The sequence below is a fragment of the Python bivittatus genome, unplaced genomic scaffold, assembly GCF_059951505.1.
Source record: "Python bivittatus isolate LINGU-HERP-01145 unplaced genomic scaffold, Pbiv_v1 ctg000310_np1212, whole genome shotgun sequence".
Lineage (NCBI taxonomy): Eukaryota > Metazoa > Chordata > Lepidosauria > Squamata > Pythonidae > Python > Python bivittatus.
The window spans coordinates 7,474,661-7,586,409 of NW_028277054.1; the positions used below are offsets into that span (position 1 = coordinate 7,474,661).

At 43.8% G+C, this 111,749-nt stretch overlaps 5 protein-coding genes and 1 pseudogene across 15 annotated transcripts; 3 read left to right on the forward strand and 3 right to left on the reverse strand.

The window, feature by feature from the left end:
• Window positions 1–2,778: 2,778 nt before the first annotated feature.
• MAG (myelin associated glycoprotein) lies at window positions 2,779–17,696 on the forward strand. 2 transcript variants are annotated; one of them, XM_025167436.2, is made up of 10 exons: window positions 2,779–2,787; window positions 6,161–6,242; window positions 7,249–7,617; window positions 8,206–8,502; window positions 9,779–10,036; window positions 10,789–11,049; window positions 11,511–11,798; window positions 12,924–13,020; window positions 13,967–14,063; window positions 16,340–17,696. In XM_025167436.2, the coding sequence occupies exons 1-10, from the start codon at window positions 2,779–2,781 to the stop codon at window positions 16,484–16,486; spliced, it is 1,905 nt and encodes a 634-aa protein (XP_025023204.2). In that variant the 3' UTR covers window positions 16,487–17,696. The 2 variants fall into 2 exon arrangements, with proteins under 2 accessions (XP_025023204.2, XP_025023205.1); XM_025167437.1 differs by lacking the exons at window positions 2,779–2,787; window positions 6,161–6,242; window positions 16,340–17,696 and adding an exon at window positions 14,795–14,827 and having other exon boundaries at window positions 7,260–7,617.
• An 8,608-nt stretch (window positions 17,697–26,304) lies between these two features.
• On the reverse strand, window positions 26,305–26,564 carry LOC107326156 (dolichyl-diphosphooligosaccharide--protein glycosyltransferase subunit TMEM258 pseudogene; annotated as a pseudogene).
• A 1,642-nt stretch (window positions 26,565–28,206) lies between these two features.
• Window positions 28,207–44,432, forward strand: HAUS5 (HAUS augmin like complex subunit 5). The gene is made up of 19 exons (XM_007429444.4): window positions 28,207–28,385; window positions 30,189–30,251; window positions 30,664–30,696; window positions 31,622–31,646; window positions 32,081–32,213; window positions 33,224–33,383; window positions 33,825–33,900; window positions 35,221–35,300; window positions 35,438–35,495; window positions 36,849–36,976; window positions 38,003–38,081; window positions 38,325–38,470; window positions 39,804–39,966; window positions 40,387–40,467; window positions 40,701–40,846; window positions 41,360–41,474; window positions 42,963–43,101; window positions 43,738–43,870; window positions 43,978–44,432. Exons 1-19 carry the CDS (start codon window positions 28,249–28,251, stop codon window positions 44,099–44,101), a joined length of 2,019 nt encoding a protein of 672 aa, XP_007429506.1. The 5' UTR covers window positions 28,207–28,248; the 3' UTR covers window positions 44,102–44,432.
• Window positions 44,433–45,186: 754 nt separating this feature from the next.
• ETV2 (ETS variant transcription factor 2) lies at window positions 45,187–63,869 on the reverse strand. 6 transcript variants are annotated; one of them, XM_088139990.1, is made up of 11 exons: window positions 63,730–63,867; window positions 63,306–63,429; window positions 56,862–56,957; window positions 54,975–55,025; window positions 53,863–53,947; window positions 52,407–52,583; window positions 51,968–52,048; window positions 48,989–49,156; window positions 47,620–47,781; window positions 46,851–46,969; window positions 45,187–46,279 (listed from the first exon to the last, which is right to left on the reverse strand). In XM_088139990.1, exons 4-11 carry the CDS (start codon window positions 54,978–54,980, stop codon window positions 46,094–46,096), a joined length of 984 nt encoding a protein of 327 aa, XP_087996116.1. In that variant the 5' UTR covers window positions 54,981–55,025; window positions 56,862–56,957; window positions 63,306–63,429; window positions 63,730–63,867; the 3' UTR covers window positions 45,187–46,093. The 6 variants fall into 6 exon arrangements, with proteins under 6 accessions (XP_087996116.1, XP_087996118.1, XP_087996115.1 ...); XM_088139992.1 differs by lacking the exon at window positions 63,306–63,429 and having other exon boundaries at window positions 63,730–63,869; XM_088139989.1 differs by having other exon boundaries at window positions 58,806–63,736.
• On the forward strand, window positions 63,715–96,927 carry LOC103052522 (retroviral integration site protein Fli-1 homolog). Of its 5 annotated transcripts, none has more exons than XM_007429442.3 (9): window positions 63,715–63,851; window positions 86,120–86,325; window positions 88,230–88,381; window positions 88,551–88,754; window positions 89,334–89,417; window positions 90,520–90,585; window positions 91,761–91,820; window positions 93,154–93,204; window positions 94,005–96,927. In XM_007429442.3, exons 1-9 carry the CDS (start codon window positions 63,834–63,836, stop codon window positions 94,517–94,519), a joined length of 1,356 nt encoding a protein of 451 aa, XP_007429504.2. In that variant the 5' UTR covers window positions 63,715–63,833; the 3' UTR covers window positions 94,520–96,927. The 5 variants fall into 5 exon arrangements, with proteins under 5 accessions (XP_007429504.2, XP_025023206.2, XP_025023207.2 ...); XM_025167438.2 differs by having other exon boundaries at window positions 93,157–93,204; XM_025167439.2 differs by having other exon boundaries at window positions 88,233–88,381.
• Window positions 96,928–98,816: 1,889 nt separating this feature from the next.
• Window positions 98,817–109,763, reverse strand: RBM42 (RNA binding motif protein 42). Its single transcript, XM_088139988.1, has 10 exons — window positions 109,528–109,763; window positions 107,597–107,750; window positions 106,424–106,511; window positions 105,060–105,125; window positions 104,799–104,959; window positions 103,001–103,141; window positions 102,594–102,800; window positions 101,392–101,512; window positions 100,554–100,748; window positions 98,817–99,787 (listed from the first exon to the last, which is right to left on the reverse strand). Exons 1-10 carry the CDS (start codon window positions 109,683–109,685, stop codon window positions 99,675–99,677), a joined length of 1,404 nt encoding a protein of 467 aa, XP_087996114.1. The 5' UTR covers window positions 109,686–109,763; the 3' UTR covers window positions 98,817–99,674.
• Window positions 109,764–111,749: the final 1,986 nt, after the last annotated feature.

Genomic DNA, 111,749 nt, shown 5'->3' on the forward strand with positions numbered 1-111,749 from the left:
CTCTGCTGCAGCTCTTCCTTTTGCTGCTGGCCCATTTGAGGATAAGTTCCTGGGGCTGGAGACCACGTGCTAACGTGGTCTTGCGGGCTCTCAGAGAAGGGAGGCCCAGGGATGCTGCTGGGGCAGGGCTTGGGGGCAAACAGCCAGAACCCAGGAGGGCAGGGTGGGGGGACAGGGGGACCAAATGCAGCCAGAACAAATGTGACAGCGTTAAGCTAGAGTTGAAAATGCCCACCCATGCCCTTGAAGATGCATCAAAAGTGCTCCTGCGTCATGATCTGCAGGTCTGGCTGTCTACGTCTTGGCTGTGCGTCGCCCATCTTCCAAATCAGGGCTTCCTTTTTTGGCAGGAAAGATGGAAAACAGCCTGATGCCAAGTCTGCTGGCTGAGGGCATCTAGTCCCCCATCTGCATTCCCTTCAGTCTGGGGGCATCACTGTGATATGTGGCTCATAAGCCTATTCCCTGAGTGCAGTTAGCCTGCTGTGCAGAAGCTCCCAGAGAGATTTCAGAGCCTTAGCTAGAGGTGGGAAGGACTGAGTCCGGGGGCTTTGGATGCAAAGGGGCTGTTCTGCTCTGAGCATCGTCCTTTCGTATCAGATGAAGAAGCAGGAGCTGTCAAATCAGGCTGCCAAATATAAATGAACCCGTGGGACTGTAACAAAATGGTGCAGCATATTGCTGCCCCTGAAAGCTGTGTTTCTGTTCAGAAGTCCAGATAAGCAACCCCCGGAATACTGGAGGATGCAACCAATTTGAGTTGGTTGGTTTTTACTGGAGACTTAAGATTTTCCAACTGAATGCAAATGCATATACACCAAGTTTCAAGAGTCCAGAGTCCAACTAGAGACTGGCCCTGAGGATCAGAACTGAACAGCACTCACCCACAGAAAAATCCACTTCTCCTTACCGATCCTTCCCCCCATGTTTTTTCAGCAAGAAATTGAGTGCCAGTAGGATGTGGATCCCGTCGTGCTCCAAGCTGGTTTCTTTTATAAGTGTTCTGATTGTCTTTCCCCTTTTTCTCAGCACATCCCTGGGGGATATAGCTCATAAGGAATCCTGGTAATTGCAGGGTTTACTGATTGGCTAGGCTCAATAGTCTTACCTATGAATCTTTGAACTAGCAGCAAGCAGGATCCTGTGTCGGGCATTATTCTCGCATCCGATATCTAATGGCAACCTATCAAGCTCTGAAATGGTGAGATAGCTTGCTACCTACTCATATTAATAATGAGGCAATGTGTGGGGCTAATAAAGCCAGCTTATCTTTGTACAATGTCTTGAGTAATGCTTTCCCCTACCTGACTAGAATTTATGGTAATATGACAGACACAGAGAGATGTGGGAAAGCTGTTTTACTCACCCAAAGGAGCTGGACAGATATAGGGTTACAAATTCCTATTTTCTAAACTTTTTTTTTTTTTTACTTTTATCTCACTATTCCTCTAAGGCAGTGTTTCTCAACCTTAGCAACTCTAAGATGTGTGGACTTCAACTCCCAGAATTCTTGCTGGCTGGGGAATTCTGGGAGTTGAAGTCCACACATCTTAGAGTTGCCAAGGTTGCGAAACACTGCTGTAAGCAGATCGCAGTTCCCTTCGCACATTGTATTCTGACAACAATCTGAACAGTAGGTTAAAGTGAGAGATGGAATCGTCCCTGGTTTTCTTGATCTTTGTTTCCTGCTTTTCTTGACACCTGCAAAACCAAGGTTTCTCTAAAGGTGAACAGAATTCTGGGTCCTTTTGGCTCCCCTGCAAAAGGTGATGATCTCATTAGAAAGCGAAATCATCTAAGAGTTTATGAACTCCTGCAAAAAAAAAAAAGCTTTATATTAAGCTCCATCTCACTCAAGAGGTGGACTATTTCTAATTGAGGATCTTTATTAGCTTGGCATTCTCTGGCTTCTGCAAGGCCTAGAGCTATGTCTCCCAGCTTCGGCAACTTCCAGATATGTGGGCTTCAGCTCCCAGAACTCTTGTCCAGAACCACCACCGGCATGCAGTAGCCTTCTGGGGCTGCTGAACTACAACTCCCTAGGTCCCTCACTATATATTGGCAGGGATTCCTGGGAACTGTAGTTCAGCAACATTTAGAGGTCCATAGGTTCCCAATCCTGAGTCAAGAACATTCTTCTTCAGCCTGTTGCCTTCTTGATGTTTTGGGACTACAGTTCTCAGAATTCATAGCCAGGTCTCAGCAGGTGCCAGTTCCTTACTGACTGTGTCTACACTTAGTGGCTAAGCAGAGTTGGGCTTGGTTAGTACTCGGATGAGAGACCACCAGGAGATCTCAGGTCTGCAAGAAAGACTGGGGAGTGAAAACTATGTGCCAGAAGAAGGCAGTGACAAACCACTTCCAAACTGCTACCAAGAAAACCACATGCACATGTCCTTGAAGTCACCAGGAGATGAGCTTGATTTGAAGGAGATTTGACTTTAGTTTTTTCTAATGAAATCTGAGGAGCGCTATCTAGAAGATGGAGGTGACTCATTCTCTGAGTCCAACAATTATGGGGGCTCCACATCTCCAGAATCTGCAAATTTTAGGGATAAGGATATGCAAGTAAAAAAAGAGAAGAAAGGACCCAATGCGTTATGTTTTGTTTTCAAGGAAAGGACAACATTTTACTAATGCGATCCTGTTTTCTAATTCAGTGTGGAGTTTCCTGGAAAGAGAGAAACTCTGGAGCTCTGAAGATCTTGCATTTTGGCCTGTCCCTCCACCACAGACTTTCTGAACATTCTCAAGTAAGTAAAAGGGTCCTTTAAGCAAATGTTTTTGGTCCTGTCCTGGGTGGAAAAGTGGGGATAGACGCAGTATCAGTTGGGTGATCTATTTGTGACATTCCTCTCTTGCAAAAGGAACTGGTTGACACTTCACCTTCCTCCCTTGTGCTTATTTGCTTGCAAATATATCTACTTGACTTACAAGTTCAAGGACTGGAAGGGCATCACTAATTAATTATAATCCGAGCCCATGATTCTATCTTCTGCTACGGCTGGGCTGGGCAAAAGGTCTGTGAATCCTACCAGGGCAGCCATTTCATTTCCTAAGATTTAAAGGCACATGCATGTTACATTGTAAATCTATTTCCCCCTGGAACCATAAGGACTAGAAACACGCTCTTTATAAAACAATGAAAACATGATTGCTCTCTGCAGGATGCTTAACTATAATTGTGATGGTGCAAAAAAGCAAGTTGCTGGCAGATTTGAGGACAAAGAACCAGAAGTTGGAGGTGAATAATCAGTTGCCTTAGCTACAAAGACATTTCAGTTTGTCATTAGTTCCAGAGACGCACAACTGGAGGGATTTTGCACATCTGATATTGTTTATTCCATCTGGCAATACAGATACCCTTGTAGGGATAACTTATTATTTTGACGTAGTGTGATTATAATTTGAAAGCATGAGTTTCCTCAGCACTGAACACCAAATCCTGCAATGAGATTTCTTTATGGGGATGTAGTTTTGGACCCTTACGGGTTTTGCGCAGAGCATTGAAAATTTCAATTGATTATGTGCCATGAAGTCGGTGTCGATTCCTAGCAAGCACACAGATAGATTTTCTCCAGAAGGATCTGTCCCTAACCTGGTCCTTTAGCTCTTCCAACAGTGCAGCCACAGCCACAGAGTCCATCCACCTGGCTGCTGGTCATTGTCTTTCCTTCCACCTTTCTTAGCATTAGAGCTGAGTTGGCTGGTAAAGAATCTTTATTATTTCCCATAAATTGATTGAATACATAAATAAAATGGTGGAGTCCTTGGGGCTCTCTGAGCTCGGCTGTTGGCTTGCAGACGTTTCATTACCCGACTAGGTAACATCATCAGTGTGAGGGAGTGTGGGGTTTGTTCCCTGTTTATATACAGTAGGTTGCCCTGCCAGTTTTGGTGGGGGTGTGGTTTCCTCCTTGGTGGTTCTTTCTAAGCATATAAAATTATATGTTTAGAAGTGAAGCAGAAAAACAGTGGATTATTTTCCAAGGTTGCAGCTCCTTCATGGGTCCTCTTTGTTAACTTGGTCTTTTGCAGCTGCTTCTTCTATGGGTTAATGGAACCCTCACTTTGTACTCCTCAGGGGTATCCATAGGGGTAGGGTCAAAAAAATCATGATGGAAGCCCCGCCCCTGCGCTCAGAGCCCCGCCCCTTTTAATGATGTATGCTATAAAAGGTCAGGTTGGGATTCGCCAGGCCAGGATTTACGCGCAGAAGTGTGGCTCCCATCTTGACTTTTTTGACCCCTCCCTGGTCCTTCTCATGCTTAATGCTAATGGCAGTCGGTTCTTGACATTCTCAGCAATTTTCCCCAGGGAACTCACACCATTACGCCCCGTGCCTTGTTTGTCTGCCTGGCGAATCCCAACTGTTGAGGTTTGTAACTCATGCAAAAGCAGCACGTTTTTCTTCAATAAGCAAGATGTGTTTTAGTGCAATGTATGACACCTCCTGGAGACCACGGAGTATGTGGCCAAATTCAAGGTATCCCGGAAAGGCTTCAGCCTCTGATGGGTGGTCCGCCAATTCCCTTCAGCCATTTGAGGGAAGAGAAATACGGTGGTCTGCAAATGTTCCCCCAAGAACTTTGGGGTTCAACAGCGGTAATGATATGTGGGAATGACCTTGGGAGACAGGAGGGAGAGCCACAGACTGGACAACCTGTGTCCAGAGGTAATGCAAGGAAGAAGGGTGGGAAGGGTTTCAGAAGGGTCCCTCCCTAGTTTTCCAGAGAGTAAAAGGAAAGGAGGAGAGAAATACTTTGAGTCTTGCAAGATTCTGTTACTGTAATCTTACAATAGAGATAGAGCTAGTACTCCTGGTTGTACTTCTTATCTGGACTACCTTGCAGGGCTAACAACAGCCCAAGACCCATGACTGCAGTCTGGGAATATCAATTCTCAGATTGCTATTGCACTGGGACTACATGTCAGATTAAGGTTAGCAGAACTTGGCTTTGGGAATCCAGGGGCACGGCCAGCTTCTCTTCCCCACCCCACCCCAAACAGGACTTTTTAAAGATCTGTGCTTTTTCTACCACCTCACTGCTGTCAGTCTGGCGACATTTCTCCTTGATGCACAAAAGCCCTTCCAGTGGTTGGGGCAGAGAGTGTCAGAAAGCGGAAATCAGACTTCAAGACGGCCACAATTCTCTACACAGTTGTCCTAAGAGCACAATCCGGCAGTGGGGAATGCATGCAGTACTGCTTCCCTCTGCTGGCACAGTAGAGCAAACAAATTAAAACAATATCTTGATTTTTTTACAAAATATTGTTATATAAGCATTTACATCCCAACCTTCAGGAGGTCACCTTTGTAACAGAATTAAAAACAAACAGATATAATACACAAATCCAGCAAAATGCCTTGGATAACATCAAACTCATTTCTTTATCACAGGGTTCACATGTCACACCAGGAGTCACTATTTCCTTAACCATAGCTTGCTGAATAAGCTATAGGTTGGCTGGCTTCACGCAAGATACCATGTCAAAATGTAACATACCGTATTATGCCTTAGGCGTTGTATGAACGCAGCCTTGGTGTCATTATGACAGCCCCTACACATACCTGCATGTTCAGCTTCCATGCACAGCATCGAACATTTGCGCAGGAGGATGTCTGTGCATAATTTCCCACCAATATCGTATAAGATGTCAACAGAATGGATGGAACAATTTCCCTGCTGAGTATCCTTGGGTCCAGGTTGTATTCAGTAGTCTTAAGCCCTTCCATTGCCTGAATATTCTCTATGCATGAATGAACAGCCAGTGCATATGATCTGCATATTAGCTGTAAGTGACCTAGTTATGGGTTGCAAACAGGAAACAACTTCTGCTGCATTGGCAGAAGTCCAATTTCTCTTTATCGATGGCCTGATTCTGTGTGTGCCTGAGGCCTAGCTGGCAATTTTCTTTTGTAGGATCTCTCCCTATGGAAGAGAGATTGCAATGGCAGGTCAGCCTTCTACTCAGTGTTTCTCAGCCTTGGGAACTTTAAGATGTGTGGACTTCAACTCCCAGAATTCCCCAGCCAGTTGAAGTCCACACATCTTAAAGTTGCTAAGGTTGGGAAGCACTGTTCTAGGGAATGTTTTACTATTCCAAACCATTGTCCTCTTACTTTCAATATCATCCTGCTTCTCCCTCTTTCCTTTAGGTTGGCCTGCACTGTTCTTCAAAAATTAACAACATGAAATTCTTCTACAAGGCACTGGTGGCCTTCTGGGTCCTATTTGAAGGTACTTTGGGACAACAGAATGTGATCTGTCTCGGGAACATTCTCCCATCTTGCATTGTGATGACCCATCAGACGCAACTCATAGCAGCATAAGACCTATCTCATGTACTTCTTTGTAGAATAGGTTTCGGGTTGTTTGTAGACCAGTTTCTCATTGGTATAACTATAGAGCAATGTTTCTCAGCCCTGACCACTTTATGATGTATGGACTTCAACTCCCAGAATTTTGGAAGTTGAAGCCCACACATCTTAAAGTTGCTAAGGTTGAGAAATGTTGCTATAAGCATAATGCCTATGATGTCCCCTTTAGCTGTAAAGGAAGAGGAAATAGGAAGAGCAAGGCAGGAAGATATGGGGTTGGGTCATAAAATAGGAGAAAGCTTGTGGAGGAAATATGTGGCTTTGCATAAATGCTGTATTCTCCAATGCCTCCCTCCCCCCAAATATTTATGGATGACTGGAGTCCTCCAACCCTTCCCTGTTGTTCATTATGGACAACAATTGGTGGCAGCTGTTTTTCCTGCCAGAAAGCGATGCTAGTGGGAGGGGAGGGAAGTCAGGAACTCCCCAGTCCCTACCCTGAAAATGTCTCCCATTAAATCTGTAGAGATAGCAGCACTGTCCAGTGTCCCGGCTGAGACGCAGTAAACCTCAGCCATGAAGATAAATCATCTCAGTGTCCTTTCCTGCTGATTTAACACAGCTATGAGGAGAAGTCCTGAAACTCTAGGGACCTCAAGACTATCCCTATTCACTGTGCTCAACTAGAGGGACCAGTGATCCAAATCAATACTGTATAAGGCAGCTTTTGGCGTTCCTAAATGCCATGGGTAAAGCATCAACTGCCAAATGGGTGAATGGTGCCTGATGGACCAAACTTGGAGATAGAATGGTCACAGCAGATAATGAGAAGGCTGAAGGTCAGCCAATGAAGCAGCCAATCAATCAGGAACCATCTGCTCTTCCTACCCCATTCATTGCAACTTTCTTCTGCCTCCCTTGCAAAGGGTTCTTGGCTGGACCATGGAGCGCCTGGATGCCCGAACACATCACTGCCTTTGAGGGCACCTGTGTGGTTATCCCATGTCGCTTCAGCTACCCAGAAGAGCTACGTCCACCAACCATCCATGGCATCTGGTATTTCAACAGTCCCTACCCCAAGAACTATCCCCCAGTAGTTTACAAATCCCGCACCAACATTGTCCATGAGAGCTACGTTGGACGCAGCCGGCTGCTGGGAGAGCTGAATTTTCGCAACTGCACCCTGCAGATCTCCCGTCTCAGCCCTGAACTCACGGGGAAATATTACTTCCGGGGAGACCTCGGTGGCTACAATCAATATACCTATCCAGAGCACTGCAACCTGGAGATCATCAGTGAGTATCAGCCAATGCTAGTGGGGAATACCAGTTCTAACTCTTGCTTACAAGGAGTCAAGTCGTAGCACCATAAGCCCTTTCACATGGTATGGGAATCAGCAACAATTCAGGGATGTAGGAGGCTTCCCAAGAGATGATTCATCAATTATTTGAGTTTGCAAACCCAAAGAGAAGCAGTTCCCCAGTTAGCTGCATTCAAGAAACAAAATCATACTAGTCTGATAAGAGTAAGTATAGATAAAATAAGTCAGAACTGCCTGGGTATTTTGCCAGAGAGTTATACATTGAGCCCTGTGTCCTTACAGAAGGGATACAGTAACAGGAACTGAGCTATGGCCTTGATAGATCCTTCTCCACAATGGCACAATCTTAGCTCATAAGGATTTTTTTCAGTATTTGTTTTCAGGAGAAGCTAGTCCTTGGTATATCCAGAGTTGCTCTAACATTACAGGATCAACTCCTAGCATGTTCTTTAAATTTGATTTAATGGCTGTGCCCTCTAAACTGGAAGGGAAGATAGGAGTGAAGATAGGAGTGGGGGATGTTCCAGTTTGTACATATTCTTTGCTTCTTTCCACCCCATAGACAAGCCCACTATTGTGATTCCTCCAGAAGTGGTGGAGGGTTCAGAAGTAGAGCTGCGCTGTGTGGTGCCTGACAATTGTCCAGACATGAAACCTGTCATCACATGGATGAACTACGAGAATTTGGCTGAGCATTCAGTGTATGCACAAATAGAGGAAGAAGGAGGCACTTGGTCACTCATCTCAATACTTAAGTTCCTACCAGTGCGTGAGAACCATGGACATGAGGTGGGCTGCAAAGTCACCTACCCAAACACCACTTTTGAGTTTGACGGCTTCTCAACTCTGGATGTCAAATGTGAGTTGGATGTTGCTAAGTGGCACTTTTTAAAGCAAACTGTTGTCTTGATCTTGGGGAACACTGGAGGACTTCTGGAACCAGAATTGCTGGACTGAAGCTCTTTAATTACCTCCAGACTATGACATGTCCTGCTGTGGCATAGCTTTTCTGCAACCATCTCAAAGCAGAATTAAAACCGTGGTTCAACATTTAATAACATTTTATTGTATCTGGCAATGCTCACCATCAGGACCACAATTCTTTCTTCCACAAAATATGTACATCAGTGTTATCCAAACTTGGCCACTTTAAGATGAGTGGACTTCAACTCCCAGAATTCCCCAGCCAGCCATGCTGGCTGGGGAATTCTGGGAGTTGAAGTCCACTCATCTTAAAGTGGCCAAGTTTGGACAACACTGATGTACAGTAAAAGAGAGCCCTGTTTTCTAATGCAAAGGTCCCCTGTAACTTTATTTAGATGTTTCTACCTTCAAGCTTCTGCCACAGAAAACTGCTTCCTATTCTCCATGGGTGGGAGGGATTAGCTGTTAATTGACAATTATGTTGTAATTAATTGATTCCTGCTCTCTCTGCCATGTGGAAAGGAGTTTTTTGTTGCTGGTTTAATTTTAATTTATTCTCTTTCCTCTTTTTTTCTTGCCAAAGATAATCTGTTTTGCAAGTTACATTTCTCAAACATGCATATTTCATTTCTCTTGAGATTTCCCCCATCTCTGATCAATGTCACTTTCTCTTCCATGAGAAAACAAGTAACTGGGAATATATGATTTTAAATGAAAAATGAGCTAGAGTGCTTCCCGTTCATTGTCATTTTCCTGCTTATATTTGTAAGCTTTCTGAATCTGCTTTTAATTAATATACAAACCAAAAAGCCAACTAGCCTGGGAAAAGTTGCACACAAATATAAGAGAAAATATGTTTATTTTTTTTCTTAATTAGACACTGATCTCCCATTTTGCTAAGAGCCTTGACATCCCATCGTTTAATTTAATGGAATAAAACAGCTTGAAATCTGCTTTTGTTCTCTTAGGGAACAGAAGGAAAGAAAATTACTAGCCAGGGGTATCTGCAAGGTGTGGCCAAGAACGTCAAGATGGCAGCTATGATGATGCCATGCACATAAAAAACAGGAGGAACTTTGATGGCCCCAATGTGACTGCCATCCTGACTTTTTTGACCACACCCTGCAGACACCTTTCTTACTAGCTCTATCTGCTGCAGAAACAAATCTGGATGGGTGCCCAAAGCTGATCTCTTTGCCTGTCCTCTGCAGATCCACCCCATATCCTACAAGTGAACTCCTCCGTGGAAGTCCTACACGGTGCTTATGTGGTCTTGATGTGTACTGTGGACAGCAGCCCAATGGCCTTGATTGCCTGGCTCCGAGAAGACGAAATTCTCCACGAGGACTTAGCTGGGAACCTCACGCTCTACCTCGACAATGTCACTCACCTACAGGACGGCATCTACACTTGTGTGGCTGAGAACATTTATGGCAAAGACAACCACTCCCTCACTGTGTCTGTGCTGTGTGAGTGCTAACATAGGAAGGCAATGGAATGGATTCTCTGCTCTGGGAGAAAGCTTATGGCAGGGGCATCAGATGGAGCCCATTAGTGCTAGCCAGGGTTTCTACAACATCCTTAGAAAAGTAAAAAAATGTAAGGGAACATTTGTGTTCCCAACACTGGAAGAGACAGAGCTGGATTTTTGTAGCTCCTTTTAATTCATTTTTTAAAAGAAAGTAAAAGATGCATTAAGCCTATCAAAGGCATAGCATGACTATTTTAGTGTGTGTGTGTTTGATTAGAGAATTACATCCACATGTACTGTGGATGCTTCCATGCCACCCCTGTTTTCATTTTTCTATCTCTAAAAAACATGTTGAAACTGACCAGCAATCATCTTTACATCTACTTACTTAGAAACACTGGAAAATGCTGGAATCAGCAAAATGCTCTCAACAGTTAACCAATGGGAGAGCATGAAAAACATAGATTTTTTTCTGGAGACCCCAGAAAAACATGTGGGGGCTACATGTTAGCCACAGCCCATAGGCCATCCATACTTATATAGAAGTTGCTGAGTTTGATGGAAGAATAACCTGATATAAGTCAGGTTCCAACATTGCTAAACCTTCAGAACAGGATCCTGACATCATCTGGACCATTCTGGGTTTTGGCCAGGATGAGGTGTCTTCTGAAGATGTTCTTAGTTGGAGTGACCATTTGCACAGTGTTTTGGTAAAAGCTGCCTATTCCTCTTGATTTTATCTCCCTGCAGATGCTCCTTGGAAACCAGTAGTCAATGGGTCAACGGTGGCCATTGAGGGAGAGCCTGTAAGTATCTTCTGCAGCTCACAGAGCAGCCCTGAGCCAACGATCACCATCTTCAAGGACAAGAAGCCAGTAGCCATGGGGGTCTACCAGAACCAGGTAGAGCTGGAGTTTGAATCTGTGTCGCACGAGGATGATGGTGAATACTGGTGCACAGCAGAGAACCAATTTGGCCAGCGCAGCACCGCTTTCAATCTCACCGTTGAATGTGAGCATGGGCCTTGTGCCCTAAAAGCCCTTTTTAGTGCTAAAGATCTCAAGCATATTTTAGGAGAGGGTAGAGTGTGGTCGTGGATCATGTGCTTTGAATGCAGAAGGGCTCAGGTATGAGCTCTACCATTTCCAGGTAAGATCCTTTCTTAAAGCTTTGGGGCACTGTTGCCAGTAAATTTGGATAAAGTTGGATGAGATGAACTAGCCAATTCCTCCCCCACATTATCATGGCCCTGGAGCTATGTTTCTCCTCATTCATTCTCTTCTCCCTGATACATTTGTTGGAAGTAGACCTTTCAAGAGTGTGGGCCCCTCTTCATTACCATGGGCCAACCCATTGCTCTACCATATGCCTTTGCATGAGAGGAAGGGCTTCTATAGAGAGGACCTCTATAGTCCAAGAAGGCCATTGGCTCCTCCTGTGATTGCACTTCAGCCTCTTCTTTCTCTCCACAGTTGCTCCCCGTATTCTTCCGGACTCCAAGTGCACAGCCGCTCGGGATACAGTGAAATGCATCTGCGCAGCCAAAGCCAACCCAGAAGCTGTGATCACTTTTGAGTTGCCCACCCGCAATGTGACGGTCAATGAGACTGACCGGGAGTTTGTATACTCCCAGAAAACTGGCTACATTGTCACCAGCATCCTGACTGTTCAGAGGGAGGTAGACTCTCAGCTCTACATAGTCTGCTCCGCCAGGAATCTCTATGGCACCAAGAACCAGCAGCTCCAGTTCCATCACTCCAGTGAGAGTCCCTGCAGGCAAACATCACCTCTGATCCCTCCAGTGCTCTTCCTCAATATATCAGGCCACAGGCCCTGCATGTCAGCCTCTCCAGGGCTGCCATCAAGGGTCAGCCTTATTAGTTGTCTGCCAAGGCTTGTGCACCAACTAATGGCCCACTGCAAAGCCCAGCAGCCCCCTGATCTTACTGTGGCTCCCTCTTGGCGGTGCTCTTTCCTATTCACTTGCCCTCTCCAAGTGAGAAGGCAATGACCCGCACAAAGAACCATAGCTTTTGCTCACCTTGCTGTCTCCCTCCGGACAGGAGCATGAATTAAACCTAGCATGAGAAGGCAAACAGTTGAAAAGAAGTTGAACAATTGGCCAACTTTAGCCTGGAAAATATATAATTAAAAGATTAGGTACTAGCGATTTCCAAATATCAGCTGGGTTGTCACATATAAGTGAGGGAGCAAACTTGGTTTTTCTCTGGCTCCAAAGAGGAGATCCTAAACTACCGTCATTAAATTGCAAGCAAAACTTATTTTTATTATATTTGATGAAGCAAGTACCAAAGAGTGGGACAGACAAGAGGTAGATGCTCCTTGCCTAGGGATTTAAGCCAATGCTGGATGGCTGCCTCTTGTGAATGGTTTAGAAGTAGATTTCTTGCATTGGCAGATGGTTGGATTAGATGAAATAATAATTTAGTATGGACTTATAAAGTGATGTGAATGTAGCCATTGGGGTTGGTGTACCAGAGTTCTGTCAGGCTTCACCCAACAGGCAGGACTGGAACCACTTAGGCAAACTTCTAAGAATCCAAAATGTCTAATGAAAGAAAAATTAGGAAGCCATAATGAAAGAATTCTATTGACTGCTGGGTTTCTTTTGTGTTGGAGGTCCAGTTTCCATTGATCCCTTGTTTTTTGCAACAGTCAGATTTGCTTAATAAGCCATGCGACTCCAGCTGTTGTTTGCTCAACAGCCACCGTTAAAACAAACTTCTGTTAGTGCAATGTGTGAACCAACCCTTGTTTCCATACACCTGGCTTACGTTCCACCACCATCCTGACTTTTTATACTGTTTCTTTTTGCATTCACTTTTAAACCTTTCTGTTGACCCAGGTGTCTTCCTTTCTTCCAGACAGTCTGATGTGGGCAAAGGTTGGTCCGGTAGGAGCTGTCGTGGCCTTTGCCATACTCATAGCTGTGGTGTGCTATGTCAGCCAGGCCAGGAAGAAGTAAGTCTTTAGGAGAGGAGAAATCCAAGCCTAGCTTCCTTTGGTTTACCTTTGGGTGTCTACAGGTGGCTGAAAATGCTTTTTCTTATGGCCCTGAGATCCAAAATCAAAAAAGGAGGGGGGATTGGAATCCACAATAATCACAGCCATCATTGCTCAGCTTTAGTGTTAAACCATAGTTATGCTTCTTTAACTATATTATGGTGTGATATCTGAATCAAACCACAAAGTGATGCATGCCTGTAAGCGTATCCTTAATTAGGAGCCCATATTCATTTCCAGAAGAGTCAAGCTGGTTCAGATCTGAGAGAATCTTGATTATTAGTTCTTGTTTGCTTTTATCTTTATGCTTTTTATAACTTAATAAAGTTCTTATAAAAAAAGAGAAAAGACAGATCTGAGGGAATCTTTCCCTTCAACACAAACAGATCAAAAACTTTGGGGAATTTTGAACAACAAAATAACTAAAGGAAAATAAGTGGATTTCAAATGATTTTAGTCCCATTGGAACCCTTGACTAATCATTATTGATACTTATATATAACTCAAACCTTGAATTGTCTGCCCGCCATCAAGCAAGACGAAATGTTCAGGGAAACGTCATTAAACATTTGTAAATAGTTTAAATGTAAATTGGCTGGCAGTATTTGCCAGACTGAATATAAATGTGTATCACATGCTGATATATGTTGTTATATTATAATCAGTCAAATAACTGATTTCTCATTAACGAAGCACAAATCAACAGCACATCATGCTGCAAGTTGTTGTGATTATTATTATTATTATTAATAATAATAACAATAATTTATTTTATTTATAAGCCACTCACTCTCCCAAGACAGTCCAGATCAGATGTTGTTATTGTCGTAATTATTATGTTGTTCTAACCGTTACGTTATTGTGGCAGTTAATGTTGTTGCTATGATTATTTCCATTTCCTCAGGAAAAACAATGAAAATTCCGGCTTCGTGCAAACAGAAAACCCTCCTGTTGTCTACAGCGGAGACTACAGGACTCCAGGCAATCTGGAAAAATCAGAGGTACCAACGTCTATAGTTAAGTTGCTTCTGGTGGGACTGCGTTGCTGGGTGTGTCCCTCCCCCCAAAACACACGTACACAAGCTCTCCTCCGCCTTTCCTTTGCTGACTGGCCACAGCTGCTGTGACTTGCTTCTGCCTGTGAGCGGAATCCACTCCCGTCTTCTGGAAGGAGAGGACACGTATGCAAAGAGTCACTGCTCTTCCTCAATTCATTATTTTAGAACAAGGCAAACTGGAAGGCTTGTTTAGAGGAGCAGGATGGCTGGTTTCCCCTCCAGGCCTTTTTTGGGGCAGTGCAGGCAAGTGCCCTGAGACCCACCCATGGGAAGTGCCCTTCCAAAGGATGGTCGGTTTTGGAAATGGCCAGAGAGGGGATACTTTTTTCTTCCCCGCAACATAACGAATCAGCCCTAGGAGTGGTTTCCTCATTTGGGGTTCACTGGCCCATTGATTTCAGCGGAGAAAAAACAAGGGCAGACCCAAAAAATGACGACAAAACAAGAAATGAGAAGAAGCAGCAGTTCAGATGGACATTCTGCCCTACATCACTCGGTCACGGCCACTGCATATTCTAAAAAGATGTCATGGTTCCAACCTCTCTCCCTGACTCAGCTGTGCTTCAGGGCGCCCCAAACTCACTTCATGGCAGGGCTGAGTTCTTGGCCCTGTGCCAAGCAAGGTGCCCTTTCCCCCTCTGAGTCAATAGTGACTACTCTTCCTTTTCTAATAGTCTAAAGAGATCTGCTCCCTGGAGAGCCACTGACCTGGGCAAGTAAGTATGGACTTCCCTGTCCATGTGTAACATTGTTGTCCTCTCATTGCCCCCTCCTCCTTTTCCACATACACAGAACTCCATGCATGCTTTTATGGGCTTTTATGTCCCTCAGTGGCAGGAATTTAAATGTCTTGTCTGGGTTGAGAAGCTAAGCTAAGCAAGGTTGGGCTGGGTTAGTACTTGGATGGGAGATCTCCAGGGAATTCCAGGGCTGTAAGCTTGATTAGGGAGTGGAAAAGCATCTCAGAAGAAGGCAGAGACAAGCCATCTCTGACCTGTTGACAAGGAAACTGCATGGACATTTCCATGAAGTCACCAAGAGTCAAAGTGGATGCAAAGGAGATGTTACCTTAAATTTAAAAAAATAGACTTGAATAGGCTGAGAAAGCTCTGATTTTTTTTAATCCTGGTTAGAAACAAAGCCTAGAGAGAAATCAATAGAGAAACTGATTTTTTCCTCACCACAATTCTACTTTTTTTTTTTTAATTCCCCCTTCGTCTTTGCTCTTGGCCTGCCCTCTCTAAGTGCAGATTAAAGCAGATTAGAGTCACTTCCACGAAAATGGCTTTGTGGCTTTCATTCCAGGTGTTCAGAAGAAACAGGTTCTGCTACTGTAAAGCTGACTAATTTTTTTTGCCTCCGGAGGCCATTTTTTTGTTTCTTTCATTTTATTTACTTATTTTTAGTTCCAAGAGCTGCAAGGCATATGGTAGTGACATCTCTGGAAAAGGGACGGCCAGATTTTTCTGCTCTGCTTTTTCACTTTTGAGGGGGAGATGTTTTTCAGAGTAAAATAGACGTGTTAAGTCTATTAAAGGCTTAACCTAGCTATTTTGCTTGTCAAATGCTTCTGCTCCACACGTAGGAAGTTTGCAGTGAAGAGCATTTCAATTGGATTTTTTTTTTCCTTTTTCTCTTTTGGTATGTGTTTCCCATGTCTGTAATTTGAAGGCAAATCCTATTTTGGCTATTTTCAGCTTGAAAATAGCTCTAGGACATGGCCTGTCTTGCATTAACAAATGTCATGTCTGCACACAAATCGTAAGCAGTTCCAAAAGCAGCTGTCAAATGTCCTGTGTGACAATCTGTTTGGGTCAAAGAAAGATATTTTTGAAAAAACTGGGATCCAGTTCTGTCAAGTTTGTGGTGTCTTTCGTTGTGACCTTCCTGGTGAAATTACTATGTTGTGTCTATTAGTAGATCTTAGTTAAATATTTGCATGTAAGCAGATAATTGCCATTTGCTGTCTATATACATAGCATCCTGTCCTTCATTTCTAGCTTCTCAGATCCTGCAGGGATATGCAACTTGTCTCCTCACCCCAGATGCTGCTGAACTACACCTCCTAACATCCTTCATCATTGTTCCTGCTGGCCAGGACTACTGGGAGCTGTGCTCAGCAATATCTGGAAGACCATTTCAACCCTATGGGAATAAACCAAATTATGTGACTCAGAGAGTGAATAACCTGCTCTTGTTTGTTTGCTCACCTCCTCCAGTATGGGCGCTGTGACAAACGGCTGTTGAACAAGCGTGAGGACCTGGGGATTGATTACGCCAACATAGACTTCACCAAATTGTCCACCAAGGACAGCTATACCCTGACGGAGGAGCTGGCTGAATACGCTGAGATCCGGGTCAAGTGAGGCCTTTTCTCACCATGGCCTTTCCTCCCACTGGAACTATAGTAGTTGAACGAAACCCCAAACCGTCATCACTGGGCTGGCCACCCATCATCTCTCAGGGGACTCCACGCTACCCACTGGTTTTGATATTCTGATGTTCACACTCCAAAATGTGGTGTGAACTTTCATTTCCTGTGGAGTACATACTGAAGATCACACTAATGCAGATTAGGGCTCCCCCTCTCTCTCACACACACACACAAGCCCCACAAGTAAACACATGTCCTTTTGGCCAGCCAACAGGTTGGTTACAGAATGGTAAGAGGACAGTTCTTTCTATTTCTGCAATGATAAATTGCTAAATCTTGGATGCCTATTCTAATCCGCTAGCAAACGATCGAACTAGAGCATGATTCCAGGTCATAATCATAAGGATCAGATTGACAAATCCAGAATAGCTGTGTGTGTGTATACATCTATCTAATATGGTTCCAGGAAAGAGGTTGCATTTCTATGAGAAATGAATGGATTGGGTTTTCCCACAGTTCCCAGGAGTCTTGATCCTTCTCACTGAAGCTGATGAACATAAGCAGTAGAGTTGGCCCTATATCTGTAAAACGTTCACTTCACATTCCAGACTCAAGCTGGAGAAATCAAACTTTAGCTCACATGTCTCAATAACTTGACATCCTTGTCTTTAACGAAATAAAAAAGAAAGCAGGGAACTGTTTAGGTACATGTCATTTATTTCTACATGTATTAGACAGCAGATATTTACAACCCTGTTCCTAGTCTAGCATCAAATAAGTTTCAGGTAGAAAGAAACAAAGTGATGAGAAGGTTGAAAACATCACACAGTGATTTCTAGCGTCTTCAGTGCACCAGCCAGCTATTGTTGAAGAAATATAAAGCCTGTCCACCTAGTGTTCTTTTGACACAGCAATGGTTGGGTGATTCTAGAAGATGCTATGAATCGCTAGCATGGAAATGACCTGTAATTCATTGTCAAGCCATTTTTACCAGTTATGCTTAGATTCAACTTTACATTTCCTATATCTGTTAAGTAGAGGACTAACTTCTGTTTCCTAGAATGTGTGTTCTGTTTCATCAAGGGTTTCTGCACCCATAATAGTCCCAAGTGATACATTCCTGATGTTGTTAGCATGACTAATGAAAAGTGCTGTGTGTTTTGCTGAAGCAACTGGATATTGTATTCTGTAGCATCCACTCAGTTCTGTCCCCGGCTTTGCCTTTTGAGAAGTGCCCTTTCCAATAAGTAAAAATTTGTTGGGTAAAGGGCCTTCTCTTTCTTCTGCTTGTTCAGCCTCGGGAAAATAGAAGGCTGATCTTTGATGTGTTAAGCCCAACAAGAATCCCATTGCTTTTGATGGCACTGAAAGGATATGGGAGAAGTACCTTGGTTCCTTCATGGTTTACTGAAGACCTACGGTTATGTTCAAAACCTTGATTGTTCTTCCTCATGGTCAGATAGTAAAGCTTCTCAACCATAAAGCAGTTTTACCTACAAAGGTGGTGGGTTCCCCTTCACATGATATGTTCAAGTTGGGGCTAGCCAACCATCATTTGGGGAGAGTTTAATTTGGAATCCTCCACTGAGCAAGAGGTTGAACTTGTTAGTTCAAATGGCCCCTTCCAACTCCATGACATTATGACCACTATTGATTACATTTCTGCTTGGATGAAGGAGAAATGGAAATGTTAGGTAGCTCCATTGGTACTTTCTCCAAAAACTGCAATAAGGAAATAGTTTGGTTAACAGCCACCCAAATGTTACTCAGGCATGAACAATGTTTTAAGTTCTCCAAAGCTTTTCAGTCCATGAGAAAATCTTCAGGAGTATTCAAAGCTTGCTCATAACTTGGTGACATTTTGGTGAGTCCTAATAAAAGTATTGCTATTGGTGACTTTTGGAGAAACAGAAACTCAGCCAGAAGATGAAGTCAAAGAATCTAGCAAGCATTATTCCTTTTAATTTCCCTGTCCTTTTCTTTACATCAGTGCTTTAGCAACAACTTTCTGTGAAAAGGGCAAAACAACTAGGAATTCAAGCATGTGAAGCTTTTCATGTTATTCAAAAATAACCTCAGGAAAAGTTTTACTGCTTGGAAAGTCCCCATGTCTATTGTTGCAGGTCCTATGGAGTAATGTTTACAGAATCAAATTCCTCCTTCGGTTTGTTTTTCAAAATCAAGGGTCTTCCCAAGTCCCCATCCTTTCTAGCACGCACCTATCCTGTGTTTTTGTACTGTACAGAAAAAGTTACTGTATTTTGCTGATTAAGCAACAGTCAAATCACTTTTTAAAGTTGCCTAAGTTGGGAATTCATAAAACCCAGCTGGGAAGGAACCTCCATCACGGATTCAGTGAGATGGCGTTCCAGTTGGTGTCTGTGAAGAAGAGCCAAAAAGCTGTAATTCTCAGCTGGCAAGCTAATTCCAATCCCCTAACAAGATTAATATCTAACATTTCAGCCAAAGTATGGTTCTATTTATTGCAAAGTTACATTTAAAAAAAAAAACATGCTTTCATTAGAAGTCGAGGTTGTGGGGGTAAAAAGTTGGAATCTAGTAACACAACCTAAAGATCTGGCTGTTTTGTCAGAGGTCAGTTCAGCTGACCTCAGTGAAAGTTACACGTTAGGTCAAGGATGGGGAATCCTGTAGCACTCCACATGGTTGGACTATACCATCATCCCTAGTTGTTACAGCTGGTGGTCAGGAATGATGGGAGTTGATGTTCTATAGTATTTTGGAGAGTTATACACTCCCCATCACTGCCCTTGTAAATATATTTTGAATGCAGCTCAGGCGCAATAATTGAGAATAAGTCTCATTGAACACAATGGTCCTTATTTCAGAGTAGACAGGGATAGGATTGTGCTCTTGGTGAGGTATCTGCTAAGGGATCAGTTGTGCTAATGGTGGTGATGGAAGAACATCTTAAAGATTGATAGAAGCAAACCCTCCAAGAATCTTCCAAGGAACAAGACAGAGCAGCCACCCAAAATAGCCTAGGGTGTGTGGTTGAAGCAACAGCTGTTGATCAGGGTGGAGGCACTTTCTCACCTCTGATCCAACAGGTTCTGCAGAGCTTTGGAGCCATGCAAGCTGCTGAATCTGCTTCTCAAAGGCAAGAGCAGGGTGGTTATATGCACTGACTGTCTGAAAACAATCCTCTGTCTCCAGCCTTCAGTATCTGAAATCCTCTTGGTACCAGTCCAGTTTTAGGAAAGATTGAGGTTGCTTTCCTTCAAGTAGCAGTATTAGAAAAGAAGAGGCTTTTTCACGAATAATCTCCCCCTGGATTCCTGGGTTTAAATCCCTTATTCAGTCATGAGAATATGAGCATAGGCCTGCTGGATCAGGCCTAGGCCCATCTAGCCAGCTTTCAGTCTCGCTTGGTGGCCCACCAGATGCATCTAGGAAGCTCATGGATAGGAGGTCAAGGTAGGCCTCCTCTCCCACTGCTGCTCCTGGGCATCTAGCATGTGGAGACAGATTGTCCATTGATAGATCTGACTTTAAGAATTGGTCAAGTACCCTTCTGAAGCCTTACAAATTAGTGGCCAAGACCACATCTTCTGGCAGCATATTCCATAGGTTTATATCATCCGTAGTCCTCTGATCAATGTTAATTCTTTTACTAGTCAGTGTCCTTGAGTAGCCTCTAGTTCTAGTGTTATGGAAAATGAGAACATCTCTCCTGTTCATCCTTTCTTCACCACGCACCCTTTTATGAACCTTCGTCATATCTCATAAGTGTCTTCCCTCTAAGCTAAGTAGTCTCAACCATTGCCTCCTATCCTCATCAGGAGTCTGCATCTGATGGCCTGCCTGCTTCTTAGAATGTGGCCAAGCCTTGAGAATGGCTGCATTTATCCAGCTTTTAGATCTACTTTCTCCCAAACTGTGGAAATGTTGGATCAAATATGCTGAATTATAATGGCCATCATCCCCAACCAGTAACAACCAAGCTGGTTTGGAGATATGGGAATTGTATTCCACTGCTTCTGGGGAGCAACAGGCTGGCAAGATGGCTGTTTAGGTTTTAAAAACCTTCTTGTTTGCATATGAGATTCTTTCCTGGGGCTTTTCTATCCTTGCCTTGCAAAAGGAAATCTTTCTGCACCAGGAAATCCTTTGGATCATATGGTTTCTGAATATTTTGAAGCTGAAATGAATCCTTTGGGTATCAGGAGGAAGGGAAAGTTAATCTCTCATTAAAGCACTTCCAAAACAGGGTCTTTGCACTGCTCCCAAATCAGCTTAGATCCTATATTCTCATACTGTTGTCTGCAGTACCAAAATTGCAATAAATAAATGAATGAACAAATAAATCAATCTTTCCTTTTGTGATACTGAAGCTCTACAGAGCTTATGGGTGGCTTGTTTTCTTACTGGAGGAATGATTGTCTCACACCACCTCCAAGCTCCTGGGTTTCAGCTGACCTAATGTTCATGGTCTTTAAAGGGGAATGGTGACTTCCTGGTTTTATAGATCTCTCTCATAGAAACCAGTCAGATTTTTTTTTTAATAAGTCTAATATCACCTGCTGATTTGCTTTTAAAATGCAGCTGGAATTGGTTGAAATTGTTGTGAGTTTTAAAATCCTTACAACTTTTCCACCAGAAACAGAAGCCCTGACAAAGCCCTGTTTCCTTCCTTTTTTTCTGCAGGGGATGAGCAGGCATGCATAATTCCAGGCTACATAGGGTTCCCACACCCACCCACCCATTGGCTTCTCATAAATGGAGTATGGATGCTTCCAATTTCTTTTTCTTTTCTTTTCTTTTCTCTTTTGTCTGACGCAGGCTAGCTTTTATTGCTCCATACATTTTTTCTCTCATTCTCTCTCACTCTTCAGCCTCTCCCTAGCAACTTACTTCTCCTGTCTGCCATCATCAGCTGAGAATTTCTTTCTCCTCCACTCCAGCAATATGCAATCATGATTACAGTTAGTGGGGGGGGGGGTTGTTGATTGGTTGCAAAACTGTCGGCATGCTATCCTTTCAGCATTATAGGTAGGAAGAGACTTTACAACAATGAGTCTTTATTTATTTATTTTTTTGCAAGCAACCAGACTTCTTTTTCAAGGTGGGTGGTAATGGGAGGGGAGAGATAAGGAGAGAAAGGGTTTTCATTGCTCCAGGATCTGCAGTAGCTTAGGGTGGGGCACTGATTGAATGACGTCTTTCTTTCTTTCTTTCTTTCTTTCTTTCTTTCTTTCTTTCTTTCTTTCTTTCTTTCTTTCTCTTTCTCTCTCTCTTTTCTTTTCTTTTCTTTTCTTTCTCTCCCTTTCCTTTCCTTTTCTTTCTGCTCCGCTCCTGCCTGTAATCTGCATTTCGTAATGGGCAGATGTTATGAAGTTTGCAAGTTTTTGTACAGATGGGGGAGTAAAAAAACGATATGGTTTGGAATTACCCTTATTCTCAAAATTGACATTTTGCTTTTGAATGTCATGTTAAAACTCTTGATTCTAAAACAACAGGTATTTTCTCCAAAATATATTTGTTATATAATTCCGAACCATTTTTTTCTTCTTGAGAAAGAGAAGTCATTGATACTAAGGCTGTAATTCAATATCCACCCAACTTTCTGAGATGATTTTTGAGAAGACACGTAGAGGATTGTACAAGGGAATGTGTTTGAGAGCAATCCCAATATGCTAAGAACCAGAAAAAGCACATTATCAGCTCTCCCAATTCAATCAGGCAGTGAGGGAGGTGTTGTATTTGAATGTGCTCTTAGATGTAAGGCAGCACGCCAGGAAAAAGATCTGGGCCTGAAATGCCAGCTTTCAAGAAGTTTCTAACATCACAAAATTGGGCCTGTGATTCCTCCCCCTCCCACTCCCACACTTTGTGTTTGAAGAGGTTCAGATTTAATGCATATTCCAAATAAATTATTGCGCTCTATTCTCAGCTTTGGAACTCGCCAGCTTTGTTGCATTTCAGACGCATGTGTTTCATAAGACTTTTCAGCTTCAGTGCATAAATGTTGTGGTTGTTCTGTGTCATGCGTGTTTGTCCTTCCTTTTGCTGACCACCGAGACAAGGACAGCAAAGGAGGTGTCTCTTGCAGGTTGTACTGTAATTTATTTCTGTGACAGGTACTTAGTAGGGCTTCTACAATGAGCAGTTCTAGTCTGACTGTAAATACGTAGACATCAGATAGAGCTCCTACGTTTTCAACCCACACACAATTTGCTCTTGAACCTCTTTTGGCATCTTTTCCCATCTACACTGCATGGGGAGGAACAAGCAAACATTTTTCTATGTGTGAATGTGTTTCAGGCAGATTTAAATCTCTGTTGTGTTGTTCGGGCAAGCAGACAAAGGGGATCGAAAGATGAACTCACCTGTCCAGTGCGCAATATTAATGTAGGAACACGCTGGGCCTTTGTACACCTGTAGACCCACAATGCAGCAAGTGTTTAATGACTTTAACCCCTCTGACTTTGTATCCTGAAAGAAATAAACCGTCTTTTACAAATCCATACAGTATCACAGCTCCCTGAATAGCATCTTCAAGGTAATTGAATCCTTACTTTCCAAATAAATATAACCAGTAGCAGAGGTGATTTCAGAGTGTTCATTGTTACCTCCCAAACATACCTTTTATTATATTCTATCCTTGGGGGTTAGTATTATTGGGGAGATTATTTTCGAATTGGTTTGTGCCCAAATCCTCTCCACACACTTCTCTTTCCAATCCTAATAATATTAAACATTTTCTTCATTTTTTTTTAAATCACCTCTGATGTGAAGAATGAATATGTTTCACCAGAAATGAATAGGAGCTGCTTTTGAAATGGATGGAGAGAAAGACAGGGTTTATCTATCACACTGCCATGGCTTGTTTTAACGGTAAATAAATAAAAAAGATATAAGGCTGATGGCTGGTGTGGGTCTTCCGGGCTGTGTGGCCGTGGTCTTGAAGTCCACACCAGCCATCGTATGCCGGCCGTGAAAGCCTTCGACAATACATATAAGGCTGAGTTCACTTATCAAATTTATCAAAAAATAGGAAATGTTTTGAGGTTAGGACAAAACCACCCAAATAAAAGTTTATGTTGGAACATTTGAAGATGGTTGTAATTCCAGTGGAACAAAATTCATAAAGGCTTCATGCCAAAGAAAACATTTTCATTTTCATAAACTCATCCTTCGGGCCACTTTTTCAGCAGATACGATGGCTGTTAGCAGCAAAATAAGGGACAATCCAGTAAGAAAGAGATGCCACCTTAAAATGTAAAAATGGAGCTAAACGAGCTGGCAACTTTCATCTTTCACTGTTGGTACTACAATTGGCTGAAAGACACATAACAAAGCTGAGTTCTGGGCATGTAATTGCCAAACAAGAATAAATCAATGAAATTTACAAATGGAGATTCTAAACTTGATGTACCTAAACACTGAAGGGCCTTTACTCTGGCACGAAGCCATGCCCTTCCCTCAGCTGTCCTTGAAGGCCAATATAGGAAGATCCCTTACCTGGAGAGACAATGCCCCTATGACTCTGGAGACACAGAAACAACAGAGCGTGTGCTTCTCCAGTGCCTGTACCACAAAAACATTTGTACTAGCCTCATCTCACCATTACTGCATAAATACCCAGGGCGCATAGAACAATTCTACACCACCCTGCTGCTTTCAGATGCCAGTCCTACTACAACATACAATGTTGCCAGGTTCTGCGCAGCAGTGATTAAAATCTGTCAGATGATAACTTGTGCCATAAACTAGACTTAATGAGCATTTAGTTCACCATTTTAGAGTGCTCTGTAATTTGAAAGTCTTCCACATACTAACCTTTATGTTCCCCTACACCGATCTAATCCTCCTACCCCTCCTTTTAGATTCTTTTAGACTCATTTTTTATATATACTTTCTGTTTTAATACATTTTTTTTTAATATCTTCTAGCTTTTCATAATTTTTGTTATACTCTGATGTCTCTTCTATACTTTTTAATTCACTGTACCCCACCGTCCATATGCTGGTCTCTGACTGTAATAAATATTTGATTTGATTTGACTGATGAAGGTTTGTTTGAAACTTGGCTTTGGGAAAAGGACATTCTGTTTTTCAGAATCCTCGTTTCAAATAAGAGGAATGATTCTAGAAAAAAATCATAGTTCCTTGGTAAAGCACATATTTTGCATTCCAAAGGCTGTAGGCATCATTCTCTAGACAGAAAACATCCGGAGGCACAGAACTTAACAAATATTTCTTTCATTAGGGAAAAGGGTTTTTTGGCATTTTGTAAGATTTGCATTCATTCATAGGTGTATAGTTTGAGTATAACTGGAGTCTTAAGTACTCTAATAAATGAGAAAACTCCACTGTTCCCACATGAAATCTACAGAGTACAGCTGCTATATGTAGGCTGCAAAACTCCAAATAGCAGCAAAGACATACAGAAAAACTTACCTCTGTCTTGCCAGCTAATGGCAATTAGCTGGCAATTTAAATATGGCATTCAAATGCCACTTAATGGCAATTTAATTATGAGCCACCCAGAGTCACCCTCTGGGGGAGATGGGTGGCATACAAATTTAATTAATTAATTAATTAATTAATTAATAATGGTTGTTTGGGTTTTGGCAGCCCAGATATGAGAGTTCCCACACACACACACGCTTTAAGGAGACAGCTATCTTAAGATATTTTCTGAGCCCAAACGCATCTATTTCTGTGACTGTAGAGTTACCACAGCAAGGACGGCCTAGTTACATTTCACAGGAGGATATTCCACACTCAAGCACATTTTTGAACAATCTTGCGGCCCCAGATACCTGCTGTCCTACCTCCATCAGTATGGAGGAACACAGAGATGACCTTGGAGAAGATGCACAAAGACCGTTAGCATCTTTGACATGAGCTCAGTCTGGGAAAACAAGACAGCGTGGGAAAGAAATTTAAAGTTGACCTTGACTCTTTTTGGTATAAGAGGGAGGGAAGGACAAACATTGTTAGGCTTTCAAGATTCTGTTATTAAAGCCTATATCAATACAGTTCTAGTACTGTGGAGTTCTTGGTGCTCTCTGAGGTTGGCTGTTGGCTTGCAGACGTTTCATTACCCAACTAGGTAACTTCATCAGTGTGAGGCAGTGTGTGGTTTGCTGTCAGTTTATATACAGTAGCTTGCCCTGCCAGTGTTGGTGGGGGTGTGGTTTCCTTCTTGGTGGTTCCTTGATTAGAGTATTGTTTTCTGCCTGATTATTTGTCTGGTATTGACCCCTGCTTATCTTAATGTTGGCTCCTGGAGGGGATATGTTCTAGTCTTTTTATTTCCTTCCTAGGTAATTTTATTGTCTCTTTTGAATGGTGTGTAAATGTGATTTATCTCTACGTGTTTATTGATGGCTGATTTGTCTGAATACCAAACTTCCAGCATTTTTGGATTTGGCTTGATCTAAGATGCTAGTTCTGGTATTCTTTGTGGTGGCTGTTTCCTGACCTGGCCTACTTCAAAGAGCTGACAATTAGCAGCAGGCAAGGCCAGTCCTACTCCTTGACAATTGCCTTGGGTAGCAATTATTGGAAAGCAGCAATAGTAACATAGTAGAGGACACACACCTTGCTGTCCCACATTGATTGATTGATTGATTGATTGATTGATTGATTGATTGATTGATTGATTGATTGACAGAGACAGAGACAGAGACAGAATCACAGATTCAGCTTTATTGTTCTGACGTTCTTGCTTATAGTTAGAATTATAGCCCAGAACTGTGATAAGCCACACTGTTCAATAAAAAAGTAAAAAAGAGGTCCAGAAGGGCTTCTGGAACCTGAAGTAACTCCTAGTTTACTGTCACACATAGATTCCAACCCACAGCAATAAGAAGAGTACGCCAAAGCCCATGAAGAGTGATGCTACTAGAGAGAGGAGCAGTTCTTTGTAAATGTCCTGGGTGTACTTGGTAGATATCACTTCATAGATGAAGTGACATTTTCAATGAACCAAACCGTGAAGAACATGCCAATGGCCAGGAGCACCACAGTGAGATGTGGAAACACAGCCGGATTCACCAGACTAGTGTATCTGCTCATTGTCTCAAGCTCCATGGGTATGCTGGCGATTCCCCCATTCCACATTTCTTAACATAATCAGGAAGTGCCTTGAGGAACACTGCACTATCACTAGAATGAAAGAACATGACAGCCCTCTGAGGTAGGCCAGGTCAAAACACACACACAGCAAGGATTCCATATAGCTCTTTATTCTAAATAAAGAATGCTCTTTATTTAGAATAACAGAATCTTGAAAACCTCTGTTTCCCTCTGCCCCATCTTATACTAAACAATATTAAACAAGGTTTATGTTGAGTTTCTTTTTCACATGTTCTTCTTTCTCAAGACTGTGTCATCTCTTCTGGAAGTCTCTTCTTAACAGTTTGCTCATGCCTTCCCCAAGGTCAGCCCTGTCCACGCCAGACAGTTCAGGAACTGCTTTTGGCCATTGAATGAGAAGGGCCACCATCTTGTCCTTTGCCTCTGGCGGCAAATTATTTTAGCTCATTTATGGCTACTGCTATAATCTAGAGCCAAGGGTTGTATTTTTTTTTTTATAATTTTTATTGAAGAAGTTTTTCAACAGAATTAAAAACAGTACACATTTTGAATTAATGATAAAGAAAAGTAATGAGAAAGTGAAAAAGAAATATAGGGAAAGGAAAGGAAAGGAAAGGAAAGGAAAGGAAAGGAAAGGAAAGGAAAGGAAAGGAAAGGAAAGGAAAGGAAAGGAAAGGAAAGGAAAGGAAAGGAAAGGAAAAAGTTCTAATGAAGCAGCTTCTGATCTTCTTGACAGCGGTTATAGATGCATTTATATTTTACCCTCTCTTTCTAAAGTTACGTCCCAAGGATTGTATCTTCAAAGAATTTGGCACTATTGCAAAGCAGATTAAAAGGTGGTGGGGAGATCCATGAAGTACAGAAACTGAATTTGTATAACTGGAGTAGTCAAGAAACAGGGATGGGGATGAAATCTGAAATTCCAATACTGTATTTGATTTAAGGAAAAAAAAAATTTTTCTTAATCATTTAATGCATCTGGCAGCACCCAAGTTACGTACAGTACTAAACATTAACAACACAACTGGTCCATCGGAGTTGGGCAGCTAATACATTCAAATAAACGCATAAATAAATCCAAATAAATCTGTTTGAATTTATAATAAATAAATGAAACCACAACACTCTGAATGACGTATCATGGTTAACAAACGAAGAGGAGCGTTCGTACAACCTGCTAAACGATACCCTTAGCAAGTAAGGCTAGACTTAATGGGCGTGCTTGGTTTACACACCAGAGACGTAATGGCTTAGCATTAGTATTTTTTAAACCATGGTTTCTTTTTATTTTTCAAAGCAGCTCCTAAACGTGCAATACGCCCCTACCCCTTTGCTCCGTTTAATGCAACTCTCAGACGCAGATAAGAAACAAGCCCAACGTCAAGCGTCCAACGTCTCTGCACTCCAGTACTCTACTTTCCAAATTAGAGATCCCCAGATGCTCTTGGCCCACAACTCCCATCGCCCCCCGCGCAGACAGCCAGGGCTCGTGGTAGTTGTAGTCCACCCCCTCTTGGTTCTTCAGCCTAGCGGCCAGTCAGAAACTATACATCCCATCCGGCACCGGGAAGGGCGCGCTCGCCTGGCAGATCATCTCCCAGCAGGCGAACCACATTTCCCAGCGTGCTCTGCAGGAGGCGGGGTCCGGCTGCAAAGGCGCCGGAGTTTGAGGTGGGCGCGGACGATGGCGGCCGGCGAAGCTGCTGCGGGGCGTGGGATGGCGCGGACAGGGGCGTCGCTGGCCCAGGACCTCAGGCGCTGGGCGTCCGAGGAGATGAAGCTCCCGCCAGGCAAGATTCCCTCCGAGAGCGCCGCCCGCAGGTGGGTGAGAATGGATGGGAAGGGGCGAGAGTATCTCTGAGCGTCTGCAGAGTGCTCTCCCAGGCTCCTGGGGTGTAGTGGGAATTAGCCTACCAAGCACGGTGAGGATTGCGGACTGGGCTAGAGAGGGTGGGCTACTCCTCTCCTGCCCGAGTGGCCGTGTTCGTTTGCATCTTAACTTGGTTACTGAATTAATAATAATTTATTGGCCCCCAACTCCAGTACACTCTGGGTTTGAACCACCCCGCAGGCCTGGGTTCCCCCAACATGCTAAGCCCCCAAGCAAACAAACGAAATTATCTTAAGCCGAAGCCCACGAAGTGTAATAAATTATGCCAGTTGAAAGTATATTGTATAATTATCCTTGTACTGGAATAACCTATTGTACCAAAACTGAAAGATGGAGCAATAGATGGTCTATATGGCTAGCTATAATAATACATTAAAGGACTGAACTAGTTCTATATTAATATTTTATGGATATATGTTTAGTTTCTACACATGGCACTCATTTATTCATTCTGTATATTTTCTGTTTTTATTTAGCACTGTTATATTTTTGGTTGTACTTTATCATATCCTCTGGTTGTCATATATATAAAATTATGCAAGTTTAGATCTCATTAAAGGCAGATTTCGTTGTGTGAACACAGCAGGGAGTGCCAGCAATCAGCATGGGCTTACAAATCCTCTTATGCTTTTCATTGCTTGAGGTTTTATTGATGTTGCTTTTGATTCAGACAATTAATTGCAACATGCTGGGAAACATCATTTGGGAGGGAAAAAAAAGTCTTAAGATGCACGTACCTTCGAAAGAGAAAAAGTATTTTCCAGCCATTATAGTGGATTGCCTGTCTTCAGCCTGAGCTTTCCAGATGTGCTGGGACTACAAATCCCAGTATTCCTAGCCAACATGGCTCTTCACCAAGAGCAAAGGTCCCTGAGCTTGAGTTACATGGAACACCATGAGGTGGGTCCAGTATGGCCCGATGTGTCCTATTTGGGACTCCTCAGATGTAGGTAGCCAGATGTTATTCTATGGGGTCCAAGCCCTCCAGCTGGACCTTTGTGCTTATACTGTACAGGGCATTAGCTGTAGGTCCTGATGCTCTGTGGTTGCAGGAAGGAATATAAGGAATCTATCAAATCTATACCATTCATAACTTCCCTTAAGTTCTCAGAGCAGAGAGATACAGATGTTATATTAGGACATGCCCTCATGTACTTCTCCACTTCTGAATTGTTGCCGACAAAATTACACAATTGTATCCATAAAGTTAGGAGTTGAGCTCGTCTTGAAGGAGACTTTACTTTTTCTTAAAGTGGTGGTTGTTAGTTTTGTTTATATTTATTATATATGGGTTTCTTTATTGAGGGGTAATTTTTAGTCTATGAACTGATTTTTATGTTTTGTTTGTTTATTTATCACATGTTGATTGTTAGCCTCCCAAAGCCTTCAGGAATGGTTGGCATATGAATAAATGACTATGTTTCTGTTTGTTTTATAAAGATTTAGAGTTCTGACATTAGAAGAAAATTCCTTAGTGTTATTAGGATAACAAGATAGTAATAAGTAATAAGATAAATCAGATCTATTTTATATTCAGCCGCAAATGAAGAATGAGTTGGTTATGTGGTTAATGGACAGCATATAAGTGCTGTTCTAGGACAGGTTTACATGTATGGTTCTAATGGTATGGAGTTCATATATGGTATTTATTTTGACAAATATGCTGAATTGTATGATATGGTAATCAACCTCATGGATTTTTAATACTTTCTCCCTCCCATTCTTTACCCCAGGATGTGCTCAGGTCAATGTGCTGACATCTGGAAATACATCATCCGCCATGTTCACCATCAGAGGTATGAATACAAAGATGGACATCAGATTTTCAGGAATTTTCCTTGGGGCTTCTACCTAGGTTTAGCCTGTATCCTTTGAAGGGTTTAGAAGAGTTCTGGATTTGTAGTCCAGAACTGTCCAGGGGGGTGGATTACAGATCCCATCACCCCCTGCCAATAAGGAGTAGAGGAATTTCTTCCAGCAGTACATGGCTATAAATAGTTTTTGCTTCGCATCCTATTTGGCATTCATTCCTAACAGTCTCAGAAAGAAGATGGGCACTATATAGATAGCACTCCAGCACAAAATTCTCTGCAATTTTTTGCAATGTGGCTGACTCCTATTATTTTGATCCACATTATTCTGCTTAAGCACATTTTTCAGGGTGCATGATGTGCTCTATTGAACATTTTCATCTTGCTTACATTGCAGGACCGTAAAGAAGATCCGTGGGAACTTACTGTGGTATCCTTTTCCCAGCCTTTTTCTGGATAGAATCCAGTTTTCTTCCCTCTTTCCAATAATGGGCTTGAGAAGTTAACCCTGAGCCCTCAACCATCATGATGGAATATTTTTTCTCCCAATACTTCTAATTGGTTGGAGCAAAAAAATGAAAAGTATTGCAGTGACAAATAATAGTCTTTTAGAGCATCCTAGTTGTTTAAATCTCCTGCTAATGGTGGAAGGAGGAAGAGACTAAGTAAAAGATGTCCAACATATTGCACCATGCTTTTTCATTTTAGCCAATGAATAGTTGAAATTTGGAATATTTTTTATCCCAAGATCTTCTAGGGTATAAGAAAAAAATTGGTGCAGAATAAGTGACAGTTAATGAGAGCATTGTTCAGTATTCTGCACAGTTTAATATCGCAGATGGAACTATGCATTCGGTTTATTCTGAATAAGTTTGGCAGTGAAAAATTGTAGAGGGAATAGGGAATGGCCTTGAAGGACAGGAGGAAGAGTCACTACCAAGGCAGTGGTCAGAGAAGAAGGGCTTGAGTCCAGGCCAAGAAAATAACTTGAGAAAATGTCTCAGTCCAGCCCTTCCCTAATTCACACAAAAGTAAAGTGAGAGAGGGGGAAGCACATGCAGACTTGCAAGGTTCTGTTGCTAGAGCTGTCCCAATAAAAGTAGTCCTGACCAATATGGCATTGGTCTACTTTGTGGAGCTGACGAGAGTGCACCAAGGCCATTTTGCCATGTTTTAAAGATGTCAACCATAATACAGACTCTTTGCTGCACAATCTTCTTCCTCCTCTGACCATTTGCTGCCTTTCAAAAAGAGAATGTGTTGGTTTTTATACTCTACACAAGGCCCAGCACAAGGGATTTCCGAACAAATTCAAATCAAGATTTGTGTCCTTGATCCCATTTTTTGTTCTATAGGTATCAGCAGATGGAAAAGGGCGAGGTGAGTGAGAACAAACTGAGGTGGAACGTTTGCTTTGTCTCCAGAGGTTTGGGCTGAAGTTGGGGGACTGTGGCTCTCTTGATGTTAGACTACTATGTCTTCCATCAACCTTGAGCTGGCAACCTTGAGTCCAACAATATCAGGAAATTCATGGGTATGGCTTCCACCACTTGGAAAGATCCGTGCCTGAAACTGTTGGCAATTAATGTGAAGAGGTGTGAATGACATGGACTGTCTTCTGAGACAACTTTTCTGGGTCCTCCAAAGAGAACTGTGGCCATCATAGCAAGGATGACCTTCGAGCTTTGGACCTTTTAAAGAAGGGAGCAGAAGAGATAATCCTGTGGCTCAGTTCTGTGGTCACATAGGAAGCAAGAACTAAAAGATGGACAGGTGGCCTTCTTGGTAATATTACAGTTGACGTTTCTTCTCAGGGCAAGCCCAGTGGCTCTGAATCGGATAAAGAACGCCGCAAGCAGCTGATTCAGGCCATTTCCCGCTTGAAGGAAGAAGTGCAGCAGGTTGACCTTCAGATAGAATTGGCACAGCGTGAGCTTGTAGCCAGTGGTGAGTTGGGAGCAAACAGCGAGAACGCCTTGATTTTGCTGTAAACTCCTCAGAGGATTGTTGGGCTGTGTGTCTTGCCCACATTCTTTGGGGGCTGTATAAGACAGGTTGGGGCTTCCTGCACAGAAGGACCGTGTGGTGCAGTGGTGCTGGATTCAGGCCAGGCCAGTCTGAGTTTAGAGCCACCTTCAGCAGTGGAAGCTCACTGAATGACTTTGGACTCTTAGCTGGTGGTTTCTGTGAAGGTAAAATCAGAGGAGGTGGTGCACTTTATGCCACCTTGAGCACCTGGAGGAAAGAGAGGAAACAAATCTAAGAAATAAAAGAGCTGAAGAACCCTTTCCCCCCCCACTTTTTTTTTTTTTTTTTTTTTGGCATTTATTTAAAGCAGTGTTCTTCCAACTTGGCAACTTTAAGATGTGTGGACTTCAACTTCCAGAATTCCCAACCGACATCCATGAAGCAATTTGAGCTTGAAAGATTCCCAGACTACTTTACATATTTTTTTTAGCAAGAGGAATAATCCTAGCAATCCAGGAAAAAAACATAGAATGAAAGAGAAATAGGGAAGGGAAGGGGATCAAGATGATTAATATGCTGGTTCTTAATGTTTGAAGGTTTCTGTAATCCCTAATGCACAAAGCAGAATGCCTGTGAGATCCAGGTGATTCCCTCTGCCCTTGAACCAAGGATTCCATTGTTTCTCCTTACACGGCAGTTCCTGCCAGCTGTCTCTGTGAGGAGGAACACACCCACCCACACCAATTCAGCCATTGCAACAGTGAATGGAAAGCGCAACTCCTCGCTGTCTGCTTCATCCTTGGAAAACTTTCTGGGGATGTTTGTTTTCATCTTTTACTATTATAAGCCACCTTGGCTGAATTACAACATCTGAACACATTAAATAGAACAAGTGAGCTCTGATGCAGGCTCAGCTGTCCACATCACTGTGATGCTGTAGGGACTGTACACACCCTGATTTGCAATATATTGTTCTCCTTGGCATATAGAGGTCACCGTGGAAGCGACTCAGGAGAAGATCCGCGACGCCAAGCAACGCAGCTTGCTCCTAAAGGCCTACTCCAGGCGGGTCACAGCAGAGCACCAGCAACTGCATAAGAAAGCTGTACAAGTCAAGGGACGTTTGGAGCAGTTGGAAGAGATGGAGAAGTACAGCCTCAAATTCTAGGTCCCTTTACTTCCTTGGCAAGAGGGGATCCGAGAGCTTCCCAGCTGGTGGAGTGCTGGTGTGATGAAGGAAGAAAGGGCGGTTTGGTTCACATGTACTAAGCAATGGCTTGGTTAACCAGGGCTTAATGAGTAGCCCCAATAGGCTGGGTTCATGCAATATGCTAAGCCAGCCTTCCCTAATCTGGTAGTTTCCAGAAGTATGGAATCCTAGAATGGCTGAGGAATTATGGGAGTAGAAGTCCACATTTCTGGAAGGCACCAAATTTGCTAAACCAGTGTACAACCAACTACATTATGAATTAGCACAATGTGTGAACCAAGCTGATCTCTTCCAGCCAGCTGGCCTGGGAAAAAATACCTGTGGCGTTCACGCTTGGGAAGTAGATGTCCAGCTGAAACTCTATTGCGGTTTTCTTTCAGGAAAGCCAAGACGGCAGTGGTTTTTGGTGACAAACCCCCGGAGTCTGGATTCCCCATCATGGAGCCTGAAGTCCTGGTAAGACCTGATTACTATTTACCAGGGAAAAAAAGTGAGAGAAAGGCTTTTAGCAATTATATTTGGGGTCCATTTGGGGGAAAAAAGAGCCATATAGGTAGTTCTCGCTTAATGGGCGTTCATTCAGCAACCGTTCAACGGCGCTAAATGAATGCTGCTTATGCCCGGTCCTCAAAGTTACAGCTATTGCAGCGCCTCCATGGTCACATGATCAAAATTTGGGCACTAGGCAGCCCCTTTGCACATCCCATCAGCAGTGGGAGGAAGAAGATAGTGAAGGTCACCTAGGGACAGTGGAGTGCAGGGCGGTGGGGGCAGCAGAGCACAGGGTGGCAGAGTGCAGGTCAGCCAAAAGGGCAGAGATGAGGGGGATAAGTGGATGGGGGAGTTGAAGTGGAGGCAAGCATGGCAGGGCAGGAGAAGCGTAAGGTCCTAGCCTAACAACTGCAACCAGGACTACCGGAACTGCTGTCACTAAGTAGTGTGGTCACATGATGTTTCACCTAACAATTGCATCACTTAGCAGTGGAAATTCTGGTCCCAATTAGGGTCATTAAGTGAGGACTACCTGTACTTGGTCTTTAAGGGGCAATCGAGAGACTGCATTCCAGGGAAAAAAGCTAATTTCATTTTAATTAACTTGGATTGATTATCTTAAAATGTATTTGTTAATACACCCTTGTAATATAGGTAGTCCCCGGGTTAAGAACACCCAGTTTACAGACGAACTATCGTTAAGTATGGAGCCTATTGTAGCAAAATTCAAGCTAAATACACAATGATTCAAGCTAAATACACAATGGTTCAAATTTATTACACCATACTATTTATACAGCATTATACAATAATGCTGTTCCGGCTTATGTATAAATTCGTCTTAAGGACAGACCTTGGGAACAGAAGTCATTCTTAAACTAGGGACTACCTGTATTGTCTCTTTTCTGTCATATTTCAGGCTTCTGTGTACCTGTAATTAAGACAATCAGGATGTTATATTTTTGCACCTTTTTTTTAGTGCAATTTTTTATGTATGTTCCTCAGCCTTAAAACCTACAGAGTAGCTAAATTTTAAAAGGTGAGCGCATCAGAGTAATCACAAGCTTTCATTAATGTCTGCATTTGAGACTGACTTTATTTATTTATTTATTTGTATGTATGTATGTATGTATGTATTGATGGCCCAACTCCAGTGGACTCTATAATCCTTGTTATAGCTCATTTTGGGATGAGTGGGGTGGCCTTCCTGAGAATGCAACCACAGAGTGGAAGTTATGGATTTTATGAAAGGCTCAGCCCAGATTTCATATCTTTTCTCCCCAGCGAGATGTCCAGGAAGCCTGCCAGCTGCGTTTCCAATTCCTGAAGACCCTCTTTGAACACAGCATCTCCAGGAGCTTTCCGTAAGGTTCCTTCCTCTCACCTTTCTGCAATGTGTCCCTTTTGCTTGGAAAACGAGAGGTCTAATGTCATGCAAACACACACATACACTGGCTTTCTCTTTAACGTCCTGATGTGCCTTCTTTGGGTCTTTTGGCAGAGGGATGAATGAGGAAGAGTTGAACACTACTTACCAACATTGGCTGAGCACTGTGGAGGTAAGGCAGAACAGCGTAATAGAGCAAGGGTGGGAAAGCTGATGGCCTTGCAGATGTTGTTCCCAGATCTCTCAGTTGGGGCTGCTGGGAACTGGAGTTCAACCAGATAAAGAGAACCTGAAGCCCTGCAGTAGGACACTGATGAACAACCTTTTGCCCTTGGAGATGTTCTTTCTGCCTTGCTTAAGAGCAGTAGAAAGCTTAGCCTGACAATATCAAGTCACAGGAGCAGGTACAGCAGAAACATTTAGACCACCCGTCTTAAAGTTGCCAAGTTTGAGAAACACTAGTTTAGACTCTTTTTTTCTATTTCTTGAGATTTTGATAGAAGGGGTTAATGGACTTGAGCCTCTGCATCCTTTGGAGCACCACCACAATGGGGGTGTTCAGGTGTTTGAGGGATGCTATTTACTTATACCTATTTATATAGCTGCCCGTCTTGCAATAGCGACTCTGGGCAGCAAGCACAAAACCAACACGAGAAGAATAAATAATAACGAACAATGATGTAACAATGGCCTTAAATCTCTGCAGGGATTAAGGTGACTGTTTTATCCTCCAAACCAAAAAATCCACAATTTCTAGCCCAGCCCACTCTGGGGTTGGCAAATGGAGTGGGGGTTACATGTGATCTGCTGGTCACCCGCACGGTAAGATCTGCTATACCACTGAAGTCTGTCCATTCCCTTGGCACCACTGTGAAAGGGTGTTTATGGTAACATGCCCTCTCATGCCAAGGATTGTTTTATGCCCTGATCATTCATCCTGGCTGCTGAGAACTTCTTCCTGGCTTACCCTCGGCTCTGTTACATTTTTCTTTTCCCATTCTTTTTAGAAGGCTGATGAAACATTTTTTTCCTCCCCACATCTCAACCACTCATTCAGGATATCTGTATAAGTCCTTGCACTTGTACTCTAATGCTTTACAATTTATCAAGTTTCTAGCCTTTAATGTGTAAAACACCCCACTGGAACACTGGATTATATCTGCATTTTTCTCTTACCTTGCATTCCGTTTGTTTTATTCCAATTGAAGTATTGTCAAACTGCTTCTCCCTGCTGAGTCAAGGATGAATTGATTGCCAGCTGTCACTCTGTAGGCTGGCCTCTATATCCCACTCATCTATCTTCAAAATATCTTGGAAATTGGGAGAGAGAGGCATTAGGATTTGGGAAAGGAGGGGTGATGCTGTAAACTCATTCTGGAAGAATTTCAAGCACTGAATCATTCACGTTTCTAAAGAACGGTGGCTGAGCCAGAAGGATGTGGCATATTAGCACTGTGTCAATAAAGATTTGGAATAGAGGTTGGATCAAGGCCAATCTCAGCTATTTTTTCGTGTCTTCCTGCAGAAAGTTGTTGGTACCCATCCTCCTGCCCATATCCTTTCAACTCTAGAGCATTTGGCCCTTCAGAACACAGTGAAGCTGCAGGAGCTGACAGACAAGATCAACATCCCCCAAGATGTGGCTGCCCTCAAGTAGGTCCCATTCTTCTAAGGCTAAGGAGAAGGATTTGGTGATGGGCCTTCCCATGGCAAAACTGAAGGATTCTCCAGAGCTAGCAGGATTATTTAGTATCCTCAGGGAATTGCCAGGATCGTAGCACTTTTGAGTGCACCATTAATACACCTTCACCTTCCACTTTCTGCTAGTTCAAGTGCTAGCTGACTTAGAACCAGTCAGATTTCCCAGAATGCCTTGGAATACTCCCAAAGTTCTGCCGAATTGTGGGAAGCCAGCCTGCACTCATAAAAGTACTGCTGCTAAGTCAGTATTTCTCAACCTTGGGAACTTTAAGATGAGTGGAATTCAACTCCCAGAATTGAATGGCTGGCTGGGGAATTCTGGGAGTTGAATTCCGCTCATCTTAAAGTTCCCAAGGTTGAGAAACACTGTGCTAGGTAAATTGCCCAATGGCCAGTATATGGTAGAGCAGTGTTTCTTAAACTTTTTGCTCTCAGGATCCCTTCCCTCTTTTAAAAATTAGGGAAGACCCCAAAAGAGCTTTTGTTTCTATGGGTTATAGTTATCAAATATTTACCGTATTAAAAATTAAAATTGATGCATTTATAGAATATTTATTGAATCATGTAGAAGTAACAATATTAAACCCATTAGATATTAACATGAATAAAATATTTTTCATGAAAAGAGCCCTGTATTTTTTAACAAATAAAAAATAATGAGAAATGACATTGTTATACATTTTTGCAACTATCTTCAATATCTGGCAGATCATTTTGATTTCGCAGTTCCCTGAGAAGGTCTTGGGGGACCCCCCAGAGGTCTTCGGGCCACACTTTAAGAAATGCTGTGATAGGGGATAAGGTTTGGGATTGGGGAGACTTGGATTCAAGTCCTAACCTAACCACTTAGCTCACTTGATGACTTTGGGCCAGGCGCATACATCTCTTAACCCAATTACCTCTTGGGGTCATTGAAGTCGGTTCTGGGTCTTCTAGCAGCATGTAAGATCTGTAAACCCCATTCTGCTCTATTCTCAGGTTCCATTATGACAGCACACACCTGCAAGATGTCTCAGACTCGGTGGACAACCTACCTTCTGTCCGGGGTCTCATACAGGTGAATAAGTTGGATCTCAAAACAGACTTTTCCAACCTCAGTTTTACAGCCAGAATAGTCTGTTTCACTGCCAGAGCAGCTCCGGTGAGGTTAGAACAGCCTGTTTCTGGGTGCAGTGTTTTGATTGGAAACGTTTTGCTCTTCTAGAAATGGGGGTTAACAGATTGTACTCATCCTAATGGAATTCCTGTATGCTATATAGGAAAATACCATCTTGCTCTCTCTCCTCTTTGCTTGGGACAGGAGGGCTGGAGCAAATGTGAGATGCTGTGCGTGCAACAGATTCCCCTCCATGCTGTGGAGAAAAGCCTCCTGGCACGGCTCGAAGCCATAGTTAAGGAAATGCATCGCCTCCTGTCGGACGGATCAGAGCATTCCATCCTGGCCAGGTAAGAAGAATCTTCCAGCTGTGCTTCAGATATGGTGATGGTGGTTGGCCAGGAGTAGTATTGGAGTGGCCTGCCAGGGCTACCTGTGGGGCCAAGACAGAAGCTCAAGTTGAGCTGTCATTGTACTTCATGTTGAATTTAAATGAAATATAGACAAGGTGATGACTTCCATCGTTAAATCATTGTCCCTTGTTTCCGTATTAAGCATTACAATTTGGTGACGGATTTTGGAGAGACTTTTGGGACCCCTCCCAGGCTCAAAGCCATGAGGCTGCAGGTTTATAGACCTACTTAGAGGTGTGGTATTTCTAACATGATTGGATTCCAGAGACCCAGCGTGTTGTCATGATTAAGGGTTGGACTGGGACCCCAATTCAAGTCCCCACTCGGCCATGGAAGTTCCTGGAAGGGACTTTGGGCCAGTCTCTCCCTCTCACCCCAAGAACCAGAGTAGTAGAGCAGTGAAGAAATTGGATGAGGAGTAGGGAGACCTAGTTCAAGTCCACCCTCATTTCTGGAAGCTCATGGGGTGATTTCAGGCCAGTTATTCTCGCTTAGTCCTACCTACCTCACAAGGTTGTTGTGGGGGAAAATTGGAGGAGAGAATGCACTGCCTTGAGATTACACTGTCTTAAGCTTTAACAAAGCAATAGATAAAGCCATTCTAAAGTCTGTGCTTCCCAGAAAGATTTACATTTTGCATAGGGTGCAAAACTACACTTACTTTTTCCAGTATATAGTGATTTCCTCTGACCAGTCACTGGTTAGTTTATTTGTTTAACTATTTTTGTCTGTTTCAGCAATACCTGAGTAGAATGAATGAATACATAAATGCTTACTGTGTAGCATTCATTTCAATTACAGGTAGACCTCACGTAATGGCTGCCCTGCTTAGCAACTTTTCAAAGTTATGATGGTGCTGAAAAAGTAACTTTACAACCAGTTCTCGCACTTGCAACCGTCATAGCATCCCCACAGTCATGTGATAGAGATTCAGGCACTTCACAGCCGCAAGCATTTACTACTGTCATAGCGTCCCACAGTCCCATGATCACCATTTGTAACCTTCACAGCTGGCTTCCAACAAGCAGCGTCAGCAGAGAAGCCGGCAGTGAAATTGCAAGTTGTGATCACATGATGTCTCGCTTAACGACCGCATCACTAGCGACAGAGTTGCTGGCCCCAACTGTATTGAGGACTACCTGTAATTCCTAAAGCCTTATTAAGTAAGAGTGTCTTACCATTTCAAGAGACCTAATTCCCAGATGCCTACTGAAACAACCAGGTTTGTAAGTTAGGTTGACTCCTAACCTCCCTTCCCCTCACAATCCAGAGCAGTCTTTGAGCTGGAGCTCCGTGCAGTGAGATTGCGGGGATACAGGGATGGGCTGCTGCAGGGCTGTCAGGAGCTTGAAGAAGCAGTGAAGGCCCGGTATGCAGAACTGCAGAACTTGCAAACGAAGCGCCAGCGCATCCTGGACTTCCGCCACTTGGTGGTAGGTATGCAGAAGGAGGAGAAAGGATTGGAAGGGGAGGAGGGCAGGCTGAAAATTCAGGAAACTGGCGGGCTAGGTCCAAGGTCAGTAATTGTTTTATTTCATGGTTTTGTATCATGTCCTGGGCAATAATTTGCTTTTTTTTTTAAAAAAAAAATGACTTTTTTAACATTAAAAACAAACTTTTTCAAACATTTTAAGTGGGTGGACTCTTGTAAAAATCCAGATCTTGCGAGTTTTGGCCTTGTTAAGTTTTTAAAAGCGTTTTAATTTTTAAGAATGCATACATATTTGTGTTATGAAAATACTTTGAAAAAAGTAAAAACTCCTTCAAGTCAAGCTCCTGGGGTTGGGGGAAATGGGATGGTTCTTCAAGGGACTTTTACCCTGTGGGTCTATTTCTCTGCTTTCCTCCCACAGAATGAGAAACAGCAACACATTCGGGCCCTTATCAAGGGCAATTCATTTATCAAATCCCAGCTTCGCAAGGACCAGGCAGAGGTGAGATTTCCACCCACCACATCTTTCAGAGGCCTTTGTCCATCACCCATCTGACCCTTTCTTTAAGACTTGAGATATTAAGATTTCAAACCTTCACCCTACAAATTACACCCTCTGCTATGAAACCACAACCCTTTTTAAGAAGCAGTGGGACTTACTGGCAAACTGCTTCATTGAGAATAATTTCTGTGCTTTATTTGGAACCCGATTGACTTAGTGTGCCTCTCCTTAAGATCCAGGATTTCATACAGAAAAAGCTGCTCCCTGAGGCTCAACAGGTGGAGCTGGAGACACAGCAGCTTCACAACAGGGTTGGCCGGGAGGTCCAGCAATTCAAAGCCATTGCCCTGCCTTGTCTGCTGACCCGTCAGATAGCTGGGTGAGTCATGCCCAGGCGTCTCCCTGTGGCTGGGTGTAACTCTGGGTTGGGGGTCAAAAAATGTTTTGAGTCCGTTTTCCAGAGACTTCTTTTTCCAAAGCAAGCGATGCTCTAAAGAGCCCTATATAGTATCCCTTTTTCTCCTGTCCTTCAAGAAATAAATCAGCTGGGAGAAATGACTTAGATGACTTGAGGGAGTGACTGCCATTTGGTGGGGGAGGACGAAAAGCAGCTGGTCTGTCAGTAATAGCAATCAAATAATCCTGCTTCTCTTCTCCTGAGTGTCATTTCCTACAAAGGAGATCCACTGGAGAACTTAATTTTTACTTTCCTTGGCCTTTCCTTGATGCAAAATTCAGGAACATTTTTGCCTCTAGATTTTATTTTTTATTTTCTGAACAAAATAGGTTCAGAATTTCTTTTTAAGCACAGAGGGCTGGCATTCCTTCGTTATGGTCAGTGTAGTGTAAGTCCAATTACAGGGGAAAAGCCCTTTCTGCCATTGTTTTCCAGGTCTCAACATATCCCAGCCCACAAACTTTCTATCCATTGCTTAAGCCGGACGGCACCAGCTGAAAACCGGGCCTTCCTTAATGTGTGCAATGGAGCCAACTTTCCCCTTTATAAGGTATGATGTGCCTCCCTGGTGGGATTTGCTGAATGCATCTAGAAAAACTAGACAAATCGAATTCAGTTGGATTGTTTTAGAGAACCTTCTGTTTACCCTGCCTTCCATCTTCCATCTTAATCATGCAGGGAGTAGGGGCAGACTTTGGGAGCAGGGGGAAGGAAGGGGTGGCAAAAGCCACGCTTGTCCTGTGGTGTGCCAAGGGGCAAGTGCAGCAAGCAAAAATCTGAGTGATGGAGTATACGTTTCATTCACTACAACTGATACAGTGGCTTCCTGTGGTCATTTTCCTGTTTAGGCACATTGAAAACTACTAAGTTGATTTTGGGAGGAGCCCTGGGGCCCTGTCCAAAGCTTTGGAGAGCCACTACAGGGTCTCAGGTTGCATGTGCATGCAATAATGGATCAGAGCATGTAGAAAGCCCCATCTTTAGCAAGTTTAAAAGGACCGTGTAGTTGATCCTTGGCTGATCTCAGAAGTTAGAAGGCATCTTTACCTTTTTAAGTAGGTGATGCAGAGATTGCTGTGTGCTGTAGATGGTGGAAATGTTTTGGGTCCTTGGTCCAAATGTTGAACTTTCCCTAACATTCAATTGTAGCTCAAGTCCATTATTTGATGCATTATTGTAAGGGTATGTGGGAATGACCTTCGGAGACCAGGGGGAGAGGGAGAGATGCTGCCTAGGGAACAATCAGATAAGAGGGGGGCAGCCCGCAGCTGCATAATGAGCAGAGAAAGAAACTCAGAAAGGAACCTCTCTAACTTATCAGGCTATAAAAAAAGTCAACGGGAGATTTGTACTTTCAGATTTGCAGGATTCTGTTAATGTAGTCTTACAATAAAGGAGAATTAGCTCATCTGGTTGTGTTTCCTATCTGGTGTATCTGGGAAGCCTGACAGTTGTCTTCTGGGATGTAGAGAACTAGTCTTGGCTTCCTTCTATGTGAAACTTCCAGGTTCTCTCTCTCCCTCCATCTTTTCTTCTCAAGGCTAAATATAACCTTGGGATCTCCTTGGAGGACTTAGTCTTCTGATCATTCTCACTGCTCATCTTTGCACTGTTCCAGTATAAAATATGGCACATAGGATATAGTGCTCAAGTGAGGTTCTAACCTGAGCCAGATATGTCTATTATGTACCAGTCATGTGATTTGAGCATGATTCTATAGATGTACCCAAAGACTGAATTTGCCTCATTTACAGTCATATTATAGTGTTGACTCAGTATTCAGCTTGTGCTCAACTAAGTTCCAAAATCTTTTCCATATATGCTATCACCGTACTAGATATCCCCAAGCCTATGATGTTGCATTGATTTCTTTTTTCTAAGTGAAGAATGTTGTATTTGCCTCTGTTGAATTGTATTCCATATTGAGCTGGTCTAAGATAACTTTTCACGTTCCTGTGATCCATGCAATGTCGTACACATGGTATCTGTGTGTGTTCTTTCTCACCCTTGTGCCTCTGCTTTCTTAACCTCTCTTTAGGCTCCTGAACAGCTTCTTCTCCATATGGTGGAGCTGAAGAAGATGCTCGCTTACCTGCATGCCCAGTTGGGCTCCAAACAAAGAGCCTTGGGAAACCTGCAGCACCAGCTGGATAATGCGCCAGAGCCTGATGTACCAAGTATGCAATCTTCTCCCAAACATTTGCTCTTCCTGCTTCTTCTTAGTGACCACCCTGTCCTTTTGTTGAAGTTTTCAAAAACAGAGGTCATATCTTGTTTCAAAATTCCAGTCCTTCTCTCTTCCTGCCCCAGTCCCGTAAGCAAAAGGAGACACTACCCCATCCTACCCCCACAAATCCAGAAGCTACACTGGGAGGTGAACATTTGATAATATTTCTCCATGCATTGTATACCCCAACCAGCAAGTGGTCACCCCCATTTTGGGTGGTTTTTCATTACAAGTCCCAGTGGATCCTGCAATGTGTCGGGCGTTGGACCCTTTAGGTCAACTCTTATTCTGTGGATGGAGCTTTCTTGGTAGCACCTCCGATTTTATGGCACTCCAAATGGAATGCCTAATTTTGGATAATGAGAAGTGGCCCATTAAGGCATTTTTAATGTCAGTTATCATTGATATTGAAGTTGTGTTGAGATGTATTTTATGTTGCTGGTTTAGTTGAATGTGTTTTCTGTTTTCTATTCTTTTTGCCGTGTTGTACTCATTTATTTATCTTCCAAGCCACGTTGAGTGTGTTCTTCCTTTCAAGCTTGGGGTAGAAATAAATGGGTACAGTGTTTTTCTCCTCCGTCCCTAGCCTTAGTGGGAGAGGTGCAGTCCCACGATCAGAAACAAGCGTTTGAGCTTCTGCCCCGTGTCCAGTGCATGATAGATCAGTGCCGGTGTCGCATAGAGTGTTGGCCTGAAATCCAAGCCGTTGTGGATGCCTGGTGAGTGAAGGGAAGGCAACAGGGATGCCAGCAGGTATTAGAGGGCCTGGTCAAAGAGAGAGGAGGTGCCCCATTTGTACATCTTTTGTCTTTTTCTCTCTGTCTAGGTGGGAACAGCCAGGACAGTTTGTTCTCCCCAACGAGCGCCGCCACGGCTTCACATTGCAACAGTGGCTGGAGCGCTGGACCTTGGCTGCCAAGATACTGCAGCAGCAGCAGATCTGGCTCTGAGAGTTAGCCCAAACCCGGGCTAGGTTAAAAGGCAACCCTGCTGTGAACTGCTGGGAATAAATCTGAGAAGCTGGTGGGTGCTCGTTGACAGCGAGGGGCATCTAGGCAGCGCATGGAGGACGGAGCGATTATGCGTTGGCTTCCATCCGGCTGCTAAAAGATAGATCTTAATTGTGTTAAAGGGGCTAAGCAGTTTTCTGCACCTCACCCTTCTCTCCGTCTCCCCTTTTTTTTTTTAGGGGGTGGGTGGGGGAGGAAGTAATGTTGAAGCTACATCTCAACAAGTAGAGCCTATGTATTTTCTAATTCTTTGAAATAAATATTAAGCGTATCGCCTCTTAATTTATCTGGCTTTAACTTTTTCTAACCTGTTTCCTTCCATAATAGCTAACGGGAAAATGCATCTTGCTCTTTCTCTGTTGTTAGAACTAGCTTTTTCATTCTCTCCTTCGTGATGGGGCAAACTCTGGTCTCATTTGATTTGTTAGTTTTTTCACCTTCCTCCCAAAAGAGCAGCGTTTCCTTGAAGCATAAACTGATGGTACTGCACAAAAGGTACGAGTGTTTGGTAAAATGGCAGGCTTCCTCTGCTCCTGACCTTCCTCTGGTGGGCCAGCCCCAGAGTTTGACGTGGTTTTGAAGGAGCGGGAAGACAAGTTCATCATTCCACAAATGTAGGAATACAAGTTGATGCCTCAGCCTTGCTTAGAACTGTGCTGAGCTAGCGAGTGCTTTCTTTCAAAAAAGTCCACTTCTTTTTTGCTGGGATGCTGAGATGTGATTCTAGCCAGCATTCTCCTCTGAGCTAAAACTCCCAGCATCCTTCACCATTGCACAGGCTGATGGGAAGTGCAGTTTTGCCATCTCGGGAGGATGGCTAATTTCCTGTCTCCATGTGAGATTGTAAGGCTGGCTTAGTCTGTGAGCATAGCTTCCCAAGAAGCTGGGAAAGTGGAATGCATACAACACACAATTGGGGCTGCTTCTGAATCCATAAAAGCCTAAGATCCTACCTTTGCTCAATGTGTTAAGTTAGTGACATCGTGGTGGGCTAAACCAAACCTTTTGGATTTGGGTAGACGTGGTATGTAAGAATATGATGGTTTTTAGTTTATTTCAGGTTTCATATGCCAGCTTTCAGAATTAACATAGTTTACAATCAGTATAATAAAAACAAAGGCTGCATTTCCCAGCTACCCCATACAAAGGTTCCCGATCGAGACCGATATAATTTTGCCCTTTAAAAAACAGCAGTGACTGTTTAAAGAGCCAACTCATCATCTTCGCTGAAGGCACAGACTGAAACAGATATTTAAGGCCTACTTAAAAGCAATTGGGAAGGGGCCAGACAGAAGGGGCCACCCCCAGAAGGGAGTTTGAAAGAGTTGAGGCCACCGTGGAGAACCGCTTTTTCTATTATGAGAGGCAGAGCTCTGTTTAAAGTGGTTTAATAATGGCTAAAGGAGAGGGAGGGAATGTGGGGGGAAGAGCAGATAACCTTAAGAATGGTCATCCTCCCTTTCCAAAATGTCTATGAAAATCGAGATATTTGATGCTGATCAAATCCTGCCAGCTCTTGCAGTTCTCTGCCCTTGGATCGAGAGAAGAAACAACCATGCTTTCATCTGCCAAACCATTGCTAACATCCTATTGTTTTGGCCAGTGTGATTGGCCACCTCCCTGCCTGCCTTCTCTGAAGCTAGGGGTCAGGACCCCAGTTCTATTTTTTCAGGGTTATTTTTACCTATCTACCCCACAAAAACAATCTCCCCCACCCAAAAAAACCACTATTTTTTGCTCTGCCCAATCTGGAGAGGGCCTGGGCCCCCCATGCAGTCCGCAGCCAGCCCTTCTCACATCTTTTGTTTTAGACATAGCTTAAAGGAGGCACAGGTCTTCTCCAAGGGAGCCGGTCCTGCTTGCTCTTCTGAGCTCTTCTGAGGTTCGGTGGGTGAGGAACGAAAAAAAGGTCCTTTTTACAACAGTTGCATGCTAAATCTGCAGTTTCTTATCCAGCTCGGCCAAGAGACCCTGGATGTCACAGACAAAGCGGTAGACGTAGCGCTGGCCGCTAGTCTTGTGAATGATGTTCTTGTGATAATAATAGCGCAGCCCCCGACTCAGTTTCTCGTACGTCATGCGCGGCTTGTTCTTGCGCTTGCCCCAGCGCCTTGCCACCTAGCAGGAAATGAGAGGGAGGGGGGCAGTGGGGGGGAGATGAGTAGGCAGTCCCTTGGCGCTGCCTGATAACCAGAAGCCCATTTTATCCCAAGTCCTCACTCGAGCACAGCTAGTTGTGGGCCGTTATGCACAGACAATATCCACAGACAGCATTGCCTTTGCCTCTGCTGGCTACAGCAGCATCTGAAGCTAAAACCAAGATAGGTTTGACCATTGGGGGAGGGCCAGCGTGGATGGGGCCTGGATATTTCTCCCCTGGGTTTAGGAGAAGGATGGAGTTTTAGAGGCAATGGGGCCCATTAAATGCCCAGTACAGTTGGTTTCAAGATGGTAGCAAACTCCTGGTCTTTGACGGGGGGAGTTGGGGTGCTCAGGGACCAAGTTCAGCCCTAGGGTGGCTGTTTGTATGCCCTAATGCTGAGCCATGATTTGTTGAATAAGCCACAATTGGTTTCAGGCAACCCATTAAGGCAGTGGGTCTCAACCTTGGCAGCTTGAAGATGTGTGGACTTCAACTCCCAGAATTCCCCAGGTCATATAACTGAGGGGAGAGCGAGGGGGAACTCACCTCATGTGGGTCACAGAGCTTGAACTCCCAGTCGTTCCCTGTCCATCGGATGAAGGCTTGGCAGGAGCCATCTTGGAGGAGCTCCAGCAGAAAGCGCCATAACTGAATGGGTCCGGCCCCTGCCGGAAAAATAGGGGGTGAACAGGAGGGTTGTGCACCCTTGCAAAGTGATTTGCAAACAATGCTGTGGACTCAGTGCCTCTCAGCTGTTCATCGCAACCCCCCAAAAATAACTTTGCCTTAAGGAGATGCCACTGAAAGTAGAGGCACCTTTTCTTGCAGAAGCTTGAAAAAAGATGGGCTGCTTCAATGACCCATATGTTTTTCTGGAAACAGTTCAAAGTAGCATGCAATATAGAGACGTTGCGAAGGGTTATGTTGCAACCTACTCCCCCCCCACCCCAATTTACAGGCAGCACTTCCAAGCCCTATCAACCACTTTCAAGAATTCTTTCCCTCAACATCCCTGCATACAAAAGCTCCTGTCCTAGCAGGATACCCTGCCATTTACAGATACCCCAAAGCCGGAGGAACAGAGTGGCAGACTCCCAAATATAGAGCATCTCCCAGTTTTGGAGTCACCACCAAGAAGCCACATCCTACATGCCAGTCCACCTGATTGATGGGAAAAAATTGCATTTGATCTTAATGATTGCGCAAGCAATTTGAAAAACCATGTAGCGCCAGACTCTTCAAGACTTTGAAGTTTGCTGTCGGCACATTACAGGTTTCTGATGTCTCCCAGCCCACGTTCCCCAGTCACCATTACCTGCCCGATCTCTAGGTAAAGTATTGGTGTTCCTGCTATCAGCCTGGTCTTTACATTCCCCTTTTCTCTGGCTCCTGATTGGTGAATCGCATTGACAAGAATCACTGTCCAAGGCACTGGATTGGCTGCCCGGGTCAGGGCCAAGGGACTCAGTCCAATGTCCTAGAGGCAACAACAATGGATGAACAGAATCAGGGAGGTAAGCAGGAAAGCTAGTGAGCCCTACCACAAGAGCCACACACTGCCTGCATTCACCCAACCCCCTTAACCCAGTCCCTTGGAGGCCCAATAGTATATGGTGCAAATTCATCTAAGCTTGTTTGAACCCAGCATGGTTGGATGGTTGGTTGGTTGGCTGATGGTTCAGGTTATAGTACAAAGTCAAAACATGGATTCACATCCCCTCATTCATTGTAGGTTGAGATTATATTGGGGGTCATAGAACATGAGAGTCAGTTATGCACACCACAGGCGAGTCTCTTGTGGGGAAGGGCTGCCATTATGCAGGAGAGAACATGCTTTGTGTGCAAAAAGTCCCAGGGTCTCCTGTTGGCTTGGGAAAAAGGCCAAGAGCTAAGGGTTGAACAGGATTGCGGGATGCATTTTAATCATTGTGTGGAATCCAGAGACCAAGTCTAGCTTTAAACTAATGACTTAGATACATGGGATACCAATGAAGAATAAGGATGTCTGTGCGCACATTCTTGGGGCAGGAATTGGCAATTAGTACTAGAACCAAACTCACACATTCTCTTGGATCTGTAGCGTCCTAATTAGAAATGAGAAACCTTTGCTTCTGCTAATCATCTAGGAATTGCACTAGAGTAAGATCCTGCAGTCAGCAGCCTCCCTGGCTTCTGCCACTAAATCCCAGAAATTTCTCATGGGCCTTTTTTAGGTTAAGATGTAAAAGAGAAACACACACACACACAAAATTATGTTTTTAAAAAAACTATCAGCCCCCCTTAGCTGCTTAGTGATGATAATGAAGCTCAGAAACACTGCTAAAGAAAAATCTATAGCATTTTGAGAATGAGTTAGAAAAACAAAGCTTTCTGTTGCAGAGGGAAAAAATTTTTTCAGGAACTATGTGATCAGGCCTGGGGGTCCCAGGGGACCAGGGAGATTTCGTGATGGCTCCCTTATTAATATTATCCCCTCCTGTTCTGTTTGCTTTTATAGTTATTTTTTACTTGTAATCGTTTTTTATGTATTTATTCTTTTTAATTGTACACCACCCAGAGTCACTTTTTATGTGAGATGGGCAGCTATATAAATACAATAAATAAATTTAAATAAATAAATAAAAACTTGGAAGGTAGCTTGCAGGACAGGAATTATTCAAAGTTAAGCAAATTGGAGATTTTACCTTCCTTCGGCTGTTCCTGCTGATCTCCAGGAGGAAGCTGAGCTGAAGATGCCTGCTCTCCAGGAGAGTCGGGATACAGGGCGAGCCAAGGCTGATTTGCTGGTGGGAGGCAGCCGGATTCCTCTAGGCTGTGGGGGACGCTGTCTTGTTGGAGGACCATTCTTGAAGCTGCAGGGGATTCAAGGCACAGGTGTCATCAGAATCATGGGAGAACGGTAGTCCTACCACTTTTCTCCCCTTGTTTCTACCTTCAACCATAAGTGCCTATGGGTGGCAAGAATTCCAGGTTATAAAAGTCCTCAGGCACCAGTCTCAGAGGGAGGATGCTTCCAGATGGACAGCTTCTAGTACTAAGAGTTAAAAGACCCTGAAGGAATTCAGGATCTTCCCACTTGTCTCCTAAATGGATATTGGGGTGCAGGTGGGGATGAGGAAGAAACAGAATTACTGTGCCACCCCAACAAAGCAGACCAGGCTAAGAAACCAATGCCTTATCTATCTATCTATCTATCTATCTATCTATCTATCTATCTATCTATCTATCTATCTATCAAATTTTATATGGCTGCCCATCTCACAAGAAGTGGCTCTGGGTGGCGTACAGCAAAAAATATAAAACAATAAACATGTCAAACACAGTCATATTTTTTAAAAAAGAATATGTAGGTCAGGACTACTTTGGAATGGCTATAATAACAGAATCACACTGGGATTGATGGGGATTCTGGATTCTGGATTCACACACTGCACTCAGCCATAAGCCAGGGTTTATGAACAATAGTGGAATATGCGTAACACTCAAAGTTATATTGTAGTTTGTTCAATTGGGGTTAGGGTGCCAGCCACCATCTCACCCACCCTTCTGAATGTAAGGAAAAATTTAAACAGAAGAAAAAGCTTTGTGATGATAAGATCTATACAACAGAGGAACATCTACCAGTTGAGGCTGTGGGTTGTCCATCTCTGAAAGTTTCTAAGAAGAGGCTGGACAATCGTCTCTCATGGATGGTTTAACTAGTTCTCCTGCACATTGCAGAAGGTTAGACTAGAGCAATGTTTCTCAACCTCATCAACTTTAAGATGTGTGGACTTCAACCCCCAGAATTCCCCAGGCAGCATGCTGGCTGGGGAATTCTGGGAGTTGAAGTCCACAGGTTTTAAAGTTGGCGAGGTTGAGAAACACTGGACTAGATTATCCATGTAGCCCATTCCAACTCTACAACTCTCTGATTCTCTGATAAATGAGACCTGGTGACTTCTAAAATGTGCCCTGTCTGGGAACTTCGAAAGGATTCTCATCCACATATAATGAAAATGGCCTTTTAGACTGTACCTACTTTTTGGCAAACACTACAGTATTCCTGTTGTTGTAGCAGTTTTTATTAGTCCACCTACTACTCATCCCTATTATATTTATATATATATGTATATGTGTGTGTGTGTGTGTGTGTGTGTGTGTGTGTGTGTATAGCCATTCCCATCATTCCCAGGGAGTTGTGCTGGCAGGGAACCATGGGAGTTGTAGTCTAACCCTTCTAAAAGGGACCGCTTTTAGGGGAAGGCTGCTAACGGGCAGCCTTACAACATTTCGGTGAAGTTTTTAAACCTTCACTTCCTCTTGTTGCTCTAACTCCTTGGTTGTGTCAGTTGAAATGGAGGGGGAATTTTTATTGTGCTGTTATGTTGTTTTCCTGCCCTATCTTGCTGCAAAGCTATTATTGGTGGAGCGAATTTCAGAATTTCAGCATAGGATGTTTTCAAAAGGGAATAAATGGTGGGGGGGAGTCGTTTCGTTTAGTCACACGAGCACACAGGCACACCTCGCATGGGTTCGTCCGCAGAGAGAGCTCTTCGGCACTTAGCCGTCTCGCCAAACCACCTCCTCTTTCACGTGCTGGATCAGAAATACCAATAAGGTCCCATCCCACCTCCCTTTAAACAGACACAGGTAGGTGTCCTTTCCTAGCTGTGTCCATTTCCAAAATGATGCACTGAAAGTTATACTGATGAGTATAAAGGAATCTTTCCCCTTTGGTGAATGTGGCAAAGCTGAGAGTGTATATATTCATAATAGAAGTTTAGCCTAGTTTAAGCAGGAATGGCTCCCTTATACAAGTCACATTACACAGCAAGGCAGATTTAGATATTGGTAATACAGCTTCTAGGAAAAAGGTCAAGAGACTAATTAAAAACAACCGGTGAAATGGCTTAAACCGATACAAGCAAACATGCCCAATGTTTAATATTAAATATTAAAAGCATAGCATAAATATTTAAGTGGTGGTTACTGGTTGGGGAAAAAGAAGGGAACGGGAGGATGTGTCATCGAATTCTCCATCGCAGCACTTTTACATTGTTCTATGTTTTTATTCTGCCTTTTGTATTTTTATTCTTCGCTCTGTTGTACTCTTTAAGCTTACGCAGTATAAGAATTAAAAGAAGAATTTTAAAAAAAGAAACCTTTGCTCAGCCTTTTGTCTGCTTTGCTTTGATTCTTTTTAAGTTTTCAGAGAAAACGTATAAACACAAATGCAAAATAGAAAACAGATCAAGAAAATAAAAGAATAAAGCACAAATGAGGAAACGGGGGGGGGTTAAAAATATCAAAGAGGTTATCATTTTCAGCAGCATCGTTAATAAATGGTTGAATATACTATCGAAAGGACTAACAATCACTATTAAGCTTTAAGCAAGGATAAATCTCAAGAACCCCAGCCAACACAGTACACCGTAAATCACTACGTAAAATTAGAAGCTACAGAAGATTGAGTCAAAACTGAGCATCTGTTCTGCTTTAAATACCCCAAACATTGAAGTTTGAATCAACCTGTGAATCCTCATTTCCCATCAAATGAGGTACTGGGGATTATGAGAGTTTATGCCCCACGCTTCCGGAAAGCACCAGATTAGGAAAAAGTCTTTCCTTAGTGCCACAAGCTTTCTCAACCTCTGTCCTTCCATGTATCAGCAAAAACTCACCACCGTGATAGGGTTCCCTGTAGTCTGGATCAAAAGAAACCTGTTTCAGTTCCACGATGGTCTTGGTGTACTCAGGAAATCCTCAAAAAGAAAGGAGAAGATCATTCTATTAATGTTTATTCTAGTGGTGATGAGGGTGGCTGTCTGGGCTGGGGCATTTATGGCTGTTTATCCCTCTGATCTACTGCCAAAGTGACACCCAGGGTCATTGTTAGATGATCTGTTGAAAATCAAGCAATCCTTGCTTGCAAGTTCATAGCTGTAAAGGACACAACAGAAAAGGAAGGAGGGATGGAAAGGGAAGAGGAAAAAGGCAAATTCACACACCCTCTTAAGATGAAGGAGGAATTATTATAAAGAACCAGTTGGGATAAATAATTTGGGGTGGCAAAGCTGTGCCTGCATCCCATTTTCCTCCACTCTCCAGGATGCTATCTACCTTTCAAGCCAAGGGACTCATGGAATGGCATTGCCTTCTCAAACCCTTCCAGTTCAGCAAGGTAACTTCCACCAGCCCAGCTCGGTAGCTGCTGTTCCATCTCATTTTCTGGCAGAAACCAGGAATCCATGTCACTGAAATCATCTTGGAAAATCTTCCTGTACTCTTCCATAAAATCTTTGGGGGTGTAAAGAGAGAAAAAGAGAGTGAGAGGCGTTCCTATTCTTTTACTATTAGGAAAGCATATATGCCCTTTTTTTTAACCAGTCAGGGTTTTTCCAGTTTGTACCCAGACTTGCTGGTGGAGGTTCGTGAGTTAGCGATAGCTTGGAAGCTGTATCTGGTGGGCTGAGATAGCTCCAACCTGTTGCTGTCTCTGCATTGCGGCCTGATTATGCATGCAGGATACAAAATAATGTAGTTATTTATTTATTTGAGGTCACAGCAAATCCCAGCACCTGGCAACCTTGGTAGATCTAAAAAAAAAAAAAAAAATCTAAGCAGGGTCAGACCTGGTTATTACTGGGATGGGAGACCACCAGAAAATCTCAGGTTTCAAACAAACAAACCATCACCTCAGAAGAAGGCACGACAAACCCTTTTCCATCGTGTTGCAAAAGAATGTGTCCACGTAATCACCAGGAGCTGAGGTCAACTCCAGGGAATTTCTACCTTTTCTTCCTCTTTCCAACCAAATGGAATGTTGGAAAGAAATTTTGATAAAAGAGTCAGGGCTCTGTCTGACTGTCCATCTTTTATCATCACGGTAACTCTCCAAAAAGGGAACAGAAAGGGTCCAAATTTGGGGTGGGAAGAAGCCAGCCAAAGACAAACCAGGTTTTTAAATGGGGCAGATCAGGCTGTGAGTTCTAGAGAAAAAATTCCCCCATTGCAACCCTATGGAACAATGTTTCTCAACCTTGGCAAGTTTAAGATGTGTGGACTTCAACTCCCAGAATTCCCCAGCCAGCCATGCTGGCTGAGGAATTCTGGGAGTTGACGTCCACACATCTTAAACTTGCCAAGGTTGAGAAACACTGCTATAGAAGAACCAATTGGTCAATCACTCTAAAAGTTGATGACTGTTCCATTCTAAGCCTGCCTCCTTCTGGTTACATGACCCGGAGGAGAGCCTATGCCGGTCACCTCACGCTTCCCAGTTGCACCTGCACTCACAAACATGTGGCCACATCTGGTGAAAGGGTTGGTAAGAATGCCAGAAGACATGCTCCACATGCTTCTTCTGTTTCAACCAGAGAGACAAGGCCCACTGAGGGGTTGGTCAAAAACAGCTTGAAGTTCACTGATCGAAATTAAGTCCAAGACACAGGCTGTTGCTTTATTTTCATTCAACCACCCAGAGTCCCCCATTGCGGGGAGATGGGTGGGGATAAGTCTACTAAATAAATAAATAAATAAAATAACTTTTTCCAGAACACAGAATAGCTTCCCTTACCTGGTCCTTCAACTGCTGCTCCACCAGGCACCATTTGGACAGGGGTCTCCCTCCAACTCTGAGGCCAAGACTCCATCTCTGTAACCTACGGATAGAGACAAATATCATCCCCACCTCACTTCCTGAAGGACCTTCTCCTGCCCTGCTTTAACTGTCCTTGTCCTGCCCATTTTGCACAGACGAGGCCAGAAGAGCAGGTGAACCATCCATTTCCATCTCTCGGGCTGGGATGGTCAGAAGGCACCATGACGGAGCCCGATCCTGCCCACCCCCCAATCCTGAAGCCAGCACTGAAGCCCCCATCTGCCTCCTAGCTGCCTTTCTAAAAATAAATAAATAAATAAATGCTTCTGCCTGCCTGCCCATGTTTCAATGAGTGACTGCCAATTATTCTTGGATTCATTTACTTTCCATTTATTCTTGTCACTTTGTCATTTTAATTGATTTTAGCTGTTTCGTAAACCGCCCAGAGTCGTTCAATGAGATGGGCGGTGACAAACTTGATATATAAATAAATATATATATAATTATTTATAATTTTATAATACTATTGGACCACATCCAAAATGTGGGTTTCTCTTAGCAGAAGGTCTTAGGAGTCTAACTTTCAGTCTTATTCAACAGTCTCCCTGTTAAATCATCAGTCTTTCACTGTGGGCAGAAATTACTATAATTCTTTATCTTACTTCATGATTTACCCTGTGCTGATTATTGCCATTGTTATGTATATACTAACTGGATTTTAACAATGACCTGATTTTTAAAAAAATGATACAAGCTATTCAGTTATGTAAAACTAACTAATGAAATATTGAAAATTCTTCTCTAATAGATAGATACACACACACATCCATATATATGATATTCAGTTGCGTAAAACTAATAAATATTGAAAATTCTTAGCTAATAGGTAGATATAGATACATAAATATAAAATCTTTTATCTGTATATAGATACAGATTTGTACACACATATGATATTCAGTTCTGTAAATAATAAATATTGAAAATTGTTATCCGATAGATAGATAGATAGATAGATAGATAGATAGATAGATAGATAGATAGATAATCTTTTATCTATATGTAGATATAGATTTGTACACACGTACATGCATATGATATTCAGTTATGAAAACTAATGAAATAGTGAAGATTCTTATCTAATAGAGAGAAAGAGAGGGAGAGAGAGAGAGTTAATGAACATTATACACATACACACACACAAATATAAATTATATATATCTAAAATAATTAGACAATATTTTTAAAAGCACAATGTAAACCACCCCTCTCCAGATTTCTGTCATCAAGCAGAGGCTCAGACCATTCAGTCCACCAGCACCTTCCAACTCTGGATTTGATGAACAGGCTCTTGTTGCTTTATTAACTAAGATTTTCCAGGGCCAAACTGCTCCTATCAGGACCAGCCCTCCCATCAGTGGGAGGCGGGGTGGGGGGCAGCCTGCCTGGGGTGACCGGGGCCAGAGGCTCAGAGACCTTCTACATGGGTCAGGCGGTTTCCTCTGTGCCTCCCAGGCAGCTTTCAGGGGGAGCCTCTCCTGTGGCTGGGAACAACATTTCAATTCCAGTTTGACCAACTCCAGGACATGGAATTGGGCTGAGGCATCATATCTCATGTTCTGCTAAGGTAGAAGGTTATATTCTAAAGGAGCCCTGCCATTCTGCTGTCACCTGGGCTGGGAAGTATGGAAATTGTAGTATCTGGGGGAGGGTGATCAAAAGGAGCTTCTAATCCAGTTCGGCGTTCGGACAAGCGCATTTGAGAACACTCCCCCTCGCCCAAGGCAGGTTTTTTTCCCTTCTTTAATCCAAATAAGGAAGAGATTTTCTTTTCAAGCAAACATTTATTGTATTCTGTCTTGGTTTGCTCTTCCAATGCCAAAATTAAAGAGTCAAATTACAGAATAAGAGACCATAAAGAAGATTTGGAATTGATGAATTGCAATACAAGTCTGCAATTTTTTTAAAAAAACATTTAAATGATTATACTTGCTTTTAAAAAAAATATTTAATATCTCCAGGTTGAATGCCCTGGGTCTCTTACATTCCTCCTCAGCTTTGGGTATCAACTATTGAAAGTCTAGACTCGCCATAATTTACTCGATTAATATATTAATATTAAAAAGCAGAGAATATTGCTACATCTGCTGATTTATACTTTGGGCTCAGCGTATTGTATGAACCCATCCATGCAAGGCTTCTATGTGCAACTGTAGAACCAGGGTTAGCAGGGACCAGTTCAGCAAGTGAGACCAAGTCCTGCTTGCGTAATGCAATGAGATGTAAAACACCCACAACTGTATACTATTCAGCGTCTGAACATATCCAGCAAAAGGATGTTCACTTGCTCCCTAGTTATTATTCCTTGGTTGAGTGGGCAGTTAAGAAGGGTTTTTTTTTTTAATGACTTAAGTTCAGGCAAAACACTTAACCAGGTCTGTTGAAGACCTTCTGGCTATATTTCTACAACACACTAACTTTAGTGAGTTTTAACTTGGATTGTTTTGTGTACTGTATCAGCAAGACTCACTTGGACCGTTTGCAAGTCTGGACCCTTCCAGAAAATGGGTTAATTCAGTAACTAAATTCAGTGGTTAAAGCCAGGACAGATTCAAACTGTAGGTGGCCATGGGGAGAATTTTGGGGAGATCCACCTAACCTCTAGTCAAGAGAATGAACAGAATCAGCTTTCCCCAACTCAGCTGAAAAGCTCAAAATGTTGGCAACTCCCGGAATTCCTTTGGCCATGATAGCTAGATGTTCCGGAAGTTTGCAATCTCAACATTTCTTTGGGATCCTGGCTGAGAAAAGCTGAATTAGATAGAAGATTTTACTGTGTATCTAACTGCAGAGACTAGACATTAAGCCTGAAGCTGGTTGCATGCAAAGAACATATTGTTGCATTAAAGTTTTATACACACACTTAGACACTTCACTCCAACACAATCCTTGCCCCCACCTTTGATTTTACTCACCGCTTTGCAGAGATCACTTATGGGATGGGTGGCTTGGGGAAATTTCTTGAGGGCAAACAAATTCCAAAGATTGAGTGGCACAATCTTCTCCTTGGGCTATGAAATTGGGAGGAAAAACAGTTATACCTAGGAGTTTCTCTGGCCAAGTGGACCCTTCTCTTTGCTTGTAAAAGTATTGCCCGGTGCTTATCCTTTGCCAGGGGTCTTTACCACTCCCCCCCCCCCCCCGCTTTTTCTCTCTCTCTGTATTCATATCCTTATACTTCTTTGCTCCCATTGGTTGAATGAAGGAGAAAGTTTCGTGACTTTTTCTACATTTTTGGAGGGGGAGGCAGACGGATTTTCCATGTCAGCACAGCCAGTGTGTGTGTAAGTGTGTGTGAGAGACACAGAGAGGGGGGAGAGGGAGAGAGAGTGTGTATCACGACTCTACAATCCCAGAGGGGCGACCAGGTGGCCAAATTTCAGAGACAGAGGGAAGGTCGTGAGAGGAAGCAAGGCTGGGGTGTGTTTATCTCTCAGGAACACAATACAGTTCACAAAAACTTCTAAGCAAGCTATTCCTCCTAACCCTAATAAATCTTAAAAATGAGACACCGTAACTTCCTCCAAGGCCTGCCCTAAGCCAGAAGAGCCAATTTTCTCACCAAGTCAAATGCCTTCTAACCCAGGTTTATTACTCCTGAGAGCCAAGGCTGCTTACTCAGGATGCTGAAAGAAGAACATCCAAAGAGTTACACACCCATAAAGCTGTTGCACCACAATTCTCAACACAGCTCTGCAAGGTGCTAAGTTGGCCAAGGCTATAGCTGTACCAACATGCTGATATATGGTAAGAGAGGATACGTGAGCTTAACAAATACCAGCAAGGAGAAGGGGGTTGGATCAGAATCATGGCATGGGAGGGAAGATGATCCAGCTGTCCCTGTCCTAGACCCAACTGAATCGTGGTACTTCCAATAGGAGAAATTAAGGTGCCACCTAAGGGAGATCTCCAGATATCTACTCACAAAAAAACAAGATATCTTCACCCCCCCTGGACTGGTAGCAAGCCACCTTCCTCACATGAGGGTGACTTGTATTGAGCAACAGGAGTGGGGTGGGGAGTAGGACAAGCATTTAAAAAACAAAACAGAGTCTACTTGCATTGTGGCATTGTGCTGTGTAATTAAAACTGGATAGCTTGATTTTGGCCATGTTGACCCCCCCCCCCCACAGTCTATCCAGTGCCCTTTTCTCTATGGGAAGCAAAGAGTAAGAATGGCAGAGTTTCCCAACCCATAGAGAAGCCAGCCCCCTTGTACTTAAACAGCCCTAAACCACAAGCCCACAGATTGGGTAATGGCTTGAGATTGGGCAAGGAACAGCATGAGAACTCCCCACCCAACAAGCCTGTTGCTACCCCTAACTGAGCCAGAAACCAGCCCCACATCTGAGTCTCAATTCACCTTTCCCAACCTGGTCCTCTCTAAATTGGCTGGACCACAATCCCCAATCACCCCCTGCCAGCCTGAGCCAGGAGAGGCGAGGAAGATAGAAGGTGTAGTCCGACGCATCTGGGCAAGGCTGTTTCAAGTTCAAGGGTGCACAACGTTGGCCCTGGCATGATGGGTGGGAGGCGAGATCCCCCAAACTAGGCAGGATGAAGTTGTGGTTGGCATCAGACCCAAAGTAAATCTGATTTGATTTAACTGTAATTCCAACCTAAGTATTTAAAGGCAGTATCTGTCAAACTGAAATTTGCAATTCAGGGGCAATTTTTGGATGGGCTGGGGGCCACCTATGGCCCTGGGGCTTCATGTTGTGCACCCCTGTCCTGTATGAAACGTGAAGTCCTGCCTCCTTACCTCCAGACCACTATCCACTCTCCATGTCTGCCACATGGACAAGCCCCTTCCCCAGCTTCCTACTTTCCCCCAGGGATCTTTCAGAGAGAACTCTTACGGTTAGGGCTCACGGCTCCGATTCAGTTTGAGGGAGCTCCATTCTTTGCCCCTTCCAGGGAATCTCAGGAGAGAGGTGGGTGGGTACATCAGCCTCTGAAAGTACGATGTGAGATTGTGCAACGGCCCCAGCGTTGAGACAAGGAGTGCACAACAGCAACCGGAAACCACAGGGCCCCCACGCCTTACCACAAAGCACAAACCAGGTGCAATGGAGCTCAGAGAAGTAGTAGAAAAGGAGGAGGAGGAGGAGGAGGAGGAGGAGGAAGAGGGCCCAGAATGAAAAAACCTGTTCCTTTGCCTGAGTTGGAAAGCTGGACTTTCTTCTGCTCAGAGCTAGTATCTAGGAACAAGCAGGAGTGGCCTATCCATCAAGCTGAAAGAAGCAGTTGCCCAGGGCACCAAGTTAAGTTGGGCACCACTTTTTTAGCGGAAAAAGAAACAAATGAAAACCAAATTAAAAATTTTTTTTAAAAGACAATGTTATAAGCAGTCTCTCTTTTATTTGATCTCTGAAACATTGGGTGGACAGGCAGAAAAACTAACTATCTCTATTTCCAAAAACGTGGCTAAAAGCATTATATACAAAATGGGACAAAATGATTCCCATTTCCCATCCCAAAATGATCCCCCAGTTACCAATCCATCCAGTGGGTCTGCCCTTGGGGTTTAGGGCAGGCATTGGTGGCATGGTTCACGTAGGGTGCCTGTTGCTGTTAGCTAGGAACAAACCTTGCAGCCAGAAACTATGATTCGCATTACGTACCTTCCCTGGATGTACCCTCTAGGGCAGGCATGCCGAACCCTGCCCAATACTGTGCATGAGAGGGCCTCAGAGATTTACCAGATTTGGAAATAAACCTAGCATTGCATTCAGCAGCATTATTGAATTAACCCATTTTCTGGGTTTGTGAAATACACCGAACCATAAACTAGCGAAACAGGTTGAATTCACACAACACTCTAAGCCACAGGCAGAAGAACCTAGCCAAGATGAACTCAACTGAGTTTCCCACGTTGTGTGTGGATGGAACCCCTAGACTCATCCATTGAGATGACTATGAACACACCCAGTAATGCCATTGCCACATCACAAAGCATTAAAACCTGTAATATCTATCATAACATGCAATCTTAAAAAACATTAAAGCCGTTAAAATAAAGTTTTAAAAGCACACTTGCAAACAACTAAAAGGGAGCTCTAATGTGAGTCTGTTTCTACAGTGCTTAACCTGATAGAGATTAACTCATTTGTTCATGAGTTAACAAATAAATAAAATACATGGAACTAACTCGATGGCCAGGATGCAAGCTGCATGCTAAGTCAGGAAAAAAAAAAAAACTGTCTAAAAATCCAAGTGAAAATTAGCCAAGCTTACAATATTGTGTGAATGCAACCAGTAGGTTTGTTACAGACCCAGTTAAGTGTGTTGTGCAGACACAGCCAGGTGAGTGTATTTTATAGCAGGGGGTAGCAGAGTGAGTAAACTTTCAGTAGAGCCCAGCAAACAGGGCTCTGTTAATTGAAGGTATCTGCAAAAGATTCTTCCTGCAGAGATGGAAGATCAGACAGGCGCATAACAACAGAGGTGCATCCTTGGATGGCCAACACCTACAATACTTTCAGCGGCAAAAGTTAGAACCAGGGTCTTGCACTGAGGCCAGGAAACAATTAACAACATCTGTGGTATGTTCCCCTTTATCAAACCACTAGAGGGGGAGACAAACATTAACATTTCAGAATTTTGATAGAATGTCCACTGAAGATGGATTGGGAATTTTTAAGGCATGCAAATGCTGGTAGAAAAATAGGGGGTAGTATGTGGCCTGTTGTGAGGAATGTTTGTTGGAAGAAGTGAAAATAGCTGTGTACGAGTGTGCGTCTGCCCACCCTGTTATATGGAAGTGAAAGTTGGGTATGTCAAGAGAAACATAACATTAGGGTAAATGCAACGGGAGTGGGGTATTTAAGAAGCATGTGTGGCAAAACAAGAAGAGAGAAGGTCAAGAATGAATGGGTGCTGAATTCATGTGGATTAAGTACAAAAGAGAATGACCAGTGCTAAATAAATATGTTGAGATGGTTTGGTCATATAGAGAGAATGAAGGAGGATTGAACTGGAAAACAAATGAAGGAAGAGTGGATGAGGTGAGAGGAAGAGAAAGGCCCAAGAAGTCAAGGTTGGATGTTGTTGAGGAAATCCTCAAAAGGAGAGAGGTTGATGAACAAAAAGCAATGTGCATGAAGCTGTAGATGGATATGATGGAAGGAAGGAAGGCAGAAAGATATGAAAGTGGAGGTATAGTGAAGGGTGTTGGCTTAAACCCAGAGGTGTCTGCAGGAGGGCAGGGATTAAGTCACACAGTTGCACCCGACATCTTGACTTCTTTGATCCTCCCCCTGAGGATGCCCCATTTAAACTAGATGTCGCTGTATTTCCTTTTTTTTTTCCTATGTCATGCCTAGAGTTTCTTTGACTTGCTATTTCTTATTCTTTTTCGGTGTTTTGCAGAATATTGTTTATACGGAATAGCGTGAGGGGTATGATGTACGTATATTTGTATATAGAAACTGGTCACGGGACAGGAGAAATACAATTGGTAGTCTTAAATGAAATGGTTCATGTAATTATCGTTTGAGTTCTGCTTCAGTATTATTCTTGCAATGTGTGTGCATTTTGACAACCAGGTTCACACATCACAATAAGCTATAACAATAGGTTGCTGGGGTTTGGAATTGTTTGTTCTGCAGACAAGGCCATGGTGGTTTGTTAAACCATGATTGATGCCTTAACATGCTTAAGTGGTCAGCTAAAGACCAAGTGGTTGCATTTACACTACATAATAAGCTTAAATAATATTAACCTTGGTTCATTTTTTACTCTCCTTGTGCTGTCCAAATTTAATCCAGATGGTTAGTTTATAATTCAACATATTGTGCAAAGCCAATGGATTAATTAAGTAATCAGGTTAAATGTGCTATGTGTAAACACAGCCGGCTTGTTGCACAAGGCCAACCAATAGTGATTTGTTCAATAAAATATGGCCAGAACTTTCTGGTCTAGTGAACTGGAAGGTAAGAACCTGGTAGATGCCTCCTTCTAAATCCATTTGTTATGAAGCCTACTCTGTACTCCAGCATACAAATAACCAATGACCTGACCGAATGCCAGGAAGAGAAGCGTGAGACAGAATAATCAGCTACAGCTAACACTTATCATTTAAAAATTGTGTCTGCTCATGGGATAAGGAGAGAGGATCAGATCAAATCATTCTGATTAGAATGACTCCAGCCCTAAATTCACATCAACGATGTTCAGCAATTTGTTGATTAAATATCAATTAATATCAGTTAACAAAGACACAGAGTGCATATGCGCCTGCATCCAAGAGTTGCTCCCTGATCTCCACCTTCATATCACCGCTGTTGCTTGCATGGCTTCCATTCGTAATGCGCATCCTTGAGTAAAGAATCTGCATCTTATGGATAGAGAAGCTGCCTGGCCAGATGGTTCGGCTTCAGTTGTTCAGGAGCAGTTTAAACCTCTGTGTCTGAAACCTGCTCTTCCAGAAACAAACTTCATTTCTTTTCCTGTTTTGATTTTAAATAAACTCTTTTCTCACCTTCTTTCTAACCCAGGCAAAATTGATTGGAATCTGGCTGACATGGCATAGCTGAAATCATGGAACACTCTATCCATCACCATAACAACAATGATTTTATGATTGGATTAGGTGGGCCCTCATCTGCCCACTGATCCATTGTGTCTCCCAATTTCCCTGCACCGCCCGAAATTATCATATTTTTTTTTAGATTCCTTTAATTAATTAAAAGGAATACATAGGTAAATAAATAGGGTGGTGCCCTACTGCCAAGCAAAGGACCATCCCCTAATATCATTTGTTTACAAGAATGCCACTAGATCCCACTGAAGCCCCAGAGGGATCTTTAGAAAATAAAAATGCTCAGGAATTGCAGACTATTTCTTTGCTGAGAAGTGAGACCAACTTTACAGAAAACAAAACAAAGATAAAACGGCCAGCTATGGCAGGGAGAAAGTTGGCCGTAAGTCAAAAAGCAACTTTGTCCTATTGTCTCCCAATCAGTGAGCGTACAGTGATTGGCTTATGTCCAATGTGGCAGCCATTTTGTGACAGTGCCCACAGCAGGCTCCCAACATTCCAAGAGTGTTTGCTGACCCGACAGGTTAGTCTCCCAAGTGGGCTGGGGTCACAGAATAGCCTCACTACCACCTTTGCATAACAGAGCAGCATAATTCAGTAATACAGCAGAGACAGAATCTAGGATTACAGCTGAATTCACTGAGCATAAACCTGTAAGGTGGGCTAGTAGTTTGACATTCAGGTCTCATTGAGATCTAGAGTTAGTCAATAATCATTAGGCTTGGCTGTTCTCAATCTAGGAGGCCCTACCGTGAGCACTGCACTTTAGCTGGGGAGGATAATGGGGCGCAAACAAGGGGGCTAAGAAGGAAGTTACCTCTGAATATGTACAGTGCCCTTCCGATCCAAGAAGCTAATTTTCAATCCATAAAGAACTCTTGCTTTAAAGATCAAGCACTGGGTCCTCCTGATTTTTGTTGGGAGCACCACTCTTGGTCCTGCTTCTTGTAAAAATAAATCAAGTGACCCTCCAAGCACAACAAAGTCTTCTTTTGCCCTCATCCCTCTCTGTTTTTCACCAGCAGCCTCTCTTGTACTTCCATTTCTGTCTCAAAATCTCTTGACTTACCCATTTGTAATTTGAACAAGAAGAGAAAAAAATGCATATAAACCAACAATGCTATTTAAAAAAAACTTTCAGAGCCTGTAAGCTTGGTCACACCAATAGGAAACCAGCCCCGGCGGTTTGTGTGACTTCACTTCCCAAAATTAGACACACACATACACACACACACACACACCAAGCCTTGTTCATCCGGCCCCCTGCGCAAGATCAGCCCTGCCAATGCAACTCATCTGAATGCCCATGGAGATCTAGGCGGAAAGCAGCAGGTAGAGGCGTGCCATGGATTGCACCATCAAGGTAAGTTCTGGAGATGTTCCTCCATCTTTGTTAGCAGCTGATCCCCTCGCTTTGTCTCTGTCCTCCAGTTTGCACTGAGCTGGTCTCTGGTTCAGTTCCTCTCTGTCTCATACACACCCAGCTCCAGAAACAGGGCCCCCCTCCGCTCTTTCCTTCTGGTACAAAAAAATTTCCTCTTCCTTCCCTTTCGTGGCGGTTGATGTCTCTGAGTTTAAAAAACCCAAACCAAACCACCACCAGACGCTTTCAGCTCTGAAGCAGAGAGCCCCTTCCACCGTTAAGTCTGGCCAACCAAGGGAACGCAGATGAGGGAGTTTTGGGGGATCCCAACACTGTGTCACAAGTGGACTCAGGGGCATATGTTTCCCCAAACCATCAAGATGCCAGGGAAGAGATGAAAATGGCATCGCCATGCCAAAACACAGAATTTCGGGGATGGAAGCAAAGTGTTGGGGGACACGTCACCCCCAAACTGGAAATACTCCCCCATTGTAAGAGGTCAGTTCATTTTCTTTTTTGCATTCCTGATGTTATTATCCCTTTTTCGTTTTTACAAAGCTTTTATTCTTTTCAACAGTAGCTTTTTTATTCATTCATTATTTCCAACTTCAGCTTTTGATTTATCCATTCCTTTTAAGCTTTGTTTTCCTGCGCATCACACATTTCTGATCAGGTTGGCCAAGCAGATGCTGACTTATGCAAACATTTGAGGCTTCAAAAATCCCTCAGCTCAAGGACATGCCTCGTTTTAACCAGGCTGTGCCTTGGGGAAAAAAAAAAGAGACTGATCAACTTTGACTGGGAGAAGATTTTCAGGATTGATTGAGAGGAACATTTCTAGTTCATCTCTCCTCCCCAGTCAAAGTTTGACAATATATAGCCACCTCTTCTCTAATGATATGCGATTATCTTTGGTTTTACATTATTATTGGCCGGGAGAGAATCCGTGCTTGGATTTTGGGTGTAGTTTAGTGCTGAGCTGTTCAGATTTTTAAAGATGAGGGAAATGGAGCCTTGCTTAATCATTTGCAAAGAAGAAGCTGTGTTCGTCTGCACAGCAAAACCAACAAATGAGGTCTTTGTTGTCTGAGCTGTTCTTGGAATTAGTTGGCTTCAAGGGGAGGCACAGGCACCTGTTTGCTTCGACTCGAGACTAGCAAAGGACCTGGCCTAACATCATCACCCATCTTCCTTCCCTACGTATGACCTTCCGGATTAGCTGGTGAATACAACTCCATCACTTCCAGGTTAAAGAGACCATTGATGTCCTCTCTTGCCTGAGGGTTCCCCCAAATCTTGAGAATAATCTTGGGTTTGGCATTGACTTCAGGGTTTTCTGCAACACTTGGCGTGTGAAAGGCAAGATTTACATGTTTGTTTTTCTTTCCCTGGTAATTTTGTGGCAGGGATAGATAAGGCTGCCTTAGCAATCTGCTTTCCATCGGACACAGAAATAATTATTCTGTTTCCCCCAAAAAAGCACCGCTCTTTTCTTTTCTTTTCTTTTCTTTTCTTTTCTTTTCTTTTCTTTTCTTTTCTTTTCAATTTGCAATCAGGTTAATCAGGAAAAAAACAACCATACCAGATTCTCTGCTCTTATGTTTTCAAAATAATACATTTGATCTGCAAAAGGGATCAGACCAGGGAAAACAGCCTGGTCACCTGCTCACATCTGCAGGTTGAGGGACTGTTAATGGATCCTGCGGGGCTAATGGAGATTCAATGAATGATTGCTTTAAAAATGATCGAGGAAAGAAAATGTCAATATTGCCATTTTGAAGCACTTTCTGGAGCAGGGATACTATTGGGTCAGCACAGAAACATTCCTCTAAGAAAGCAGAAGCAGAGGTTACCAAGTTTTTAAACACTTTTATTGGTCATCCATCCGGTGTGCAATTGTTGAGGTTAGCAAGTGAGAGAACATTTGACTTCGGGGCTGTTCAATGTTGATTCTTCAAAATCAAGCTGATCGGTTTATTCTGTCACTTGCCAAGCCTTGGCTGCGTACTGTGTAGGAGAGGTGTTGTTAAAATAACCCTTTTTTATCATGCTAGGATCCTCCTGTAATAATTGCAAGGATACAAAAAGAGCTGGGGTGGATCTGATCAAAAGTCTTTCTGGTCCTCCATGGATTAAGGAAAGTTTCTGGGAAACTCACACACACACAGCATGAGCCAAAGAGCAATCAAAGGATCTTCGTGTCCCCTAACAGCAGGTTTCATAGGCAAACTACCTCTGATCTCCTCCTGATAACTTTCTCCATGGTTTTGCAGCACCTTCTTGGGAGGTTTTCCAAATTGGGGGCACCGTGTAATGTCAAATTCCATAGTATAACAAAAACACTGAGCAGATAAATCCTTCCTTGCATCTCTTTACAATCTCCCATTCTACTGCAGCGCCCACGTTCCAAATGATTCCAAAATCGGAGATCCACACCTTTTTTGCTAGGTCACATAGGTCCATCTTTAGCATGGCCTTCCTGATCTGTCTCCCACAAGTAAACCAACCCCCCCCCCCCAATATATTCATATTGTCTTCCTACAGGAATGGCTTTGTCCCTTAACCACTTCGGCTCATAAGGTTTTCCAGTCCTCTGAGTGGTGCCACCTTAACGCTGTATTTGCCATATTCCAAATATGAACCCCCCAGAAATGTGCAGAATGACCTTCGGATTGTGCCAGCTCTTTTCCAGAATAGAATCTGCCTACCCCCCCTGCCCCACCGACTCCCCAATTCCCATCTTGCCATCATCCCCACATTCACTTTGCCATTTCCATATCAATTGCAGACAGGGACAGGATTTTCACTGATCTCCTTAAGATGGTTTCCCTATTCAATGCAGAACAGCCAGATTGGGAAATAGCTTTGTCCCCCAGGCTATCAGATTCTTGAATGTTTAATAAGTTAATGTCAAATGTGTATAGAATATATATTTTACAGTAATTATGGTATCTTGATTGATTGTACTTCTAGTGTCTGATTGTAATTGCGAGCCAGCTACAACGGAATTTCATTTTATTATGCACTTGGTGTATAGTGTATAGTGGAATGACAACAAAGTTATTATTTGTCTATTCCTTCCTGGACAAATTCCCCCAATCTGATATGATCTAGTGGTTATGGGGTTGAATTATGAGGAAAGGCCCATGTCCAACTCCAACCCCAGCCATGGAAATTCACTGGGTGGTTTTGGGCCAGTCATTCTCTCTTAGCCCAACCTACTCCACAGGGTTGTTGTTATGGGGATAAAATGAACGGCCTTGAGCTCCTACAGAACAGGTGGGATATAAATCTAACAAAGAAATAAAATTTTCTCTTGTGCCTTTATGAGCACGTCCATCTAGTTTTCTTGGTGACAACTTAGGCCTTCTGGCAGGCTGTTTCATCTGCTCAGCCTGACCCACGTCCCTGAGATTTCCTCGTGGTCTCCCATCCCACCTTGATTAGTTTTCCCAGCTGAGCCCACTTTGGCTGGGAGCTGCCCTTAAGCTGGGCAACACCCAAGGCGGCAGTATCTATGAATGAACGTACATAGGGCTTTCCTGCAATGTGTCCCATTTCATATTTGCTCACATGCAGCCCAGCCCACTCCCTCCAGCGTCGAAAGATCCCTTCTCCCAACCTGTCCCACTTCTGCAGATTCGGACGCTGACCCTTTGCCGGATCAGCGCCAAACAATTGCTGAAGCAAAGGAGACTCAGCACCAGTAACCCCCCCGCCCCCCCAGACTCAGGCTTTCAATAGCCAAACAGGAAGCCGTGTCCACATCTCTCCCATCACCTCCTCCCCTCGGCCCTTCATTACAGAAGATGGGAGAGCTATTTAAAGACCCCCCCAAGCTAAGCGGGCAGCTCCGAGCTTCTCCAGCAGCCCTTATCAGCAGCAACAGAGGCTTCCGCCATTGCGGCCTCAGACTTCCTGCCTCGGCTTCCTGTGCTAGCTGTCCCACCAGCATCTGCGAGCTGCAACCCTTGCCCCCCCACCCCGCTGTCCTCCGTCGCTGCCGTGTCAGCCTGCCCGCCTCACGTTTGAACAACACGCGTGGCCTTTTCCTTGCCCTGGTTCAGGTCCAAAGCGTGTTAGGTGAACCCTCCGGGGGTGCGGTTTGCAACTCTCCGTGCAGTTCTGCGGACAAGCACCTCGACACCCGTGCCTTGCCGTGACCAGCCCTCCTTTATCAGAAAGGGCAGCCCTTTATTTCAGAAAGCTGTCCTTTCGATTTCTTTAGTTCTCAAAAACCCACTTTTGTCCTCTCTTTCGGTCCTTTAACTTTTGCCGCACCAATGGTGCCCCTTCAGGCAGGGGCTTTGACATTCATGTGACAGATATGGAAATTGAATCGTCTTTTTTAAATAGACGTACACGTGCAGTTTGATTTTAGGTGTTTTTATTAGAATATGGGTTTTTCTTGGGTCGGCTCTTGGATTTTCCTTCGCAAAGCAAAGTTATAAATATAAGCAATTACATTTTTTTTGTCCTTATGAACCTCTGCCAGGTCTGTCCCTTTTTCAGGTTGGTCTTCTATTTTTCCAAGAAAAGATGGTTGCCGTACTTATAAGCCTCCTGCTGCCTTTCCTGAGTCCAAGCCTCTCTGCCTCCCAGATGGGAGGAAAAGTCCCATGGAAGTCTGGAGAGGAGAACTAAACAGGAAGTTGCAATGGGGGGCTAACTGGTCCTGGGGGGGTTGTACACCGTGTGCCCACTGACCCCAATCTCCAGGACTGGCATCCATCTGGCAAGGCTCTTCTGCGATTTGCATTAAAAATGATCTGTTTCAGCAGCGCTGAGTCTGGCTGCTGTACTAGTTTCCCACAATGCCCCTGACGTAGCATCCTTCTGGGGCATTATGGGAAATTCAGAGTGGCGAGACTCAGCCTGCAGGCGCTCCCTGTAATTCTGCTCACGCGTGTAAGGGGAAGGAGACATGGAATTGGTCCGTTCACCCTCCGAAGTCTGCACAATTTTTCTGGCGCTTCTTTCTTCTGCCATTGCAGTAGCTCTGGCCAACTCTACCTGAAGAAGGAACGGAGGGTTCGTAAAAGGTGGGGGAAAGCCAGCAAAACGGATTTAAATGGTTAATTAAGAATCTTACACTCTGGGTTTTGAAATGGTTGCAGAGGCTCAGCTTTTTGGAAAAGGACTGGAATTTCACCACACCAACAATAAAATAATAATATAATAATATCAAATTGCTTATTCTAAGGGGGCAGGTAAACAGATCCTGGTTGCTAAGCAACCCCAGAGCAGTTTCCTCCCTTCCTAAATCCGGGAACAAGATTCTCCTGCCTTTCAACTCCTTCAGCACAAATCAGCCAATTCCATTTTGTGAGAAGGATGCTAAATGTATTAAATGCACTTTTTGGAGCAGATCCAATTGCCCAAGGCCACCCTATGAAATGCAGATGCCAGCCTCACCCTTTGCAGAAGTCCAAGGCCCAACCAAGTTATTTTAGCACCGGAGGCTGAAAAAACATTCAGCCCGTTTCTTTCTCCTTTCTTGCTGGTCAAAATGCAGCAGTAATGTATTCAATAACTTCCAATTTGCCACCCATTCATGCAGGGCTTACCCCAGGGTGGGTCAAAAACATCAAGATGGCGGCTGCAACTGCCCAATCAAAGTTCCGCCTCTTTTTTATGTCTGTCTCCCCTGCCTTCGTGATACCTCTTAAGGAGCTATTTCACATTCTCCCTAACGGGACGGCTGCAAGAGGCCGATTCATAGTTATAACCTGCTTTTGGTACCACCATCCCAGTGTTTTAGTTGACATGGTGTGCTAAACCATGATTTGTAAAACTGTGGTTAGTGGATAAGCCACAGTGGATGGCTCCCTGCAATATGCTAAGTTCAAACCAACCAAATCATATTATGGCTTAGAATATTATGTGAATCAGGCCAGCCGCATATTATGTGAAGTCATAATGAGATTTTTGGGGCTTTGGTTTATAGGAAGTTGAACCCAGCCAATTAACCTCCCTCCCTCCTGGCTGAAGGAATCCATCTCCTGGGTTTTTAAGATCTGTAGAGACTACCACATCTGAGAAGCAAGTCTGAAAGAAAAATGGGTTAGATTAAGTATATGGCAGCTCTCCTCTCAGTGATGCTGTTCAGATGATTTGATAGGAGTTGTAGAGCATCAGGTTGGGGAAAAGGAGCTCACCTGTAGGGTTTTTTTGTTTTTTTTAAGGGCACTGTAGTCCAACACATATAGAGCATATCAGGCTAGGAAGAAATAAGCAAAGGTTTCTCTGACTTTTCCAAAGGAGAAGAATCACTGTCTAAAATGACTTTCGACTAACGATTCTATTTTAGCATATGCTTTCATTTCATACAAAGGTTCATTTTCTCCCTACGTCCACACTGTGACTCAGACTTCTAGGATGCACGCAAAGGAAATGGTGGGAATATTTGTCCCCCGCTGCCCACCCGACATATAATCAACTCTGAGTCTTATTCCGTGCAAAAATTGTAAGTTGCTTCCCTGCCTTTCAGCCTGGTTGCTTTGCTCCTCTATCTTATCCAGATCTTCTCAACCAAAGCAACTTTAAGATCTGTGGACTTCAACTCCCAGAATTCCCCAGCCAGCACATCCACAGATCTTAAAGTTGCTGAGGTTGAGAAACACTGGTCTCATCTCCCATCATCAGCATTTCGGTGTTAAGTTCTTTATCTCGCACTTGGTATCTTTTCAGAAACATGAGTACTCTGATCAATGGCAGGGCAGTGTGTTGAATAGAGAAATCGGTATAGAAAGATAAAAGACCCCAAACATTAGTTCTTTTACTATAAAGAGCAAAGAGGAGGAGAATGATTTAACCCAAGGCAAACAGTTAAAGACCTTCTCCCACTACACTACAATCCATTTGTCCCCTCCCCACCAACCTATTTCTGTTTTAAATTGTACAAGACTAAACCACATAACATCGCATCTGGTTTGGCCTAACCTTTCAGATGGAATTGGACTACAACCCCCAGAACTCCTGACCAGCATGGCCAGGCCAGTGGGGATTGACTGGGGAGGTGCCTGGTGGTAAAACGCTGAATTTGGGCATCTTCATTCCTGCTATATCACCCTGTTCTGCTTCATAAATCTTCAGAATTGATAAAAGAGGGGAGAAAGGTTGACCCTGGTCCAGAGCGTACGGTCATAAAGATCAAGATGGCAGCTACAATGGTGTGATCTGTTCGTTTGTTTGTTTATTTTTCTAATTTCAAGAAAAAAGGAAAAGAAGTAATACTGATACAAATGCACATAGAAAAGAACATAGAAAACAGAGTAAGGAAGACAAAATAAACCAGTATAAGCAATAGATTACTGGTGGCTAACCAACAAATCTCAAATATCTGGCAGATCTATAATATCATATGGCTAATATTTTCTAATACCCCATTAACAACTCAGAGTACTGTAAGGCATTTCATACCCAATTCCTAGTAAAGACATGTCTCTATTAACAGAATAGGAATCAATAAGAGGAAAAAGAAAATCTTTAACGAATAAACAATACACTGAGAGAATACTGTAACTAATGTCTGTAGACTATACATCGAATTAAAATATAAACTCTGGAAGCCAAATTTGGGATGTGGCACAATTCCGTACATAGAATTGTAGTCCAGAAATGGTTTCCAAATAAAATTGAACTGTACATCAGATTTACTTTTTAGATATGAAGCTGTTCTAGACATCAACACATATTCCCCGTTCAGTTAACCATTCTTCCATACAGGGGATCAGAGATCTTTTCCAATAAAAAGTGTACAAAATCCTTGCAGCTGTTATCATGCCAGTTCATGGTATTTTGAAAAAAAGGTAAGGTTGGGTGAAAATATCTCACTGAAATGGAATTACAACTTTTACAGCTCTACCTGTTTTTAATATGTGTTGGAAATAAAAGCAGGAGGGCGTTGATCACACTGTCGTGGCCGCCATCTTGATGGTGCGGACAATCCTCCTGGCCCTTGTCAAGACATCAGAAAGAGCAATTCACTGGGATCACGCCAGACTTTTACCTTCTCTGATTCAGTTTTCATGTGGCTAGTCGGATGTCTCTGGAAAGCCCGCCACTAGACTTGGTAGCCTGATTTGAATTTTCCACAAGGACACAACGCTAAGCCCTTTGTGGGTTTTGATGTAATACATTGTGCAAATTCAGCCATTTCATTCCATCATTTATAGCTGAATGAATCATGTCAAGCCTGCCAGTTGTGGGTTGCCAGATAAACCACAGCTTAATGAAACACATTTAGGAATCTGGTAGAAGGTACAGTGTTGCTGCTGGGATCATGATGTCATACACAGTGAGACAAATTATGGAATTTGCATCATTTGCAGAATGACGTCATCGTGCATGGATGTCGCTCCCCTTCTATCCCTGGACATCCATGCGATACATAAATCCAATCACTGAATCTGATATCAGAGATATTATTATTATTATTATTATTATTATTAACTTTATCCCACCTTTTTAATATATTTTCTATGAACGTATATGCCCATCGTGACTAGTAGCAAATTACTAACAGTCTTAACCTCAAGCTTGCTCTGATTGGAAAGTCAGTTCTGTGAAAAGCTTTTATTAAAAAAAAAAAAAAATTATCAATAACCCACATGGAAATTTTTGTGGCTATTTCCTTATCTGAGTGGTGGCAGGAATTAAGTCAATCTTTTGCTGACCGGGAGACTGTATGATTTACCTGCTTAATCTTCACCCTCCAGCCTGTTATTCAAAGCCCAATAACCCCTGTGAGTCTGTAATTCCACAGAATACTTTTGCTTTCAATTACCCTGTTTTCCCATTCGTACCAAGTTCCAAATCCCGTTGCCAAATTCCAGTCTGTCCATGCGTGCCTTCTAACAAAAATCTGATACGCAGAAATGAGCAGGCAAAGCTTCGCGTTGCATAGAAATCTACCCACCCACCTATCACATTTTTATGCCCCCCCAACTTCTCACAAATCAAGGTGGCTTATGTACAGTAACAGAAGAATGAACATCCCGACCCAAACGATGCTTCTCATTTGTTGTTTTAACCCCCTGTAGCCCACCCAGAATTGCTTCATGAATAAGAATAAATTAACTGAACTGAAATAATGAATACATAAATAAAATAAAAACTACAAAGGCAACCCAGGCCCGCCACTCACCCCGAAAGCCCACCAGAACAAGACATCCACCTGATCCTTGGTTTAATGCGGTAGAGCTTCAACTCAACGCGTTAGACAAATGTGTCACATAGTTTGGATCTGTGGGAAAGCCACTTTTGATCTCAACCATAGAGTAAAATCCTTCCCCCATCTAGCCAGCAACACAAAAGTTTCACCGAAACGCTCCTTTCCAAAATACTCCATCTTGCTCCCTCCGGCGCCCCACCTTGATGCTCCCCCCACATGCCAGTTAGAGGCAACCCATCCTCAATAGTCAGGCTTTAGGCTTCTTCCTGGCTTCTAAAAAAGTCTGTGGGTGTAAGTTTGCATGTTTACATGTTGCTTTGCTTTGTTTCGGCACTTCCGCAAAAACCATAAGGTAATATATGCAACTTCACGCATATATTACATTATGGTTTATGGAAGGTGGTGTCCTATTTTGGCCCTCGCTTTTAAATCCTGGAATTTGTAGCTTATATTATGGGAGGGACGTTTAAATTTCCTCCTTCTGTTCCTTCTTTCTGGGTATTTTTCTCTTCTCCTTCTGCATTTCAGTTTAAACAGGGACTGCTTCTAAAATAATTCCAGGTGGGACAATGCCCAGCCACAAGTCTCAGTTCCTTTAGTTAATTTGTCTCGGTTTTCAGTTCCTATATTACCATGTTTGAATTGATAAAACACTGTGGGGAGAGAGTAGTTTTGGTATGAATATATAAAATATGTGTGTATATATATATGTGTGTGTGTGTGTGTGTGTGTGTGTGTATGGTAGAATACTACATCAGGATTCCTTTTGTGCAATGTTTTAATGTTGTTCAGGCTGCATATCCCCCACCACAATACAAGAATGGGGAAAGGAGAGGCCCTGCAGAAAAAAGGATCTTGCTATCACTTACATGCAGCGCTGCAGAATGCGTTTTCCTGCAGCTCTGTTTAGCTGCACATTTGAGCATTTGCATGTGAGTGAAACTCATTCCCCATTAGACTCTTGGAGGCATTGGTGTGAACAACTGCATCAAGACCAAAAAACCCGATCAAACAACACACATGGTGAAACACAGACAAGCCAACCCCAGATGTGTTGAAAGCAGCAAGGGTCAAAGACGTAAACCAAACATGATGGTTTAAGCACGGAGCGAGGGCACTTCTCAGGCCGGGCTGGACAATGTGAGACCTTCCTGATGTTGTACTGTAATTCCCATCAATCGTACTAACCCAGGTAGCGAGGATGGATTTTCAGGGCAATAACTTTTGGAAGATGGCTCGTTGGCGCAGTTTAGAGCAGCAAAAGGCAGGGAGAAATAGGGAGTGTTAGGACCATCATTTTGAAAGCATCTCTCTTTAACAGACATTCCTTGTTTCTGTCCATAGCAGATAAACCTTCTTAAACTGCAAAGGGATTGCCCTTAACAGAGCTGCCTGGAAATGTGTATCTCCAGGAGAGCAGGGCTAACCTAGGATTTCAGTGTAGAGGAGGTCTAAAATACCTCTAATCAATGTTCTATACCAGGGTTCCTCAACCTCAGCAACTTTAAGATGGGTGGACTTCAACTCCCAGAATGCCCCAGCCAGCTGGCTGGGGCATTCTGGGAGTTGAAGTCCACCCATCTTAAAGTTGCTGAGGTTGAGGAACCCTGTTCTATAGGGCCAAAGGCTGTGTTCATTCATATTTATAAGCCAGGGTTTGTTTAATCATGGCTTGTTGGGCTGACAACAATGAACTGAGTTTGTTTGTTTATTTATCATATTTATATAGCCGCCCATCTCACACAAGGTGACTCTGGGAGGTGTACAACAATTAAACCCTGGACGGCGTACAACAATTAATAATCATGCAGCACACTGAGCCCCAAGGCATGATTTGCAAATTGTAATGGCTGGTTCACACAGTGTGTGAAGCCAAAACCAATCAAACCACATTATGGCTTATCAGAAGAAGTGAATTCAGTTTAATGGCATGGTTCCCAAAGGTCTCCACAATACAAAGCCCACTGAGACATACATAGATGCATGGAGCTTTTAGTAGTTGTCTCCCATGTAGACAACCGCTTGGTATGTTGGACTACAAGTCCCATCCCATTTTACAAGGCCAGCACTGCAACGATTGTCCTCTGCTGCATCTTTAACAGGAGTTTTGTAGCGCATACATTCATCCAAGACTCACTTAACATCCTACTGGGGGGGGGGGGAAACCCAAAGGTTATAAAGAAGCACAACTGGAAACCTAAGGGGAGACAAGGCAACCTGCAGAGAATTTTATTTTATTTTATTTTATTTTGTTCTCCACATCAAATCTGTGAGGTGGATTAGGCTGAGAGAGGGAAACTCAGCGGGCTTCCACGGCTGAGGGTGGAGGAGAACCTGTCCACAGGTGCCAATGTGCAGACATCTCCCTCGGCACTCAGCAGGCTTCTTATTCCTCACTTCAAAGAATATCCCTTTAACTAGAAAACACTAAATAGGAAGCTCGACTATTGCAAAGCCAACACATCCCACCCTCCAGTGTCATATTGCTTTGAGCAAACGCTTCTGAACCCCCACAAAGCCACCATTGGGGTGATAGAGGTCATCCTAGGATGCTAGTTTGTTCACCTGCTTGTAAATGGATCTTTCAGGACTGGCTATGTCCACCGTGGCAGGCGTTTTGTGAGTGTACCATTACAAACCCTCCAAATTCCTGCCCCTATTAAATTTACAAGTAATTTAAGAACTTGACAAGGTTTAGCCTTGCCAGAGAAAAAAGCAAAAAGTTAGGACTTAAAAAAAAAAGTTAGGACGTCTCACTGTTTTCTTCTGGCCTCAAACTGGTTTCATCTATTTCAGTGTTTCTCAACCTTGGGAACTTGAAGATGTGTGGACTTCAACTCCCAAGATTCCCCAGCCAGCTGGGGAATCCTGGGAGTTGAAGTCCACACATCTTCAAGTTCCCAAGGTTGAGAAACACTAATCTATTTAGTATGTTACTTACATGCATATTTTTCCCCCAAGGAACTCAGGGCATTCTGTGTGGTTAGACTTTCAGTTGTAGACAAGACAATATTCTGGAAAAGCTAGTGAAGGATGGATGGTTTTTGTTTGAATTTACACATACGATTGATCAGTCCCACGAGTGAAGGGAGGGAGGCTGGTATTTCCTTATGCTGTTTTGTTCTGCATGTCATTCAATAGCATATTCTGGTTTCATTGGGAGTTGGTCTACTTCAAAGAGAGTGAACGCCTTTATTACCAATCTTACGGTTTTAGGGAATCCTTTCACTTTACGTTTTTAGCTGTAAACTGTTAAGCTCCTGTTGCTTGCACTTCCTCAGTCTTGCGCAAGACCGTGTCCCTGTTTTATCTAAAGCTAACAACAGCAGAAAATATTTTTATATATCTAGCTGGCTCCTTTTGTTTGAAAACTAGAGATTCTCCTCAATGGAAATTTCGACTGGCATATTATACTTGCTTTATAAAATTGTGGGTGGAAGAATGTTTATTCCTTTCTGAAGAATACTTATCTAGAAATAACTTTGCAGTTCTTAACCGGCTTCCAGACTACATCTAGAGTATCGGGTCCAGTTTGGGGCACCACGTTTTAGGAAGGACAATGACAGCTTGCAGAGTCCAGAGAAGAGCAACCAAGATGATAAGGTGTTTGGAAGAAAAAAGTTTATAAGGAATAGTTGGAAATGTTGGGTGGGTTTAGCCTGGAGAAGACAAGACTGCAGGGAGACTGAGTAACTGTCTTCCACTATCTGAAGGGCTTTCATGTAGATCAGTGTTTCTCAACCTTGGGAACTTTAATATGTGTGGACTTTAACTTCCAGAATTCCCCAGCCAGCATGGGGAATTCTGAGAGTTGAAATCCACACATCTTAAAGTTGCTGAGGTTGAGAAACACTGATGTGGAGGACAGAGCAGAATGGTTCCGAGTTGTTCCAGGATACAGGACAAGAAATAATGGGTTGATATTAGAAGGAATAGATTTCCACTGGACATTAGGAAAACTTCTCCAAAAGGAAGAGTGATTCAGGAATGGGGTAGACTGCCTTAGAGGTGGGAAATACTCCTTCACTGGAGGCCATTCGACACAGGCTAGATGGCCATGGAGCAGGGGTGCTGTAGTAACGGATTCTTGCTCTGGGAAGGGAATTGTGCTAGATAATCTCAAGTTTCATTCCAACCCTTACCTTCTATACTTCTACGAACAATTTATCAACTTTTTGCTATAATTGGAACAGAGGATTTTTATCACTTTTGCATTAAGGCAGTTCAGAATGCAAGACTTTCTGGGTCCAAACCACAAGTATTTTGACATTGTTCATAAAGGTAGAGAAATTGTCTGTTCTTTCCTGTATTAAATTTCCATCTGCTCTTGTTATGTGCTTTCAGTTGTCATCCATAAGCAAAGATGTACATATTCTCCTATCACAGGATAGTATTGCAGGTCTCTGATGAAAGACAAAGAGTCCATGAAGTTCATACCCCAATAAATGTGTTAGTTTTTAGGGGCCCACAAGACAGTAAACTGAAATCCTCCTAATTCTTATTAGGAATCAGGAACATGGTGGATCCAATGAATGGAACGGTACCTTCTGGAATAGGACATGGGATCCCAAACAGGCATTTTAGATTGTAATTTCATAACAGTCTTTCCATCTGGTGTTCTCCTCTTAAATTTCCCCCAAACATTGCTAATTATGGATCCTGTTTAAAATTTAGAGTTTAAGGTATGAGAAAGCATTATATGCACACCAGTTTTAAGTGCAATTTGTGGTGGCTCTAACACCTATATACAGGACTGGGGCCAATCTTTAAAACAATTGAATTTAGTGACTTGGCCCTTGGCCCAACATATCCAGATTAATGCTTCATCCTGTTACCTTAAAGTTAAAGCAAGAACATTACCAACAAATTACAATAATGTATTTCTTGGAAGTGAGGTCCTTTATTTAAAAGCAAAACACATTTGCAGAATGCTCTAAGCATGATTGAACCTGCAACACTGGGTTTTTCACCAATGTGATATTCCACCGTGAGAGTCTAATTTCCAGGGACTTTTACAAATGTGCACAAATCATGGAATCCAAGTTGAAAGGTTACCATTTTCCTAAAGCCAAAATCTGCCTAAAAATGTAAATCCAGTTTTAAGTCTCAACATCTGGTATGGGTGCTTTTGAACCTAGAAGCTCCATTCTTAACCAGGCTGATAATATTGCCTATAGAAACTATAGGGAAATATGACCCTAGTGAGTGAATTGAAAGAGGAATTAATATTTTAAATGGCAAGTAAGAACTCAGCACAAAAACAGGAGTTTTGGGCAGAAGAATTGTACTCCAGACTAAATCATGCAACCAGTTTATATACGGTCACCACATCTTGGCTGTAAAAATCTGAAAGACCACTACGTGGGAGCACAGAAGGCTCTACTCCAGCTTTGTGTCTCCATCTAAGTCAGTGTTTTTCAACCTCTGCAAGTTTAAGATGCGTGGACTTCAACTGAAGTCCACGCATCTTAAAGTTCCCAAGATTGAGAAACACTGTTTTAAGTGCGCCTAAGTTTTCTGCAGCTCAAATATGGTAGTCTATATAACGTTGTTACAACAAATGAACGTGTTACTACATACTGTTCTACGAAAAAGGTCTGCTTGTAAGGAACCACTGGAAACCACTGTGATTTTTTAAAAACATGGCTGGTGCTAGTAGGTGTAGCAATTGTCTGTGTTTATAAGCTGAACAGGAAGAGCACAGGGTTTTCAGAGGAAAGACCGTCTTTCATTCATTCATCTGCTTCACACCTTCTGCTAAGAGAGAAGCATGCCAGTGAATCCTTTTTTACAGCCACGTTACAGGGCTTCCTCCAACCTTTTTTTTTTCTAATTATTTTCTACCATATTCAAGTGGGAAATATAATAAGAGAGTTTGCTTTAAGTGGACTTCAGCTCCTGGTAGCTTCATAGCCGTATCCTTGTAGTTTTGCTGGCTACGATACAGAAATGATTGGCCCTTGTGTTCTTCGGTGTAATTTTTTCAACTTCCCATCTAGAGTTTGCAGATAATCTTCCAGCCACGATCCTGCATTTTCACAGATTTGGAGACCACCCAATGCTGCTGCCACCCAGCTGGGCATTTAAACATATAAGCATTGAAAACAAAACCTAACGTAGATATTTTTATTTCTTTATTAGAATTTTTAAAATAGATTTTATTTTATTTATTACAGTTTTTAAATCTCCCAATAGCCAAAGCTCTCTGGACAGTTTACGATAAAAGAAACTAAAAGGCACAGTTTGAATCAAAACAGATACAATGAACTCTAATAAAATGCAGAAGGGAAACACCGTACAAACTAGGCAGGACCAAGGCAGTCATTCAAAAATCTAAAACAATACAAATTAAAATACAGTGGAAAAGCCAATGAAGAAGCCTTGGAAAATAGAATTGCAGCTGGTGAAAAAATGATGCTGAAGTGGGCACCAGTTGGGCCTTTTGGGGGAGGCAATTCCATCAAAGGGGTGCCACCACCAAAGGGCTCTCTCCCTTGTAGAAACCCACCTCACCTCCTCTGATGGGGGGCAGGCCTGGAGGAGGGCCTCAGTAGAAGAGCTTAATATACTCGAGTTAACATTTAACATAAGGAAACAGATGAAACCCCCACTCTACTCTGCTCCCCAAAATACAGAAAATAATCCTTCCTCCCCAAATGTGGGGTGCTGCCCCACTTGCTTTCCATCACCTCCCAGCTTACGAAGCTCTCAAAAGTTCCTCTCTAGCACCAAAACCTTGTCTCCCTTATGCTAAGCCTTGGTTTATTAAATAAGCCACAATACACTGGCTTTGCCCAACACACTAGGACTTCTCAAACTTGAAGAGCTACAACTCCCTAAAGCAATGCTTCTCAACCTCAGCAGCTTTAAGATGTGTGGGCTTCAATTCCCAGAATTCCCCATGGCTGGTTGGGGAATTCTGGGAGTTGAAGTCCACACATCTTAAAGTTGCTGAGGTTGGGAAACACTGCCCTAAAGGGAGCAATGAATTTTTATGAGCCCTCACTGATAAAACTAATTCTTTCATCGGGGTTCAGGATGGGCAAGAAATAAACTCGACACTTCGTTTTGATCCTCATTTATTTTATTTATTCTCCTTTATGAGCTGGACAGTGCTGTGCTCTGCCCCTGCAAAGCCGGTCCAACTATTGCTCGTGGCAGCTTGGGGCAACCTACAAATTCATAAAATAAATTAATACATAAATACTGTCATGGTGAGCTCCCCCCCCCGTCGTCCCCTACCCCTGGGGGATACCGACTCACAGTTCGAGGACCCCTGGGCTAAGCCCAAATCAAACCAGACCTTCTTTAGGCTTGGTGTGAACCCAACTCTCTCCCCCTCCCCCCCCGGCAGGATTCAGCCCCCTCCCCAGTTTGGAAAGAGACCCCGCAGAGGACGGAGGGGAATGGCTCTTCTCTCCTCCCCACCCCAGACCCATCAGGAGGGCCAGATAAGTCGAGTTGCACAGGAAGAAGTATTGAAGAGGGAAAAAGAAACTGACTTCAAGCTCAGCTTTCACTGGGAGGAAAGCTGGTTTAGACAGAATAGTCCTCTGGCTGGAATCCAACCCATTGTTCTCTCCCTCCCCGTCTCCTCCTTCAGCCCTCGAGGTGCTGCTCGTGTTTTGCTTTGGGGCGGGTGTCACCCCTGGCTCTGCGTTACTGGCAGCCCTTGGGCCACACCCACCATTTGTGCAACGCGGCCCAACAGTGAGGCAACCCTGTCCTGGCGTGATTGTGCACTTGGGTCATGAGGGAGACCTCGTGCCCCTGCCCGATGCTGAGGGCCGGTGGCTGGTTTTGAAAAGGAAGGTCTTCAGTCGATAAAGGGAGCCTGAGGCTGTTCCTGGCCCGTGGGTATCCGAGGGGGTGATGAGAAATGGAACCTCCATGTGCAAGGGCAGTGTATCTCGGCACCTAGAGTTACTGGCGGGAGAGGACCAGCCGGATAAATTGTTTCAATAGATCTGATGTTTGGGATGGAGCAGGAACAGATGAGGGCTGTTTCCATCGTTGCTGATTTCTGAAATGTCCCCTAGAGTTACCCACTGGTCCCGACGTTTTCTACAGAACCATGGTTAGGTTGCTGCTTGGTTGACTCACTCATCATGCTCAGCCATTGTATGCTGGCTTTTGCTATAATGGGATGTGTGAACCAGGCTACCAGGGCTTGTTCAGGGGATTGTAGTCTAAAAATGCTGGTTGATCATGAAGGATTTAAAAAATGCTGAGCCTAGGATTTCTGTTCTGAGCGCTAGGACTGCATGACGTTTCCTTCTTTCCAAATTAAGACTGCCAGATCCAGGCTACAATAATGTAGAAGAGGAATAGGTGGCAGCAAAGGAGACAGGGAATCCTTTGCTGTCCTCTAGTGGTCACGTGGACCTTTGCATCCCAGACCCTAACCTCCATTCTACATACACATGGAGTGGGTTCGCACATCATGCTAAGCCGGGCTAAGAAATGATGGTCAAATACAACAGTCTAAGCTGGTGTTTCTCAAACTTGGGCACTTTAAGAGGTGTGGACTTCAACTCCCAGAATTCCCCAGCCAGCACGTGGAGCTGAAGTCCACATGTCTGAAAGTTGCCAAGATTGAGAAACACTGGTCTAAGCCAAACCCAAGCAGCTCCCCTATGTTGTACAAACTCGGCCATAAAAATCAGCTCTTCTTCCTTCTAGGCCAGCCTTCCCCAACATGGGCACTTTCCAGAAGTTTGGCCATGACTCCCAGAATTCTCAGCAATGACCATGCTGGCTGGGGAATTCTGGGAGTTGAAGTCTGTAAGGCATCCATGATGGAGCAGGCTACCCTAAACATTCTTCATTTGGTCCCTGCTCTTGTTAAACACCCTCTTCTGCTCTGTCAAAAACCAGAGATCACCAGACGATCCAGATTTATCTCCTAGATGAGGAATTGAACCTTCTAGGCCAGTGTTTTTCAAACGTGGCGGCTTTAAGATGTGTGGACTTCAACTCCCAGAATTCCCCAGCCAGCAAGGCTGGCTGGGGAATTCTGGGAGTTGAAGTCCACACATCTTAAAGCTGCCACGTTTGAAAAACACTGTTCTAGCCTCTGAGAGCCTTGCTTGACCAGCTGCAGAACAAAGACGTATTGTGTGCAAAAAGGCCTCCTAAGAACCCCAGCGCAGTTCCCTTCCTCTTGCTGTGAGCTTTTGCATCTGATGATAACATCTCCTATCAAGGCTGCGTACAGAAATGTCTGTTCAGCACCCCTGCCAACTTCTGCTTTCATTTCTTAACGGAGCTTGCAGGGCAGCACCTAGGTCTGGAAGTGGGGGGAGGTGCCGGATTCAGATTCTCCACGCAGACCAAATTGGAGCAAATGCTCATTTCGCAAGTCTCAGGACGCTGCCCTGGAGAATCCGAGATGTCCTGACCAAGGGTAACTCTGAGCATAGGCAGAGTGTTTTTCCTTTCTTCCCCCAAGCAGGCAGATGCAGCTGTCCTTTGCTAGCCAGACAGTGCTGGCAAAGTTAAAGCTACAACAGCAAGTGTTATAATGATCAAAAGGAAATAAAGCATTGTCTTAAAAGGTAACAACTGCTTGCTACAGGAGGATGTACCGCTCCTAAGTCATAGGCTCTAAAAAGAAGCCTTTAGGCAAAAATCTCAAAGCCAAAGCCGCTGGCTATCTGGCCACAAATCCTTTACCCAGATCAGCTAAAGACCTCCCAACTCCGTGGGTACACTGTGCGAATCTTGGTTAGATCTTACCTGCAGTTCATTTGCTCGCAGCCAAATGGGTGGTGCAAAGCCAGCCTGCACGGCTTGTTTAGAAATAACTGTTTTGTGCACACCCAGAAAGTGAGTTAACTTAATAACCAGGTGAAGCGTGTTCTGTGACTGCAGCCACCGCCTTCAGCAGGGCCACTTCCCGGTTCTGCGGCTTGAACCAAGAGAGAGTTGGGCTTCGTCGCAAGGGCTGCGTGTTCTTTCCTTCGGGGAGATTATGATATCGTAATTTTATGACAGATCCTGCAGGCTGGGGACTGGATGCAGAAGTGAACCGAGCTCCTGCCCGCTTAACCAAGATTTGGGTGACGGAATTTCAGTTTCTGTCATTTGAAGGGCCTCCCTTGCTGTCGCCTGTTTTATTCCACAGACTGGCAGGGAGAACCTTGCCACATTTCAGACGGGCCACCGGTGGCTGGGACTTTAACAGCTGCCTGCCTACCGTCCCAAGGAGGCTGCCCCATTGTGCTTCAATTCCCCCTCCCCTACCAAAGACATCTGCCAATAACACAGAGCAAGTCCTTCATCTGAGCAACTGAATATATTCCGTTTTACTGCCTGTGGCTGGTCGAATTTTCTTTTTTTCTTTCTTTCACGACTGAGCTATGTCGCTGCCACCTCCCTGCTATTTCCTGCGCCAAAGCTGTGTCGCTGCCCAAAAATCCCAGCATCAGACAAGGTGAAAAATCACATTGCACAGCCCCGGGAAACTTCAGCCATGCACCTCCCTCCCTGCTGCCTTCCAAATAAATCTGTTGCATTGCTTTGGGACGACGACCTGCCTCTCCAAGCCCTGGCAGAATCCAAGTGGGGCTCGGTGGGCTATTCCATTCCTTTCCTTTTCCGTGGGCGATTTCTCTCTCCTTGGCCACAGGTGTACATTTCCCAGGTTCCTACATTCATGCTCGGATTCCCTTTTAGGCCAGGCCTGTTTAGAGGCAGGGAGGGCAAAGTAGGTTCCAGATTTTGCCAGATGATCAGAGAGCCATGGACTTATTCCATCATTCCCCGACCTCCACTAGAGACATCCTATAAATTCCCCCTCCCCATTTCTAGCACCAGAAAACTGCCCTTCTAGAAAAGGGGGAAATATTCAGACTCTTTGGAAACGTCTAAGTAATTGGCAGAAGCAACGGTTCTAGAGAATAGACTCCCAAGAGGGGTCTCCCATTGTTGGAGTCGCTTGTTAAATTCTTTTAAAGTTGCTTTAGGGCAATGTTGTCCAAACTTGGCCACTTTAAGATGAGTGGACTTCAACTCCCAGAATTCCCCAGCCAGCATGGCTGGCTGGGGAATTCTGGGAGTTGAAGTCCACTCATCTTAAAGTGGCCAAGTTTGGACAACACTGCTTTAGGGTGACTCTGGTCTTCTTTCTTCTGCCAAGGATGTTTGTTTCTTTCTCACGCGCATCTCGCCGGCCTGTTCTCTGTCGGATTTGTTCCCTGCTGTTTGAAAGCTGTGTGTTACAATAGAGGTTTTGAGCGAGAGTAGTCGACACTAGCAAAACTCGTGCAGTTTTCTTGCACGGAGGTGGCGATGATGTAAAACGGTCCTTCTTACAACAGCCCCGTGAGCAGGAGTCTCCCCAGGGTGTGGTCAGAAAATCAAGATGGCAGCCCTGATGGTGCGATTGAAGATGGCGGCAAAGCTGGTAGCCACCATGGTGCCACTGAAGCTCTGCCTGCCTTTTATCTGCACTGCGTAAAAAATAAGCAGAGCTTCGGCCTCACCATCATGGTCCCATCGTCGTTTTTTGACCTTACCCTGCAGATACCCCTGTGAGTTAGAATACTGTATGCTGAGACATCTGGACAGATCCAGAGTCGCCCAGCTGGAATCCAAAGCAAGATCTCCCCGTTGTGATCACCACACCTCCCAGGCTGCAGAAGGATTGTGTGATATACGCCAGACTAAAGTAGCGTTGGCTGTTTTATGGCTGGCTGTGTTTACACATGCTAAATTAGCTAGAACAAGGTTGATCAGTTTGGGTCAGAGGGGGACCCAGCCATTGGCTTGTACAAACTGGCTCTCACATTAAACCACCATATTTTCTAAAATTTGGGCATGGGATACTATATGTTTGGTTAATGTGAGTTTAGAGTTTAACCCCTTGGGCGAGTCCAGGCAACTGGGCTGTCATGTTTAAACTCCTAACCCTGATCCTACCCACTGCTAGAAACAGTTATACTTCTAATGGCAAAAGCAGTGATCTAAATTCATCGTTTGCTCATCCTGCAAAAGGATGCTGACGGTTCTCCCCTTTAAGAGGTTAAGGGGTGGGGGCAGCCCCCTTGCTTTGGGAGAGCCTCCCCCAGAGGTACGATTGGTGGCCAGTTTGGTGGAGTTTACGAAGGCCGCAAACCAGCATCGTCCCAAGGAGCCTGTGAGTTGTAACTCTCACCACTGCGCCTGAGTCTTGATTTAATTCGTTTAACATCTTATCAATTGTTGTGTGTGTTTGTGCTGTTCTTGCACTGAAAACTACCAGAGCAGTGTGGGAATATGGGGGAACAGACATGTAAATACATAAATAAAATATTGTCACACAACGCCCCCCTTGGAATGAAGCTGATGGTTCCGATCTGGCTCCCTGGGTCAACTCCCCAAATAAATTGCCTGAGTTCCCTACACATAGGTCAGGCTCAGCTCTCCGGTTACACTTCCCCCAGTGCTGTATCTGCAATTCCACAGTGGTGTGAGAATGTAAATCGACAGCAAGCAGCTACTAGATCCGAGGTCTGCTCCAGAGATGGGCAGAACCAGCTTTAGGCATTTGCTCAAGGATGTTCTTTGCCGGTACCAACTGAGGTCTTTTTGGTCCACTCAATGTAGGGATCAGTAGAAGGTAAATCTGGACCTGCCGGTAGATTTCTAAGTAATATGCAAGCAACGGACTCCAATTCTTGATTCCCAGTGATGTGAACAGTGCCGGAAATGAATAACCGGGTGTGGAGTTCCTGCATGGAAAGATTGTGACTACCATTCAGGCCTTCAGGAATTTAAAACTAAATCCTGAATTCAGATCCTTCATTCAAAGGCCTGCAGGGTTCACACAGTACGTTAGACTAGTCTGAAATGGGGTTGGGCTGCTTGTGGCTTGGTCGGTTGTGGGAAGAGTGATGGATGAGCGATGTTTTCACATTAAACAACAATACGGCTTATTTGGGTGTGGTGTGCTATGTGGCTGCCAGAACTGATTTTTATTAAGTTTAGGGTCTTTCAGCCAGGAACGGGGCTTGATCTCTCTTCGGTCCAATTTAGCAGCTCTCCTCTGATTTTCTTAATATCTCTTCCGGTCTTTTCCTGTTGTTCCCCCGGCCCCCGCCCTTCTACACAGGAAGCGCTGTCAGTTGTAAGTGAGGACCAGTCCATCTTCGACCCAGCCTTTGCCTCCTCACACCTCTTGAAGACCGAGGTGCCTTCGGTGGACGACTATGGGAACAAGGAAGGCATGGCCTTGGAGGAGCCCTCGTGGCCGGCCCAGGTCAACAGCCGAGGCCATATGGTGAAGCAGGAGAACGAGCAGGTCAACTGCTCCAGCAGGTGAGCAGCCTTGGAGAGCAGCAGTCCAGATTTGGGGCTTGCTTATTTGCTTCATTAGAGTCATATCCTGCCTTTATTTTGTGAAGGTGGCATCCATAACGGTCCCACCTCCCGTTTTCCCCAGGACAACCACTCTGGAGGTGGGTTGGGCTGAGAGCAATTGGCCCAAAAACACCTAACCAGTTTCCATGCCTAAGAGAGGACTCAAACTCACCGTCTCCCAGTGTCTAGTCCAACACCTTCCCCACTACACCCCACCAGCTTTTGGGCTGAGCAAGAGGGTCTAGCCCAAAGAAGCTGATGTTGCCCTCTGGGCAAACAGATTGGCAGGCTTGACTGGGCTGCGTATGTATTTTCCACATTCTTTTACCTGCAAGGCTTAATTTTTTTTGCCTGGTCTCGCTCCTCAGCTGTAAATAGCATCCATGGCCTAGGGAAAATGAGCAAAGCTCTACTTCTTATTTCTGAGGTATGGAAAGGGTGCCTGATGCTTCCTGCAGAACAAGCTGCTGCTAAAGGTACAAGAATAAGCTCGGGGCCCGTCAGTTGGCAACCTGAGAAGTGGGGCCCAAATTCATTGGGCTTGTTAACCCTAACTCTGCAACAAACTGCAATAGATGTAGATGGGGACTGTCAGCCGGTCTAGCCGACTGTGTTCTTGACTGCATCTGCTAAAGGTTGGGGCCGAGATCCTGACTTCTACCTGTATTCAACACCCCTGACTCAACATCTAGTTTTGGGCGCAAAAAGGGCAGCAAAGTTAAACTGAGTTGCAAGCCAAGATTCCTCAAAGGTAAAGACAGGAAGAGGAAGATAGCTAGTGCTCAATTTTGTTTGCGATTTTATCCTTAGCTAGTGACAAGTGCATGAACAAGGCCTCCAGCTTGCAAGACTGGGGCTAGGGAAAAGAATGTATTTATGGATGCATTTTTATTTCTAGAATATTTCATAGAACATACCTATTCTGCTGTTCAAGCCAGTTTCCAAAGTAATAAACTACTCATTGTTATTGTTATTACAGGTAGTCCTTGTTTAGCGACCACAATTGGGACCAGCAACTCAGTCATTAAGTGAAGCAGTCACTAAGTGAAATTGCAACTCTGCTAACAATCTTACTTCAGGTTTCCTTTGCTTTACAGACCTGCGAAGGTCGTAAATGCGAGGACTGGTCGCAAAGTTACTTTTCCATCACCGTCGTAACTGTGAATGGTCGCTAAACGAGTCAATCACTAAACAAGGACTACCTGTATTCACAAATCAATTCACAATGCAACCAAGAAGAATGAAAAGCAGTCATCAGGGTTTATCCTACCAGCAGCAAGCTTTGCTGGCCCTCAGAGCAGCAGTGTGCGACCTCAAGCAAACTTCAGAATCCCTCTGCAAGCTACGAACGCAGATCTCTGACTGGAGCAATCAGTCCTAGTGGGAATGGAAAGAATGGAGAAGACAAGGAGGAAGTGTCAGAGATAGAGACTGAATGCCCCACCTATTCCTTAGGCTACACCCACTATTAGCACGCAGCCACCCTGCAGACAACTCCCAAAGCAAAGCATACCTCTATGTGGGGTTGGGGTGGAGAGAATGTCTGGAGTGCAGACCCTCATAATATATATTGGTGGGCCTTTGGAGAGGAACTCTACAGCAGTGTTTCTCAACCTTGGCAACTTTAAGATGCGTGGGCTTCAACTTTCAGAATTCTGGGAGTAGACGTCCTCACACCTTAAAGTTGCCAAGGTTGAGAAACACTGCTCTACAGGATAAAAACGGGAATTTTACAAGGGAGTCCCTCCTTAGAATCATGACGTCTATGGAGCTTTGGAGGAAACTCCATAGAAGTCCGTGTCGCCCACCCTGAGTGAGGACCTGCCACCCCCTTCTCCAATATGTAACTGTCTCTCCCCCAGCAGACAATCACCGGTGGACTGCAGTGCCACCCGCAGGAGCAAAGTGGAAGTGGCGGTCGACACGTCCCAGGTGTCCTATACAGCTGGATACACCAACCAGCGTAGTCCCCCCGTTTCTTCGTCCAGGGAGGAGAAGGTCATTGTTCCAGCAGGTTGGTAGAGGACAGATCCCCCACCATGTAAAGGTTGCCCCTCATTACACCAATGATCTGACACCTTTCCCTGTTGCACCCCAACTTAGCAGCTACCAAAACCTGCTTTTGGTCCCTTGGCCATGGAACGCCGTGCTCCTTACCCCAATCTCTTCCCCCCCACCCACAGACCCGGGCGTTTGGAGCCACGACCACGTCCGTCAGTGGCTGGACTGGGCGGTGAAGGAATACGGCCTTCTCGACATCGACACGAGTCTCTTTCAGCACATAGACGGAAAAGAGCTCTGCAAACTTGGGAAGGAAGGGTTCTTACGCCTCACTTCGCCCTACAACACCGAAATCTTGCTGTCTCACCTCACCTACCTGCGCCAGAGTAAGGCCACGGACAAGCTCAGGGTGGGAAAACTCAGTTCTTGGGGACCGGGGATGGGGTGCCGAGTTTCTTTACAAAGGGAAGTTGCCTCTGCTGAATCCCATGATTTGGAGAATTCCATCACAGAACTGTCGACCTCTGCAAGCCAAACACCATTAGCCCTCCTTCATTCTGTTGATCATTACTTTTTTAAAACCTCCTCGCCTGCAGAATGCTAGCACCTCAGGTTCAGTCACTTACCCTGCCAGTGTAACTTTCTGTGGAGTCCTTGGGGTTCTCTGAGCTTGGTTGTTTTCTTGCAAACGTTTTGTTACCCGGCTAGGTAACATCTTCAGTACCTAGCCGGGTAACGAAACATTTGCAAGAAAACAACCAAGCTCAGAGAACCCCAAGGACTCCACAGTTCAGCCCTGAGCTACACATATTTGCTTCTATTAGTGTAACTTTCTGCAAGCAGGTTTTGTAATTTAAAAAAAGGGTGGGGGGGACATTCAAACAAAATGGAACTTGAATTTTCAGAGAACCGATCATTTTCCTTTCTCATCTTTCCTTCTTGTTTTTCCTTCCCTCTCCTGCCAGGCAGTCCCACTTTTACTTATCCATCTGCACCAGTTATTACCCAGCAGGCCCCTCCACCTCCACCAAGGGCCCAAGTCAAATCTGGTGAGTTCATAATGGAAACCTATAGGCCCATTTCAAAGGGCAGAACAGTGAGGACAGAAGAGGAAGTGGGGCTGGGTTAGTAACAATTGGTTGCCTTCTTAGTAACAATTGACCTTGGAATTTTTCACTCATTTTATCTATAGTGAATGCAGGATGTTATAGCCAACCCATGACTTAATTGGGCTCAATGCCATCTTTTTTTTCAGATCTTTTTTTTTTTAACGGCTTAAAATTGAATTGGAACATCACGTTAAGGCTGTTCAGAGCACCTTTAATTAGAAGCTATTTCTTGCAGCTTCTGTCTCTAACTGAACATACATTGAGTCAACCAGCAAACAAATGCTTCCTTTGAGCACCCAGCAGCATTCTTATTCCTTTTAATTGGTCAATTTCTAGTCCCGTACTGGATTTCTTTATTTATGATACAACGTAACAAAGCTAGCCGTAGTCAATGCTCATAAAAAAAGCCACGGTGCCTCGCTGTTTTCCTCCATCAGGCCTTTGAATTTGTTGTACCCCTCTTCTCCATCTAATCAGCATTTCTCAAACTTAGCAACTTGAAAGTGTGTGGAATTCCCCAGCCAGCATGCTTCACACTCGAGTTTCTCAGCTGCTGAAATGAAAACTGAGCCAGAAAAAGTAAGGATTCGGGTGCCTTGCCACACAAGGCTTTTTGGAGGTGCATTGGGAAAAAACAGATTTTCTAAGATTTTTAATTTTCTTAGTTGAGGTCAGCTGCTGAGGATGATTAGTTCCAGTGAGATTGTAGGAGGAGAGCCATGTTAGTCTTCCTCAACCTTGGCAGCTTTAAGATGTATGGACTCCAACTCCCAGAATTCCCCAGCCAGCCATAATGGCTGGTGAATTCTGGAAGTTGAAGTCCACATATCGTAAAGTTGAAGTCAAGTCAAAGGTTGAGAAACACTGATCTACAGTATATGCATAAATTGCGACCTGCAACATGTTCCTTTTTTTTTTTAAATGCTAGCTGGGGAATTCTGGGGGTTGAAGTCCACCCATCTTCAAGTTGCCAAGTTTGAGAAACGCTGATCTAAATGGTTCTTCTGCCTGATATGTCATCCTTGCTCTTTGTTTGATACAGAGTCTGCGTATGATGAAATCCGGCGAAATAGCTGGGGCAGCGGCCCGGTAAACACCACTCCCAAAGGTATAGCATCTTTTTAGAAGAGATACTGAGCGTGCCCACGCAGATTCCAAAGGCAGGAATTTTACTCCTACACCTTGGGTTAAATCATCCTGTGCTTTGTTTAGGTTTGGTTTAGTGTATTGTGCCAAGCTGACTACCGTGGTTTGCAAGCCACATTCCAGGACTTTGTTCTGCAAACCCAGCCAATTATCACTTGTTCAATGAACCAGATCAGGGCTTAGCATGTTCTGTGAGCTAAATCTGCATCGGGGTTCACGCCAGTTGGTAGACTGGACTACAGTGGGGTTAGGCAGCTTGTGTGAACGTAATCATTGTGTAAGTCTGGGTACTGGGAAAGGGGAAGGTGCAATAAATCATACTAAATCCGGGAGCTGTCTAAAGAAATGTAATTGGTGCTCTTCAGAAGAGACATAAAGAAGTACTTTTTCCACACAGCACATAGTCAAGAAGTAGAATTTAGATGGTTTTTGAAAGAGAATCCGCCAAGGTGGCTGTTAGTTACAGGCTGCGTTTCTATGACACAAAATGTGTTCACACAACATACTTGACCCGATTACTGAATTCATCTACATCCTTGGTTTGCACAGTATCTTGACCCATCATCTAATTAAACCGTCTTGGTTTGTGTAGCACGTTAAGATACAAAACAAGCTAGCCAAGACTAACAATCAAAATCAGTATGCATGTGTGAATGTAAGCACTCGGTCTTTAACTGACCTGATTAAAGGTATTGTGTGAACACAACCAAAAAGTCTAATCACTCTGTGTGTGTGTGTGTGCGCATCATGTGATTAGTTTATAGTCTGGTGAGTTGTACAACCACCCCCCCTCCTGAAATTGGAGTGAAAACAGTAAACCACGGGGAAGCATGTTGAATAAACACTACTGTACCGTGGAGTAGTCATATTCATTCCAGAATTGGGATTTGCTGTGCAATTTGCCACTCAGCGCCCAGTTCATGAGGAACATGACTGCAAAAGTCTTAATGCGTTCACGTCCTGCACATGGATTTCTCTGGCTCCTCTGTAAGGTGCGGGTGGGTAGACTGAAGGGATCCTTGGTCTGATCCTGGTTGGCTTCCACACAAGCAGTGGGATACAGTGACATCCCCGACTCCAGAATCGACATCCTAGCCAACCCCTTAGTCCTGCTTTTTTCCATCTTCCACTTCGAAGGTTCCCCACCGCAGATCCAAACGGTGAGCCGGATCCCGGATTCAACACGCATCGCGCCCGGTAGGCCCGCTGACCCCTGGAGCCACCCCCTCCACCGCCTCGTTTTTTTCTCTGCTTTTCAAAGCAGCCGCGTTCTTCCGCCTTTACCAGCCACGTGATCCATAACACTCAGCAAGCGATTGTGTGTCTGGCCATGCCGCGAACAGCTTCTCTCTCTGCTTTTTCTATCTCGCGTGATCTAACCCCAAAGAGCTTTCTCCTTCTTGCTTCTGAAGGAGATGGGAGGTCTAAAACCGAATGGCAGTTACAAGGGGGCTGTTGTAATTATTTGTTCCTGTATAAGGTGGGGAGGGGGAAAAAGGTGGGGGGGCACAGGTATTGCCCCAAAATAAATTTTAAAAAAAGGAGCAAGTTGCAGGTTGCAATTTATGCATACACTGTAGATCAGTGTTTCTCAACATTAGTGACTTTAAGATGTGTGGACTTCAACTCCCAGAATTCCCCAGCCAGCATGGCTGGCTGGGGAATTCTGGGAGTTGAAGTCCACACATCTTAAAGCTGCCAAGGTTGAAAAACACTGCCCTAGACTAACACAAGTCTCCTGCTACAATCTCGCTGGAACTAATCATCCTCAGCAGCTAACCTCAACCAAGAAAATTAAAAATCTCAGAAAATCTGTTTTTTCCCTGGTAATTCACCTCCAAAAGTCCTGGGCAGCAAGGCACCCGAATCCTTACTGTTTGGGGCTCAGTTTTCATTTCTGCAGCTCAGAAACTCAAGTCTGAAGGACAGAGATGTAAAGAGCTGCAAAGCAAAGCCATCGCCAGTCTATGGAGCTTCAGTTTTAAAGGGAGGGCCTCTGTGCTTTTCCCAACTGCACATTCCTGCCTTTTTTGTCATTATTCAAGGCACAGGCACCTTGCAAGGGGAAAATTCAGGAAGTTGGCAACAGGAGCAAATTAGTTGCTTTGAAATTAGCTACCAGCGGAGGAGTATGGCCCTGGGGGAAATGCCTCAACGCCTTCAGCTGATCAGGTGTTTGGGCTGTACCATTTCACCTGGGGAGGGGAAGGTGTTTGGCCTGCACCATTCAGACTGCAGCTGGGAGGGGGAAGATTCACAGAGCTACTGTACTTACCTCTCCTCCCTGCACATAGAAAGCTAGCATGACAAGGCTCAAGCCTAGCTGTCCACCCTTCTACATTAGGAAGACTTTAGTCATGCGAGCCGCAACTTGTCTGCAGGGTTATAACCCAAATCAGAGGGATATCAGAGCCCCTAGAGCTAGGAGGGAGAAGAAATTGTGAGCTCTTCCAGGTATGGGGAAGAGATAGGGAGGGGATCCTTCCAATGCATCCAGTTCTAGTCCTTCTTATTTCCTTCTTTTTCCCAGTAGATCCATACCAAGTCCTTGGGCCCACTAGCAGCCGCTTGGCAAACCCAGGTGAGACCATCCACCTTTTATCTTGGGGGTGGAGCATCTAGGGCACAGCTGTAGGATGAGAGGAGAGATGTCTTTTCTCAGCATGGAAAAGCAGTCAGAGGAATGGGAGACTTCACCCATTGAATGTCTGCCTGCCATCCTGCTGTTTAAGGCGGGGGGGGGAAGAGGAGTGAAATGGGTTCCTCCAGAGCCAATAACTCCATCTGATTTTGTGAATCTGGCCTTTTCTATAGGGAAGCTCAAACAGAGGGGAAGACCTGGCGGGAGGGAATGCACCATGAGCATTACACCCAAGGTTAAACAACATGGTAAGAGTCAGTTAGGTCTAGTAGTTAAGGTACTGGACTAGAAGCAGGGAGTTCCGAGTTCCAGTTCTGCCTTAGGAGGACCGAACCAGTCATTCCCTACCAGCCCCAGGAAGAAAGCAATGGCAAACCACTTCTGAAAACTGTTTGAACTTGTCCATGTAGGCGCCAGGAGTTAAGATGGACTCAGAGTCCTCCCCTGCTCCCCACCCCACCACCAAAACATGGTGCTGTCTGAATTTCTGTTAGCACTGTTCAGCACCCGCTGATGAGATTTGGAGTCTAGAGCACAGGGCACACCGAATTGCCTGTCCCTGGACTTCAACATTCACATTGGAACGATCCACTCGTCTTGGCCAACTGAGTTGCCAAATAGTCCCCTCGAGATCTCTCTCGCCCAGCAGAAGGTGGGTTGGAGGGAACGTGAGGTGCTTGGTCCTCCCGGGAACGAAGTGAGGCCGATGCTAAAGGCGCTGTTCTCTTGCCCGCCGGCAGGTAGCGGTCAGATCCAGCTGTGGCAATTTCTCCTGGAGCTGCTCTCAGACAGCAACAACGCCAGCTGCATCACCTGGGAGGGGACCAACGGCGAGTTCAAGATGACGGATCCCGATGAAGTGGCACGGCGATGGGGCGAGCGCAAGAGTAAGCCCAACATGAACTACGACAAGCTGAGCCGGGCGCTGCGCTACTATTACGACAAGAGCATCATGACCAAGGTGCACGGCAAGCGCTACGCCTACAAGTTCGACTTCCAGGGCATCAACCAAGCCCAACAGGGCCAGCCGGGTGAGCCAGCCCTTTACAAATACCACCACACGGAACTGCCTTACCTGCCCCCCTACCACCAGCAGAAGGTGGGCTTCGGCCTGGGCCACGGCACGCAGATGCCCGCCTCCTCCTCGGGTTTCTTCGGGCCACCTGCCCCTTACTGGAATTCCACCGGGGGGAACCTCTATCAGAATCCCACGGTGTCCAGGCAGGCCAGCAACCACTTGGGCTCTTTCTTCTAATCTCCGGAAGGTCTTGGAGCTACCTGAACTTCTACCGGAAGGTCTCATTACACAAACGTCCACCACACCCAGCAACTGGGACACAGGGAGTATCATCGCGAATGTATTTGTGGCCGTCATGAATAAAGAGGGCGGGGGGAGCAGTACCCCTCCCCACCACCAGCAGGCACTCTTCTGCTGCTCTACCATAAAGCTGTCTGATCTTCTAATCCACCCACCGGGACTTAGCTGGAAGACTTGACCAGCCAGATTTTGCGCTATCGCTGCCTGAATTTTGCAGGGATAGACTGGGTTTCAGAATTATAGGAGACACCGATGGGTTGTCTCAGCTTGCTTAGACTCTTTAATTTCCCCCCACATCTAGTATTACACCATGTACATAGTGGAAGCAGGGAGTGGTATGTTTTTTTGTATACAAAGTAGTGGCAAAGATGGGGTTTAGCCGTTGCTTCATGGTCACTTTTAGTCTTTTCAGAAGCGGAAGTCCCGTCTAGCCCAAACACCAAACTTTTTTCCATGGTGCTGCTGGAAAAGTATTAAGTATCTTAACATACTTGGGCAGCTGCTAAAACCTGAAAAACAATCCTTTTCTGAGTACAGTTTGGGGTTTTCTTTAGCCAGATTTATTGAAATGAATGTGAGGTAGCAAGAATTCCAGAACTGTCCTCAGCTTAAAACCAGTATATCCCTATGTACAATAGGGGGATTTTCTGATTTTTTTTCCCTAACCACCTGTGCTCTGGGGAGATGGTGGGTCTTTTGAATGATAATGGGGAAACTTGCAGCTGTTGGCATGATGGTCTTCTGAACCTTTTTCAGTCTGGAGACCAACTCTTACAAATTCACTTTCAGATGAGGACCAAATACAACAGACTGGCCTTCCCAAACCTAGGGCCTTCCAGTGGTGTTGCCCTAAGGGGCCCATAATTCCCAGCTAGCTAGCTAAAAGGTTTATTCTCTTGGAATTATGAGAACTGCAGTTCAACACATCTCAATTGGTCCAGATTGGCAAAGTTCTTGGGGAAAGAAAAAGGCAAAAAATAATTGTACTTCAGTTTGCTCTTATAACATGTCATTCCCCTTGGAATTTCAGAACTTTTCATGTGATGGCAATGGGGGTGAACTGACTCTGAACTCTTTTCGCTTGTAATGTAGATGGCTCAGTGGAAGCAAAATAAGGTGATAAACTATTAAGGTAGTAGAGTGGACTGAACATTGGAATCAGCAGGAACAAGTATCGTTTTAGATGATTCTCCCTGGAAAGAGCTACCTGCAAACCCTAACAGTTCTGCTAACAGTTCTGTTACTGTACTAGCTTTCTACTTGTAGGGACATCTCATCCTTAATATTATTATACACATTGAAATTCACCACCTCCAGTCTGCAGTAGCATGGTACTCTCTCTCTGATCCTATGGGTATCAATTCAGATATACAGGAAGTGATGGTATAACAAGCTGTTGTGTGTATATAGATTAAAGGATCTTCTTCCAGTAGAGCAGTGTTTCTCAATCTCGGCACCTTTAAGATGGGTGGACTTCAACTCCCAGAATTCCCCAGCCAGCATTGGTTGAGGTTGAGAAACACTGCTGTAGAGCGAAAGGGGAAGGTCACCTCACAAGTGCCAGAGTGTCCTGGTGTGCCCCGCTTCACTTAAAGTGTCTCTAAAATCATTAAATGATGGAACTGAAAGAGACCTGAGAAGCCATCTAGACAAACCCCATTCAGTATAGGAGTCTTGCACCCACAGCTCTTAGACAAGACACCGTCCCTTCTTGAGAACCTCTAGTGAGAACTCACCACTGCTCAAGACAGATTGCTCCACTACTAAATAGTTCTTACCATGATGAAGTTTCTCTTAAAAACCCAACTTCCCTTTTTCCAGTTTTTAAAGAACCATATTTCTAGTTTTTAATGCTGAAAACTCACCTGTTGAGATGTAGGACTGTTTGCCTGGTGAAAGAAATGGCTTACATTTTGCAACACGGATGTACATTCCTCTATGTGCACAAATCAGGATTTAAATCAACTAGTATTTATATCATTCCAAAGGGTGGGAGGAGTAGGGAGAAAGCGGGTGGTAAGGAAGGTGGTAAGCAAGCCAAGTACTCACTTCCTTTACACAAATCCTGTCAATCCATCTTCAGTGTCAGCAATGAACACAGTACCAATGATTTTCAACATATGAAGTATGGGGGACCCCCTACACCGGCCGGACAGTGCCTGTAGCCCACAAAACCACCTCTGCAGCAACTTAACTACCTTCCCCAACACAGAGATTCTGTACCACACTTATTCTTGTGAATACGTTTCCCTCTCCAAAGCAACCAACCGACCCACTTCTCTGTGGTAGGAATCAATTGTTTTGTACTTGTCTTCTGTGTATTAAATAGTTGTGCTGTGGTTTAACTGATGAAGTTCTGTGGATTTGATGGGTGAGTCACAGGAACACATGGGGGGAAAAGCACCCGTGAAGGAATGCGGGGGACATCTGTGGGAGTGCAAGGACCAACATGTATGACATCATCACACAAATGCCGCAGCTGATGGACTTGTGCCAGATGTTAGGACACAAGTAGGTAACAGTGGACTTTTGTGATTGCTACACACGTCATTTTGACATCATCAAGGTTTGCTACAGATGCTACTGGTGGGGAGCCTTAGCACTGACACTTTAATCTTCCAAGTGGTGCGATCATGGAAAATAAACATAGCTCAGGGTTGGCTTATTGGGTTCTTAGCATTCTTAGTGAGCTCGGCAATTTTCTTGCATACACTGATGTTAATCCGCTGAGGTTTCTGAGAAAGGTAATGAAATCCCTGCAAGGAACATGTCAAGCTCAGAGAACACCAAAGCCGCAACAATTTCCCAAGCGCTTTCATTCCTCCTCTCACTGACCCTCACATCTTGCTTGTATGGTTGACCACAGAGAAGGCTTTGCTGGCCAGAGATAAGGCAGCCATGGTCAGTAAGTTAAAGAAAAGGCATCCAATCCATTCCTGAGACTCTTTCAGATTTAATCCTAAAGACTATTTCTTTAAAACCCTTTCCTATTGTAGAAGGTTTAAGGATACAGTCTCAGTTGGTAGGAAGGCACCAGAGGTCATACAGCCCACTAGCTAGTCAACTTGGGAAGCCTTACATGATCTGGTTAGGCATAATCTACAGTCTGGACAATCAGCATTCAAAAAAGCTGACCTGACCCAAATTTTCACACTGAGGAACCGCCAAGTCTGTCCCCAGACTGCTTGCTCAAAGAAGAGAGACACCACGTCTGTCTCCTGAGGTGTGGGAAAAACCACCTTATTTGGGGACTTGCAAAAATAAGGAACTGTATTCTGGTTTTGTTTATTAAAAAGCATGTGATCTAGGCTACGCTATGCTACAGCCTCTCTTGCTGGATCTGAGCATCTTCTGAAAGAGTTTCACAGTAATTTCTTTAAGGGCTAGCCAAGGCCAAAGAAAACTTCTGAGCCTTTTGTAATCTTTCAACCCCTTCCAACTCCTGCTCGCTTATTTGTTTGGTCAATGGAGTTTCATCTGTCTGAACAGCTGCTGCCTGCCCCCATAAATCTCCTCCCCAGCTAGGGTCAAAGCTCCTGCCTTTCCAGGCTTCTCCCATCTGCTTCCTGCTCTTTGACTGTTTTTCCTGTTTGCTCAGTCCCTGGATAATACAAACACCTCCTCTAAGACACGCAGAGCAGAGAGAGAAAGAACAATGTAGCAGACACAGCTGGGGGAGGCTACTTCCCTTCTGATCCCCACCCTCTTAAAAAGCACCCCTTCTCACTGAAAACAACAAACATTTTCAATGGAATACCATTTCACTGATAGGTGCAGACCAAATGGACAAGTCTGTATTCAGCTGAACACTAATTAACGCTTCCTATCCCCGACCTCAGTGTTTCTCTTGGGAGGTGGAGAAGGACTGCAGTCCTTTTTGCACTGTTTCAACCAGACCCTTACCCAGCACCTAATCGTTTTAACTGGTGATACCAAGCAAAGGATGGGCAAAGAGTCAACAACACTGTTAGCATCTGACAGCTGGAAAACTAGGGGGGCTACAGAACCTATGGAGTTTTTCAACATCCCCTAACTAATAGGGGTATAGAATGCACACTGGTCAAAGCTACAAGCAAAGCACATGCCTGCCACTTTCATACAATTCACTAAGCCACTGTACAGTTTGTCTCTTCAATGTTAGCACGTCCTGTCAAACCACTAATTGTGCTTTAGTGTGATGTGTGAAATAGGTCCCAGTACGAACTCATCAGGAAGAATGGTCTTTGTGCATTCTGACCAAGTTGAATATTCCAAGGGTCTTTATAAAACAATTCAGCATGGCAGACAACATTACTCACCAACATACAACAAATAACAAGAGTAATGGAAAACATTCCATCACGGGGTCGTTCTGAGTATTCTGGAAGAAGCCACACTAAATGTCCTGGAAGGGAGTCTTACTTCAACAATACTTGGCATAGGCCCAAGTTGAAGTCAACTGAGTTCCAAATAGAGCTTTGGGACCTTCCAGAAAATCATGTTTTGCAAACTTCTAGAATCAAATACAAAAGCTGTGCTGGGTCATCTTTGGTCCAGCACCGTTTCCTGCAGCGGGTGACCAGATTGCTCTGGGGAGCCTACAAGCAGGACTCCAAAGACTGCCAAACTCTTTCCTTTCTCTTCTCCAACAATTGACTATCTCTGGACTTACAAAATTTATAAGCAGGCTTTTACCCCACCTCCCCCCGCAAAAAAGTAAAATAGCCACAAGAAGACAAGATGCTTTAGGTAGAAGGAAGCTGACCATCAGAAAAACAAGAGTAGGCATAGTAAAAAAAAAAAAAAAAGCATAAATTTATTGACTCAGCATACTTCTGCCTATATTTCCCCTCAAAATATTCCCAGAAGACTCTACAAGTTGTGGTTCCTTACTATCAAACCTGGAAAGCCACAGTAAGTCTGGGGAACAGGGTGTAAACACACAACACCTCCATGCACGTGAGCTTCAGGCTGGGCGGCAGTTGCTATCTATCCCCAAGCGCCTCTCCCACTGCCCGAGTTCTCGCAATCCGCATCTTCCCCAGCAGGTCCAGAGCTGGGTTCCTTGGCTTAGGCTGGTGGTTGAAACGCAGCCAAGGTGCGCGCTGTCCCGTTACCTGAGGCCCAGCTTTTTCTTCTCTTTCTGTTTCTTGCGCACAATGTCAATGTTGCGGTCCTTCCACATGCTCTTGCGCAGTTTAATGGGCCGGCTGCCCACATACTTTCCTGCCACAGAGAAGGAAGAAAGGGTGTGAGTGTGGGGAAGTTTAATAAAATACCCACTGGCTGAAGCCAGGTCACTAAGCCAACCTCCTTGATGGAAATACCACTAATATCTAAGGGCAGCTGTGGATGAGGGGAACTGAAGTCCACAACCACCTGGAGGGCATCAGGTTGGAGCAGGCAAATTACATTCACAATCAGAGACCCTTTAGACTAGCCGAGTTCACATATTACACCCAAGCAATCATGTGATTTATTTTATGTGGGGGATTCCATGATATTATCCTGGCTATTGAGGTTGGAAACTATAATTAATGACTCACTGATCACTCGAGCTACAGTGGTGCATTCCATCAATCAGAGTTAAACAAGCCATAGCTTACTCTTATGTAGGGACCGCATCATTAAAGGACAACTGTAATGAGGGAACTGATTGTAATTCCCTAAAATGGAACAGATGCAACTTAGCACAGACTTTTTTTTAAGCAGTTTGTATTGTATTGACTTTGTATTGAGCTATATGACATTCTTAAGATCAGGAGTTCTTAAGATTTGGGTGGACTTAGTAGCCAGTCGATGTTTTGGTTTTCTTGCCCAGAAAAGGGAAAGTGCCTGTGTCAAGACAGGACTTTTCCATCACCGGTTATTTCATTTTTAGCTGGAAGTTGAATCTGCTTCTCCACCTCAGTGGGACTCAAGCAGGATAACCTCTCTGGATGAGATGGTCATCTCTACCTCTGCCATCAAGAAATGGAGACCTCACACTCACCATTCATTTCTCGCATGGCACGAACATAGTCGTTGGGGTCTTTGAAGCTGACAAAGCCATAGCCTTTGGTTTTGCCAGTGCGCTTGTCCCGGATAACTTTGGCCTTCAGGAAAGATGGATAGCGGCTGAAGGCACGAGCCAGAATGTCATCGTTCACCTCATTGCCCAAGTCCCCACAGAAAATCCGGAAATCATCTAGGAAGGAAGGAAGGAAGGAAGGATAATGCAGGATCCTTGCCTAGTCCTCCAGACAACAGAGAATCTTCAACATGCATACATAAGAGGTGAGATAAATCGGAATTTCAAGAAACTCCTTTGTATAGCTTTTCATGGTTCTTGCCTCTCTAGCAGAGGAATCATTATATTTCTTTTCTTGAAGCCCATCTCAAAGAGCCAGTTTGGTGTAGTGGTTGAGGCACCAGGCTAAAAACCGGGAGACCGTGAGTTCTAGTCCCACCTGAGGCACAAAGCCAGCTGGGTGATCTTGGGCGAGTCCCTCTCTCTCAGCCCTAGGAAGGAGGCAATGGCAAACCACTTATGAAAAATCTTGCCAAGAGAACTGCAGGGACTTGTCAACACTGACTCAGAGGCACCAAAAAAAAAAAAAAAATTCAAAGAGCATGGTTTATTCAAGATTCAAAAATTCTGATTTGGTTTGATGCACAGACCAGGTCATGCTGGGAGAGACTGAAGATGTTTACAGATCAATACATTTGAAAGGCACCAGGTTAGGAAGGGATGTTGGTACAAATGCTAGGCTTGAGGAAAAATCATGGCCTCAACATCCATCGGTATCTTCCACTGTCTACCCCCTGGACCACTCCAGCTGGATGCTCACCAGCGTCCCATTCAAGAAGGCTGGGGTCCTCCCAGCAGGTCCCAGCAGCAGTACGAATACAGCGCTTCAACTTCTCCTGCTTTGTCTTCTTCTTGTCCTCCGGAGTGCTCTCCATGACTGGCTAGGGGGCAAAGAGGAACATGACGATCAGTTAACCCACATTGGAGACTTGGCCCAGCAGGCTAGAGAATGATAATCACATGAAAAGGAAAAAAAAAAAGCCACACTTTCCTGCCACTACTTTTCTCACAGACCCCTACCTATCTCAGGCCATTCACTACAATTCCTAACCCCAGGCTCGTTCACATGATACAGTGACAATTGATGGCACCTAAGGCTTTAGTGTGCGTCAATAGTATCTGGGGGAAAACTGTGTTGCCTTCACACCCTGTTTGTTGATCTCTCTCTAGCCGGTCTAAGACACAGGGTGCCAGACTGGAAGGATGCTTCTCTTGATCAGCAAGGTCCTTATGTCCTCATATATCACCTGCTCCTACAGCTTATTGATAAGCATACGTGCTGGTGGCCACTGAGTTTAACCACTAGGGCTTCCCAAGATTTTAGCCCTTGGCTTTTGATACCAGTGAGGTTCACTCCTTTTATTCATTTATTTATATTTATTTTTAAAAATTCAAAGAGTAAAAGACAAATCAAAAGGGAGGGAGGGAGGGAGGGAGGGAGGGAGGGAGGGAGGGAGGGAGGAGATGAAAAAAGAGAAGAAGAAAAAAAGAACTAAAGTTAAGAAATATAATGACTTCCAACCTTGTTTTCAACAGACAGTTCCAATGTTATGGTCCCTCCTACTTCTTATATAAGTCACTTCAGCCTCCCAGCGAGGTTCACTCCCAATGCTAAGCCATAAGATGGTCTGCTTGGCTTGCATTAATATCATTATGTTTAGGTGAGATGGGTTGGGCTGAGCAAGAGGCTGGCCCCAAGTCCCCCAGCTGGCTTTCATGTCTAAGGGAAAACTAGAACTCACAGTCTCCTGGTTTCTAGGCCAGCACCTTCACTGCCACACCAAGCTGGCTCTCTCTAACATGATGTGTGTAGCTGGTCTATATCTCTTCTCCCTCCCCATTCCCTCCATCCCAGTAATACTTAGCTCTCAGCAGCTTTGAAGAAAAACACACAAATAAGACAACTATTTCCAAGAGGAAACTAGTCACTGCCTCTACAAAGAAAGGACCACCATTTATTACCTCTACAGGAACAAATCCAGCATCAGCCCCCCGGGGGCGCTTCCCTCGTGCAGGTGCCAGGTCGTGCCCACGTAGTGACGGCAGCCCCCGGGAGTCCACGACCGGGAGCAGGTCTGTTTCTGGCATACTTGGGCCTATCACTGGCTCCTCGATTCCAGCCGGTTCTTTCTCCTCCACCACAGGCGGCAGAGGCTCTCGATGTTCCTCCTATAGAAGCAGAGTGAAGATGCCAGTGACACTCAGGAGCCAGGAGCAGTACTTACTGCAGACAACGTTTTTCGTATAATCCTCCAAGGAAGCTCACTGGAGTGGTTCTAAGCTGTTTCCCTCCTTGGAGGTGAAGAAGAGGTTGGAAGAATGGACATGAGTACAAATCTAACCAGATGGGCTTCACCATACTTACTCACCTCTTGTTTTTTCACCGGAGGGGAAGAATATACTGTAGGAGCCGCCTGGATGACTGTGGGGTTCACTTTTGGAGGGGTCACCACTGGCCGAGGAACAGGCACCAGTGGAGCCAAAGGGCCAACAGGAATTCCTGGTCCCACCTGGTCAACAAGGAGCAGAACACAGTCACGATACACTTCACAAACTCTTGTTTTAAAATTTTTTTACTCTTTTTTGAAATGTAACAGAAAAGAAAAACAATAACCAAATATAATGATTCACAGTACTAAACCAAGTATAACAATACACAGTACAAAAAGCAAAAACATGAAGATAATTACATTGTAGAGGAAAAAGAATTTTTTTTAAATTAAAAAAATTTAATTTTTAAATTAAAAAAAAAACAAAGTTAATACTTTGAAGGAGTTAAACAGTTAAAAACACAATGGTATTCAAGTCTTAAACAGCAGGCTAAACCTTGACCACATGGAATTATACTGATGAGATTTCCGACAGTGTCAGTAAAAAAATAAATTCATATGTAGGTAGTATAAAAGTGTCTCACATCAAGAATGTTAGGTCAAGTACAATGAAAACTATCAAACAGAGTAAAACAGTCTTCTTAGCTGCTACAGATACACAATAAATCTGGAGTTCTTTGTACTTCAACAGTATCAAATTTGGAATATAATTCAATGTCACATTTCTATCTTTGATCCTTATTTTTTTTCAAGCACCATGTTTTGCAAACTCAATGCTCTTTCTTCACCCTGTAACATGCCATATCTCCATGCCCTAGATAGGTTGGTACACCACACCAGACCTCGCCTTCCTTAATCACAGCTTCTAAAGAAACACTAAGCCATTAACCATGGTTTATAAACTACAATGGCTGGTTCCCTACAACATGCTAAGCTACCCTAATATTCTAGTTTGGTGCAAAGTGTGAACTCAGAATCAAATCAAAGCCAGATATGCTCCACAAAGATTTCTCCCTGGAAATACTTCTGGCATTTCAACAGGAAAAGCAGTTTTTTTAGGAGGAGTATGGCACAGAACTAACTGCAATATATATCCCCAGACATTCAAATAATTTCTTGGAATTAATCTGCCTACAATACTGGAAGACATAAAAACGATGTCCCGCCAAGAGCTGGGAGGCTGCCAGCTCTGCCGAAGGGAAACGAGGCACAACTGGAGCCGAGCCGAACATTGTTTTGTTCAGTTTTAATGACCCAGCTAGGCCTAAGAGCATGAAGAGTTAAGCAATTCTATGTGTCACTTAGTTCATTTAATTATTGTGCAGAAGACTGTAGACCAGTGTTTCTCAACCTTAGCGATTTTAAGATGGGTGGACTTCAATTCCCAGAATTCCCCAGCCAGCATGGCTGGCTGGGGAATTCTGGGAGTTGAAGTCCACTCATCTTAAAGTCACTAAGGTTGAGAAACACTGGTGTAGACTATGAACGTTAAAAAGTTACCACTGAGTAGCAGCACCCATGCCAACAAATACCATAGGAGGACACTCTCCTGTGGTGGAATCCAGCCTTGGGAGCTCCAGAACTCAGCCCCATCCTGTCAGCTACACCAGTGCACACTTCTCCAGCCCCTTTGCAGAAGAACGGTGTCAGCCTGTGACCATCAACAGAGAGTTTTAAAAGAGGACTGTCTGTTCTGCCACCAGCATGTCCATTGCTCTTTTGGTCTATACCGGCAGACTGAAACTTACCCCTTTGTGTCATTCTAAACCGCCCCATAACTCAAAACCCTGCAAAGCTCATGCTGCCCTTCCCTGCTCTAGAAGAGAAAGGCACTTACCGGGGGACCAGGTCGCATTGGCCCTATGCCCCCAAGGGGTGGGCCAGGTGCTCTCTGCATTGGTGGGCCCATAAGTATCGGGGGCCCTTGAGGGCCTGGCATTGGGGGCCCTACCATGGGCTGGTGATGCGGTGGGCGCATTGCCATGGGCCGAGGACCACCTAACAACAATAAAAAAGACAGCAAGAACTAGGTGTCACATTAGAGCCTCTGCCCCAGGCTCGCCACCCACTGGGCTTAAAAAGGAAAAGGAAAGCTTACCTGCTCGCTGTAGGACATGAGGCACAAAGGTTGGTCGGAGAATGGGAGGACGTTGTGGGGGAACAGCTGGAAGAAAAGAGATCCTTTAAAAGCTCCTTGGAATATCCTGTCCTGAGTAGTGAAAGGTTTCTAGCCTAGAAGCAATTGTCTCAGCCTGCTGGAGGAGTGAAAAACTCCACTCTTCCTGCAGCCCCACTGCGATTCTATATGGGGAACAGAGAACAGGACGGCCCAGCTCTGATACCTACTTGGTTCCTAAATGAGGTGCAGAGAAGAAGGAGTGGTGGCTGTCCCTCTTCCACCACCCTGATCATTCCCTTGCAGTCATTTCCCTCTTGCTTTCTGCTACCACGTTACCGTAAATCAAAAGTCGATGTAGAATGTATATACAATGGAGCTGTTGGCAGGTTAGAAGCTAAATTCCTGGAGTAGAAAATGGTGTACTTGCCCTACAAAGTTCACCTCATTGATGGCACTAAAGAGACACTCTTTTGCATCTACTCAAGTCTGCTCCCAATTTGTAATGCTGTTTATTATCTTTAAGCCCCTACACTGGTCTTTCCCAACCTACATTTCTGCCAGTGTGCTGGAGTACCATATTCAGATTCCCCAGCTCACATAACCAAAATGGCTGAGATTATGGAAACTGTAGTCCAGCAGACCTGTACCTAGTCAAGGAAAACTATTATAAATGACTTGGATCAGGATGCTTAAAAGAGGTTCATCCTTCCAACAGTTGGATCGGCTGAAGAGGCCTATTAGACATATTCCACCTGAGTTGCAATTGTTGAGAGCATAAGTATCTCAGCTTCATTTCAAATACACTAAACTGTAAAACTCTGCCTTTACCCTGACCCACATTTTTAAACCAGATGAAATTTATTTGTTTCAGCAGCTATACAGCTCAGGGTATTCTTGAACATTACTGTTCTCAGCTCTTACTTTGACTTATCCAGCCTGATTCTTTTTTTTTCTTTTTGCGTTTCCTTAAATCTACTGCTAGATACGTTGGAGACAATATTCTACGAACTTAAATCAGAGTTTCTCAAACAAACAAACTAGATTACTTAAACTGGAGTGGGGAACCTGTGCCTTTCTGGAATATGCTTTCCCTTAGGCCCCTGATGGCATGGTCTACAGTCAAGGATGACAAAGATCCTGTCCAACCTCCAGAGAACTATACCTTCTACAAATATGTAATCTTCTGTGCCAGCACCTGCTTCAACCCCTAACATTCCTAGAGCCGTTCTCTTCTTTCAGATATAAATGGATAATAAATCCTTTACTCTTTCAAAGACACTGGTGAAGTTACTGTGGGGGCTGGAAGATGATTGTTCAGCCAAATGCTTTGGAACCAACCTCACCTGGGCCCACAAATGGCACTGGAGGAGCCACAATAGGGGCAACCACCGTGGCAGCTGCTGCTGCTCGGGCTTCCAAGCTCTGCTGGACCTGGAGGGCATGAAGGTAACAAAATGGAAGAACAGATGGTAGCAAAGTAAGATGAGTAGTCAGGTATGGAAGTTACATTTTTGTCCTTTATATGTTTATCATCCCCATTCTTGCATCTAGTCCAAAATACTGGTACTCTTCAAATATCTCTGGGAATCAAATAAGGCCGAAGGACTTTTCTATTTTTGTTTGTCAACAACTAGTATTTCAGAGTAGGAGTCCTCCCACTGACTCTGAAAGTAGCTTATAGTCATCATGACGTTTAGCCATTGTTAAGTTTGTTCTCCCAAAACAAATCTAAACTCCTTTCAACAGACCCTTACAATTTATCCAGCTGCAAAAAGCTGGACAGATGTTAGCACATTTGTCAGCAATGGCATTTCTTCATATAAATCAAACAAACAAATGCACACTAAAGGGATTTAATCGCCATTCAAAGAATAAAAAAAAAAAATCATTCCAAAAGCATTGCTGAAAACTAGGTAGTTTTAAGCAATGCACCTAAAAGTCTTTGGTAGATTTCCCTAAAGAAGAAATTGCAGGGGACAGGGGCTTCCATTAGTTCTTTATAAACATTATACTAATTTCCTATTGACTTAAGAATAGGGACTGATTACATTATCTTCTCCAAACTCGTACAGAATTTCCAGTCAGTACATAAAGAGCACCAGACTGGGTACGGTTAGACAATATGATCATAGCACACAAAGATGAGGGAAACTAATACAGATTTTCTTGCTTGTTCTGCATTACATCACACATCTGCCTTGCATTTAGCACTGTGTTGGGCAGAACAGGAAAAGTGGTTGCTTTTCCTGTAGCCTATGAGCAAGACCCAGGGGAACGAAAACCAAGGAATTATTTAGCATCAGCTGACACTCTACTGCCCGTATTTCAAACCAGCAAACAAAAATTATCTGGTGATGTAGAACAAAAAGCCTGCTTGAAAAATGAGGTCTGAAACTCAGATCTATACAGCTTGTCTTTCCAATGACAAAGCCAAACCTATCACCGATTTTAAGTATTCCACTGAAAACATTCAAGCATCCTGGATTACAAAGAATATAATTAAACATATTGCTCACCTGCTGATAAGTGTTGGTAGCAATGATGGGTCGGATGACGGGAACAGGGGGCACCGCGGACACCGCTGGTACTGCTAGGGCAACTGGGACAGCTTCCACCACAGGGGCAACAGGAGGCAGAGACACAGGAGCTCCAAGCACTTCCTGCTCAAACCTGGAAGTGATCATCAGTAGCTGTATTATGCTTTTGAACATTCAAACACTTCACTTTCATCTCAACAGCAATTAGTATCAGTTGCTTGGCTCTATTTTCTGATTAGATTTATATTCCTTTCCTGAAGCTACAAAAAAAAAAATTAAATTATCACAGAACGATGAAACTCAACGAGTGGGCCAATCACTATCGGCCAGCTTGATGTATCTCACAGGAAGGGCACTGTTAATATCATTTTTTTAAAAAGCCATTTATACATACCAAGTGGTTAACAAAGTTTTGAAAATTAAATCAATAGCAGAAAAGTAGGATAAGAACACAATGAAAAGGCAATTCTTAAAGTCAGGAATTACCAATAGCAGCAAAAACAACTTTTCTACTCTTCACCCACATGAACATATAATATCCTACAATAAAGAAAGCCTGGGGTAATCCACAGTTAATTTCTATGTGCAAAGACGGTAAGATCCATTCAATTTTAACTCTGTGGCTTTTCTCCCAAACTCTTAACTGATAGATAGATCTTAGCATTTTAATAAAAAACAAAGCAGATCTTCCAGGCCTGAAAATGACCTGCATTATGCAAACTGAAGCCATCACAGAAGCTAAATTGGAGAATTAGCAAGTTCTGGAATATATATATCATAATTTGCTTCATGCTAGGAATGCTTCATGCTAGGAATGGAATGTGGAGAACAAGAGTGCAGAGTACAGAATCTGAGTTGTAGATTCCCAACTCAGCTTCCTAGGATGTCCATCTGCCTTTTTTCCAAGCTCCAAACATTCTTACAGACAAAAAAAAAAAACCTCAATTTTTCACTGTTCCCCTAAATGAAAGAGAACAGTGAAAAAATGGGACTAAAATTAAATATAAAGAAGACCAAACTAATAACAGGTAGAACAACAGCCTGAGAATTGGCAGTGAAGACACTGAAGCGGTGAGCTTCTGCCTTTTAGGATCAACCATCAACAATAAAGGAACAAGCAGTCAAGAAATATGCTGCAGACTAGCACTTGGTAGAGCAGCCATGAAGGCCTTGGAAAAGATATTCAGATGCTGTGATGCGTCCATACCTACAAAGATCAGAATCATGCAAGTCATGGTATTCCTGTGACACTCGATGGAAGCAGGATAGGAAAAGTCTTGACCATGGACAGCCAAGAAAACAAACTAATGGATCATCAAACAAATTAACCCAATAATGGACACATTATGGGCAGATCCAGCTCTCTGGAAAAGGTCTAATGCTGGGAAAGGTGGAAGGAAAGAGAAGAGGACGACAGGAGCAAGGTGGAAGGAATCAGTTATGACAGGGTCACTGTTGGAAGACCTGAAAGACCAGGTCTTAGGGATAGATCGTCGTGGAGAAAATCTATCTATGTGGTCCCTAGGAGTCAAAAATGACTTGATGGCACATAATCAATCGATCGATCGATCGATCAATCAAAAATGTATTAAGACTACAGCTCCCAAAAATCCCACCAGGCTGGAAACTGTCGTCCCAACACATTCGGGGACAATCCATTCGGAGACGTGTTTTACTCTTCACTTGTCCTCTACGGGGGCGGGGGCGGGGGAATTGGTGGCCGCCCGATATTTGGGGCCATAGGTCCCATAAGCCCGGGCAATGCGGCCGAGAGTTGGGGATTATGGGAATGCACGTATACGAAGTCACCCGAAGGGTCGAGCTCAATTTAAAGGAGGCTTTGCCCAAACAACCGGAATACACCGGGGGCTTCTCCGGAGCCCCTCTTAGGCCTGCTCTCCTCTACTCACAGGGCCATCTCGGCTTCCATTTCCTTCAGTCTCTCCTCTCCGCTTTTCGCGCCTCCCGCCGCCGCCACCACTGCTCCTTGCCCAGGAGCCCCTCCCGGCACCCCGGGGGGACCTCCGGGCGGCGGCGGCGGCGGCGGCGGAATCGCAGGAGCCGCCATGGCTCGAGTTCTTCAGTCCGGTCCAGTTACTCTGACAGCCTCCGACGTCGACTTCCCCTTCTTTCCGGCGCACGCCTCACAGGTCACCACAACTTCCTGGGCTTTTTCCGCTTTCTAGCGGGAGACCAAACAAGGCTTTCCTAGAGGGTACTTCCGGTACAGAAAGAAAGTCTCTTGAGACTCTATGGGCTAGGTGGTCTGCGGTCACCCGAAAGGCTCCAGACTTGGCGCGAATGAACGAACCTTCGTGTCGTTACTTCACGGTTCCATGTTTTGGGTCAACGCACAGAAAAACTTAATGTGACTGTCTTGGATCTCCTAGCATAAGCACCTGCTTCACTTCCTTTTTGCTTGCATACTTGAAGACTCCTTTGCCTACAAGATTGCCATCCATAGAAAGGGGTGACCCTGCCAGAGCCAACGAATAATTGCAAGCAAAATCCGGTTTTATACTAGGAAGAAAACTGAGGAATTTCCATTAGTAGGTTATTGTAACTTTAATAGCACTATAACACAATCCTAATGTCAGAAATGTGTGGATTTATTTTCTTGGAAAAGGCAATGTTTTCTACTAATCAAAGGATGCAGCAATATGTGTTACTATGGGAGAGATTTTGTGGTATTTTATAATATTTTGTTCTGATTAAATTCTAGGAGTGTATTGATTAGTAAACAAATGAGTATTGGTAAGTGTAAAATGTAAGGTAGTTTTCTTTCTTAGTCTTTATTTGTAGTTTGGGGTTGTCTCTCTTTTTTTTTTAAGTGTAGAGGTTCTTTTGTTAATTGTGTATGTTAAGAATGTTAAATATCCTTACTCAAAAATCATTTTTTTGGAATAATTTATATTAAAGTTTACAAATACAAAGATAAAAAACTAATGCAAAGTAAGAAAAATATAAAAAGAAAAATGCAAAACAGAGAAAAAAAGGAAAAAGATATATAAAGAAATGACTCCCCCCTCCCTCAAGTACAAACAGTAACTTATCACCTTCTCTGATATTTCAGTAAAAATCTCTTCTTCCATAACTCATCTCTTATCAATAAACAAATTATAAAATCCCATCATTCAGTCCTAATCAGCAAAAGTCCATTAAGAGTTACCAGAAATAACATACATATTTTAACCTTAATCAAATAAATCAATTTCATATTCCTTTCCTTTATTTTTAACCCAGTGACTTATCACTTTCTCTAAAAATACAGCAAAAAAGAAAAAAATCTTCCCATATCTAATCTGTTATCTATAAACATATCTTTAAAGCCTAGTCATTTGGTCCTAGCAAAAAAAAAATCATTAAGAACTACCAAAAACAAAAAACATATATATTTTAACTATGATCAAATAAATCCACTTTGTATGCCTTGTTTACTTTTAAGAAGTGATATTTAATCCCTTCAAATAGTGTCCCACGCGTTGATTTATCGTTTTGTCTGTCTCCTCTCAGAAACTCCTTCACAAGTTCACAAGTTTAAGACGTCTCTTTTGTAAATCCAAGATAAAGCTATCCAAGTCACTCTTCTGATTTATCATTTGTATGTCCCCATTAATTACTAAGACATCGGCCGATTTCATTTGTAAATCTGGTGTAACTTCATTTTCTGTATTTCTTTTTGTAGTCTGACAATTTAAAATCCATTTTCAGATCCACATTCAAATCAGCCTCAGTCTCCGTTTTGTCCAGTAAAATCTGCTCTTCTTCCATTTCTTTTGAATCCATTTTTATACTAGCAGACATTCTGAAGAATAATTTTTGAATGCATTGCTCCCGAATATCCTTGAATTCTTCCACAGTCAAATAATATTACTCCATTTTATATTAATAGGTCTCTTCTTCTTTAATTATAATCTTCAGCTCTCTCTGGTTCTCGCTAGTCAACCTTCAAAGTCCCCTATCATGTTTTTTTTTTTTCCTAAACAACACTTTCCCATGGGAAAATTTCTTGCAGTTGATTTCAAAATCTTAATTTTTTTTTAATAAAAATTTAAACCATCCACAAGACGTATTTTAATTAATTTCAAAAACTTTTCAAGTCCATCTGGTCCCTTAATCTGTTCCAAAATCA

What these genes read in the sequence shown, in the direction of transcription:
- HAUS5 (XM_007429444.4), top strand. Translation starts at nt 28,249, where the DNA reads ATGGCGGCCGGCGAAGCTGCTGCGGGGCGTGGGATGGCGCGGACAGGG. An exon ending in AGCATCTCCAGGAGCTTTCC is followed by an intron (nt 35,301 to 35,437) that starts GTAAGGTTCCTT and finishes GTCTTTTGGCAG; the next exon opens with AGGGATGAATGAGGAAGAGT. An exon ending in CAAGATGTGGCTGCCCTCAA is followed by an intron (nt 36,977 to 38,002) that starts GTAGGTCCCATT and finishes CTCTATTCTCAG; the next exon opens with GTTCCATTATGACAGCACAC.
- ETV2 (XM_088139992.1), bottom strand. An exon ending in AGCAGCAGTTGAAGGACCAG is followed by an intron (nt 52,584 to 53,862) that starts GTAAGGGAAGCT and finishes ACACCCCCAAAG; the next exon opens with ATTTTATGGAAGAGTACAGG. An exon ending in GCAGGAACAGCCGAAGGAAG is followed by an intron (nt 47,782 to 48,988) that starts GTAAAATCTCCA and finishes TGTTGCCTCTAG; the next exon opens with GACATTGGACTGAGTCCCTT.
- LOC103052522 (XM_007429442.3), top strand. An exon ending in GAAGGTCATTGTTCCAGCAG is followed by an intron (nt 88,382 to 88,550) that starts GTTGGTAGAGGA and finishes CCCCACCCACAG; the next exon opens with ACCCGGGCGTTTGGAGCCAC. An exon ending in TTCAACACGCATCGCGCCCG is followed by an intron (nt 91,821 to 93,153) that starts GTAGGCCCGCTG and finishes TCTTTTTCCCAG; the next exon opens with TAGATCCATACCAAGTCCTT.
- RBM42 (XM_088139988.1), bottom strand. Translation starts at nt 109,685, where the DNA reads ATGGCGGCTCCTGCGATTCCGCCGCCGCCGCCGCCGCCGCCCGGAGGT. An exon ending in ATGGAAGCCGAGATGGCCCT is followed by an intron (nt 107,751 to 109,527) that starts GTGAGTAGAGGA and finishes GATCACTTCCAG; the next exon opens with GTTTGAGCAGGAAGTGCTTG. An exon ending in CAATGCGACCTGGTCCCCCG is followed by an intron (nt 103,142 to 104,798) that starts GTAAGTGCCTTT and finishes CTTGTTGACCAG; the next exon opens with GTGGGACCAGGAATTCCTGT.
- MAG (XM_025167436.2), top strand. An exon ending in GTCAGCCAGGCCAGGAAGAA is followed by an intron (nt 13,021 to 13,966) that starts GTAAGTCTTTAG and finishes CCATTTCCTCAG; the next exon opens with GAAAAACAATGAAAATTCCG. An exon ending in GCAATCTGGAAAAATCAGAG is followed by an intron (nt 14,064 to 16,339) that starts GTACCAACGTCT and finishes CACCTCCTCCAG; the next exon opens with TATGGGCGCTGTGACAAACG.